This window comes from Arvicola amphibius, chromosome 1 (genome assembly GCF_903992535.2).
Source record: "Arvicola amphibius chromosome 1, mArvAmp1.2, whole genome shotgun sequence".
Classification (NCBI taxonomy): Eukaryota; Metazoa; Chordata; class Mammalia; order Rodentia; family Cricetidae; genus Arvicola; species Arvicola amphibius.
Genome location: NC_052047.1, coordinates 129,325,245 through 129,462,956, shown reverse-complemented (window position 1 = coordinate 129,462,956; position 137,712 = coordinate 129,325,245). Strand labels below are relative to the sequence as shown.

At 48.9% G+C, this 137,712-nt stretch overlaps 10 protein-coding genes and 1 long non-coding RNA gene across 21 annotated transcripts; 6 read left to right on the top strand and 5 right to left on the bottom strand.

Annotated features, from left to right (window-relative positions):
• The first annotated feature begins 1,195 nt into the window (after nt 1-1,195).
• On the top strand, nt 1,196-3,396 carry Sephs2 (selenophosphate synthetase 2). Its single transcript, XM_038333343.1, has one exon. The coding sequence runs from the start codon at nt 1,348-1,350 to the stop codon at nt 2,695-2,697; it is 1,350 nt and encodes a 449-aa protein (XP_038189271.1). The 5' UTR covers nt 1,196-1,347; the 3' UTR covers nt 2,698-3,396.
• Nucleotides 3,397-16,312: 12,916 nt separating this feature from the next.
• Nucleotides 16,313-19,555, top strand: Dctpp1 (dCTP pyrophosphatase 1). The gene is made up of 3 exons (XM_038348343.1): nt 16,313-16,500; nt 17,358-17,468; nt 19,112-19,555. The coding sequence occupies exons 1-3, from the start codon at nt 16,400-16,402 to the stop codon at nt 19,422-19,424; spliced, it is 525 nt and encodes a 174-aa protein (XP_038204271.1). The 5' UTR covers nt 16,313-16,399; the 3' UTR covers nt 19,425-19,555.
• A 1,861-nt stretch (nt 19,556-21,416) lies between these two features.
• Nucleotides 21,417-32,161, bottom strand: Znf771 (zinc finger protein 771). Of its 2 annotated transcripts, none has more exons than XM_038342968.2 (3): nt 31,548-32,161; nt 31,023-31,185; nt 21,417-22,423 (listed from the first exon to the last, which is right to left on the bottom strand). In XM_038342968.2, exons 2-3 carry the CDS (start codon nt 31,161-31,163, stop codon nt 21,611-21,613), a joined length of 954 nt encoding a protein of 317 aa, XP_038198896.1. In that variant the 5' UTR covers nt 31,164-31,185; nt 31,548-32,161; the 3' UTR covers nt 21,417-21,610. The 2 variants fall into 2 exon arrangements, with proteins under 2 accessions (XP_038198896.1, XP_038198888.1); XM_038342960.1 differs by having other exon boundaries at nt 31,023-31,172.
• A 4,535-nt stretch (nt 32,162-36,696) lies between these two features.
• Znf48 (zinc finger protein 48) lies at nt 36,697-41,673 on the bottom strand. 3 transcript variants are annotated; one of them, XM_038325974.1, is made up of 2 exons: nt 41,383-41,673; nt 36,697-39,294 (listed from the first exon to the last, which is right to left on the bottom strand). In XM_038325974.1, exon 2 carries the CDS (start codon nt 39,276-39,278, stop codon nt 37,506-37,508), a length of 1,773 nt encoding a protein of 590 aa, XP_038181902.1. In that variant the 5' UTR covers nt 39,279-39,294; nt 41,383-41,673; the 3' UTR covers nt 36,697-37,505. The 3 variants fall into 3 exon arrangements, with proteins under 3 accessions (XP_038181902.1, XP_038181884.1, XP_038181892.1); XM_038325956.1 differs by having other exon boundaries at nt 41,352-41,513; XM_038325964.1 differs by lacking the exon at nt 41,383-41,673 and adding an exon at nt 40,785-41,340.
• Nucleotides 41,674-41,953: 280 nt separating this feature from the next.
• On the top strand, nt 41,954-57,084 carry Septin1 (septin 1). Of its 5 annotated transcripts, XM_038325995.1 has the most exons (13): nt 50,631-50,672; nt 51,351-51,586; nt 53,116-53,163; nt 53,337-53,427; nt 53,523-53,609; nt 53,871-53,994; nt 54,610-54,744; nt 54,827-54,944; nt 55,488-55,589; nt 55,710-55,809; nt 55,997-56,162; nt 56,381-56,471; nt 56,564-57,084. In XM_038325995.1, the coding sequence occupies exons 3-13, from the start codon at nt 53,161-53,163 to the stop codon at nt 56,648-56,650; spliced, it is 1,104 nt and encodes a 367-aa protein (XP_038181923.1). In that variant the 5' UTR covers nt 50,631-50,672; nt 51,351-51,586; nt 53,116-53,160; the 3' UTR covers nt 56,651-57,084. The 5 variants fall into 5 exon arrangements, with proteins under 5 accessions (XP_038181954.1, XP_038181946.1, XP_038181923.1 ...); XM_038326004.1 differs by lacking the exon at nt 50,631-50,672 and having other exon boundaries at nt 51,504-51,522; XM_038326026.1 differs by lacking the exons at nt 50,631-50,672; nt 51,351-51,586; nt 53,116-53,163 and adding an exon at nt 41,954-42,323.
• On the bottom strand, nt 57,074-61,572 carry Mylpf (myosin light chain, phosphorylatable, fast skeletal muscle). Of its 2 annotated transcripts, none has more exons than XM_038326038.1 (7): nt 61,315-61,572; nt 59,492-59,530; nt 58,252-58,344; nt 57,965-58,040; nt 57,671-57,854; nt 57,360-57,408; nt 57,074-57,270 (listed from the first exon to the last, which is right to left on the bottom strand). In XM_038326038.1, the coding sequence occupies exons 2-7, from the start codon at nt 59,492-59,494 to the stop codon at nt 57,166-57,168; spliced, it is 510 nt and encodes a 169-aa protein (XP_038181966.1). In that variant the 5' UTR covers nt 59,495-59,530; nt 61,315-61,572; the 3' UTR covers nt 57,074-57,165. The 2 variants fall into 2 exon arrangements, with proteins under 2 accessions (XP_038181966.1, XP_038181974.1); XM_038326046.1 differs by having other exon boundaries at nt 59,492-59,527.
• Nucleotides 61,573-62,468: 896 nt separating this feature from the next.
• Tbc1d10b (TBC1 domain family member 10B) lies at nt 62,469-73,591 on the top strand. Its single transcript, XM_038341259.2, has 9 exons — nt 62,469-63,451; nt 66,464-66,563; nt 66,841-66,948; nt 67,047-67,153; nt 70,871-70,985; nt 71,111-71,176; nt 71,365-71,554; nt 71,851-72,005; nt 72,091-73,591. The coding sequence occupies exons 1-9, from the start codon at nt 62,544-62,546 to the stop codon at nt 72,751-72,753; spliced, it is 2,412 nt and encodes an 803-aa protein (XP_038197187.1). The 5' UTR covers nt 62,469-62,543; the 3' UTR covers nt 72,754-73,591.
• A 1,560-nt stretch (nt 73,592-75,151) lies between these two features.
• On the top strand, nt 75,152-79,095 carry Cd2bp2 (CD2 cytoplasmic tail binding protein 2). 3 transcript variants are annotated; one of them, XM_038331852.1, is made up of 7 exons: nt 75,152-75,301; nt 75,776-75,882; nt 76,086-76,221; nt 76,337-76,494; nt 76,597-77,032; nt 77,111-77,217; nt 77,291-79,095. In XM_038331852.1, exons 2-7 carry the CDS (start codon nt 75,805-75,807, stop codon nt 77,399-77,401), a joined length of 1,026 nt encoding a protein of 341 aa, XP_038187780.1. In that variant the 5' UTR covers nt 75,152-75,301; nt 75,776-75,804; the 3' UTR covers nt 77,402-79,095. The 3 variants fall into 3 exon arrangements, with proteins under 3 accessions (XP_038187780.1, XP_038187771.1, XP_038187789.1); XM_038331843.1 differs by having other exon boundaries at nt 75,214-75,315; XM_038331861.1 differs by having other exon boundaries at nt 75,224-75,362.
• An 8,960-nt stretch (nt 79,096-88,055) lies between these two features.
• LOC119824443 lies at nt 88,056-91,708 on the bottom strand. Its single transcript, XR_005287095.1, has 3 exons — nt 91,422-91,708; nt 89,440-89,736; nt 88,056-88,471 (listed from the first exon to the last, which is right to left on the bottom strand). It is a non-coding gene; the product is annotated as an uncharacterized LOC119824443 (long non-coding RNA).
• Nucleotides 91,709-100,106: 8,398 nt separating this feature from the next.
• On the bottom strand, nt 100,107-100,489 carry LOC119803845 (macrophage migration inhibitory factor-like). The gene has a single exon (XM_038315279.1). It carries the CDS (start codon nt 100,452-100,454, stop codon nt 100,107-100,109), a length of 348 nt encoding a protein of 115 aa, XP_038171207.1. The 5' UTR covers nt 100,455-100,489.
• An 18,143-nt stretch (nt 100,490-118,632) lies between these two features.
• On the top strand, nt 118,633-123,414 carry Spn (sialophorin). The gene is made up of 3 exons (XM_038336840.1): nt 118,633-118,677; nt 119,192-119,458; nt 119,811-123,414. Exon 3 carries the CDS (start codon nt 119,832-119,834, stop codon nt 121,017-121,019), a length of 1,188 nt encoding a protein of 395 aa, XP_038192768.1. The 5' UTR covers nt 118,633-118,677; nt 119,192-119,458; nt 119,811-119,831; the 3' UTR covers nt 121,020-123,414.
• The last annotated feature ends 14,298 nt before the right edge of the window (nt 123,415-137,712 follow it).

Below are 137,712 nucleotides of genomic sequence, written 5' to 3'. Positions count from 1 at the left end.
AACCGGGATTACAGATGTTTGTTAGTTAGCTACCGTGTTGGTGATGGGAACCAAACCCAGGTCCTCTACAAAACTAGCAAATGCTCGCTCTCTTTTTTGTTTTGTTATGATGTTTCAAGACCAGATTTCTCTGTAGCTTTGGAGCCTGTCCTGGAACTAGCTCTTATAGATCAAGCTGGTCCCAAACTCACAGAGATCCACCTGCCTCTTCCTCCCGAGTACTGGGATTAAAGGCATGCGCCACCACCACCCAGCTCTATCTAGCAAATGCTCCTAAACACACTGACCCATCTCTCCTCCTGCTTTTTTTTTTTTTTTTTTTTTTTTTTTTTGAGACAAGGTCTCATTGATAGCCCTGGCTGGCCTGGACTATCATCGTCTTCCTCCTTCAGCTTCCCAAGGGCTGGAATCGCAGGCTGTGTCAGTGCATCCAGGGAGAGTGTACTATTCTGGGCTTCACACAACTTTAGTAGCTAACGGCTTCCTTCCTGGATCTGTCATGAATTCTCATATACATTAACTTCAGGAAATAGGGACATCTTAGCACAGAGTAGCCAAGTAGGCTATTCTGGTGCATTAATAAACTAACTTGCACAGGAGACAGTCACTAGTCATTGGCAGTTAATGGCCAAAACAGTACCCAAATCTGTGTTTTCATGTGAAGTTTCGCAACATCGACGCTGTAATTTGCTTACGTAATGATAGTGTTTGCTTTGTAACGTCCCTTTTCTTCCCCCATTTCTCCCCTTAGAGTGTTTTCTGACCCTAGATTTATTTTGTGTCCTGTCAAATGTCACTGGCCCTATTCTGACCTTCATGGGGTTAGCCAAGGGGCAGGGCTTCCTTCAGCAAGTGAGCTGCCCTTCGGTAAAGCGACTCCAAAGCCAACAACTTCCAAGACCAGGTTCACATATTTAAGGGGAGCGGGGCACCTTGGCTCCTCTCTGTAATACCAGCACTTGGGAAACTGAGACAGACGGCTAGATGTGAGTTCGAGGCCACCCTGGTCTACACAGAGAAGCGCGTTCCAGGCCAGTTACAGAAGGTTCACGTGATAATCTCGCGGGGACCGGTTGTGCAAGCAGACGGTTAATTTGTAATATACCTTCCCGAGTAAAGGAAGCCCGCCTCTCGGTACCGGAGTCGTCATTGGGTGGTGCGGCTGTCAATCACGCTGTATATAAATAGAGGCCGCGCGGCGCTCGCACCGGCGGCGTGGTTTGCGTCCTCCGGTCCCACACGTGCTGCGTACCGTCTCCTCGAGTAACCTTTGCCTGCGTGACAAGTAGGCTCCCCTGCAGGTACCGGGGCTTTGGGGTCAGCCCGGCCTCCCCCGCGGGCTACGCGATGGCGGAAGCAGCGCCAGGCGCCAGCGGAGAGGCCATGGCGGCGCTGGTGGCGGCGGAGGGTTCCTTTGGCCCGGCAAGCCGGAGTTTCTCCAACTACCGGCCGTTCGAGCCCCAGACCCTGGGCTTCAGCCCGAGCTGGCGGCTGACGAGCTTCTCCGGCATGAAGGGCTGAGGCTGCAAGGTCCCCCAGGAGACTCTGCTCAAACTCCTGGAGGGACTGACGCGGCCCGCGCTGCAGCCCCCGCTTGCCTCGCTGGTCGGGGGTCCAGAGGAGACGGCGCAGGAAGGGAGCCTGGGTTCCAGACCGGGCCCCAGCTCAGCCCTTCCCTCGCTGAGCATTGGAATGGACTCCTGCGTCATCCCCCTGAGGCACGGCGGCCTGTCGCTGGTGCAGACCACCGACTTCTTTTATCCCTTGGTGGAAGATCCCTACATGATGGGGCGCATAGCCTGTGCCAATGTGCTCAGTGACCTCTACGCCATGGGCATCACTGAGTGTGACAACATGTTGATGTTACTCAGTGTCAGTCAGAGCATGAGCGAGAAGGAGCGCGACAAGGTAACGCCGCTCATGATCAAAGGCTTTCGCGACGCTGCCGAGGAGGGAGGAACCGCAGTGACCGGTGGACAGACAGTGGTCAACCCGTGGATTATCATCGGTGGGGTTGCCACTGTGGTGTGTCAGCAGAATGAATTCATAATGCCTGATGGTGCAGTGGTAGGAGATGTTCTGGTGTTAACCAAACCCTTGGGAACCCAGGTTGCCGCCAATGCCCACCAATGGCTGGATAATCCTGAGAAGTGGAATAAAATCAAGATGGTAGTTTCCAGAGAAGAAGTAGAGTTGGCCTATCAGGAAGCTATGTTCAACATGGCTACTCTAAACCGGACTGCTGCTGGCTTGATGCACACATTTAATGCCCACGCGGCCACGGATATCACAGGCTTTGGCATTTTAGGACACTCTCAGAACCTCGCAAAACAACAAAAAAATGAAGTGTCCTTCGTCATCCATAATCTGCCAATCATTGCCAAGATGGCTGCCATCAGCAAAGCCAGTGGGCGCTTTGGCCTCCTCCAAGGAACATCGGCTGAAACCTCTGGGGGATTACTGATTTGTCTGCCGAGAGAACAGGCGGCCCGCTTTTGTTCGGAAATCAAATCTTCCAAGTATGGAGAGGGTCACCAAGCATGGATCGTCGGCATTGTGGAGAAGGGAAACCGGACAGCCCGTATCATTGACAAGCCTCGCGTGATTGAGGTTCTACCTCGGGGAGCCACTGCTGCCGGCACCGCTGCTGCTCTGGCTCCTGATAATTCCAACGCAGCCTCCGAGCCTAGTTTATGAAATGGAATAGCAGAAGTCGTTGGGAAAGCAGAGCCATTCCACACGCTCATGGACTGTTGGCCAGGGTTGACTTTAAGACCTTTGCGAAGGCAGGCTGCATAGTGAGTGCCTCCAGGTGCCCTTGCTAGTTCAATCAGAAGCTGCCTGTGTGTACATCCAGGGCCATAAGTAACATCTGGGGGGAATGTGTGTTCATCTGTTGAGAGATTGAGGAGGAGCAGGAAGCCTTTTTCCAAAGCAAGATGAGACTATTCCAGGTTGAACGATTTTTTCTTTGCACTGAGTTGATTGATTTCTGCACAGGGAGTAAGATTATTACATATGAAAAGAGTAAACTGCAACGTGAAAAGAAATTTGAGTTTGGACCAATATATTGATAAGTCTAAATTGTTAAAACTCTTACTGATTCATTGTCAAATTCGTTTTATTTTTTCTGAGAAACCGCCTCTTTTCCTGTTCTGGGCAAGAGTTGAGCAGCTTGTCCAGCTAGGAAAGGAAGACCACAGCCTCTGACTTGGTCTCTGTCAATGATGCCTCTTCCTCTAACCCCGGCTAAGGACTGGAAGAGGCTGAACAAGCCTCAGAGCCAGGTTTTTGGTGGTCATTAATACACTAAATTTTATGCTGAAAATTCCCGGAGATTTAATTAATAAAGAAAATTTATTACAGCTAAATAAATAAAGGGACTTTGTTGGAAAACGCTTGTGGCTAATGTTTAATTTTATGGATCAGGTTTTGTTTCTGGCAGGCTTCCACAGTGAGTGGTGGTCCGGGTGTGTGCTGCCAAGCCTAGCTAGAATTCTGAACCTTTTGATCCCTTGATGTTACATTTAGAACCTGCAAAATAGAAAGTGGCTGTCCCTGCCCCTGAGCCAGAGTCTCCCTTTGATGACAGAAGAGGACTTCGAATGGATGTAAAACTCTAGGGATTACAAGGTAGACAGGAAATAGCAAAAAAGAAAAGGGGGGGCAGTTTTTTAAAAGCTAGGAAGAAGGTAAGGGCAAAACTAGCTTAGCAAAATAGTAGAAGCTATCTGAAAGTGGGGGGATGCTAACGGTGACTCTGGAAGGTTCAAGGTGGAGGAGGCAAGGAGTTGGCATGAGAAGAGACCCTGCTGAAAGCTTACATACAGCCATCAGTGTCTACACTTTGCGGGCGCCCCCACCCCCACCCCAGTACTTTGAGGTAGGCGACTGCCTTTTATCTCTGGGAGGGAGAAAGGAACACCACGCACAGCCGCAGACAGCCTGACAGGAAACGCCTCATGGTCATTCAAATCTCAGCCCACAGTTGGTGTGGCTTGCCTAGCATGCTTGAAGCCCTGGGTTCAGTCCCTAGCACCAAATAAGCCCAGTGGTGTCACCTACACTTGGGAAGCAGAAGTCAAAGTCATCTTTGGTGATGTAAGTTGAAGGCTAGCCTGGGCTACATCTAGACACTGTCTCAACACCCCCATACAAAAGAAAACGAGCTAGGATTTGTTGGTGGCTGCCTAGATGCTTGAGAACTTTAGTTCAGGACCCGATACTATGGGGGTTGGGTGAGAACAAGAGGAGAAAGAGAAAATAAGTAAACCGCTGGCCAGGGAGTTGCGGTGTAATTCTGTGATACAGTGGTGTGGCTTGGGCAAAGTCCTAGTTTAATCTCTACCACCAGGAAAAATAACCTTGGCCAGGAAGATTAAACCATTTTAAACTTAAGAGGGCCCAGGTACCATCCAGCAGCTTGACAGTTGAAATGCCCTGGAGAAAGTGACCATGTCCAGAAAACAGATGTGTAAATGTAAAAGCACTACCCTGAAGTTTCCCAACACATTAAGACTTTTAATCCCCACCCCCACCCCACCCCCATCTGGCAGCCCCAGCTTGTCTAGATATCCTGCTTTGACCTCCCTGGTACTGGCTCAAACGTTTTTGTTACATCTCTTCCACGTCTCTTCCGGCTGCTGAGAAGGCAGCTGTGTTCTTCTGCAGTTACTCCCCTTGTGGAGAGAGCATGCGCGGTGGCGCTGAGCCACACTCCCTAGCTACCTCCTGCCTTTGGTATTGTTTTAGACAAGCTCTTGCAATGTAGCGAGCTCTGGCCTGGAACTTGCTGGTCTACAACTCAGATTTGCCTGCCTCTGCCTCCCATGTGCCAGGATTAAACCTATGTGCCACTACACCCAGCTCATTCTTTTAGTTTTTCCTTTATTTTATTTTTTGTATATGAGTGTCTTGCCTGCATATATGTGTGAATCACACATGTGCAGTGCCCCTCAGAGGCTAGAAGAGGGCTTTGAATCACCTGGAACTGGAGTTACAGATAGTTGTGGGTGCTGGGGATGGAACTTGGGCCCCTACAAGAGCAACCTGTATCTTTATCCCCTCATTCTTTATCGTTGCTGGGTTTTGGTGGGTTTTTGTTTTGTTTTTCTTTTGAGACATGGTCTCAATATGTAGCCCTGACTGTCTTGAAACTCATTACCTAGACCAGGTTGGCCTCAAGTTCAAACTCAGAGATCTGCCTGCCTCTGCCTCCCAAGTGCTGGTCTGTACCACCACTGCCCAGTTTATTCTAATTTTTAAATACAAGTAATCAAGGATCACCAGACATTTGAGGCAAGCTTCCAACTTGGAAAAAAAATTAAGGGAAAGACAATTCGGAGAGAAACGCGGGAAAGAAGGAAAATACAAAAGGATGGTTTGTAAGAGACAAAATGCTTAGGATCTAGAGACCTGGACACGCAGTGCAGCGAGAGACGACAAAGGTGGACGTGGCCGCAGAAAACAGAATTCCAGAAGAGCTGTGCAATAGACAAGAGAGATGTGTGCAAATCGGGTGACCCAGGAGCGCCCAGGAAGAAGGCAGAGAATAATGCAAGTGTTCCTGAGCTTAAAACGTTGCAAGTAGAGGCTGGAGGCTGCTCAACAGCTAAGAGCGTCAGCTGCACCTCCAGAGGACCTAGGTACCATCCTCAGCACCAACGCGGCGGCTCACAACGTCCATAACTCCAGTTCCAGGAGGTCTGATGCTTTCTGAGCCCAAGGGCACCAGGCCTATGTGTTATCATACATATACAAAGTTAGTATTCAGGCATCTGACTGGCCTGCCCTTGGGGTCCTGACAGGATATGCCCTCAGCTGCAGCCACTAAGGGCACCTGTGCACATTCCCTACGTTCCTTTCTACAAGGTGGGCCTTGCTCACCTTCCATCTCTCTCCCTCCTCTCTCCCTTTCTCTCTTCTACCGCGCTTGTCCCCAGGGACCGGTCTTTGCTCTCCTGCCTGCCCCCTTCTCTGGCCCAATTTCTCTCCTCTTCAAATAACTGCTCAGGTGAGCCCTGTTGTGCCACATGCCGCCTTCCGACGTTTTTTTAAATGATAACACGTACATGCTAGCAAAACATTACATCATACTCCCTTTTTAAAAAGGGAGTTTTGTTTGTTTTTGTTTAGTTGAAGGTAGGTGGGCCTTGTGGTACCTGCCTGTAACCTCAGGATTTGGGTAGGGGAGCCAGAAAGATCAGGGATTCAAAGTCACCCTCACAAATGTAGAAAGTTCCAAGTAAGCCTGGGCTATATGAGACCCTGTCTCAAAAGGAAATCAGAAAATAAGTTGAAAAACTTCTATCTCTTGAGTTCGCAGCATAATGAATTTTGTTTTGAGGCCAGGGTGATGTTTTATAGCCAGGACTATCCTGGAATGCACTATGAACCCACTATGAACTTGTGTCAGTCCTCCTGCCTCAGCTTCCCAAGGACCAAATTTACAGGTATGAGCCACTGTGCCCAATTCTAGTGTAGTGACTTCTAAGACATACTAATTTATGAAGCTTTAAACTGCCAGAGGGAAAGATCCCTAGTTCAAGGCCAGCCAGACCTACACAGTGATTTCATCCCATGTAGTTTTTCTCAGGAAACTACTGGAAAGGTTAAGCGTGTGTTTCAGTGGTGAGTGCTTACCTCGTGTGTGTTAGGCCTTGTGTTTACTCCCCAGGACCACGAAAGCAAACAAACAAGACTACGGGGCATTGGGTTCCTAGAGAGCACAGAGAAAAGGAAACAACCATGGGACCAGCTCTCACTGGAGAGGGTGAAGTCGGCAGCCACCCTGAGGACGCACCCCACACAGACAGACAGAAGAAAACAATACAATGGGGTCTTGGCACATCGAATTGTGTGGGATCTATACGGGAAGAATGATGAACAATATATAATGAATCAGTGATAAAAATAGAAGGTTAACAAGAAATGAAAAGCCCAGGTCAAAAAGCAACTCAGGAGTACAAAGGAAATGCGAGTTTTCAACAGTCAATATCAGAGTAGGTAAACGTCACTTAATAACAACAGAAGTTTATCCACTCTCCGGACTCCTACAGGGCTCTTCACCAAAGGCTGAGGCTGTGGACCACTGCAGGATTCCAGCTTCACCTAGTAGGTACCCTAGCGCGTGCTCATCATAAATCCATTAGCTTTTCCTTGGGCAAACCAGGGCCTGGAGCCTCTTACTTTAGACTCCTACTGGCTGGTCCGGTTTCAGTCCTGTCCCAGCTCAGACGCTACAAAAGGCCTAAGAATGCAGCTCAGTGGGAGAATGCTTAACCAGCTGTATGCGGCCCAGCCTTAGCTCCCATCTGCAGTAACACTATGCCCAAAATCTTAAAAATATCTTAAGTTTAAACGTCTAAAAGATAAAGAAAAAAAAAGGTGCACGCCTTTAAGCCTAGTATTCACTAGGCAGAGAGGCAGGTGAGTCTCTGTGAGTCCAAGGCCAGCTTGATCTACGGAGTGAGTTATAGGGCAGCTAGGACTGTTCCACAGAGAAACAGTCCCAAAAACAAAAGACAAAACAAAAAACAAAACAGACCTCACAAAGGACCCTTCTGACTTTCTATCAGACACCAGCTACGGAAGGAAGCCCTGGGGCAGAACACAGAGCTGGGCGCGCGCTAGGCAAGCTCTCCTGCCACTCAGCCACCTCCCTAACATCCAGCCCTTCTCCCACATCCTATGTCATTGTTTCATTGCCCTTGTCTTAACCTATAATTATCTTTAAAATGTATTAATTTACTCTAAAATTATTCTCTAAAGGGGCTAATGCTAGCGCTTGGTTAGGGCTCAGTGGGTGGAGCGCTGGGCCTCCCATACTTGAAGTCCTAGGTTTAAACCCAGTTCTGTTAATAAAATAAAATAAGATAAACTTGGGGCTGGAGAGATGGCTCAGAGATTAAGAGCATTGACTGTTCTTCCAAAGGTCCTGAGTTCAATTCCTAGCCACATGATGACTCCCAACCATCTGTAATCTGGTGCCCTCTTCTGGCCCGCAGGCATACATGTAGGCAGAAAATTGTATCTATAATACACAAAATCTTTAAAAAAAATAAAATAAACTTTTGTTCCAGTGCCATAACTCAGCAGGTGGAAGCATTTAGTCCTATAATCTAAGTTCAAGCCCCATAACCCATAGAGGGAGAAGAGAACAGACTTTGAGAAGTTGTCCTCTGACCTGTACTGTGTTTATGAACACACACACATCATACAGGCCAGCCTGAACACACACTCACTCACACACGTGGATAGTAAATACAAAGTAAAAAATTAAAAATAAAACAAAATTGTTCCCTGTATATAAACTCCCAGAGGACAAGGATGCTCAAACCTCAGACTGATCAGTGTCTGCTTAGGGTTCCAGAGGGAGGGGAAAGGAAGGAGGGAGGAGGAGGGAGGGAGGGAGGAAGTGGACCTTGAGGAGCTGACACCCCTTTTCTCGCTTTCCTAGCTCTTATATCTGGGTGTCTCCTAGCAGTGGAAGCTGGTATCATTTATCTACAAAACAGGTCTTTGGAGAAGAAATCCGAGTCAGGCCTGTTTTCCCATTTAAAGGGGTTTTCTCTCTTCTGATCTATTTTGTTTGCCTGTGTGTGTGTATGTCTGTGCGCCACCTGTACACCTGGTGCCCACTATGTCGGAAGAGGGTGTCACATCCCTTGGACCTGGAGGCACGAATGGATGTGAACCACCATGCAGATGCTGGGAACTGAACTGGGTCCTCTGCAAGAGCAACAGTGCTTCACTACTGAGCCGCCTCCCCAGCCTCTCAGTGGTCCTCTTCTCGGTTCATGTCCGAGACTGCATTTGACCGTGGAAAAAGAAAGAGAAGTGGTTGGAGGCGTCCTTGTGTGGGTCTTCAAGTTAACCCAGGCAGAGTGAAAGGTTGACTGTATGGAATACCCAAGCCTGCCTTGGGGACAGGCTGGACTTAAAAGTGAAGACGGAGGGGGCTGGAGGTACGGCTCAGTGGTTAAGAGCTCTGGTTGTTCTTCCAGAGGTCCCAGCACCCACATGGCAGCTCACAACTGTCTGTAAGTCCAGTTCCAGGGGACCTCATACCTTCACAGTGATGCATATAAAATATGGATGCAGATGGTAGAGATAACAGCGCCATGGGTGGAAAGGAGAATCTAGGATTAAACAGGGCAGGCTGGAGAGATGGCTCAGTGGTTAAGAGCCCTGGCTGCTCTTCCAGAGGACCTGGGTTCAGTTCCCAGCATCCACATGGCAGCTCACAGCTCTCTGTCACTCTATTTCCAGGGGCGCTGACAACTTTCTCTGGCTCTGCAAGCATCAGTCTCACATTTAGTGCACAGACACGCGGGGGAAATACTCATAAGCATTTTTTTAAAGCAAGCAGGTGATAGAGAAGAAGGCAGATGGGGCTAGCAGAGGGCGGGGCTACAGCGAGAGCAGAGGGCGGAGCCTACAGTACAAGGGACAGAACAGAGAAAAGGCTCAGCGAGGCAGCCTGGAGACAGGTTCACTCACTGCCTCTTCTCCTCCCCAGCCAGAGCAGCAGCGTTAGTACTGCTTTACCTCAGTCTGAGCAGCCAGGCTCCCGGCCTCTTAGGGCCTCAGTCTTGTAGCTGTAACTTAGGTGTGGCCAAGTTAAGCATGATGGATCACATCTGTAATTCCAGCCCTCAAGAAGCTGAGGTGGGAGAAAACAACTTGAGCTACATCGTGTGTTTTAGGTTAACCTGGGCTACATAACGAGTCCCTGCTTCAGAATTTTAAAAATGGGTGGGGGATCATGGAGGAGATGCAAAGAAATACACTCTGATGCATGATTATTAGACCCACTGAGTTCCAGCAAACTCTGGTTTCCAAGAAACTCTGGTTTAGGTGTCTAGAAGAAAAATTATGGCTGGGCGGTGGTGAGGCAGAGGCAGGCAGATCTCTGTGAGTTCGAGGCTAGCCTGATCTACAAGAGCTAGTTCCAGGACAGGCTCCAAAGCTACAGAGAAACCTTGTCTCAAAACAAAACAAAACAAAAAAGCCTCCACCACTTTGTTCTCAAGCAGCCATCACTTCTTCCATCCCAGTTTCCCAAAGAGCCATACAGGGACCACTGGGGAGGGTGGCCAAGCTCTTGTGAGGGCAGCAGAGAGACACACAGGCATGTACATGCGTGTCTGAATCCTGTGAAATATTTACTGGCTTGTGCTAGAGAGTCAGCCTTGATCTTCTTGGGAGGCTAGGTCTATAAAGGACTATTGACGAGTATGACCTGAAAAACAAGACCAAATACATTGAGGCTCTGATTAAATCAGGCGGGTTGGACTGCCAAGGTATGTCTAAGGAGACTGAGGAAAACCGACAGGCTGTGGGGAAAGGAGAGAACAGCTAACGGTGCCACGTGTACACTCACATCCTTTCCTTCCCTTTGGGACCGGCCTTCCCATCAGAGGAAGACATACTGTGGGCTAAGGACCATGGATGTTTCTGTCAGATGCTTTACAAGAGGGCTCATCGTGGAAAGGCCCTTGCCACACAAGCCCATCAACCAGAGTTCAGTCCCTGGGACCCAAAGTGGCAAGAACCAACTCCACAGTTGTCCTCTGACCTCCAGATACCCACTGACACACACACCACACATGTACACACACACCACACACATGCACAAAGTAAAAATACATTTTAAAATGTTTTTAAAAGATATGTCTCAGAAGCAGGGTCTCCTGGGGAGAGTGCAGATATGACCCCAGAGTCTCCTTACCAACCTCCAAAGACTCTAAAAGTCTTTATCTGTCATTCTTCCTACCCGATGTACTCAGGGTCCCTGCAAAGGGCTCTCCAAGTTAGTTCCAGAGAAAGGTGACAGTTTTGGTTTGTTCTAATTTTGAAACAGATCTTACTATGTAGAGTAGGCTAGCCTCAAACTCAGAGATCCACCTGCCTCTGCCTCCTGAGTGCTGGGATTAAAGGCATGAGCCACAATACCCCATCCGATGCTCTAATTTTATTTTTTTTACTTGTTGTAGGTTTTTAAAAAAGAATTATTACATTTATGTGTGTTTGTGTGTGTGTGTGAGAAAGAGAGAGAGAGAAAGAGAGAGAGAGAGAGAGAGAGAGAGAGAGAGAGAGAATGTCAGAGGATAACCCGCAAGAAGGTTCTCTCTTTCTACCATCTTTCTGCCATGTGTGTCCCAGGACTGAACAGAGGCTTGGCAGCAGTGCCCTTACCCACTGAACCATCTTGCAGACTTCCTTGTTTTCATGAGCACAGCAAACACAGATTTATTAAGGAAAAGTGAGGTAATCATCTAGAGTAGATGTTCCCAGGGAGGGATGCCACGTGTTTACTTTTGTTCCTTTTTGTTTGAGACACTGTTATTAGCTGTGACTGTCTATGCAGTCAAGAATGACCTTGAACTTCTGACCCATTTCTACCTCCTGAGTGCTGAGGTTACAAACTTGTGCCACTATGCTCAGTCAGTTTACTGGGCCTGGGGAATTGAACCCAGGGTTTTGTGAAGCAAGCACTCTACCAACTGAGTTATGCCCAATTTATTAATGTTTGTTTCTTTGTTTGTTTGTTTATAGAAAGCTCAAGATGGCCTGGAACTTGTCAAGTAACCCAGGCAGGCCTCAATTTACAATTCCCCTGCCTCAACTCCCCAAGTACTAAGAATACAGGCTTCACACTTGATTGCGTTCTCACTTTACCCCAGCTCTTGCATGCTTTGGAAATGAAAACAGCCTCTTACGTATGCTAAATACACATGCTACCACAGGGCTACCACCCGACTCCTGAGATTCTGTTCATCTGAGAACATACCATGTTTTCAGCTTTATGAATTGGTGGTTCCTTCTAGTTAGTGTTCCATTCTTAATCTGTTGCTCAGCTTGATCATCACTTTTTAAGAAAAAAAAAGGAAAAAGTCTGGAGAGATGGCTCCGACATTAAGAGTACTGGCTGTATCCAGAAGGTGGTGACTCACACCCTTAATCCCAACTCTCTGGAGGCAGAGGCAGGCAAATCTCTGAGTTCCAGGCCAGCCTGATCTACAAATTGAGTTCCAGGACAGCCAGGGCTACACAGAGAAAAGCTGTCTTGAAAACCAACAAAATAAAAGAGCACTGACTGCTCTTCCAAGAGCCTGGGCTTGGTCCCCAGACCCACACTACAGCTCACTATTGCTCTAGTCCCAGGGGAATCAGACATCCTCTCTGGCCTCCCTGGGGACCAGGCACACATGTAGGCAAACACATACACACGCTAAATAAATATCTTCAAAAAGGAAAAAAAATAGAAAACTCAACTGAAAATGGCTTGAGTAACACAGGGCTGAGTGTTAAAGTACAGTATTCTGCAACTTGTAAAAACAAGTCTTGGCCACGCTGCTGAGGACCTAGGCCTACTCATCCCCTGCCATTCAACTCAGTACTGTGTAGAGGAGGAAGCATCCTGGGCTTTTTTTTTTTTAAGTCAGCTAGGCAGACTTGCAGCTTAGATCAGAAAGATAGTTTACAAACTTTTAATAAAATATCCAATGGCTGAAACCTTATTTAAAAATATCCTACAGCCATTAAGCCATTGAGCCATTAAGTGAAATTCTTAAAGAAAGCAATGATCGAAATTCTACTAGACAACTTACAAAAGCTGTCAAGAACTCACGCAGGTAGAGTATGCTATACAGAGACAGCAAGTACATTATATTAATTACAATCAACCTTGGCAAGCAGATGAGAGACCTGGATAAATCCAGACTCCGCCCCTCCCCCCCCCCAAGCAGGAAGAAAATAGCCAAAAATCTAAGCAGGAAGAGAAGAATCAGAAATCTAGGGTTAGCTGGTTCAGTGACTGTGTTTCAGGAGCTAGCTGACACTCGAGTGAGAGTCTCCCCACACTGGAGGTCTGGAGGTCTTCCACATGCATATTACCTACAGAACTTACTCCTACAACAGTATAATAGCAAAGTGGTCCACTTTTATGGCTATACCTTCCCATTTCACCAGTTAAGGTATTAAACCCTTATTTTGAAGCAGTAACTTGTTTAGCACAGAAGAGCAGGATGGAATCTAGGAGATATTTTGTCAGGGAACCTGCTATGATCAACATTTCTTATACTAAACGACAGATTGATCGGTTATTTCAAAATAGTGATTCTTGGGCAATTGTATTTACTCAATTTGAAGGCCAGATTAATAATCTTTTCGCAGCTCATCCGTTGCTGTCATTCAAACAACTATATCCCTTTATTTTCCCTAACGTTGCAGTAAAAGATCCCTTAAAGGATGCTATGTTAATATTTACAGATGTTTCTTCCAGTGGAAGAGCAGCTGTGTTGTTGGTGGTAAAGGACATGTACTGTGAACCGAACCAGCTCAGCTCACATAGTTGAGCTGGAGCTGTTGTTATAGTGTTTCAACTTTCTGCAAATAAGGCATTTAATCTGTATACTGACAGCCAATATATTTTTAATGCTCTTCAAGTCATAGAAAATGTCCCATGTATTGGGACTAGCAATAAGCAAGTTAAAATGCTATTCCAGCAAATTCAAATGCCGTACAACAAAGAAGGTTGCCATGCTTTGTAGGGCATATCAGAGTGCCTTCAAATCCATTAGTTGAAGATCAGAGAGTTGAGGTTCAAAATTGTTGACAACAACCAGGGCTACACATCCTGACCCAGGATGTGGTTACTTGGTTCTTTCGGCATTAAGATGGCTCCTACGTACGTCTACTCCATGCTGACAGATGGTCAGGATATGCAAGTGTTCCTCTGCTCCTTCTTTTGTATTAAGAGGTTTAACCTGGGGAGTGGCTGCCTTCAGGATACTTAGTCTAGGGTAGCTTCACTGCCTAGACAACAGAAGGCTAATGACTTGATGTCTCAAAGTGTTGAAGCAATTAACTGTTGGAGTCGTCCTTTGTATTGGGGTATAAAAGTTGGCTGGGCCGTGGTGGTGGCTGCTGCACAGGCCTTTAATCCCAGCACTAGGGAGGCAGAGGCAGGTGAATCCCTGTGAGTTCAAGGCCAGCCTGGTCTACAAGAGCTAGTTCCAGGACAGTAGGACTGTTACACAGGGAAACCCTGTCTCAAAAAAACCAAAAAAAAGTGTATGGAAAATTAAACATGGGTGATTTCAGTATTGACTGGACCTTCCTCCCAATACTATCCTATGTTTCTGTCTTATTAATTTTACTTGCGTCTTCATCCTCTTTACTATTTTCTGATCCCCATGCCCTTACCCTGGTAAGTGGTATTTTTGTCGAGGCTGGTTCACGGCAGACAGTTGCTTGCTCTCCAGGAGAACTGCTAACAATGTCCGTAAGTAGCCCTCAGCATAGACATGCTTCTGCTAGCCTCTGAACTGCCCTTCGCTTTTCTCTCTATTATGAATCAAGCTGTATGGCCTTCATGTTTCTGTCTCTCCAGATATGTGCACTAGTTTGTCAGAGGTACCTATCTGAACCCAGACAGAAATCACGACACATTTGGGTTTTGTTAATCTGGTGTTAGGTCTTCTGCATGCAAAACTCTACCACTAAGTGACACCCTCTCACCCTGTGTGACCTTAATTTTCAAAATCTTATTTTCTGCTCGTTCAGCTTTTCTTTCTTTTCAATAAAAATGCAAGCCCCTTCTAAAGCGGAGAACAGAAAGAGCGGGTATAACAGCAGTGCAATACTAAATAGCACTCTGTAAAATTAAACATGAAAAGTGGGCACAGAGCCTCATGCCTATAATACCAGGATTTAGAAGAAGATGGAGAAGGATTGGCATGAGTTTGATGTTAACCTGAGCTATGTAGTGAGTTCCAGGACAGCCTGGATTACAATGTGAAATCCTGCCTCAAAAAAATCAAACCAATCAAACCAACCAACAAACAAAATGCCTCTTCTTAGGTAACTCCATTCTTGTCATGGTCAATGACTGGGTGATTTTTCAGATTTGAAGTAATAACTCTCCAGTGCTGGGGTGACTCAGTGGACTGGGGACAGCACTTGCCTATCAGGGTCAAGTCTCTGGGTTGGATTCCAGCACCCTTAAAATGGGATAGGGGGTGCTGAGGAGACAGCTCAGCAATTAAGAACCTTTGCTACTCCTACAGAGGGATCACCTGCCCACATCAGCGGCTCACAACTGTGGATAACTCTACCTTCTGGGAATTCCACACCCCCGACCTATGTGAGCAACCTCACTCATGCACATGCTCAGACACACACATACACAGTTTTCTTCATAGATCTTAAGGAGGAAAAAATCTTAAGGGGCTGGAAGGATGGCTCCAAGGATAAGATCACTTGCTGCTCTTTCAGGACCTCAGTTCTGTTCCCAGGCCCCACTGGCAGCTTACAGCTGTCTAACCTCAGTTCCAGGGACTGACATTCTCTTCTGGCCACCCTGGTCACCAGGCACGCAAGTGGCCCACAGACACACATGCAGAGAACACACACACACACACACACACACACACACACACCAAAAACGTTTTTTAAAATAAAGAGGAAAAAAGCGTTCATAAACTCACTAATATAAGCGAGTTTGGTGTCCTCTTATGTATTGTGTAAGGCTGTGATAGTGACCCACAGAGCTGGAAAGAAGATAAGAGAACAGACCCCAACTACCTGCCACAAATTTCAGTGTCCTGCATTCTATGCTGCAGGTGAAGAGGAGGAGTGCCTTCCTCTTCCCTGACAAGGAAGGGTTAATCGCTTCCAATAGTTGGAATCCCCTGGGGCAGAACGCTGAAATGGAATACAAAGCCTGGGTCCTCCTTGTGTCTGGCAGTCGGCACTCTTTCTTGTCAACCTCTTTCAAATTGTGGGAAGGCTATTCTGGAACCTTAGGCAGTTTCCTCACCAAGAGACAAGGCATGCTCAAGATCCTTCACTTCTGGGCGGTGGTGGGGCATTCGGGAGTCAGGCGGATCTCTGTGAGTTCGAGGCAAGCTGGGTCTACAAGAGCTAGTTCCAGGACAGGCACCAAAGCTACAGAGAAATCCCTGTCACGGAAAAAAAAAAAAAAAAAAGGAGGAGGAGAATAAAGAAGTCACTTTCAAGGTTTTGCTGACAGTGGACCCGCCTCCTCCGCACCTGCCATTTCACTTCGGCGCCCTCTGGCGCCCATTAAGCAAACAACGTCTTTCTGCCCTAGTCTCTTTTCCAGAGAGAACTGGTTCCGTTCCCTTTAAGAAGTTTCTCTCGGGCGGAAGAACTCGGGGGAGCAGGCGGGGAAAACACTCTTGAAGCTCCCTCAGATTGGTCCAGTCCGGATGGGGGACGGACCGTAACAAAATCCACATAACTGAGTGGGTCCTCCTCCGGCTCCGCCCCGGGAGCGCACCAAGGCGCTGGGATTGGTTGGGATCCTGCAGGCGCTTTGAGCGTGGCGCGGGGTTTGCTCGCTGCGGCGCGGCGGGGACTGGTGGGCGGAATGTCCCAAGCCGGTGGCGGTGCGGGCGGTGATGCGGGGCAAGAAGACTCTGCTGCTGCCGGCCCGTTCAGCTTCAGCCCGGAGCCCACGCTTGAGGACATGTAAGCAAGTCCTTGTCCAGCCTCGGGTGGAGACTTAGACCCTTTTGTCGTAGTGGGGCGGTCCTCTCCACGTGGCCTGCAAGAACAACACGCTCGTGTTCGTCGGGGTCCTCCAGGCGGACCTCTGGCGAGCCTAGCTAAACCTCATCTGCACGGTGCACATCTGAAGCCGGGGGAAATGGGTGACGCCCCTGGGCATGGTAGTACCAACCTTTAGTCCAACTTGGGGAGATAACGGAAGTCTGATCTTATCTCTGCACCCAAGAGTGAGGGGTAGTAGGTCAGGGGAGGCTGAAGTGTACAGAGATGTTATTTCTTGTAGAATATCAAGGAAGGCCCTCCCAGGGGACGCCTCAAAAGTGCATCCGGTGATTAGCTGAACTTAGGCGTGCGAAGATAGGGGCGTTAAGGTAGGGTACCGGCAGAAGTAGCAGCAAAAGATGGGATAATAAAGTGTGAGGCAAAATGTAGCTCGAGATTAAAATGTATACAGGGACGCGTTCATTTCCAGATGATAAGAACAAGTCTTGTTAAAAGGTAGTAACTCGCCGGGCGGAAGTGGTGCACGCCTTAATCCCAGGCAGAGGTAGGCGGATCTCTGTGAGTTAGAGGCCAGCCTGGTCTACAAGAGCTAGTTCTAGGACAGGCTCCAAAGCTAGAAAGAAACTCTGTCTCAAAAAACAAACAAAAAAAGAGGTAGTACCTAAGAGCATCCAAGAAATTGACTGTGGAATTCCTAGTCCAGTGCCCCATCTATATGTAAGACCTGACCCGCTACCTGCCAGGGTTGTGCATTTTGTCCCTCGCCCTCTAACCCTGACTTTAACACCCCACCCCACTCCTTTCTTTCTTTCCAGCCGACGTCTCCATGCAGAATTTGCTGCTGAGCGGGACTGGGAGCAGTTCCACCAGCCTCGGAACCTGCTCCTAGCCTTGGTGGGAGAAGTGGGTGAGCTGGCAGAACTCTTGTGAGTAGATGGGAGGCTTCCTGGAAGGGGCTGTGATTTGGGGAGGGTAGCATGTGTTTGAGCCTCAAACACAGCGGTGGCTTTTATTTGCCCTACTGCTGTATTCTGTGCTGCTGCTGGGTATATGAAGGTGACAGATGGGTCCCAGCCCTGTAGGGTGCCCAGTTTCCGGGGAGAGAAGGTGCAGAAGCAGTGAAGCCAACCTAGGTCTAAGGACGGTTGTCACTAACATTTACCTCTGTGTGGAGCTGAGAATAAAGAATCTCAAAACATGACCTGTCCTGTGGCCGGCCAGGCAGGGAGCTCCCACTTACAGAAGTGGTGAAGGGGCTGCTGAGATCTCCAGAGCACTTCCTGGTCCTGCAGAAGAGCTGAGTTCCGTTCCCAGCACTCCCTTTGCAGGTCATAACGCCCATAACTCCAGTTTCAGAGGACCTGACACTGTCTTCTGGCCTTGGAGGCTCCTATGTATACACATAGTGCACATAGAGACACACAGGTGTTTGCACACATACATGAGCAATAGCTAAATTGTTGAAAAAAGAAAAGTAGTGAGACAAGAAAGGGCAAGTTAAATTCTGAGAGACGAATTCAATATGAGGGATCTCGTGTCTGTTTTTGTTTTCCGGTATGCCCCAAGTATATGGCCTATCGTAAGCATTTTGTAGAAGGAGCTGTGGGAGACAAACCCAGGCAGGTAAGGTTGGCGCTAGAAGGTGATGGTGTTCAGACAGAAGGCCGGATCTCATCAGAGTCCCAGAAAGATCTCTGCCTGCAGGGCACGTGGGATGTCTGAGAGGGTGGGGTAGGGCAGACTAGTGAACAGGTCTGGTGTGAACCTGACTCTGGGCAGCCACTGTGGAGACGCAACAGGGCGCACAAGATATGTCTGAGGGCGGGCCATCCTTTTCTTACAGAGAATTAACATCAGCTGTGTGTTAAGTCATCTGGACCCAAAGGACGGGGCCTTGGACCAGGCCTACTCCGGTCCTAGTGGAGGAGACTGATAATACAGGAGCTAATTTCAAATGACCTGTGACTGGCAGGGGTTCAGAGGGAAATAGAGTCAGGTGCGATGGTGTGAGATGTAATCCCAGCACTTGAGAGGAAACAGCTGGAGGAACGGGCTCCGCTACCTAAGAAGCTGTGTTGGAAGTGGACCGGAGGGAATAACACAAGGATGAGAAAGCCAGGGCTTCTGAGGTGGTGACCTGAGTTGAGACCTAAGGATCAAGAACGGGAAAATCTGGGGACTCGGCGGGTGGTGTGCGAGAAAGAGCAGTGACCGCAAACAGAAAAGGTGAAGTGGCTTTGGGTGGGAGATGAGTGGGTAAGGATAACATGAAGATAAACTCAGCTCCTGCACTGACTTAGGTCTGTGTTGGTGTGGAAAGGCAGCAGCTACGGCTAGAGAACAGAACTGAGCCCCCAAGCATCTCAACGGTGCTCTCCTGGCCACTCGGCTTGGGTGGAGTCACGGGGTTTGGCTGTTACCTGTTAAGTCTCTTCCCCACCCCACCTGGCTCCCTCCAGAGCACAGGCAGGTAGATGTCCTTGGTGTGGGATTTTCTGGGTTCTGGGAGTGTGATACTTGATAGACAGGCCCGCTCAGCTACAAGCTGTGTGTTCTGTTCTCTTTCCAGCCAGTGGAAGTCTGACGCAGAGCCTGGTCCCCAAGCCTGGCTGCCAAAGGAACGAGCAGCCCTTCAAGAGGAGCTTAGCGACGTCCTCATCTACCTGGTGGCATTAGCAGCCCGTTGTCGTGTGGATTTACCTCGAGCAGTAATTTCCAAAATGGACACCAACCGACGACGCTACCCAGTCCATCTCTCCCGAGGTTCTGCCTGCAAGTACACAGACTTGCCCCGTGGGACCATCCCCGAAAACCAGGCTGTGGGGGCTGCAGAGGGGGCTGCAGAACCTACTTCTGAGCTACAAAGCCAGGCCTCCACCTAGGAAACAGTGTCAGAACAGCAGAGATGGACTCGTTCTAGTCCCTTCTTAACTGAATCATAGGTCTGAGGCCTAAGAGTTTCCAAAAGATAATCTACTGGTCTTTTCTCTCTCAATAAAGTGATGCATGACAACTTCTAGAATTTTCTTGGGTAGCTAGATAGAAGCAGGGCGCTGCCTGTGCAACTTTCAGTTGCTATTTTGCCTTTTCAACTTAAGGCTTACAAAAGCAGAGAACCGGAAGTAAATATGGGCCACAAGGCTTTGATGAGTGCCGAATTCAGCTTCCTTTCCTCTTTGGTCCCTTGGTACAAGTAAAGGCCACCCACCCCTCTCACCTGGCTAATTCTGTTCTTCCTCTGCAGCGAGGTGGTACTGAATGATTTATGTGGTGTGTAACCTAAGGCACACCACTTCCCCAAGACTGCTAGGCCTGCCTCCCCAAAACGGGGTCACACAGAGAAAGCAGTAGTAGTGATTATCTGCCCCTCAGCCTGTTTGCACATAAGTGAAGTGAGGGTTTCCCAGCACCCTCTCCTGCCCCCCTTGTCTAGTGACCCCTCTTACCTTCCCATGTAAAGCAAGTCATCATTAAACTGCTTTATATTCCCAAACCCTCTGAATCTTGTTGGTTTTTTGTTTTGTTTTATATTTTGAGACAGGGTTTCTCTGTGTGGCTTTGGAGTCTGTCCTAGAACTCGCTCTGTAGACCAGGCTGGCCTTGAACTTAGAGATCCACTTGCCTCTGCCACCTGAGTGCTGGGATTAAAGGCGTGCTCCACCATCCTGACAAATCTTAAAGCATGACTTCTGATAGGGATGCTGGCTTCTGGAGGGGGTGGGGAAGACTCAGTCATCTTGAAGGACTGGCCACTGGGCGTTTGGCCGTGCTCCAGTGAGTAGTGAGTGGGCAATACGAATTGGACCTGATGTGTTTTTTTTTCTTTTTGTGGTGAGGGCACAAGGCTGGAGGGTAGACCTGGGAGGAACTGGAAATGAGTGTAAACGGTGCATTGTATGATATTCCCAAATCAATAAAAATGTTATGACAAAATAAAGGTGTACGCCACAAGGAAGAATAACATGACCTCTGGGGTTGCAGAGATTGCTTAGCAGTTAGCACACTTTCTGCTCCTTTTTGGGGGCGGTTCTTTTTGTTGTTTGTTGAGACAAGATCTCACTGTATCCTTGGCTGGCCTTGGGCTCAGATATCACACCTGCCACTTACCGAGAGCAGAAGGATCCAAGTTTGAGGGCAGTTTGGGTAACAAACCAAAACGTTTTTTATGTGTATGAACATGGTAAAAAAACGTGTGTTTGTGTACCATGGCAGTGCCTGGGCCCCGTGGAAGTCGGACAAGAGCTTTAGATCCCCTAGAATTAGAGTTATGGATTCTTGGAACGGAACTCAGAGCCTCTGCAAGATTCTTTAAAAAAAAAAAAAAAAGGTGTATGCATATGGACACATGTACACACACCCCGGGGTTGAATCACTGCCTACTTTCTCCATTATACTTATGGTGAACACTGGCTTGGGATCGCCAATTTCCTTGTCCGTTAGGCCATTCACTAGCTGTCCACAAAACTGAAGATAAAATGAGGTTTGGGGCCAGCTATGGTGGTGCAAGTTTGTAATCCCAGGATTCAGGAGGCAGAAAGCGATTCCCCAAAGTGTAAGACCTGCCTCGTGTATGAGTAGTGGGTCCACTTAGACCCTAAATAAATGTGGGAGATGTTAATGTACTACATAAGTGAGTTCTTGCATCTACATAACCCTATCTCTCCCCATTTGCCATACTGATCCCCTAACGCTGTAGAACATGGCATGAACATGTCCTGTTTATGGTTCTTTTCAGAACTGTGACTGAGCCATAGCCAAAGGCCAGGTGTGTGTCTCCCAGTCCCCGAAATTCCTTCAGGCTACTTTATACCCCACTTTGCTCCATTATACCTAGTGTTCCTCCCCTTGCCACCCACCTCACTTACAGGCACCGGTGAAGTGAGGATAGAATACTTTATTCACTGAGAAGGGCCAAGGGAATGTAGTTGGTGACGGGACACGGTTTCTAGGGATCCCAAAAGGTCACTCCCTGTTGCCCAGTCCCAAAGCAGCACACCGACCCAGGTGCAAGCGTGGAAGCAGCCATTCGGGTGCAAATCCCAAGTGGCCCTCGCTGCCCCGCCGTGGCTCAGCTGCCCTCGCACTCCGGGCAGCGCTCGGTGGGCGTGGCGGCTGTGGCACTGGCGGGTAGCTTGAAGTCTCGGCCGCAGCCCGCGCAGATGTAGAGGCGGCGCCGCATGTGCGCGCGACGGTGGCGGATGAAGTGTGAGCTGAGGCGGAAGCGCCGGCCGCACTCCGTGCACGGGTAGGGCCGCTCGCCCGTATGCGTGCGCGCATGCTCCGCCAGGTTGGAACGGTGGCCGAAGCGCCGGCCGCACACGGCGCAGCGATGCGGCTTCTCGCCCGTGTGCACGCGCCGGTGCTTGGCCAGCGCCGAGCTCTGAGCGAAGCGCGTGCCGCAGTCGGCGCATGCGTACGGGCGCTCGCCCGTGTGCGTGCGTCGGTGGCGCGCCAGGCACGAACTTCCGCCGAAGGCTCGTCCGCAGTCCGGGCACGCGTAAGGCTTCTCGCCCGTGTGCACGCGCAAATGCTGCGCGTAATTGGAGCTCTGCGCAAAGCGCCGGCCGCAGTGTGCGCATGCGTACGGTTTCTCTCCCGTGTGACGCCGCCGGTGCTGCCGCAGGTTCGAGGCGGCAGAGAAGCGCTTGTCGCACTCCGGGCACTGGTAGGGTCGTTCGCCCGTGTGCGTGCGGCCGTGCTTAGTCAGCGCCGACTTCTGCGAGAAGCACCGGCCGCACTCCGTGCACGCGAAGGGACGCTCGCCCGTGTGCGTGCGCGCATGTTTGGCTAGTGTGGAGCGGCGCGCAAAGGCGCGGCCGCAGTCTGGGCACGCGTGGGGCCGTGCCGGGTCGACCGACGGCGCTGGCATCTGGCTGGCAACCTGCAGGGAGAGGGAGGACAGGTCAGCCTTAAGAGGCCTCAGCGGAAACCTTGGTCTCCCGCACACTGCAAATTTTTTGAGCCTCATTTCCTCCACCTGTAAAATAGGAAACTGCCTGCCTCCGTGGTTGTGCACCTTACATAATCCCAGCACTCGGGAGGCAGAGGCAGGCGGATCTCTGTGAGTTCGAGGCCAGCCTGGTCTACAAGAGCTAGTTCCAGGACAGGCTCTAAAAAAGCTGCAGAGAAACCCTGTCTCGAAAAACCAAAAAAAGAAAAAAGAAAAAAAAAAAAAAAAGAGTTACTACATCACAATGCCGGGTGGCATTTTAAGTTACTTGTATTAACTCATAAAGTTTATTGGGCACATTCTAGGTTATAGAGTTAAGCAGCACTGGGGATTTGCCATTAAATAAAAAGTGCTAGGTGCCCGAAAAACCAGCAGTCGGACAGGAGGATCAAGAGGTCCAGGCCAACCTGAGCTACATATGGGGACCCTGTCTCAAAACCTTGGTGCTGGTGACAGCAGTGACAGTGAGCTTGGCTACCAATTTCCTCCAGCCCTGGGAAGAATCCTAATTACAGGACCAAAGAGTTAAGACCGCTGGTTCTGCTAGAATGCTGCCGATGGGCGCTAGGAAGACACTGTGACAGGGCCAAGTTATCAGGAGGGAAACAGGGCCAGGGTCACGGGGAGGGCTGGGATAGAGAACCACTATAAGGGATTTCTGAGAATTTTCCTCAGGAAAGTGACTAGCTCACACATTTTAACATGCTCTCTCTAGGTACCCAAAATGAAGGATAAAAGACAGAACCCAGAGCCCAGTGAAGAGGCAACTGCTCTAACCTGACAAAAGAGACTATTTGGCCAAAGCCCAGGAACCTAGTAGAAAGTGGAGCCAGTGGGCGTAAGTTTCTTTTACCCACTTCACAGTTTAATGATGGCATTGAGCCGGGCGGTGGTGGTGCAGGCCTTTAATCCCAGCATTTGGGAGGCAGAGACAGGCGGATCTCTGTGAGTTTGAGGCCAGCCTGGTCTACAGAGTGAGTTCCAGGGCAGGTTCCAAAGCTACAGAGAAACCCTATCTCTAAATAAATAAATAGAATAAACACAAAAAAATCATTAATTCATGATCAGAGAATCACTTGGCACACAGGACAAGCCATGTGCCGCCTCTCCTGTATTCAGTCCAACACCCTCCTTTTTAAAGAGGAAACACCACAAGAAACAGTAAGTGACAGAGAACTGGACCTTCTCTTTCAGAGGCTGGAGGAAGAGCAACTTGAAGACCACCAGTCCTTTATCCTAAGAAACTGGCTTTGGGGCCAGGTGGGGGTGGCACAAGACAATCTCAGCATTCAGGAAGCAGGGGCGGGTGCACCTCTTGTGAGTTCAAGGACAGCCTGGTCTACATCGAGTTCTAGGCCAGCTAGGGTTGCATAATGAGACCCTATCTCAAAACAAAACAAAAAATAAATCAAAAAGGGGTGGCTTTGAATTCAAACTAGAACATGACCATGTAGGGACCTAGCAATCAGGCAAGAGAACTCTGGCTTTAATAATGACAATAGTCCTCCCTTAGCTTGACTTTCCCCAGTTTCAGCTGCCAGCTGTCAATCATGGTCTGAAAATACTAAATGGGAAATTTCAAAAATAAACAATTTGTAAGTTTAAAACAAGTTTTATTACAGTATATTCTTATAGTTCTATATTATTATTGTTGAACTCTTACTATGCCTAATTTAGAAATTAAACTGTATCATAGGTATATACCTAAAGGAAAACACAGGCTACGTATGACAGCACACTTATAATCCCAGCACCCAGGAGACTGAAGTAGGAGGACCACAGTTCTGGGCCAGCTTGGGGAATATGGCAAGAACCTATCTCAACAACAACCTAAATAAATACACACACGCACACACACACACACAATTTGAAAGCATTCAAAGTTTCAGCATCCATGGCAAGGTGTATGTCTTGAAATGTAGACCCGAAAGGGGCTTCTGTAGTCGAGAGTCCCATGTCAGACTTTGACAACATGCTCGCTATTGTAGTAAATCTTCCTGTTACTCCTCAGTCAGGTGAGACAGTATCTTAATGTGTAGCCCAGGCTAACCTCATACTCACGAACAAAATCTGCCTCCTGACTGTTGGATTACAAGTGTATTCCATCATGCAGGTTTAATTTGCTTATTTTATTTTTTATTTATTTGGATATGTTCTTGCCTTGCTATCATATAGCTCAGGCTGGTTCCCTACCTCTACCTGCTGAGTACAGGGACCACAGGGACCACCCCCTGACCGCAAATAACACAAGGCTCAGAGAGACTAAGTTGACAAAGCATGAGAATATGGGGAGCAGCTCTCCCCTGAACTCACAGCCAGGGCCAGAAAGGCTTCACTCTAAGTCTCCACCTTCCTCCAAGAAAAAGTCCATGTTAAAGTAAACACTAGGGATCCAGTCTGAGCTACTCAGGGTCGCTCTTCTCCCTTGCCCTGCTTTTGACACCGTAAGAGCCCTGCGGGGATGGCCTTTCCTTTAGAGCCTCCCAGCATCCTTCTTTAAGTTGACCTCCTCACACTGGCTTCGTGGACTTATAAGAAAGAAATTCTTCCCATTTTATTACAGTATACAGTTATAGTTCTATGCTATTATTGTTGAACTCTTACTATGCCTAATTCAGAAATTAAATAGTGTCATAGGTATATCTAAGGGAAAAACACAGGTTATCATCATCTCCATCCCAGGAGGGGCCTTGGGCACCTGGAGTGGAATCTTGTTAATGATCTGAGTCTAGCTCCCTGAGACATGAATAAGACCAGGAGAGGTAACCACCATCGTAGTAGCACTTGGAGGGTCATGGTTTAAGGCCAGCCTGGGCTAAATAGTGAGACCCTGTCTCCAAACAGCTAATGAGATTTTCACAATCCTTTGTGCTAGGGACTTCAGCCCTGTCACATAAATGAAGAAATAAGTCACAGACATCAATTGATTACCCAAGGCCATATAGCTAATAAATAGCAAAACCAAGGTTTGAACTCAGGTCTATCATTCCTAGCCATGACGCAATCCTAACATCACATCTGAAGTGTGAAGTCACCTAGGCAGCTTGTCTTCTGCCCTAAACTCTTTAGTCAAAATCTCCCTCTTTCCTACAAAGTATAAAACACCACCTCGGGCTGGAGAAATGGCTCAGCGGTTAAGAGCACTGCCTGACCTTCCAAAGGTCCTGAGTTCAATTCCCGGCAACCACATGGTGGCTCACAACCATCTGTAATGAGGTCTGGTGCCCTCTTCTGGCCTGCAGGCACACACATTGACAGAATATTGTATACATAATAAATAAATATTAAAAAAAAACTACCTCAAGGCTACAGGATGTGGCCCACAGCCCATCCACATCAGAATCTCTGGGCACTTGTGAAAAATATACAAGCTCAGGTTGGAGCTGTACCTCAGTCGGTAAGTTGTTACTTAGCAGACACAAAGCCCTAGGCCTAATCCCCCGTACTACATATACCAGCCAAGGTGGCATGCCACTGTAAGCCCAGCACTCAGGCAGAAAGATCAGAAATTCAAGGCCAGCCTGCACTCTACAGTGAATTCCAGCTGACTCCATCCCTTAATTCCAACATTTGCGAGGTAGAGGCAGATAAACCAGGGGGATTCTGGTTCTTCAGCTATACAGGGTTTGAGGACAGCCTAAATTTTAACTCTCACCCAAGATGTGAGTCATAATCTTCCTTTTAGGGGTTGAAGAGATTGCTCTGTGGTTAAGAGCACTGGCCACTGTAGCAGAGGACCTGGACTGAGTTCCTAGAACCCACAAGGTAATTCACAAGTATCTGAAACTTCAGTTTCAGGGGTTACAGTGCCCTCTTCTGGCCTCTATGGGAACAACACACGTGGTACACATACATGCAGGCAAAACACTTGTACACATAAATAAAAATAAATCTTAAACTTTTTTTAAATCCTCATTTTATGCTGGCAATACATCTCAGTGGCACCTAGTACGCACAAGGCCTCAATTCCACCTCGAGCTTTGCAGAAACAAAGAATCCCACTTTATCAAGCCCCCGATGATCTTCAAACATATTTAAAATTAAGTCCACACACCTGTAATGGATAGTGATGGCACACACCTGTAATCCTAGCAATGCGGACGCTGAAGCAGGAGGGCCACAAGTTCAGAGCCTGCCTACGACCATACATAGCAAGACTCCCATCTCGATAAATAAGAAATGTAAAAATTAAGCAATCTAATCTGAGGTGAGAAAAGCTACACCCAGAGAATGCAGGTGGAAGGCTAAGAACGGGTTTGTAGGCTGAACTGCACAGCGTGGCTCAGGATCAGTTGGGCACGAGGTGGGCGCTAGGCAATTAGAAAGAAGACAAGCATACTGAGGAGCTTTGAGCGTCCAGTGTAACGGCCAAAACTTCATCCTAAAGATACAGAGAAGCACTCCAGGGTTTCAGGAAAGTGAGACTGTGCATATAGCCTTCTTGGCGGGTGGGGGAGGGGATATTTTCTACTCCTTCAAGATAGGTTATTTATTTATTGAGTTTCACTCAGACCTAGCAAGATGGCACCTGTTGTAAGGGCACCTGTTGCTAACTCTGACTTGACTCTAATCCTAAAGACCCACCTGGCAGAAGCAAAGAACCAACTTCTGTAAAGTTGTTCTCTGACTGGTACCCCCATACCATGGTACCCACTGTACACATACACAAATAAATGTGATTTCAAATTCACACAGATCAGAGTTGGACAGGCAGACAAAGACTACTCCAAACTCTGAGTGTAGCCACCCAGCGGCCCATTTTCCTACAGGCCTGGGGACTGAACCTAACACACCCAGCTTTCCCGTTGTTTCAGCCACAGCCCCTTGAGGCCTGCTCTCAACAAGAAATGGCCACAGGGTGACAGGTAACCATCCGTCTGCTGGTACTGGATGCTACCCCGAGACGGGCACAAGCTATGTATGCAGCCCACACTGGCCTGGAACTTGCAATCCTCCTGCCTTGGCCTCCCTAGAACTGGGAAGGATTGTGGGTAGATTCCACCACGCTGGTTGGAAGGCACTTTTGAGATAGCTAATGTGTACATTAGGAAAAGCGGTTAAGAGAGGCTACATAACAAATCATTGAGCTATCCTGTTAGCAACCCACTCTCCTAATCCATTTACCCCATCCCAGAATGACATCTGATGGTCTGTTCTGTTTGTGTGAGACAGGGTCTCTGGTCTTGACTGTACTAGAACTTGATATGTAGACCAGGCCAGCCTTAAACTCACAGAGATCTTACTGTGTCTGCCTCTGGAATACTGAGGCTAAAGGCATTCGCCACCCACCGGTGTGTGGTGGTAGCAAACACGTTTATTCCAAGCACTTGGGAGGCAGAGGCAGGAGGATCTCTGTGAGTTTGAGGCCAGCCTGGTCCATAGAGCAAGTTCCAGGACAGCCAGGACTACACAGCAAAACCCTGTCTCGAGAAAATTTTAAATAAATAAATAAATAAATAAATAAATAAATGGCATTCACCACCACTCTGCCAGCTCATTCACTGCTCTTGTTATCTCACTTTACATTTGGGGAAACTGAGGCAAAGTAGGCAAATGATAGAGCTCCCTGACATTACTTACAGGCTGGACCTTTTGTGGCTTTCATGTTAAGCCTTCACTTTCTCTCTCAGCTTCAGCTAGTTCAGCAGGTACCCAAACATCCTTTTCTCTTATTGCTGCTGTTACTTTAACACGGGCCACTAGCCTTAGCAGACAAGATTTTTATAATTGTTATTTTGGTTTTTGTTTTGAGATAGGGTTCCTCTAAAATCACCCTGGCTACACTGGAACTCACTTTGTAGACCAGGCTGGTCTCAAACTCACAGATATCTGTCTTCCCCTTCCTCCCGATGGCTGGAATTAAAAGCATGAGCCACCATACCTGGTTGGTTTTTTTTTGTTGTTGTTGTTTTGGTTTTATTTTATTTTACTTTTTTTTAAAGATAGGGTTTCATGTAGGCTTAAACTGGCCTTAAACCTACTACATAACTGAAGTTTGAACTTTTAAAAATTTATGATGTGCTTGAATGTTTTGCCTTGAATGTTTGGTGTCCATGGAGGCCAGAAGAGGGCACTGGATCTCTTGGAACTGGAGTTACAGGTGGTTGTGAGTTGTCATGTGGGCACTGGGAACTGAACCTGGATCCTCTAGAAGAGCAGCGAGTGCTCTTAACCACTAAGCCATCTCTCTGGCCTCAACCCTGAACTTCTGAACTTCCTGCCTCTACCTCCCTAGTAGCAGAACCACAGTATATGCCACCATGCCTGATTATGTGGTGCCGGGGACCAGGACTTTCTGCACGCTAGGCAAGAACTCTAGGCGCTGACACATCCCCACCCCCAGCCAGAGATTCTTTTGAATAGAAACTCCAATTATTTTCATTGACTGGCTTAAGACTTGCCATGTCTCAGAAGGACGGAACACAGCATGCCCAAACTGCTACCCTGTCGTGTTTAGAACCTTTTACGCTTTGGCCCCAATGAAACCTTTCTAGTGTCACTTTCTCCCTTTGCTCTTGTCCTTTCTCCACCTCAAATTGTCACCTCCCCACTAAGGCCTCTAAGGTGCACACCTGAATACCCTCTCTTGAAGCCTTTTCCATTGCCTGGGGTAATTTGCCTTCAACTCTGTCCAACCTGAGATCAGCCTTAAAAAGCCTTTGATAAAAATGAGGGAGGAGGTCAGCAGGTAACAAGGCTTGTCATGTGGCCCTCAAGAACCAAGTTCTGTCCCTGGAACCCATGGTAGAAGGAGAAAACTGACTCCCACAAGTTGTCAAGTTGTCTTCTGACTGCCTCATGAGGGTCTGTGTTCTCTCTCTCTCTCTCTCTCTCTCTCTCTCTCTCTCTCTCTCTCTCTCTCTGTCTCTCTCCTTCTCAAAGAAATTAAACAAATAAAATGGTTGTAGGCAGGTGTGGTGCACACACCTTCAATCACACCCAGGAGGCAGAGGCAAGCAGGCAGGTAGGAGTTTCAGTCCAGTCTGGTCTACAGAACAAGTTGCAGGCCAGCTAGAGCTACACACAGAAATGCTGTCTCAGAGACACCATATTAACAACAACAAAACTAATAGCTGGGCCTTGCACCCGTCAGTGCTGTAGTGGGAGAATATGGGGAGATTAGCTAGGTTTGCAGGCACCAGGCACCTGCCATCCGGGCCCCGCTCTGGCACACGCACAGGGACACACATCCACACAGACCAAGGAAAAACATACAGAACTATTTCCCCAGTGCTATGTGTGAGACGCAGCTCTAACTCCGGGACTCACTCAGGCCTTACAACTCCAAGATGTAAACACTGCTCTGCTTTCCCTTTCACTAATGAGGAAACTGAGGCACAGAGAAAAGCCGAGTAGCTTTGCTCAGGCCTGAAATCTCACTCAATTAATAGGAAGGCTGAGGTCAAAGGACTGCCTGCCTGCACTGGAGAACAAGTTCTAGGCCCGCCCGGGCCACCTGACTGTCTCAATGGAAGAGGGCCAGGCTATAACACAGACATGCAAAGCCTTGGTCAAGCCTTTGAACCACAAGAAAAATTCACAAGGCCTAGGAACTTGTCAGCAGGTAGGTAGGTGACGGGGATGGAAGTCTACCCTAAGCTCTAGAGCCCAAGGCCCTTAATGTACAGACCAAAGACGTCAGCAGGACCAGCACGGCCTGAAAGGTGGGCTGTGCTAAGACACAGGCCACGAAGGCCGGAAAAACAGCTTCATAGTTAATTTAGAGTGGAAGAGGCCTAGAGAACAGGGCCCTTTTCCCAACAACTCACCGTGTCCACTAGAGGGTACTAGAACTTCCCCAGGAAGGTGGGCCTTGAAACCCCAGGGAGCCCTGCAGCTGGATTCAAGGCTACTCAGGGACAGCCCAGGGTCCTGGCAGCTCTGGGAGGCAAAATAGCTAGTGACAATTAAAATATCTCGAATGGCAGACTCTACTCCTTCTGATGTCCTTAAAACCTTAAGATACCTTCAGAAGAAAACACAGATTCCCAGCATGGTATGCCAGCCAGTCTACCTAGAGCCACGCTGCAGAACGCGGGAACTACTGGCTCGTAGTTCTCCTCTGAAAGGGCCATTCTTTCTGTCTGGGGCAGTCAGTTACTAACTGTCCTGTGCCTCAGTTCCTCACCTGTAAAATGGAGTCAATACAAAACTAGACTGGAGGGGCTTAGGATGGCGTCTGGCATGCCATAAACTATGCAAGCTGTTGATACTGTTGCCTGACCAACCTTCCCTCCTGAGTCTGAGTTATGCGTCCACCTCTGGCCTTCACCACTCCTATGTATCTGAACTCAGGATCCAGGAGTGTGAGTTCATGGACATCAAGCTGCAAGGAGACCGAAACCACTTAGCCTGGTGCCTGACTCTCACAGTGGGCCAAAACATCTCTGATCAGGTCGGGACAGTGGGCAGAAGGATGGGCTGATCCTGAGATTCCAGATCTGAGATCCAGGAAAAGTTGAGGGGTGGGATTCCTGACTTGTGTCTGGCACAGGTTCGAGGGTGGGGGTGGAATCAGGGTAACACGTACCTCCTTGTTGTCCACAGGGATCTTGAGTTTCACCACCTCATACTTCTCCTCACCCTCCTCCTCCTCACCCTTCACCAGCAGCACCATCTCCTCCTGCATCTCTTCCTCCTCCTCCTCCTCTGCCTGCTGTTCTCCAGGCATCTTGGTGTCCTGAGGCGGGGCGCTGGATCAGAGGCTCAGGACCCGCCCCCCACCCCCACCCCACCCCCACTGTGGCCCCGGCCCAGACAAGGCGGTGCAGCCGTGGCTTCCCCCGCCCTGTCCAGGCTCCGAGTCTAGTCCTCTCCCATCCACCCTAGCCCGGCCCCACGCTCCGGCACTGCCCAAGGCCCAGCTCGGAAGACACCCGTTCACCCCACTCATCCCGGTATTCAGGGCCCTGAACAGTTCGAATCTCCAGCTCCCGCGAGTTGCCACCCTCCTCGCGCTGAGTCACTCCCCGGAGCCTGGCTCAGCGACCCGAGCGCTAAGGGACGGGCTGGAGGCCAGCTGGAGTTGAGGCCCTGGGGTGGGGTGCGCACTCACCAGCCCGAGGTTCGGCGCTCGTGCGGCCCCGGGCCTGGGCGAGGGGCGGTTGGGTGCTCGGCGAAGGCCGCGGCTCCGGAGGCGGGGGCGGGGCGGGGCCCCAGGGGCGGTCATTCATTGGCTCGTACGCCTGGCCCCGCCCCCAGGGGGAGAGGCTGGAGGCCTGGACTTCTGTCCCTAACCGCCCGGGAGGGGGAGCCGGGACTCGGAGGTGTCTGCGGCCCGGACGAACCGAAGACGCCCAGTCCGGCCTTCAAGGCCCTACAGCCGCGCTCCGAGCACCCCCAGCCGGTCTCCGCCGCTGCTGGGTCTCGGCGCCCCACCGCGACTGCTGCGCCCGCCTAGGCCACGTGCGCCCCCGCGGGTCTGGGCCTCTCGCTGGCGCCTCGCCTGGAGAGCGGGCCCTGTTACCTCCTCTCTTCTTTCCCCTCTTTTTTCCTCCCCTGTTTCTTCTCGCGTCGCCGTCTCGTCTACTGGCCTGCCAGACAGCTTGCTGTTTGCCCGCAGACGGCCCAGATCCACGGCCGCCCAATCTGCCCCCCTTCGTTTACCGTGTGGTGTTTCTGAGTTTTGAGTCAGCGTCTCACTAAGTTGTAGCCCTGGTTAGTTTTGATCTTGTGGCGAATCTAGTTATATTTCTTCCCCTAACCCCACCCCCAAAGTCGCGAGAGTACAGGCAGGCGTTGCAGTCCCTGGCTTGTGTACCAGTTCGTGCCAGCTTACTGTTTTACACTCTTGGTCACATTGGCTTTGCATAAAGGAGCACGGCCCCATTTTACAAACGCACTTCAAGATGGTTCAGAGAGGACTGATTTGCTTTGGTTACACAGTAAGGAAGCATTTCTGACAACAGGTAGTGTGGATGGAAAATTAGCCCAATGTCAAATCCAGTCTACAGTACTACAGTACAATCTTGCTTATCCCGCTAGATATTTTTAGCTGGGCAGGGTGCCACTCAGCATTAGGGAGGCAGAAGCAGGTGGATCTTTGTTAAGTCGAAGGTCAAGCAGGCTTACAAAGTAAGACTCTATCTAAAAAGATAAAAAAGGGGAGGAAGGAGGGAAGATAAAAGCAGAGAGAACAATTTGTATTTCAAAAACACAACCATCCTACCAATAGTGACGCCCACGGGCATCATCTCCTGATGGGATGAGGACAGAAAATTAAATTTGAAGTTGGTTGCAGTGGCTCACCTCTGTAATCCAGGCTACTCTAGAGGATCCTGAGTTCAAAGCCAGCTGGGCGACAATACAGAAGAATCCATTTCAAAAGGAAAAAGTTAAGAGTTAAACAGACTGGGCAGGGAAGCACTCAGGCACGAGGTGAGTAAAGGGGCAGCTCTGTTGATGGGCGTCTCCTGATGGTTTTTGTGGAATACTTTAAGACTGTTACATTTGTTTAGTGATGCAAAGATGCACAGCGTTCTTTTATGCTGTAGTTGTTTAACCCTGTGAAGCTGTGTTACTTTGTCTAAAATACATGACTGGTCTAATAAAAAGCTGAAAGGCCAATAGCTGGGCAGAGAAAGGATAGGCGGGGCTGGCAGAATAAATAGGAGAAATCTAGGATGAGGAAGAGATTAAGGAGTGAAAAAAGAAGAGGCCAGCCATGGAATAAGAAGGCAAGAAAAGATAGACAGAAATAAAAAAAAAAAAAAAAAAAAAGGTAAAAGCCCAGGGGCAAAAGGTAGACAGGATAATTCAAGAAAAGATGTCTATAAATAAGCCAAGCTAAGGCCCCCTCATTTATAAGTAATAAGTCTCCGTGTGCATTTATTTGGATGGCAGATCCCCGCCCCCCAGAACAAAGAGAAAAACAAAACAACTACAGAATGGTCAGAATGCTTCTTTGCAGTTAAATGCTTTTTTTTAAAGGATTTATTTATTAAGCATACAATGTACTGCTGGCAAGGAAGGCACCAGGTCTCATTACAGATGGTTGTGAGCCACCATGTGGTTGCTGGGAATTGAACTCGGAACCTCTGAAAGAGCAGCCAGTGCTCTCACCCTCTGAGCCATCTCTCCAGCCCTTAAATGCTTTTAAAGGTATTGTTTCAGAAGATGTGTGCGTGCGCATTTTTGCAGGTGCCTGAAGAGGCCAAATAAAAGGTGCCCAATCTTCTGGAGGCAGAGTTAAGGGCAGTCATGAGGATGAAGATGGGCGCTAGGAAGCAAACCTTGCTCCTCTAAAAAAGCAGCAAACATTCTTGGCTGGTGAGTCAGTTCTCCAGCTCCTTTAGTTGTTTGTTTGTTTTTGTTATTGTTTTTGGCTTTTTGAGACAGGGTTTCTCTGAGTAATACTGGCTGTTCTGGAATGCACTCTGCAGACCAGTCTGGGCTTGAACTCAAATCTGCCTGCCTCTGCCTTCCTAGTGCTAGAATTAAAAGCATGTGCCACCACTGCCTAGCTGAGTTTTTGGTTTTTTTTTTAATATTTGTGTGTGTGTGTGTGTGTGTGTGTGTGTGTGTGTGTGCGTGTGTGTGCATATACGTGCACCACATTTCTGCAGGAGTCCCCAGAGGTCAGGAGAGGGCATCAGATCTCCTTGAGCTGAGGTAAGAGATTATAAGACACCAGATGAGTGCTTGGAATCCAAGTCTTCTGCAAAAGCAGTAAATGCCACTGAGCCCTCTTCCCAACCCTAGTTAAATATTCTTAAAGTGGCAGTTAGGTTCTGGTTGTATAAGAAACTATTTATGAGCCGGGCGGTGGTGGCGCACGCCTTTAATCCCAGCACTCGGGAGGCAGAGGCAGGCGGATCTCTGAGTTCGAGGCCAGCCTGGTCTACAAGAGCTAGTTCCAGGACAGGCTCTAGAAACTGCAGGGAAACCCTGTCTCGAAAAACCAAAAAAAAAAAAAAAAAAAAAAAAAAAAAAAAAAAGAAACTATTTATGGGGGGCTGGAGAGATGGCTCAGCGACTAAGAGCACTGGCTGCTCTCCCAGAGATCCTGAGTTCAGTTCCCAGCAACTACATGGTAGCTCACAACCATCCATAATGAGATCTGGTGCTCTCTCCTGGTGTGCAGGCAGAACACTGTACACATAATAAATCTTTACAAAGAAAAGAGAAACTGGCCCTACCACACTGTCACAGGTGCACCAAGGAGGCCTCTCCTCAAAGACCTCCTTCAGTATGCTTTGCTGTACTTTTGCTCCCTCCTTCTCCCCTGTGGGCTTTTCAAGAGGAATGTGGGGGAAAAAATCTAAAAATGCATGACTCACCATGAGGGGAAGGGGAAAGGGAGGCATCTTACACCCCTGAATATGCCTTGCACCTCAGAATCTTCACTAAAACTGAAGAATCCGCAAGGCAGGACACAATAGGCTCTTATCCCAGCCACTTTGGATCAGTCATCTTCAAATCTCTAAACTTCAGTTTTAATTATCTCAGCTGAATTCTCAGTGGAGGAAAGCTGAATTCTCTGTAAAAAGCAAAACAAGTGGAAGACCTAATGCTAACAATTGATGACGCAGCCGGCCTCCATTTTAGGCTGGAAAGCCATCTTAGAGACAAAATTAGGCTCATTTCTGTTTATGATTAAATCTGTTTCTCAAGATTGGGCTGTGCCCCACCTGTCACCTTAACTACAAATGGCTCTGTACAGCCTGTTCCAGGAAACGGCAACCCTGCCTTTGTTTCAGGGGTGTTTATCACCATCTTGGGACCCTACCTTTGTTTCTAGAGGTTGTTCTACCTTGTCTCAACAACCTTTCAATCATGTCTTTGTTTTAGGTCGTGATTAACTTATGTTTATGTTCTGCCCCTATAACCCCTATTTTGCCCACCAAACCCCCCATTTGGGAAACCCCTACCCCTAAGCTATAAAAACCTTGTCTTCCTCAAATCCAATGTGGACCTCTTGAACCCTAGGCAGCCCATGTACAGGAATTAAAACTTAATGAATTTGGCCATGATGATTTGGGTTGGTGGTCTTTCTCCTTACATCTTTGGGATTAACCAACAACCCCTCCCCCTTTTAAGAGTTCAAAATTTGATGCATATTGAATGTTTACGTGTATCCACGTATGTGCACCATATACTTGCCTAGTGCAGCAGAATTCAGAAGAGGGCCTCAGATCCCCAAGACTGGGACTGGGGCTGGTTTGTAAGCCACTACATGGGTACTGGGAACAGCCAGGTCTTCACCACTGAGCCATCTGCAGCCCAGGAGTTATACCGCAGTGGTGCCAGGGTTTTCAATGGAGCAGTGACATGCCTGGCAGAACTTTACGAAGTTCACTTGGGGACAAGGGAAGCATCGGGAAGGGTCCTCCAAAAGCCCCTTTAAGGGCTCCATTTAGGTCCAACAGAATTTCTATGCACTTAGACACAAGCCTCTAAGGACTCTTGGGGCAGACTGCAAAGTTCCAGGGTTTCAAGTATGCATCTCATTTCACAAAAGTCTGGAGTAATTGATTTCTGGTGAAGCCTGCTGATCTTGCGAGACCGTCTATGAGAGTTCCTGAGCAATTAGCTGAGTTACCACGTCTGTTAAGAACTTGCCAAGTAAGATGAACAGAGCTAATGATTCCTGCCACTGGCCAGTTAGCCAGCTCCTTTCCCTGCCTATTGATGCTTTACTCAGGACAAGATAGGAACGTACCTCCTGCTTCTGTGGAAGCCCCGGTGCTGGGGAAATACTGGAAGTTTTAAAGGCCTGAGCAGGTGGGTCTTACATCTTTGTTGGTGATAAATTAGCATCCAGACTTTCTGAACGTATCCCAGGCAGCTTGGCAGCATTCTGTTAGGCTCACTGATCACTAGCTTTCTGAGTTCCAGTCACTGACCTTCCTTCCTTGGCATCACATTTTTCTTTTCAAGGGTCATACCAGTTTGTAGCTAAGTTCTTGTGAACAACCAGACCTTAGCCTATGAAATCAGCCAATGGCCATGAAGACTGTTTTTCCTTAGGTCTGGATCTCGCTATATAGTCCAGGCTGGGTCCTTCTAAATTCTGGGACTGCAAGCATGAGCCATGACACCCACCCCCAATGAAAGCAGCTAGATCATCTCCGACAATCTTCTATTTAACAGACTTAAGGCAAGGGACCATCTAAGCTGATTACTGCCGAGGGCTTTGCCTACAACAGTGCCTCTGTGCCAACTTCAGCCTTGCTGGGGTTTGTATTTATTCATGCACACACACATCAGACAAGGGACAGTTTATTAGTAAGGAGACAGACAGACACGTGGCTGTGGAGACTTGTTTCTCTGGCCTGCACTGGTCCTGCCCTCGCTCAGCAAGCTGGTCTTTACAGATGTCCATGATGACCTAGGCCTTGCATCCAGACTGGTAGCTCTGAACGTCCCTGGGAGCTCTGCTCTACTTCAGTGTCCCAGCGTCAGGGCAGCAAGGGCCCTCAAAGCACATGGATTTAAGCATTTCCCCAGAGTCCTCCCTGGACAGAACTACATCCAGGGATCCACAGGTAGAGGTAACTACCTACACCACAGCCATACTCCCCTCAGGGTGGTCAAGATGCCCCGCCTGTCCTCCCCGCCTAAGGTTGGGAAGATTAAGGGTTTTGTTGTGTTTTGCCATGTCGTCCCGGCCGACCCAGAACTCTCGATGTAGAGCAGTCTGGCCATGAATTCAAGATCTGCCTGCCTTTCATCCTGAGTGCTGGAACTCAAGGTTGTACACCACTGTGCCCAGCAGAGAGGTACATTCTCAACAAGAGGCAGCAGGATTTTTAGAGACTCCAGCTTACCGATCTTAGCAAGTATGAAGTGCTTACTCTAGGCAGCGCATGAGACACTGTGGTCCAGCTCATGCTGGCAGGGCTCCCGACACCTCGCCACGAGTTTCCTGAGCGTGAACATTATGGTCTTCAGTCTGTTCCTATCTATTCTCATCCTCCTCATCCCTCCCACCATTTCCCAGGCTTTTCTCTGCCTTCAACAGCAAATACCCTCCCTCTGGCACCCTAGGCCTCTACCCTCCCTGGACTCCCCATCACTTCATTCCCGTTGGTGACTCCTCCTGGAGGAGGGGCCTGGACAGGACATCCACTATCCCAAAGGGTCTCAGGACCAGATGCCCGCGCTGGTGCTTGATTCGCGCAGAGCTATCACTGAAGCCCCTGCCACACTCTGCGCATTTGTACGGCTTCTCCCCAGTATGTGTGCGCCTGTGCTTGACTAGATCTGAGCTCCGGGGGAACTCTTTCCCACAGAAGCCACACACATGAACCTGGCTGGGTCCAGAGGGCTGGCCCCGCACTCGAGACTGAGGGACTATGGGTACAGGCCCAGGTGGGTTATGTGGCCGCAGGAGGGCAAATGGTGGCGGCGGCCTGGTACGTTCGCCCTGGTGTGTGCGGAGGTGCTTGACTCGGGCAGAACTGTCAGCAAAACCCTTGCCACACTCAGGACAGAGGTAGGGTTTCTCTCCTGTATGAACACGATGGTGTTTTACCAGATCGGAGCTTCGGCGGAAGCCTTTGCCACACTCAGGACACTTGTGGGGCTTGTCACCAGCCAGTGGTGGGGGTGGCTCCCCAGCCTGTGGGCCCCCAGGCTCTGGTTCCAAGCCAGGCAGGCCAAAGGGCCCATCACTGGAATGTGAGGGGCTTCGAGGTGTCAGTGAGGGGCTCGTGCCAAGAGGAGGTGGAGGTGGGCTGGGGATGAGGGGGGCTACTGGATAGGCGGAGAAACCGAAGTCCTGGGGCTCCACGTGGGTGAGGCGGTGGCGAAGAAGGGTAGAGCTGAGGCTGAAGGTACGGTTACATTCTGGGCAGGCATGAGGCCTCTGACCACTGTGGGTGCGCAGGTGCTTCACCCGCGCAGAGCTGTCGGCGAAGCCCTTGCCACACTCGGGGCAAAGGTAGGGCTTCTCGCCGGTGTGAACCCGCAGGTGCTTCACCAGGTCAGAGCCCCGGGCAAACTCCTTCCCACACACATCACAAGCGAAAGGTTTGGGTCCTAGGTGACTACGCTGGTGGCTCAGGAGGCTGCAGCTTAACACAAACCTCTTGCCACAATCAGTGCAGCTATACGGCTTGTCCTGGGCCTTGGGTCTCTGCGTCGCCGCTGGAGCTGCTGGAGACAGTTGCCGCCGCGGAGCCGCTGGCCGGGGGAGCTGCTCCCCCCTGTGTGTCCTCTGGTGCTTTATTCGGGCAGAGCTGTCACCAAAGCCCTTGCCACAGATGCCACACTTGTAGGGTTTCTCCCCCGTGTGTGTCCGCTGGTGTTTGACCAGGTCAGAACTTTGCCGGAAGCTTTTTCCACATTCACCACAGATAGTGGGGCGCTCACCAGCAGGAATCCGAGACCGAGGCATCTTGGGAGGACCCGAGGCTGGGGGCCGGACTCTGTAGGGCTTCTCACCGGTGTGAGTTCGTTGGTGTTTGATTCGGGCTGAGCTATCCCCAAAGCCCTTGCCACAGACCCCACATTTGTAGGGCTTCTCCCCCGTGTGAGTCCTCTGGTGTTTCACCAAATCTGACATCTGCCGGAAGCTCTTGCCACACTCACCACACATTGCAACTCGGTCATTATTAGCCTGTCCCCAGCGGGGTTCACCCAGGACCCTGGGGGCTGGGTCTCGAGGCTGACGCTTCCCAAGCCCCTCTCTGTGGACCCATAAGTCATCCCAGCTCTGAATGCCTTCAGGTTTGAGAGAAGCATTTCCTACTTCGTGACCTGGGGCTAACTGTTCTTCTTCCTTGAACTCTAACACATCCTCCTCCTGTGGAGTGTGTTCAAACTCATCCACGGAAGCCTCCATATTCTCACTCCCTAGACTGGGGAAAGAAAACAGAATTATGACTTTCACCCTTTGGCTCCACCTCGTTCTTCTTCCAGTGCTGCTGGAGCGGAAGCCAGGGCCTCTACCCCACAAGTCACTTCCCAGTGCACGGGCCCTGAGCTCCCCTCTCTACTGAACCTGGGGAGCACTGATTATCTGCCACTCAATTATAGGAGCCACTGTGCTGTATTCCTAGCTCTCTTTGTTTTATTTTGAGCCAGGAGTTTCAATAACTTGCCCAGGCTGGCCTTAAACATTCAATCCTGCCAGACATGCATTTAATCGCAGCACTGGGAAGGCAGAGGCAAGTGGATCTGACTTCAAGGCCAGCCAAGCAGGATACATAGTAAGAACTTGTTCCAAAAGAAACACCATTCTCAGCTACCAAGTCCTGGGATTATAGGTATGTGCCACCATTTATAGGTATGTGGCTTACTACGTTTTTAATAGACAATCACCAAACTAAGCAATATTGTTCTCTTCATTTTACACTCATGGAAACAAAGAATTAAAGAAATTTTCTTTCTTTTCCTCTTTTGTTTTTTGTGACAGGCTTATTCTTTAGTCACCAACCAGTTCCCAAATCATGACACAGAGACTTACTAGTTTGAATGCTTGGCCTTAGCTTATGCTTGTCCCACTAGCTCTTATAACTTAAATTAGCCTGTTTCTCTTCATCTATGTTTTGCCTCGGGGCTTTTTACCTTTCTTTCTTTTGTTCTGTATGTCCTACTCTGTCTTGCTGGCTGGCCCAGGGTTCTCCCTCCTTCTCTCTCTGCCCTTAAGCCCAGCCTATCCCTCTACTGCCTAACTATTGGCTGTTTATCTTTTTATTAAATCAATCAGGAACCTTAGGCAAAGCAGCACATCTTTAAATAATTAAAACAAATGCATAAACAAATGTAACACACCTTTGCCTAATTACAAATATTCCACAACATTTTTTTTTCTTTTCTTGTTTTACAAGGCTGTCCTAGAACTTGTTCTGTAGACCAGGCTGGCCTTGAACTCACAGAGCTCTGCCTGCCTCTGCCTCCAGAGTGCTGGTATCAAAGTCGTTTGCCACCACTGCCCAGCCCACCCCCACCCAGACAGGGTTTCTCTTTGTAGCCTGGAACTTGCTTTGTAGACTAGGCTGGCCTCAAACTCAGAGCTCTGCCTGCCTCTGCCTCCCAAGTACTGGGACAAAAGGCATGCTCCTGACTAAAGAAATTTTCTTAAGGTTCAAAAGTTAGAGAATAGCCAAGTTTCTAATTCCCATTCCCATCTCTCCGAGCCTGTGTTATATTACAGTTTCTCTATTTAGAAAACCTAAGATGTGGTTTATTGAATCTGTTTTGTTTTTTTCCTTCAGTTTTTGAGACATTCTTACTATATCGCCCAGGATGGCTTTGAATGCAACACCCTCTTGGAATTACAGGTATGTGTCACTACCACTGGCTCTATTCCGTCCCTTGGAACTTCAACCATCCTGTAAGTACTTACTTCCCTACAGATACTCTGGAGTGGTAGGAGAGAAAAGACAAAGTAACAATGATTGTAACTGTGGGTTCCTAACAACTCTGTTATCACAAGGGAGGCAGGAGATGAGACGCCAAGGACGAGCATCACTCCGCAGCAAAGAGAAAACTATGGAAAGGAATGAGGTTATTAGGAAAAGGTTACTGAACCTAATCAGAGTCGGGGGGGGGGGGGAGTTTGCACGTAACACTAGGTTCACTAAAAGCTTTTAATTAATAGTAATAAGCAAGGTGAAGGAGGTTTTGAGAAGGGAGTCAGGATTAGGGCTGGATTTACATCAGACTGGCTGCAGAAAGCATGCTGAGCAGGCCAGGGCAGGGGAGGTCATCACAATTGAGCCCGGAGGCCTGCAGAAGAGCCGAGGCAGGAGGGAGGGGTGAAGGCCCGCGGGGGAGAGGAGAGCATGGTGGGTGGAGGATGCCCGCCCCTCGGCCTGGCGCACAGTAGGTGCTCAGAAACGCTGGTTCCGAATTTTGCTCCCGCGCCCCTTCGCCCACGTCCGACTTTCCCGGGTCCCCAAGAAGCCATTACCTGCAGGCGCGGTGCCGGCCGCCGCCCTCACCTGAGCCGACAGCTCTCTGCCGCTCCCAGTCCGCCGAGCCCCGATGCTCGGCGCCTCAGGGTTCTGCCGCCGGCTGCACTGTCGGCCCACGACCCGGGCGCGGTGGCTCCGGGCACTCCGCGGGCAGCCGCCGTCCCCTTCCCCGCGGTGCAGCAAGGACCCAGCCGCCGGGGGCTCGGTCCGGTGCGGGCTCCGCGCCACGCCGGGAGGGGGCTCGGCCCACGTCCCGGGCGCCGCGGGGCGGGACGGGAAGCGGAAGCACGGGCCTTAGCGAGCCGCTCTAGGACCCGGAGGAGCCGCGGGCTCGGCGGCCACGAGGACCACTCCAGCGGTGCCCTGCGGCGTTAGCGGCGGGCCTCCCCGGCTCGTCTAACTGGCGCGGTGCGGCCCGGCTGCCCGCGCGGGACAACGGGGAAAGAGCCCGGGGATGGGGTGGGAGAGACCAGGGCAGACAAAGGGCTACGGCGACCCGGCGGGCGGGCAGGCGGGCGGGCGGGGCGGGGCGCTGGGGCGGGGGAAACAAAGCCCAGCTCGGGGTGGGGGCTGGGCTGGGGCTCGGCACCCTAGCCGAGCTCGAGCCTGTCAGGGCTTTGCCCTAAAGCCACGAGTCAGGACACTGTCGGCGAGAGACGACGCACAGAGGCAGGACCTAGAGACTGGTACCGGAGACAAAGAGATGTAGAAACAGATAAGGGGTGTCAAGTCCCCCCAGCGGAGTCCTGGGCCCTAAGATGCGGAGAGCCTGCAGAGAAACAGGCGGGAGTCAGAACAAAGGGCCACAGGCAGAGACAAAGGTAGAGAAACAAAGGCTGCCAGTTTTGCAAAGGCCAAACCCAGGGAGAGACTGGAGAATCCATCTTGGTGGGGCCATGTTCCATGCGACCTAGTCACTGGAAACAATCCCAGGATCTTGTGTTGTAGGCAGGCTTTCTTTTGTAGAGGTGAGTGCCTAGAGTCTTCGATCCTGCCACAAAAAGAGAGGGATAACGGGGCTTTTATTTTATATGGATTAAAGCAGAAGTTTGAGATATGGATGATACGCATCATCCGTCCCTTTGAATGCTCCCAGTTTTAAAGAAAAGCATACAAATTATTAGACGGAGAATCGGGGCCAGTGGGTAAAGGTGATTGTTACTAAGCTTGACAATCTGAGTTCTCTTCAGGAAACTCACTTAGTGGAAGGAGAGTACAAGTTGTCCTCTGACGTCCCCCATTACTACAAATTTTAAGAAATTCTGACTTAAACTGCCAGGCATTAATTTCAGCTCTTGGGAGGTAGAGGTGGATCTTTGTGAGTTTGAGGCCAGCCTGGTCTACAAAGCCAGTTCCAGGACAACCAAGGATACACAAAGAAACCCTGTCGCGGGGAAAAAAAAAAAAAAAAGAATCTAACAAACACATTTAGAAAATAAATAGAGCCGGGTCGCTGTGGTGGTGCATGCCTTTTGATCCCAGCACTTGGGAGGCAGACTTCTGTGGTCTACAGAGTGAGTTTCAGGCTATACACAGAAACCCTGTCTCAAAAAGAGAGAGAATTAAAGCTGGAGAGATGGCGATTAAGAGCTTGCACTGTTCGGGCTGGAGAGATGGCTCAGAGGTTAAGAGCACTGCCTGCTCTTCCAAAGGTCCTGAGTTCAATTCCCAGCAACCACATGGTGGCTCACAACCATCTGTAATGGGGTCTGGTGCCCTCTTCTGGCCTGCAGGCATACACACAATACAGAATATTGTATACATGATAAATAAAACATTTAAAAAAAAAAAAGAGCTTACACTGTTCTTACAGAAGACCAAGGTCAGCTCCCAACACCCACAGCTAGCAGCTCATAATTGCCTGTAACTAGCTCCAGGCAGGGAGTCCTTTTTCTGGCTTCAAGGATACCGGACTTACAAGCATAAATCCATGCATACACCCTGTACACAGTCACATATACATAAAATTGAAAATTAGAGGTCAGGGGCACACAGCTCTAATCCCAGCACATGGGAGGCAGAGGCAGGCCCGTCTCAGTGAATTTGAGGCCAGCCTGGTTTGCAGAGCTTAGTTGCAGAACAGTTAAGGCTACACAAGAAACCCTGTCTCAAAAAAAACAAAAAAAAAAAAAAAAAAAAAAAAAGAGAGAGAGAATTGGATGGGGACACAGAACAGGGGTAGAGGCAGAGGCAGTTTATTAAGAAAGAAAGCATTTCCAAGAGAGGAAGTGGGCCAGAGCTGGGAGAAAGGTTACAAGTTCAGAGGTGGTCAGGCCTGACGGATTGGGCCTTCAGAAGACATCTATAAAAACCACTGTACAGCGCCTGCTCTGTCCTCCGCTTTGTCAGCTTTCCTGGTCTGAGTGTGGCCATTTTCCTTTCTGCCGGCTGCTGTCTTCATGTGCTGATTTTGACCTCACTTTCCACCCCACTATCCCGCTACTCAACACTAGCATTCTAGGGACATGAGGCAGGAAGATCCCAAATTTGAGGCCATCCAGGGTTATGTATGCTATATCTCAACAAACAAGTTATGTTTTTTTTCAAGACAGGGTTTATCTGTGCAACAGCCCTAGCTGTCCTGGAACTAGCTCTTGTAGACCAGGCTGGTCTCGAACTCACAGAGATCCACCTGTCTCTGCCTCCCGAGTGCTGGGATTAAAGGCGTGCGCCACCACCGCCTGTCCCTGTCCTGATTTTTTTTTTTTTTTTTTTTTTTTTGGTTTTTTTCAAGACAGGGTTTCTCTGCAGCTTTTTTAAGAGCCTGTCCTGGACCTAGCTCTTGTAGACCAGGCTGGCCTCGAACTCACAGAGATCCGCCTGCCTCTGCCTCCCGAGTGCTGGGATTAAAGGCGTGCGCCACCACCGCCCGGCCCTGTCCTGAAATTTTAAAAATATTAATTTGTGCCCATCCTGTTAGCACACGCCTTTAATCCATGCACTTGGGAGGCAGAGGCAGGTGGATCTCTGTGAGTTTGAGGCCAACCTGGTCTACAGATAATACAGCAATAAAGAAAACTTTACCTTAAAAATGCATCACTGGGGGCAGCAAGATGAGTTGGAGGGTAAAGTACTTACTACCCAGTTGACAACCTCAGTTTGATCCCTGGGCCGCCCACATGGTGGCAGCAGAGAGCTGATTCTGGCAAGTTATCCCCTGACTTCTTATACTTGCAATGTGACAATCATACATGCGCACAATAAATAAAAATGTTAAAAGAAAGAAAGTAAGGCAGCCATGGTGGTTCTTTCCTCTCTCGGCACTTAGGAAGCAGAGGCAGGGAGAGCTCTGTGAGGTCTAGGCCAGCCTGATCTACACAGAGTTAGCTTCAGGTCAGAGATTATGGTGAGACCCTGTCTCAAAAAACAAAACAAGCTGGGCAGTGGTGACGCACGCCTTTAATCCCAGCACTCTGGAGGCAGAGGCAGGTGGATCTCTGTGAGTTCGAGGCCAGCCTGGTCTTCAGAGTGAGTTCCAGGACAGACTCCAAAGCTACAGAGAAACCCTGTCTTGAAAAACAAAAACAAAAGGAGAGAAATATACATCAGTATCTATGTATAGACAAAGAAGAAAATCTAGAAGGATACATATTAAACTGGTGTTATATTAATGCAGCAATATGAGATTAATTTTTCTTTTTTGCTCACGAGTGCTGGGATTAAAGGCATGCGCCATCACCGCCTGGCGAGATTAAAATTTTCTTTTTTTAAAAAAAATATTTATTATGTATACAATAGTCTGTCTGTGTGTACACCTGCAGGCCAGAAGAGGGCACCAGACCCCATTACAGATGGTTGTGAGCCACCATGTGGTTGCTGGGAATTGAACTCAGGACCTTTGGAAGAGCAGGTAGTGCTCTTAACCTCTGAGCCATCTCTCCAGCCCCCGAGATTAAAATTTTCTAATCATACAAAAATTTAATCCATTTATAAAATGACAGGTTTCCTAATGGTATTTTTGTTTATTTTTGTCTTTCAAACTCAGATCCACCTGCCTCTGCCTCCTGAGTACTGGGATTAAAGGCTTGCACCACCGCCTGACTGGCTGCTCAGCTTTTTATTAGATCAGTGAAGTGCCTTAGGCAGGCAAGGTAAAGCAACAACACATCTTTGCATAAATAAACAAATGCAGCATAAACAAATGTAACACATCGCATCTTTACATAGTTAAAGTGATATCCCATACCAGTGGATCATCTAGAGCTGGAGTTACAGAAGGTTGTGAGCCATCCTACATAGGTGATTGCAACCAAACTTGGGCCTCTACAAGAACAGTATTTGTTCTTAGTGGCCAAGCCACCTCTCCAGACCCCACCTCCTCCCTTAAAGCCTCTTTTCTCCCCCATCTCATGGACCTCTTCCCTCTTTCCGGGCCTTTACCCACATATACAACCACCCAGATGAACACACTGAGAAATTAGAAGCTAGGATCTGCGTATGAGAGGACATGAGATATTTGTCTTTCAAAGCTGGTTCGTCTCACCACTGTAATGTTTTCCAGTTCTATCTCGTTTTTCTGAAATTTTCATAATTACATTTTCTTTAGAGTTGAGTAAAACTCCATTGTGTGTGAGCGCCACACTCTGGTTCTCCATCACTATCTGACTTCCTTTCCCTGCTGCTATGAAAAGGTACGCGGGGGATGAGCAGGGCCCCGTGGCCAGACTCCACCTTCTCAGGAGGCAGCCGTGAATGGGACAGCTGGGTCAGATGGTAGTCTCTCTCTGACATAGAGTTTATGTAGTCCTGCCTGGCCTGGAACTTGGTATGTAGACCAGGTTAATCTATAATCTACAGCAATCTACCTGCCTCTGCCTCCCTAAGGCTATAAATAAAGGCATAGGTTACCACACCCTGCTACTTTCATTATTTGTGTGAGTGCTCTGCTTGTGTATACATCTGTGCACCACTAGTATGCCTGGTGCCCTCAGAAGCCTGTATTGGATTCCCTAGAATCAGAATTGGTGATGGCTGTGAGCCACCAGGGTTGCTGGGAATTGAACCTGGGTTCTCTGCAAGAGCAGAAGGTGCCTTAGCCACTGAGCCATCTCTCCAGCTCCTATTTTTATTTTTTTAGAGAAACATCTTCAGTGATCTCTAAAATGGCTGTACCAGTTCGCACTCTCACGAGGAATAGATAAAGCTCTCCCACATTCTCCCCAGAATTCATTATCATGTTTTCTTGATGATAGCCATTCTGACTGGGGTGAGGTGGAATCTCAAAACAGTTATTTTTAGTTAATTTATTGGTGTATGTGTGATGAGATGGAGAGATGTGCCGAGGCATGGTGGCAGATCAAAGGACAATGTTATGGAGCTGGCCCTTTCCATCCATATTTTATGGTCCCAGGAGTTGAACTCGAGTCCCCAGCGCTGCTACAAGCATCTTTACCTACTGGCCAACTCTCCAGCCCTCCTCAAAGCAGCTTTCACCTGCAATTCCTTGATGACTGGGATGTTGGACATGTTTAAGTATATTTGTTGACTATTGTTATTTCTTCTTTTGAGAACCATCTGCTTAGTGCATTTTCCCACGTGTCAATTGGGAGGCTTGTTTGTTGGTTGGTTGGTTGGTTTATAGTTCTTCTTGTGTCTCTGTCTGTCTCTCTACCCACCCTCTCTCTGTATGTGTGCACTGTGTTTAGGTGCCCTCCTCTGGTGCTTTTGGCCTCTGACTGAATCTAGGATTTGCCCTTTGGCAGCCAGCAAGCCTGAGAAATCTCTGTTCTGCATCCTGTTCCCAGCACTGGGTTCTATGTGCATCTACACCTAGAATTGTGATGTAGGCTTTTATCTACTTAGCTGTCTTGCTGGTCCATAAAGCACATGAGTGCTACAGATCTGAAGTCAGGTCATCATACTGCCCAGCAGATGTTGTTACTGGGCCTTCTTCCCAGCCCTAGTTTATAATTCTTCTTCTCCTCCTCCTCCTCCTCCTCCTCCTCCTCTGCCTCTTCTTCCTCCTCTTCTTTTCTTCTTACTCTTCCTCCTCTTCCTTCTCTTCCTTCTTCTCTTTCTTTTTCTTTCTCCTCCTCCTTGCTTTTCTTTTCCTCTTCCTCTTTTTCCTTTTTGTTTTTCGAGACAGGGTTCTCTGTGTAGCCCTGGCTGTCCTAGAACTCACTCTGTAGACCAGCCTGGCCTTGAACTCAGAGATCCACCTGCCTCTACCTCCTGAGTGCTGGAATTAAAGGCACATGCCACCACCGCCTAGCCATAGTAACTCTCATGAATAAAAATATTTAACTGAGGTGGCTCACTTACAGTTTCAGAGGTTCAATTCATTATCATCATAGCAGGAAGCATGGTAGCATGCAGGCAGATGTGGGCTGGAGCTGCGAGCCTTCCGTCTTAACTCAGAGGCAACAGGAAGCCCACTGACTGTCACACTGAGTGTAGCTTGAGAAAAAAAGACCTCATGGTGACACTTCCTCCAACAAGGTCACACCTCCTAATAGTGCCACTATCTTTTCAAACCACCACATACGTGAGTGTGCAAGTGTGTACGCACACGTGTGCACAAAGGCCAGACTTGTGTGCCTTTCTCTACAGCTCTTCACATATTGCCTTGAGGTGGTCTGTCACTGAGCTGGAAGGTAGCTTTACCCCCCTGGCTGTCTAGCAAGCTCTCAGCATCCACGTGTCTCTGCCCAGAGCTGGGATGATGCCATTCCCATAGGTCTGAGGCACCAGGCTCTTGACATGGTATGCCCACATCAACAATACACGTTCACTCAGGCATTCATCTACTCTGTTCACATTAATGCAAGGCTCCTTCCACTCTGTACAGTGTTGGGGCGCACCTGTGATCTCAGAATCTGAGAGGCAAAGGTAGAAGGACCACTGTAAGTTCGATGCCAGGCTGGGCTACATAGTGACATCCTGTCGCAAATAAACAAGACCACAACAAAATAAAGCAAACCCAGCACTGCATGGAAACAACAGATGCAAAGAGCGCTTTGGATGCATTGGTGAGGCCGCCTTAGACAGGGATAGGGAAGGGAGGGAGCTGCGTGGCAGACAAATTGTCATGGTCACTGTTTTATTGGCCTACTGTGAAGAGAGTCCATGAGCAAGGCAACAACAGAGAGCATTTAACTGAGGGTTTGCTTACACTTCCAGAGGTTTAGTCCATTGTCATCCTGGCAGGAAACATGGTAGCAGGCACGGTGCTGGAGAAGTAGCCAAGAGCTACATTCTGGTCCATAAGCAGAGAGAAGCTCAGCCTGGTATGGGTTCCATTTATTTATTTTTAGTTTTTTAAGACAGGGTTTCTCTGTGTAGCTCTGGCTGTCCTGCAAATCACTCTGTAGACCAGACTGGCTTGGAGCTCCCAGAAATCCTCCTGCCTCTGTCTGGGATTAAAGGCATGGGTTACCACTGCCCAGATGGGGTGGCCTTTTTTAACCTCATAGCCCATCCTCAGTGACACACTTCCTCAAAGGAGGCCACACTTTCTAATCTTTCTCAAATAGCGCCTCTGTCTGATGACCGAGCATTCAGCTCTCTAAGCCAGCAGTGGTCCTTCTTATTCAACCACTGTCAGAACAGAATATGGTGCACTGGCTGTCACAAACAGCAAATGTTTGTGGAGTCTCAGTGCTGAAGCTCAGAAGCCTAAGATCAAGTACAAGCAGGGCTGGTGTATAGTGTGATGTTTTCCTCTTTTGGCTTTTTGAGGGGCTCACCACCCAGCTCCCAAATAAATCACACACAGAGGCTTATTCTTAGTTATGAATGCCCTACCTTGTTGGGGGCTGTGGACCCTGGCCCCTTGACTTTCTCTGCCTGCTGGAGTGAGCGGAGTAAACAACTTGTTTTCCTGCGCCTGCAGCTGCTCTGAGCATGAGACCCTCTAGTGAGTTCCTGACATCTCGTGAGTTCCTGACAGCAGGGAAGTGATTCCTGGTGGGTTTCACAGCTGGAAATCCCAAGCGCTGGGGCATAGCTATCAGTTAAGGATCCCTATATAAGCTTCCCTGGAGCACAATAAAGTTGGCATTCTTGTTTCAAGGATGACCCATGTCCCCGTGTTTCTGTCTGTCTGAGTGCGTGTGTTTTTAAGTCTCCAGCCCAGTTCCCGGCTCACATACTGTCCCGTAGCATAGGCGGTACATGACCTTAGCTTGGCTTGTTTCTTGACAGCTTTTCTTAAATTATTCTGTCTACTTTTTGCCTCTGGACATTTGTCTTTCTCCATATCTATAGCTCTTTGTTTACTTCTTTCTCTATGGCTTGCTGTGTAGCTGGATAGCTGATTCTGATGTCCTCCTCTCCTTGTTCTTGGCTCTCCTTCTATTTATTCCTCAGCCTGCTAGCCCTGTCTATCCTTGCTCCTGCCTTGCTATTGGCTATTCATCTTATTAGACCATCAGGTGTTTTAGATAGGCACAGTAGCACAGCTTCACAGAGTCAAATGCAGCATGAACGAAAGTCATGCTTACAATGATATTCCCCAATAGTGGTGTCTGGTGAGGTGTTGTGGAATATTAATTTAAGAGGGGTTACATAGGCTGGAGAGATGGCTCGGAGGTTAAGAGCACTGACTGCTGGCTGTTCTTCTAGAAGTCCTGAGTTCAATTCTCAGCAACTACAGGGTGGGCTCACAATCATCTACAATGAGATCTGGTGCCCCCTTCTGGTGGGTAGGCACACATGCAGGCAGAACACTATACCTAACAAATAGTCTTTTTAAAAAAAAGGATGTTACATTTGTTTATGCTGTGGAATATTTGTTTAATGATGCAAAGGTGTGTTACACTTGTTTGATTAAAGAAAGTTAACCTGGGGTCAGGAGGCCGAGTCAGCAACTTGTAGCATAAATTCTAATTGGTCTTAATAAGAAAAACCCGAAGTCAGATATTCTACTGAATCCTCAGACCAACGGGGCGATCCTGTCTTTACGAATCCTCAGGATGAATGCCTCGAGCTCCTCTCCTCTCTCTGCCCAGCTATATCCCTTCCTGTCTCCACCGTCTGACTCCGTTTCTTTTCTAGACAGACTGGATCAGTCTCGCACAGCCCAGGGTGGCCTTGAACTCACAGAGATCCACCTGCGTCTGACTTGTCTCTCGAGTGCTAGGATTAAAGGTCTGCGCCACCACTGCCTGACCTCTAAGGCTAACTAGTGTGCTAGTTCTGCACTTTGATCTTCGGGCAAGCTTTATTTGTTAAAGCACAAACAGAATATCACCACAGCAACTAGCTGACAGGAAGTGGTAGGGAGGAACTAGGTGTAGTGAGGGTTCTTAGGAGGGAGGTGTTTTTCAGGAGATGCGCACAAGAAGAGAAGATTAGCTACTTGTTATTTAACCACTCTGGTGAGAGAATTTCACCTCAGCCATTGAATCCTGAGTGCAGCGGAGGATAGAGATAGAGATCTAGATGTTTCCTTTTGGTCCTGAAAGAGCCAGTGCCCGAGGGAACAGAATTCCGGCCTGGCTCTGGTCAGTGTGGCTGAACCTCTGCTGATAGTTGTGGATTTGCTATTCCCGATTAGGACAGGAGTTGCTTAAGGGGCAGCCACTGTATATAATGAGGAACAACAGTGAAGTCCACTCCTTGGGTGGCAGAGCCCCCTTCCTGATGTATCCTTACTGTGCCTTTTCTCTGTACAGGAGGCGGGAGGAATGGGTGTTTTCCTCTTATAAGGAGGATTAAGCCACACTTAATTACCTCCTTCCAGGCTCTATGTGCAGATATAGTCACATAGGGCTTCAGTGCATAAATGGGGGAAGGGAGCAGAATCATAAAGTTCAGTCCATAGCAGAGGCTGAAAGGAGCAGAATAAGTAAAGTCAAAAGAGAGAAGCCAGGCTACAGTGGACAGTGTAGTCCCAGCACGGGAGGTTGAGACAAGAGGACTGAAGGTTCTAGGCCATCTTGGGCTACAGAGGGAGTGAACAGGGTCCAGATCGTGTAGACCCTAAGAGGAAGAGTTTGAAGGGTCCAGAGGGTTCCATTTACATGCCCAAAGTCACCCAGTTCAAACGTGTGCAGTTTGTTCTCAGAACACATCTAAAGCCCAGGTCATGGGAAACCCAGAGCCGTCCTGGTGACGTGTGCTGACAAGGGTGCACACTTCATCCTACCCCGAGGAGGTGGAGCTAGAGAGGTCAAATGACTTGCCTGAGGCCACACAGCGAGTCTGTGGCAAATCCAGATTTCCCAGGTCCTCTTTCTAACCTTTCTACAGACTTCTGACCTTGATTCTGCCTAACTTCATCTACTCGTTTGTAAGATTTATTTTTATTTTATGTACATTGGTGTTTCGCTTGCATGTATGTCCGTGTGAGGGTATCAGATCCTCTCTGACAAGAGTTACAGACAGTTGTGAGCCATGTGGGTGCTGGGAATTGAACCCTGGTCCTATTAAAGAGCAACCAGTGCTCTCAATACCTGAGCCACCTCTCCAGCACCATTTACTCTTTTTTCGTGTGTGTGCACACGCGCGTGCACCCACACCTAACAAATCAAGTGTTGTGAAGCGTGTAGAATGTAGAAATTAGGAAAACATAGTCCTGGTCCCCAGAGTTCAGCCAAGGCATCAGACACAGACGGTAAGCTAATGCGGGCACGGGGGGCCTGAGAAAGGTACTAGGTAATTAGAAACAACTGGGGAAGATTTCACTGAATGATTGCTCACTTAGTGGAACAGGAAACTGTCAGGGCTGGTCCTGAGGTCAGTAGTCGGGTGGTGCCTGTCTGGTGTGAAGGCTTGAATACGATTTGACACCCATGCCAGGCGCACACCTTTAATCCCAGCACTCGGGTGGCAGAGGCAGATGGATCTCTGTGAGTTTCAGTCCAATCTGGTCTACAGTGTGAGTTCTGGGTTTCTGATAGTTGTGATAAGATGCCAGGTGTGGTATTACACACTTGTAATCCCCAGCATTAGGGACCCAGAGGCAAGGTGGATCAAGAGCTGAAGGTCATTTTAGACTACTACGAAGTGAGCTGGAGGCTAGCCTGGTCTACAGGAGACCCGGTCTCAAAAACAAAACAAAAGAACCACAATTGAGGTAATAGTGGCGCCAGCCTGGAATCCTAACACTTAGGACGTCAAGGGTGGCGTGAAAATTCAAGGCCAGCCTGGGTAGATGGCAAGACTTCGTCTCAAATATCCCAACTCTAGGGAACTGGACTGTAGCGGGACTTCAGCTTGGCAGTACCCAAGTCCAGTCCGGCACTACCACCCCTCAGAAGGATTCCATTGCCTGACCTAGGAAACTGTTGGCCCCTCCTACCCAACCCTATTATCTTTTCGCGTTGTTTGCACACTCTGGGAATTTTTTTCAGATCATCTTGTTAATCCCTTACCAGACTCGCTAAGGAGAACATCTTGTTTCCTTCCTTTCTGCTCATGCTCCATCCACCTCTCACCGTGACGATGGGGCTGCTTTCGGGCTTGGCATAAGACGTGGAAAACGAAAGGGCTTCTGTACGGAGATAAGAAAAAAGATGCTTGGGACCGTAGAGGTGGCTCAGCCATTGAGAGCACAACTGCTCTTGCAGAGGACCTGAATTCAGTTTCTATTTTCTACCTCGGGCAGTTCATAGCTACCGTGACTCCGGGTCCTGGCATTCAATGCCTTGCTCTGGCCTCCACTCCCCCAAATAAATTAAAAATAAAATCTTTCAATGAAAAGAAGAGAATGCAGCATGGGTTTCTCACCTCTCTTTGAGCAGCTCAGCTTCCTGCACTGCCCCCCACCCCACCCCACCCCCAGCCTTGTTTGATATATTGAACTTCCTGCCCCACCAGAGGAAGTGGGGAGCAATACCAGGTGCAGCGACAACCAACAGAGCCATGGTGAGTTTCTGGGTCCAGGAATCTAGACACCGGGGGCCCAGTCTTCCCTCATGAGGATCCCCAAATCAAAGTGAACCACAGCAAGCCAGCTTCCTAGCTTTGGGGCTCAGGTGATACCGGGGCACTTCTTGCCATGTCCAGGAGTCTCATCTTGTCTTCCTTTACCCCCACAGGACAAGGAATATGTGGGTTTTGCTGCCCTCCCCAACCAGCTGCACCGCAAGTCTGTCAAGAAGGGGTTTGACTTCACACTCATGGTGGCAGGTCTGTGGGTTCTGGAGAGAGACTCGGGGGTAGTGATGTACTCTGGAGATCCCGGCCACCCTCCCATCTGACTAGTAGGTCTGTTGTGTTCATAGGCGAGTCAGGCCTCGGGAAATCCACCCTCATCAACAGCTTGTTCCTCACCAACCTATACGAAGATCGGCAGGTGCCCGATGCCAGTGGTAAGATCTGCGCCCCCCCCTCCCCCGTGGCCTTCCCCACCCTGCTGCTGTCCTGGTCTTCTATCGGTGCTGTCCCTGGCTCTTCCTGTGTCATCAGACTGCATTCTTTTTCTGTCTGGGGACTTGGATGGCTACTGGTTTTCTCTGAGACTGTTTCCTCCCCTGAAATACACACATTGGTGGTGGTGGGGGGGGCGGCTGCAGAGCTAAGAACCAAGTCCTGCTTTAGAGCTTATGCAGCCAACTTCTCTGCACCCACAGCACGAACCACACAAACTCTGACCATCGAACGCCGGGGCGTGGAGATCGAGGAGGGAGGCATCAAGGTGAAGCTGACCTTGGTGGACACTCCTGGCTTTGGGGACTCTGTGGACTGCTCAGACTGGTGAGGTGGGGAACGGAGAAGAGCTAAGCTTCTCTTCCGCTATGGTCAGTTGTGGGCTGGTTTGTCAAGCTCCTTGACCTAAAAGGAGGCATCTGTTTCTGGAAACAATCTGGCCTGAAGTGTCCAGTGTTTCTCTTTTGAGGAAAGGTTTCTCTATGTGGCTCAGGGGCTTCAAATTTACTATGTGGCCCAAACTGGTCTCAAACTCAAAGTCCTCCTTTCAGGACTACAGATTACGAGATTACTGAACACCCATCGTGGCCTCATGGTTGGTTCAGTGCCTTTTTATTTGTTTATTTATTTATTTATTTTTCCAGTTGCTTGTTTTTGCTTTTTTTTGGGAAGGTGTCACATTAACCCAGGCTGGCTTGGAACTCACTGTGTAGGCCATGTTGGCCCCAAATGTGGAAATTCTCCTGCCTCAGCTTCCTGAGTGCTGGGATTACAAGTGGGGAGCCACCTCATTTCTTGATGTCTCAACCATGCTCCTGCCAGTTGCCCCTGATGGTTTCGGTTGGAAGCAAAGAAATTACTTCCCGCCCCACAGACCTGGTTAGCTTTGTTCTGGTCCCTGCCCTGTGGTCTTATATTCTACCCCTTCTCCCCACACTCCAGCTGGCTGCCAGTGGTCAGATTCATTGAGGAGCAGTTTGAGCAATACCTCAGGGACGAGAGTGGCCTCAACAGGAAAAACATCCAGGACTCCAGAGTCCACTGCTGCCTCTACTTCATCTCACCCTTCGGCAGAGGGTCTGGAGGGCACCCTGGGAGTTGGGGAGGCTGGATAAGCCTCTGCACTGTGGAACTGAACACCCATCAATTCCTGCTGCAGGCTCCGCCCCCTGGATGTGGCTTTCCTCCGGGCAGTGCACGAGAAGGTCAATGTTATCCCCGTCATTGGCAAAGCGGATGCCCTGATGCCTAGGGAAACTCAGGTTCTCAAGCAGAAGGTATGGGTGGGGCCTGACCTTTAACACTAAGTGAAAACAAAGCAATGTCTGAACCTCATCTCTGCTGTGACTTTTTTGACTTTGGGGTGGCCTTTCAAAGCAGGAGTTACTAGGCTAGACTTGGGGAGGGGGTATGAGGAAAGGGTGTCTGCACAAGCAGCCATGTCCCTAACAGCTCTGAACAGAATGACTATTATACAGCCCTGGAACTAGATGCTTGGCCAGGGCCTGGCTGAGGGAAAGGGGATGCTCACAACTCCTGGCAGCTCTTTGGTCCTGTGGTAGTGACTATTCCCGGCCCGCTATCTTTACGGTGCTCTCCCCTGTCCCACTTCCGGGTTTTTGATGTCTGTCCTGTCTTTCTGAATTTCTCACTACCCTGTGTCTGAGGGTTTGGTTTTGGTCATCTTGTGTGGCCACCCCCACCATCCATTCTTCACGTCTTTCTTTCTCTCTGACTACCCAGTATCTCTGTACCTCACTGTCTCTGGCCATGCCATGTCGGTTGGTCACACCTCAGTTTCCCCCTCTGTCCGCCCTGAGATCCGGGACCAGTTGAAGGAGGAGGAGATCAACATCTACCAGTTCCCAGAATGTGACTCTGATGAGGATGAAGAATTCAAGAAGCAGAACGAAGAGATGAAGGTTTGGCTGGAGGACGTGGAAAGGACAGAAAAACAGAAAGCAGAAGTGGAGACGAAAGCTTTGAGAAACAGGTCTATACCCAGGAGGAGCCAACGTGACTCCTGACTTCTTTCTCTCTAGGGAAGCATCCCTTTCGCGGTGGTTGGTTCCTGTGAAGTGGTGAGGGATGGCGGAACCCGACCAGTGAGAGGACGTCGCTACTCCTGGGGTACCGTGGAGGGTAAGGCCAGACTTGCGTAGAGAGCAGCAGGGAGCTTAGTCTGTGTCCGTGTGTGAAACACGAGGTGGGCTCTAGTCCAGAATTTCTAGACGCCACAAGGGGTCCTCGGGCTGCAACAGCGAGGTACTCCCAGAGGGAAGATCCTAAGGGTGGAGTTTGACGGAAAGCTACCTGGTCCGCCCTCTAGTGGAGAACCCGCATCACTGCGATTTCCTAAACCTGAGGCGGATGCTGGTACAGACCCACCTTCAGGACTTGAAAGAGGTGACCCACGATCTGCTCTACGAGGGCTATCGGGCTCGCTGCCTACAGAGTCTGGCTCGACCTGGGGCCCGGGATCGAACCAGTCGCAGGTGAGAGCCGGGCTACTCTAGTGCTTCCATGGTGCCACCCTGTGGGTAAGCCTTTCTGACTGGTCCTGCTACCAGGTTTAACCCCGCCTCCTAGGTCCAATTAAGCCTCTCTCACTCCGTCCCTAACCTTAGGGACGAGGCCCCGCCTCCTACACCCAGTATTCGCCCCCACAACTTCAGATCCGGTTCCTGTTTTCTGCCCCCCACCTCATTTCTAGCAAGCTTTCGCGGCAGAGTGCCACAGAGATCCCACTGCCCATACTGCCGCTAGCCGACACTGAGAAGTTGATTCGCGAGAAAGACGAAGAGGTGAGCAAACACATCTCTTTCCCTCTAATCAGCTACCTAGATCCCATTCCGGTCTTGCCCGGTCCCACTGCTTCTAATCTTGCTCCGCACAGCTGCGCCGCATGCAAGAAATGCTGGAGAAGATGCAAGCTCAGATGCAGCAGAGCCAGGCTCAGGGCGAGCAATCAGACTCTCTGTGAGATCTTCACTACCGCCCAACCTAACATCTGCTCACCACCAATCTCCGGTCCCGTCGGGCTCTAGACTGCCCAGCGTCCAATCCAGAGACCTAGAGGGTAGGCCCGCCCTTGCACTTGAAACTGGTCCCTCCAATCCGGAAGTTTGTAGCCCCGCCCAACTCCGCCCTGTTCTGAGCCGCCCTCCGACTACTGAAGGCCGGTTCCACTTAGGGTATCCCTGTTTCTCTAAGTTCTCCGTCTAATAAAAACTGCTTACCCCACCCCACCCCGAGCTGCCTGAGTCTTCTTCCCAGCAGGAATGGGGCTGCCCGCTGCGGGCCTTCTGGCTTCTAGTTAGTCCATTGTTAGCCACTCCTGTCTTGCTGGGCGGTGCTTCAACCTCCCGCCTGAGTTCGCGCTTAAATAAACTGAAGTTGCCACCAATAAGAAACAAAGACCAGTTGAGTTTTATTGGGGGTCGGGTGGGAGTTGGGGAGGCTAGATGCCTATCTAGGTCCTCTGAGACCTTGGGTCCCCTATTCCTGGTCCTTAGCGTCACCGTGTGTGATGACATAGCAGATGTTCTTGTAGTCTACGTTGCCGCCCACATCTGGAGGGAAGGCTGCCCACATGTTCTTGATCTGTGGGAAGATGCAGGAGTAAGTTTAGGACCGGTCCTCGAACTCTCACTGCCCGAGTCCTTCCCCCTCCCAGGCCCTCCCCAACTCACCTCCTCCTGGGAAAATCTGTCACACTGTGTGGTGAGCAACTCCTCCAGGCTGAGAAGGTGACATTTGGGAGGTGAGATTGGGTTTATAAATCCTGTCCCCTCTCATTTCTTTCCTGTTACCCCATTCTTCGTTGAAACCACGACGGCTCTTTTTAGTCTCTCTCCCAAACACCGTGACCTCCTGTCTCAAGTTTCCCTCCTTACTTGCTGTGAAAGTGCAAGCCTGTCACCCAGTCCTTGCTGCTCCCTCATTCTGTCAACCTCGAACTCTTACATAGAAACCTAAGGAGCTACTGAAGGGGGCCACTCACAACTGCTTCTTGATGGTGCCCTTGCCCTCTGGGTCCAGGACCTTGAAGGCTCCGGTGATCACATCCTCAGGGTCTGCACCCTTCAGCTTCTCCCCAAACATGGTCAGGAAGACGGTGAAGTTGATGGGCCCACTGGCTTCCTTCATCATGGCGTCGAGTTCCTCATTCTTCACATTGAGACGGCCTGAACGGGGTGAGCAGCGGGATTGGAGCTGGGCGCTGGGGACCAGAGCCACTGGAGTCCCCTCAGCTTCCATAGCTTTCACTGTCTATGGGCGGGAGTAGGGGGCTCACCCATGGCTGCAAAGGTGTCCCGGAGATCCTCCTTGTCAATAATGCCATCTCGGTTCTGGTCAATTACAGTAAAAGCCTGTGGAGAGTAATGGTGGGGACAGGTGAAGCCAGGAATGGGCCCGAGGCTTCAGCAGTGCTGCCCCAGGCAGATCAGATTTTGGCTCTCAGCCAGCTGACTCCCTCCACCCTTCACAAGGAGGGGAGGAATTCTAAACCTTCCTCCTCCCCTCAACAGGTGCACTTCCCGGGGTGGGGGTGGGGGACTTTCCTTCGCTTCCATCGCTCACCTCCTTGAACTCCTGGATCTGAGTCTGGTCAAACATGGAGAAGACATTGGAGCTCCCTTCTGCTGCTGCCCTTCTCTTGGCCTTCTTGGGTGCCTGTGAGGGTAGAGGTTGAGAAGGAGCGATCCCCAGGCCTGTTCCTGTACCTCCCTCCTGGGAGGTAGACCAGACTTTTGTTGTGGTTAAAGGCTGGGTCTCGTGTAGTAGCGCCTAGACTTGCTACTTGGCTGAAGATGACCTGACCTGTTTGCCTCCATCTCTACCTCCAAGTGCAGTTACCAGGGTCAGCATCCTAGGCTGCCATATCTGATTTTATTTGGTTGCCAGACAAGCACTACCAGTCACTGAGTTACATTCCCCCCCCTCTTTTTTTTCTTAAATCAGGTGTGGGCTAATCCCAAAAGAGGCAGAGGCAGGCAGATAAAACCACAAAGAAAAAAAAAGACCTTGGTCTCACTACTTAGCCCTGGAGCTCATTGTGGAGACATTGACCCTCCTGACCTCACAGAAAGGCACCTAATTCTCCTGAGTCCTGGGATTAAAGACATTCATCACCACCCCCAGCTCCTCCTTCTCAGTCTTTCTTTTTTCTTTTTCTTTTGAGACCAGGTCTCCTTATGTTGCTCAGGCTGGTCTAGAACTCCTGGACACCAGTGATCCTAATCCCTCAGTCTTGGAAATAGTTGGAATTATGGCCATATACCACCATGCCTGATCAGATTCAGAGTTCTTTGAGTCCTTTTTTCTGAACTCTCTTTCTCTCTTTTGGTGCATCTTGGCTAAGAGGGCTCCTTTTGGCTGTATCTCTTACATCCCAACTACAACTCCCGGGTCCCTTCATCCTGTCCAACAAGCAAGCGCCCTTCTCAGGACTCTCCGCCTACTAACTTGGCACTCATACCTGCTTGCTTAATCCATTCCCTGTCCCTATCTGAACCTCTACTTCTCACTTATCAGTGGGGTCACCTCACTGGCCCGAGGACTTTAGAGATGAGTACAGAAAGGATGAAGCAGACTTCGAGCGGCTCTGATCCCCCACTCCCCATGGGTGACCATCCAAGCATGCTGTCCTTGACTGAGTCCTTCAGCCCCTCCACCCTCTGCTCCACTCTGGTGCTGAGAGACCACCCATACCTCACCTGTAGTTGGACTGAGAAACACCAGCTTTTTTTTTTTCCTTTTTGAAGGGTGAGGCTACCCTGAGTTACCCAGCTTTGGACTGCAGCTGGGGACCTGCACTCACCATGTCTTAGATCTCCTGGGGGCAAGGCAGTGGCTCCTGCTGGAAAAGGCAGAGGATCTGCTTGGGGCAGCTCTTCTGGGGTTATATAGTCCTGTCCCCACAGCCCTTAACATACCATGGTAACCTTAGCCCTGCGGATACCCACCCCAGATACTAAAATAGCCCGGCTCCGGGGCCTCTCCTTTCTTGGAGGCCTGAAGCAGCTGGAGCCCAGAAAGGGAGGAGGGAGTAAGTCTTGGGATGCAAGTCTCATTAGGATAGACAGGAAGAGATGTTCTTTCTCCCCAAAGGGGACTGGATTGTGCCAGAAATCAGAGGGGCCCCACCAATCCATAGTTCTGGGGGAAAAGAACCAAACCTTGGGCCCCTAAGTGGGGTAGCTCAGATCCAAACTCAGTAAGCACTTAATGCAGACCTACAATGTACTTGACTTTGTGGGTTTGCTTTAGTAAGTAAGCAAGTGATGGCAGTAACAGAACTCAGCGGAAAGCTAAGGAAGTGATTCAGGTGAGGGCTGATGGTCAGACATGTGAGACAGAAGGCACAGCACATGGCCAAAGGTCGGGACAGTGAAAGGTCAACTGTTGGGTTCGCCAGAATTGTGATGGGGCTAGGTGTTCAAGGTTGGCCACCAGATACCGTGGGGTATTCAACGACAAGCAGAGATGCTGGTGAACTTGGGAAGGGTTGAAGAATCGAGGCCGGACCTCAGAAGAGAAGTGACAAAGGCCCCAAGAGGGAAGTGCTAGCTGTCACCTTCTCCCTAGGTAGCTCAGCCAGTGACTTCTCCTTCCTGGGAGAGAACTAGTTTGGCTGACTTTGTGACTTTGAGGTCCCTTCTCATAAAGTTCTGGGCCTCGGAGCCACATCCTCCTCCATGCAATGGAGGCGATAGCAGCAGAGGAAACCCCAGGTTGGCAGTGACACCCATCTCCCCTGCTCCCTTTAGGACCTGATGTCCTGAGGAATGTGTCTCCTCCCTTCCCCTCCTCCAGTCCATGCCAATGCCACTAAGACATTTTCTTTTCTGGGCACTGGGGCCCAGCCACCTGTTGTCTCTAAGAAGAGAGAAGGAGCCACCCTAAACTTAGCAGCTGCCCTTGGCCTCCTGCACAGCCCTTCCCCCCCCCCCCCCCGCGCTTTAGTTGGCAGCTGTTTTGCCTTATATGGGTACCGTGGGGGTCTACGTCATGGAGGAGCCCACTCATTAGTGGGTTCTGGGAGGTGAGAAAGACTCTAAAAAGGGAATGGGCCTGGGGGCATGCTCAGTAAACTTGAATCAGGTGGAAGGTGGGGAAGTGGAGAAGAAGACCTGATGGGTCTTTACAGGGTCTGGGCTTGAGTTGGGAGCCAACAAGACTGGGGAGCCTCACAACTCAAAAGCTAGTAGGGAACTGGGAAGTGGAGAGCAGGGCTGACTAGAATTTCAGAGTGGTAGATGCTGTGTTCATTTGGGGGCTCAAGAGAACAGAGGCCAGAGGAAGCGGTGTGTAGAAGCTAGGTTAGTGCTCATAAGGTCTGATCTTTATGATTTTGGTCTGAGGGCAACCTTGAGCGCTCATGAAATTGGAGTCTAGGTCAGTAGACACTGAATTCTAAAGTGATGTGATAACGACAGGGCTTGGTTCTTGAATCCTCCAAAGAACAGGAATATATATCTGGAGGGTTCAAGGTACTGAGGATTCATAGATTTGGGTTCTGAGATGGAACACCCCCTTCCCCCCGCCCCTCTTGAGATTGAAACAGCATTCAGAAGGATAAGGTCTGAGAAATCTCAGCGTTCGGGGGAGAAGCTCAATTTATATATGAGAACTTAGAGAAACCTGGTCCGGGATTCCTGCCTGAAGTAGGGAATTCAGAGAAGCGAGCCTTTTAGAAGACGCTGACTGTGGTCAAATTAGAGGCATCACGGTGGACCGTGCTGGAAGAGGGCACTAGGTTTGTGGTGCAGCTCAGGAGCCGAATGAATGGAGGCCCTTTTGGAAACCCAAGAAGGCCAGCACGGAACTCTTATTGGCTAGGAGCCGCAGCGATGCTCAGGCCCCTTCTCAGTGATGTCCCCAGCTGTCACCTCCTCTCGCGCTTGTCTCTGGTTGTCACTGACTATTCCTGCTCTGGCACCGCCTGCTGGCAGCACCCTGCCCCTCGAAGCTACCATTTGCTGAGCGTTTTCTATCTTCCTACCCTTTTGCAAAATGAAGAAAGACAGTCATTGGCTGATAAGTTAAATACAAGTTCAGCCCGCCTCTCTCTAGGTGTCATTTCTTCCTGACCATCTCAGGAAGTCGAAGAATTCTTCAGCTCTTCCTATTGACTGTTGATGCTGTCAGCACATGAATAGACATGGCCGTAAGGCAAGTTGACTGCCCGGCTCTTTTTTCATTGATTCCCTTTTCTCCGTTTCTATTGGCTAAGAGGTCCTAGGCCCTACCTCCTAATGCTCAGCCCCAGCCTCATTCCCCGCCCTTCCGCGATTTCTCACACTTCAGCAGTGTTCATTGGCCAGGAGGCCCAGGGTCCCTTTTTCCTATTGCCCATTTTCTTTGTCCTGCCTCCGCCTTCTTCATTTCCTCTTTCTAGACTACCCACCCTCTTCCCGCCTCCAACCCCACCCACCCTCCCAGCGATTGGCAGGAACCCAGTTTTCTCTCTCCTATTATCTGTCCCGGTCCTCTGGAGGGGGCGGGAGAAAAGAAAAAAGAGGGGGCACAAGAGGGCCTTCCCTCGCGCAGGCGTAGTCCGGCGAGACTCTGGCGGCGCCTCGGCGTCTGCGCAGGCGCGTCGTCGGCAGCCGGCCCCTCGCTGGGAGGGGGCGGCGCGAGCGCGCGAGCAGGGTGAGAGGCCGGGAGACCCCGGCGCGAGCGCCCCCGACCCCTGCCCCGCCTGCGCGCGCCGCCCGCCGCCTGCCGCCCGGTCCCGCCCCGCCCCCGGCGCGCGCCGAGCCGCGCCCTTCGCCCTCTCTGCAGCCCGAGCGGGCTGCTCCGGGCGGCCTGAGGGGCGGCGCCTTCTGCGGCCTTCGCGGCGGGGGGGATGTGAGGGGCGGCCCACGGCTATGGAGACGGGCCCGGCGCCCCTGGTGGCCCCGCCGCGCCGTCACGGCGCCTCCGCTGCCCCTTCGCCTCCGCCCCGGGGCTCCCGGGCCGGGCCGGTACTAGTGGTGGCACCGGGACCGCCGGTGACTACGGCCACTTCTGCTCCCGTCGACCTGGTGGTCCCCGGGGAGGCTCAGCCCGCCTGGCTTCCAGGGTCCGCACAGACCACGGCCACGACGGCTACGACGACCACGGGCAGCACGCTGGTGGTGCTGACCCTGGAGGCCTCACCCGAAGCCGCGAAGACGCAAGAATCCCCTGCACCGGCGACAGAGGCAGGAGCGCAGACCCCGGTGGCCTTGGCTTCGGGAGCGGACGCTCCGAAGACGGAAGAGGCTCGAGCCTCGCCCGTCCCAGGACCAGGGACCCCCACTCGGACCCCTTCCAGAACGGCGCCTGGAGCCCTGACTGCCAAACCCCCGCTTGCCCCCAAGCCGGGAACCACAGTGGCTTCAGGAGTGACTGCAGTGCTTCAGGGTGGAGCAGGACAGGTGACAGGTGGACATGGGGCTGCTACATCAGCATCCGCAGGGCCGGCGCCCGAGGACCCCTCGGGGCCTGTCCCAGGCCCTCCCGGGACGGGTGAGGCTCCGGTGGCTGTGGTGACGGTGACCCCAGCTCCGGAGCCTGTTGAAAACTTTCAAGACCTGGGCTCCACGTCCAGCCTGGGACCTGGCATCTCTGGGCCTCGAGGGCAGGCCCCGGACTCCCTGAGCTACTTGGATTCCGTGAGCCTCATGTCCGGGACCTTGGAGTCCTTGGCGGATGATGTGAGCTCCATGGGTTCAGACTCGGAGATAAATGGGCTGGCCCTGCGCAAGACGGACAAGTATGGTTTCCTTGGGGGCAGCCAGTACTCGGGCAGCCTGTGAGTACACGGTGGGCACTCCGTGGGGCTGCCTGTGGAAACTGGGGTGGGGGGAAGGGGAAGTGATGCCCCTGGCCAGTCCCGCCCCAGGGAGTCATTAGCAGGAGCTGTAGTGCCCAGAGCATCCTGGTGTGTCTGGCTTCAGAGTCCGGGATGAAGACAGTCACCTATGTGGGTTTAAGTCTAGACCTTTCTTAGGCCTGTGTCCTAGAGCTAGTGGCGCCCCTGTCCCTGTGCCTCGGTTTCCCCTGTAAACTGAAGGGTTGAGCGAGATGATACCTGCTAAGCAGCGAAGCTGCTCGCTGCTTGATATGAAACCATTGCTAAAAGGTCAGGTACTCTGGAAGATTGGTTGGACCAGGGTTCTGGTAGAGATCTCGGGTCCCTGAGGGCAGGAAGGATGCAGGCGCCTTCAGAAAAGCAGTAGACAGAATGGTGGGGTGAGGAAGTCTGGTTGATGGAGAGGAGGCCCGAAGGCAGGGCTTGTCTTTTCACTGAAGGCAAGGGGTGGGGGTGGCCTCTTCCCCATTTCCTCATCTCCCCTGCCCTAGTCGAGCTTTCCTAGTTCCTTCCAGGGAGGGGCCTGAGTCACTCCTAAGGTGGGGGTGTGATCGCTCTGCCTTCTTCCTTCCCCCTCTCTGGATCCGACCATTGTGTCTGTGCTCCCTTAACCTGCTGCTGGTCAGTAACCTGGTTAGCTCAGCCCAGAGCATCGCCTGGGGACGCTGGGTCCAGGCCTGTGCTGAGCAGACTCAAGTAGTACTTTGAAGGCGCTCATCTGGAGGGAATGCCTAAACTGTTGGTTTCTATACAGTTGCTTGGGTTAAGCCTAGAGACCAGAGGGTTTTGTGAGCACCTGGATGTGAGACTTCTGAAGAGCCTGTCAGTCAGGAAGATGGCTGGGAGTAATCTAGGCAGGGCTTATAAGCTAACCAAACTCAGAAAACTTGACTGGGCACCGACATTCACAATTGGAACTCTGACTCAAGTTTGATGCTGATCCTTTCTCCTGAACTCTTTTCAGCTCATAAGAAACAAAACTAGCACACTTGAGTTGCCTCCCTCAAATAGCGTGCATCTGTGTGAGTAGTGGGCATTGCTCAGTATAGTCAGAGGACCTTGGGTCAAATTCAGTTTTAGAATATTGCTCCTATGTCAGGCACTGTGCTGGGTGCATTTCTCTTTTTGTAACTTTGTCACTTTAGAGTCTGTCTTCCAGGCCAGAGGAATCACCTCTGTGGCAAGGCTGTCATACATTAGCATGAACACTTTCTCTTAGAGGGTAAAGTCCCGGCTCTTCAGCCTTCGCACTGGCACCGTGCTGCCCGGCCATGCCAGCCACTTTGGTCTCAGCGCCAGTCTGCCAGGCTCTGTACTAAATTAGTAGTGGATTATTCAGGCCTCTCCACCTGCCAGGGACGCCCTTCTTCCCCTTCTCTTCCTCCTCCTTTTTCTTTGCTCTTTCTGGTACACTTCTGATGGCCTTTCCTCCAGGAAGCTTTCCCTGATACTTGCTGTGCTCATAATACTAGCGCTTGTGTGAGTTTTTATCATTGCGTTTCTCGTGTCGGAGTGGACGTGGCTCCCCTCTCTGGTTTGATCAGTTTTTATGCATGTGAGTGTTTCACCTGCATGCGTGTCTGCGCACAGTGTGCATCATGTGCTTGTAGTGCTCGGGGAGACACAGAGAGCTTCAGGTCCTCTGTAACTACGTTTTTTTGCAGACCTTCCTTAGCTGCCATGTGGGTGCTGGGAACTGGACCCTGGTTCTCTGCAAGAACATCCAGTTTCTTAGAGCTGAGCCATCTCTCCAGCCCTTCCTCCGTTTGTAAGCTGCAGTGTTCCTAAGGGCAGGAAGGCACCTACATCTTCCCACCTCTGAGAGTGGAACTGATTTAGGGCGTCTCTGTTTAGGGAGCTTCTAGCTCAAAATAAATCAATATACAAGAAGCTCCTATTTAACAGTCTTTTTATGCTCTTTTTTTGTTGTTTTGTTTTTCGAGACAGGGTTTCTCTGTGTAACAGCTCTGCTGTCCTGAAACTCTCCTTGTAGACCAGGCTGGCTTTGCACTCACAGAGACCCCACCTGCTTCTGTGTCCCAAGTGCTGGGATTAAAAGACCTGCACCACCAACGCCTAACTTTGCATTTTTGTTGTTAGTTCTCATAACTGCAGATAGTGGCATCCTGTTTATAGCTGAGGCGACCCCCAGGTGACACACGTCAGGATGTCCAGCTCTAAGGGACAGAACTGGTTTTGACTTAGTCTGTGGAATTTCTAAAACCTATTCTTGCACTTCCATTTCATTCTGGAACTGGTTCTTGTAAGTAGCCAACCATTGCCAGACAGATGGGGGCACCTTGAACGTGGAGCTGACAGAACAGTACCAGGGCAGGAGAATTCATTTGCTTGGGAATCTTGGGAGGCTGTAAGTCACAGATGGTCTAAGAAATCTCGTGTCTCACAGACTGAAACAAGACCTCCAAGGTCATTACGAATACTAACTGAGCCCTGCTATAGCACCTTACAGGTCCTTTCAGGTAGATATTGTTATTTTCTCTACCTTACAAATGAGGAAATTGAGGCTTAGGAAAATTAAGTGACTTTCTCAAGGTCACACAATGAATAAATGGTAAAACTAGGACTTAGATCCAGATTTAATACAAAAATGTGGCTTAAATTTAAATATCATTATTTTTGCAGTGCTAGGACTGAATTTAGGGCCTTTGACATGCAAGATAAGCACAATACCACTGAACTGCGTCACTAGCTAGAATGTATCTTCAGTATTAACCAAAATTGGATGTGTCAGAAATGGGATTTAAATTCTGTGTGTAAAGATCTAGTAGAGAAAGAAGCCCTTAAAGTATGGTGGACAAGGCTTTGGATGGCCAACTATTCAGACATTTGGATGGCACAATTTCTAGTTTCTCAGTTGAGCCTGAGGGAGCTGGCTGGCTCAGTTTCCCCAGTAGCCCACTGACCTCTTCCATACTTACCCTGACTCTGCAGAGAGAGCTCTATTCCTGTGGATGTGGCTCGGCAGCGGGAGCTCAAATGGCTGGAAATGTTCAATAACTGGGATAAGTGGCTGTCACGACGTTTCCAGAAGGTTTGAGGGCTGTGTGGTGGGTTGGACAATGTGCAAGGGTGGGGGAGGGGCAATGCTGCTGGAAAGCCCAGGAAACTAATAATATCTGCCCTCCTAACACATTGAAGATCAATGGTGATGAGCCCTTGGGAGGAGCTTTAAGCTGTAGCCAGGCCAGGTCCAGCTTTGTCACAGCTGGCACGTGGGAGGAATGTCTCTGGAGCCTGATGGCTAGTGGGGAAAGCTTGGAGAATGTTCCAGCCCTGAAGCTGTCATCACTGATGCTACTCTGCCTTAGGTAAAACTGCGCTGCCGGAAAGGGATCCCCTCTTCTCTCAGAGCCAAGGCCTGGCAGTACCTGTCTAATAGCAAGGAACTCCTGGAGCAGAACCCGGGCAAGTTTGAGGTTTGTGCAACTCCGAGGTCTGGGGACACATGGCACTGTCTCTGCAGGAGAACTCAGTTCTCCTGGATCCTGAGGTAATCCCTGCTGTCCCACTGTAGGAGCTGGAACGGGCCCCTGGGGACCCCAAGTGGCTGGATGTGATTGAGAAGGACTTACATCGCCAGTTCCCTTTCCATGAAATGTTTGCTGCTCGAGGAGGGCATGGGTAAGAGCTAACTATGTGGGTTAGTAAGCAAACATCTGTGGAAGGTTCTGGGTAGATACAAGGCTTGGTCCAAGCAATTCTTGCTCTCTAGGGCTCTTAGAAGAGTGATTGACAATCGGTTGAGTATCATGTAGTGATCAAAGAAGTGTCTGATGAGGGAGAGTCTAATGCGGGTCTTTGTGTAGCACATCAAGGACTATTGAGGTTCTGTTTGTCCTGGGTTTTAAAAAATAGTTAGGCTAGAGCCGGGTAGGGTTTTTCTTCATAGGAGCATCTATAAGCAGTGTCTGGATAGTGGGGTTCTGTAGTGCTAAATCTGGACGTTTGGACCAGATCACTAAAAGCCAAGGCACTTGGATTTTTGTTCTGTAGGTTAAGCTTCCTCAAGATGAAATATAGGTACCACTCCTTATTAGTATACAGGTGATCTTAGGTAGTTATATGACCTTTCTGCTGTGTTGGAGCTCATACCTAGGGCCTCCCACACGTTAGGCAAGTGTTCTACCATTGAGCTACGTTCTCAGTCCTAGATGAACATTTTTCTTTATGTAATATAAAAAAACAGTATTATATATTTGTTTTTTTTTTTTTTTTGAGATAGGGTCTGACTATATAGATCATCCTGGCTTCAAAAATCAGATCTATCTATCTCTGCCACCCAAATGCTGGGATTATAGATAGATATGTACTGCCATGCCTAGCTTAAATAAATGGTCATCGTTTAACAAATAATAATTGAGTACTACTCTGTCAGGCACTATTCCAGTCACAGATGGCTGCAGTGACCCCGAACCCTCAAACTGTCTTTCTGTGGGAATGGGCAGTCCCAGATGAAGGAAAGTATGTTGTACATGAGGTAGTGGAGAGGACTTTAACACACTAAAGGAGAATGGAGAGCGTGTGGGGACGGAAGGTATGACAGACATGCTACCTACTAGTCAAGACCAGAGAGGTGCGGGGAAAGGGGGTTTGGGTTATGTCAGAAGTTTTAGGGTCAGGCTTGGTAGCTCATTCCTATAGTCTCAGGTGGACTTTTGTGGGTTGGGGTGGGGGCTGGGCATAATACTTGGGAACCTGAGGCAGGAGGATTGTCATGACTTTAAGGTCAGCCTAACATACATCTTGAGTTCCAGGATAGTTTGACTAGAGTAAGACTGAAGCAAAGTAGGAGGGGGGCTGTTTTTTGTTTGTTTTGAGACAGGGTTTCTCTGTAGCTTTGGAGCCTGTCCTGGAACTTGCTCTTGTAGACCAGGCTGACCTCAAACTCACGGAGATCCGCCTGCCTCTGCCTCCTGAGTGCTGGGATTAAAGGCATGCGCCACCACCGCCCGGCTAGGAGGGACTTGCTTATTGAACATCCAGGGAATGTAGGCAGGTTGGGTACCCACTATAAGTCTGGATTTCAGGAAAATAGTTTAAATTGGCAATAAATTGGGGATTGAAAGTGTGCGTATGGAGGGATTAGACTCACCATGGGACTTGATGTGATCACAAAGCTGCAAGTATGGCTCAGAAGGAAGGTGTGACCTAGTGTGGTGGCACACACCTTTTATTTTAATTCCAGTACTGGGTAGGCAGAGGCAGGTGAATCCCTGTGAGTTTTAGGTTAATCCAGTCTACAACATAGTGAGTTTTAGACCAGCCAGGCGTGCATAGTGAAACCTGTGTAAAAAAAAAGCCTAAACAAGGCTTGAGCCCTGAAGTACCAATGTGTTGTGTTGGGAATGAGACGATGAAAAAAATTACAGAGAGGGCACTAGGACTCGAAGCTATAGAGAGGAGAGCCTCACTTCTAAAGCAACGTGAAAAATAGCCTTGAGAATCCACTTCAGGAATGGTGCTGAGGGATGAGTAAATCCAAATCTGAGAACTAACTTGGATGTAACACTGTGTAAGTCATTAGTGACTTGTTTTTTTTTTTGAGATAGTCTTGCAGTTCTGAAATTCTTCCTGCCTCGGCCTCTCAAGTCCTGGGGTAAAGGTGTGAGCCACTACAGCGGGCTGACTAATGATTTGATGAAGGCAGTTTTTTGGGGAGCAGCAGGCAAATGCCTGCCAAAAGTGTAGGAGGAACACAGAAGATGGTGAGTGTATTTTCTAGAGCAGCTTGGCTGACTAGGTAAGGAAAGAAAGAGTTTGTTCTTTGGAGGGGAGAGTGGGATTAAGGGACACAACAAGTGAGAGCCCTTGAGGTGGCTCAGTGGATAAAGGCTCTTGATTTACAAGCCTGACAACCTCAGTGAGTAAAAATAAGAAGAGACAGCAGACCTGGAAATGTAGCTCAGTGCTAGAGTGCTTGTTTGCCTAGCACTGCAAAAGAAATAAAAACTTAAAAAGCAGATTATTACTATGCTGATTTAATGATTTAATAGACAGAAAAATGGATGAAGCAGAAAAGATGGCACACTAATAGCCAAAAGAAAGGCTGGGATCTAGTCATAGGCAGAGGGGTGGATATGGTTGAGGCTACATTTTTGTAAGCCTGGTACCAGAGGATGTCAGAAGAGGTGTGGGACCATCTGGAACTGGAGTTACAGATGGTTGTGAGTCACCATGTATGTGGGTACTGGGAGCTGAACTTGGGTCCTTTGCAAGAGCAAAAAGTGCTCTTAACTAGTGAGCCGTCTCTCCAGCCCCCAGTATTTTGTTAGTGTTAGTTCAATATGGGCTACTTTTATTACGTAAAATAATCAGCATAAAAAAATCAGCATTGTCAAATGTGTTATTTCCTTTGTATTTTGAGAATTAAATACCAAAGTAAGTAAACAGGGGTGGGACACTGCTCATTCAGTAGAGTGCTTGTCTAGCATACCTGGTTCTGAGTGGCTCTCAGCCTCACAGGAAGCAAGTGTGATGGTGCACACCTTTAATCCTGGTACTGGAGATAGGTCGGTAGGACGGTCAGAAATTCAGGATCAGGTTAGAACAAGGGCTACATGAAACTCCACCTCAAATTTTTAAAGTAATAATGATGTAGTTACAGATAAGATATAAATGGTCACATATGAATGACTGGATTTGGGGTGGTGCTAATGTAAGCAGTATTAGCAGTATGACTGGAAGCAGGGAGATCTGGAAGGTTAATAGATATTTTGGGACAAGAGATAGAGGTCAGAGAAGGAAGTAGCTGTGGAGCGGGGAAAGAACAGGTATCCATGAAGTTTGTGATACAGTGTGGCTCAGACTTGGTGGCTACTCTTTGAGGAGCTGTTTTGGAGTAGATGGAAATATCAGATATGAAGGAACTCAGCAAAGAAAAGAAGGCTAGGACACAGATCTGGTCCAATGTAGGGATAGGAGTAAGATGTGAGGTACAGCTGTTTTCCTGGCCTTCAAGAACCAGGACTACTGGATATGCTAAGAGGTCTGATAAAATCCAGTGAAACAGATAACCCTCTTGATTGACTGTCCTGGGTTTAAACACACTTGCTTCCAGAGAAGGGCTAATATTGTGGTTATTGATAAGTTCCTGGAGAAAATGACCACGATTGCTTTGGGGGTGGTTGCAGGTCAAGGAGGAAATGGTAGGAAGTTTATGGGGTATGCAGCCACGGATGAAAGGCTAGGACCTAAAAGAGGGCTTTGCTGAACCTCTGGTAGGCAGGTCTGGTAGGCAGATGGCTAAGTGGTAGTAAAGATCTGAGACTAGCTTGTAGGGGAGTTCTGGTTCAGGGTTGGGGCAGGTTTGATGACTGCCATCTTCTGCACTCCCCTTAGGCAACAGGACCTGTACCGAATCCTGAAGGCCTATACCATCTACAGGCCTGACGAGGGCTACTGCCAGGCCCAGGCCCCAGTGGCTGCCGTGCTGCTCATGCACATGCCCGCGGAGGTCAGCATATGTGGACCTGGTTGGGGTGGGGGTGAGAAGATCTTGGCATACTGTGGTGATGGGAGAGCTGCCTACTCCCTGCTTCTCAGGCCCCATCCCTGCCTCCTTGTTCTTGCCCTTCTTAGCAAGCCTTTTGGTGCCTGGTACAGATCTGCGACAAGTACCTCCCAGGTTACTACAGTGCAGGGCTGGTGAGTGTCTGGAAGCTGGGTGCCCTGGGGCTGTGACCTTCCCCAAGGCTGCCATAGGTCCTTGCCTTGCCTCATTTGTCCTTTTGTTCCTCTACCACTGAGGTTAAGACACCCTCTTAGGTTTGATTGTACTGAGGGGAACATAGCAAGTCAGACCCATTTCTCATGGCTCTTCCCACCACTTCTAGGAGGCCATTCAATTGGATGGAGAGATCTTTTTTGCGCTCCTGCGCCGGGCTTCCCCACTGGCACATCGGCACCTTCGGCGGCAGCGCATTGACCCTGTGCTCTACATGACAGAATGGTTCATGTGCATCTTTGCTCGCACCCTCCCGTGGGCTTCAGTGCTGCGTGTCTGGGACATGTTTTTCTGTGAAGGTATTTCAGTGGCTGCCTAGGCTTGGGGGCTAGGATTTGTCACATTACTGGTGGCCCATGGACAAAAGTATTGTTGGGCCTAGGCTTCATAATAAGCAATCTGCAAACAGGGAAAACAGGACCCATCTTGATTCAAGCCACCAACCTAGAGTCTGTTTGCCCTAAGAAACCTGCAACCTATAGCAACTTTCTTCACCTATAAGGTGGGCAGTTAACAGCAACAGGGGCTGTCTTTCCTATATGAGAAAGGCTAAGATCTGGACCTGATCTCTTTGTGCCCCTCTCTGACCCTGTAGGCGTTAAGATCATCTTCCGAGTGGCTCTTGTCTTGCTGCGACACACATTGGGTTCTGTGGAAAAGCTGCGCTCCTGTCAAGGCATGTATGAAACCATGGAGCAGCTTCGAAACCTGCCACCACAGTGTATGCAGGAGGACTTCCTGGTGCATGAGGTAGGCCTTGAGCCTCAGCACACCTTGGTCTCTTCAGCCCATATCCAAACCCATCTATACTCTGGCTCCCGTGTCTTCTGTCTAGGTAACCAACCTCCCAGTGACAGAAACATTGATTGAGCGGGAGAATGCAACCCAGCTGAAGAAGTGGCGGGAAACTAGGGGAGAGCTGCAGTATCGGCCCTCACGGCGACTACATGGCTCCCGAGCTATCCATGAGGAGCGCAGGCGGCAACAGCCACCCCTGGGCCCTTCCTCCAGCCTCCTCAGCCTCCCTAGTCTTAAGAGCAGAGGCTCCCGGGCAACTGGAGGGGCTCCTTCCCCACCACCTCCTGTCCGCAGGGCTAGTGCTGGCCCTGTTCCTGGGGCCGTCGTCACTGCTGAGGGACTACATCCATCCCTTCCTTCACCTACTGGCAACAGCACCCCACTAGGCACCAGTAAGGAGACCCGGCGGCAGGAGAAAGAGCGGCAGAAACAGGAGAAAGAGCGGCAGAAACAGGAGAAAGAACGGCAGAAACAGGAGAAAGAGCGAGAGAAGGAGCAGCAAAGACAGGAGAAAGAGCGGCAAAAATGGGAAAAGGAACAAGAGAAGGAACAGCAGAAGCAGGAGAAGGAGCGGCAGAAACAGGAGAAGAAAGGCCAAGGCCGGAAACTTTCCTTGCGTCAAAAGGCAGATGGGCCTCCAGCACCCCATGATGGTGGGGACAGGTCAGCAGCTGAAGCCCGGCAGGATGCTTACTTCTGACCTCTTGCTGGGTCTGGATGTCATGGCCCTCTTCCTTTTTCCTCAGTCAAGAGCAGACCTAGCAGGGGTGTTCTTCCAGCTCCCTTGGCAGGCTCTTCCTTTTTCTGAGGAAAGTGGCTTGATTCCCCTGACTCCTTGCCAGCTGCTGATCCCTACATGGCCAGGACAGCCACAGTGCATGGGACAGTTATATTTCCTAGGGTAACAGTGACCAAGTCTGGAGACTCTTTCGTCCAGTTAGGCCCAGCTTGGGTCTCTGTCACTCCTATGGACTCCTTCTGGGGCACTGTCTGAATTTGCCTTTTGTTACCACAGGGTGACTCTTGGCAATGACAGTTAGCAGTTGCAGATTCTTACACTCCAGCAGCTTCCCTTAGATGGTGGAGCTAGGTTCCTTTTCCTGTCTTGGGGCCCTGCCTGTCACCCCACTGGGGGCCAAGGCTATTTTTTCTCTCCTGGATATCCCTGTGTTGTAATTATGTACAGAAGGTCAGGTTGGCCTGGGGTGGGGCGCTCTGACCTGTGTTCCACAGTGTTCCTGTACTCCAGTTTATTTAAGGGGACATGCAGTTGTCCTCCATTTCCTTCCCACTTGTGTCCTGCTCTCCCTCCTAACCCACTTGCTTTGTATGCTCCAGCCTCTCTGCCACCTCATTAGGAAGCCTGTCTTTCACTTTGTTCTTTTCCAGCTGTCAAGCCCCTCTCTGAGTAAGGGTCTTCCCTTGAGTACAGGGGGTGAAACCCAATGTTTACATTCTCTTCTGTCTTGGTCCCCATCCCAGTGGTGGTTTTGTGGCGCTTTGAGGAACCGGAAAAAGAACCTGCTGTTATACCTGGATCTGTCTCCTGCCTTGTTATTTAAAGAGGGCTTTGGGGTAAGGGGAGGGAGCCAGGAAGAAAGTCTTGAGTCTCCATAGGTGCATTCTGACCTTAGCAGGTACATCTAGGCCCTTGCTCCATCTCTCATCAACAAGCGTAGTGGTCCAGCTCCTGTCTCAGCTTTGCTTGGGATCTGCTGCCTCCACTATCACTGGCTTCCTGGGGCCCTCTGCACAGCTCAGAGCACTGAGATCTCCTTTCCAACATGCTTGTGCACTCCTGGAAGCTGAAGGAGGGCTACAGGGGGCTGCAAAGCCAGTCTTCAGGTTCTTGGTCAGCAGCTTGGTGCACTTCCTGGTACAGGGCTTCTAGGGTAGACTAGCTGTCTTCAGTTCATCTCTGCAGATGCACACAACCAATCGTCCAGTTCTTGTTTTCTGTGGCTACCTTGTAGTGTCATTAGCCGCCCCAGATTCTACCCAGGGGTCAGGATAGTAAAGGGATGGGGTTCTCTGACTCTAAGGTGGAGCTCCTCATGGCAGGCAGTTCTCAGCAGGATGAGGCTCAGGGGTGTATGGTCTCTAGGTAGAAGAGGAAGTTCCCTCCGGGATGAAACCAGCAGTGCTAAGAGCTGATGTTTCAGGATCCTTTCTGTAGCAAGATGCCCTCCTGGTCTAGGACCTGTGTTCTGTGTCCATGGAAGAAACTGAGGACACACTTTCAATGAAATTCTGAATCGTTGTGATTCAGAATGGAGAAACTCCTGCAGGGGAAAGGTGTGGTCCATCTGGCCGCCCTCATTCAGCTACTGCAGGATCACCTGAGCTGTCTTGCCTGGGGGTGGAGGTGTTCCCAAGAGCTCCAGATCTAGACCTGCTATAGAGAAGATTTCACCTGGCTCCACCTTTGCAGGAGCTGGCTTCCAGCACCTCTGCAGTTTACTAAGGGGCGGAGTAGACTTCACTTGATAACTGGTTCAAGAACTTTTCTGGGTGAACCAGAGAGCAGGGCGTTATGGCCTTCTGCCTGGATACTGGGCGCCGATGTCAGTGCCACTTCCTGTTATGGCTGTTCCACTGCAAAAACTAGGAACTGAGTAGGGAAGACATGGGGCAAATGACTCCCAGGGTCCTAAAAGCTAGGTTTGAAAAGTGCTAAAGTGATGACAATCAGAAACAGGACTCAGGAAGAAAAGCAAGGGTTTTGTTTGTTTGTTTTTTAAGAGACGGTCTCAGGTATCACCGATCAGCCTTAATAGCGACAATAATTCTGCCTGTTTCCCGGGTGCTGAGACTGTCAATTTGGAAAGCAGGGTTTCTACTGAATGCTGTTGGGCGCAAAGAACCCTATCTATAAAGTCGAACTGGAACCCACAGCCTCCACTCGGCTTTGTCCCTCCATCCAGGTCTTGGGCACCTCTTTAAGCAGACAGCGCCACGTCCTCAGCAGAACCTCCATTGTAGAGGAATAATAAACACTTCCCACCATCCTCAAGCGGGGGAGGCAGGTACGGGAGTTCACGTGAGCCTACGTCACTTCCTGCGAAGACTGCCTTAGCTAATGGTATACATCAGCCAGTACCGACGGTCTTTAGGCTAGGAGTGAAGCCACTTCCGGCCCTCAGGGCGCCCTCCAGAGTCTCCTTCCGGGTGATAGAGGCGAGTGGCCCGGATGTAATACTGGCGAAGGCATCTTTCCTTTTCTTCCCCTCCTGGCTCTGGGTTCCTAGGTGAGCGCCGGCCGGTAAGACTACTGTTCGGATACCTGCGGATTTGCTTCCTCTGTAATTTGTACGTCGAATGTGACGTGGTCGAGCTGGTCGCTGTGTGGAGTTGGGGGTTCGAAGCAACTAGGGCGCCATCTCTTGGGTCCGACCGGCCTCTGAGGGCACTCGGGTGGGAGAGCTGGTTGAGCTCTGTAGCCCGGACTGGTAGGGAGTGATGACGTACTGGAGCCCTTTCTTTCCTGGGTGGGATACCCACAGGGTCCACGCGGGGGCGGAGGTCCTTCACCTATCCTCCCTTCAGCGCCTCCGAATTGCTAAACCAGTTCCGGACGTCCTGCCTGCTGGCTCTTTCTGATGGTTTAGTGATCCTTCCTCTCAAACGGGACCTGGCACTTAGCAAGAAAAATGTGTGTGGTAACTGGGCACTCTCGCCGCCGGCTCTCCTCACCTAATTTCCTTACCCTGTCTTTATCCTAGATCCAGCTGGAGGAAGTGTTCTGTCAGTCATGCCAAAGAGGAAAGTGACTTTTCAAGGGGTAGGAGATGAGGATGATGAAGATGAACTCAGTGTTCCCAAAAAGAAGGTGAGATGATGAGACTCCTGAGTTCTGTGGATCATTGAGGGGAAATAAGAGGGAGGCGTCTGATGGGAGGAACACTGGGAAGTGGAAGAAAGAGTTTTCCCCGGTGCACTGGTTTGGAGGTTTCCTGTTTGGATACAGAGCCTAGAATATTTGGGAAACTAGCCAGTCGGTTGCATTTCTCATTTGCTACTTCCTACTCACAGTTGGTGGACCCTGTGGCTGGAGCAGGGGGTCCTGGGAGCCGCTTCAAAGGCAAACACTCTTTAGACAGTGATGAGGAGGATGACGATGACGAAGGCTCCAGCAAGTATGATATCCTGGCCTCAGAGGATGTGGAAGGTGAGCTATTCCCGAAGTTAGCTGTGTTGGGGGGACAGGTCAGAGTGTGGAGCGGGGAGGTGTGCCTGTTTGGTTTTTGCATGCCTAGCATGGGACCCCCATGTCTTTGGTGCAGGTCAGGAAGCAGCTACTCTCCCTAGTGAGGGGGGTGTGAGGATCACACCCTTCAACCTGCAGGAAGAGATGGAGGAAGGCCACTTTGATGCTGACGGCAACTACTTCCTGAATCAGGATGCGCAGATCCGAGACAGCTGGCTGGACAACATTGACTGGGTGTGGCCCGGGAGCTCTTCTGGCTGAGGCCGTGAAATGCAGGTGGTGGGCCTGGGCCCTGGTGGGAATTTGCAGGAAATAATAATTATCTTTCACTTACAGGTGAAGATCAAGGAGCGGCCACCTGATAAGCACCAGGTTTCAGACTCAGAGGAGGAAGACGGCATGGGTCAGACTCCAATGAGTGCCCAAGCCCTCCTGGAGGGACTTTTGGAGCTGTTGTTGCCAAGAGAGACAGTGGCTGGGGCACTTAGGCGCCTGGGGGCCCGAGGAGGTGGCAAAGGGGACAGTAAGGGGACTGGACGGCCCAATTCCCCACAGCGCCTAGACCGGCTCTCTGGGTTGGCTGATCAAATGGTGGCTCGCGGCAATCTTGGTGTGTACCAGGAAACAAGGGAACGGTTGGCCATGCGACTGAAGGGGTTGGGGTGTCGGACCCAGGGATCCCATGACCCCACGCCTCCACCCTCTCTGGACATGTTTGCTGAGGAAGTGACAGAGGGGGAACTGGAAACCCCAACCCCTACCCATAAAGGAGGTAAGCGTGGAAGGCACAGGAGGGACAGTGTGGGCGGGAGACCGAGCGCTTGAGGCCCTGCTACTTTTGTTGTTCTAGACGCAGAGGCCGTGGGAGATGGTCTGATGGATGTGATGTGGGAATACAAGTGGGAGAACACGGGCGAGGCTGAGCTGTACGGACCGTTCACCAGCGCCCAGATGCAGGTGAGTCCCGTCCTGTCTTACCTACCCGTCCCAGCCTGTCACCTTTCTTCAGCTTTGTCCTTTCTTTCTGCAGACCTGGGTGAGTGAGGGCTACTTCCCGGATGGTGTTTATTGCCGGAAGCTGGACCCTCCAGGTGGTCAGTTCTACAATTCCAAACGCATTGATTTTGATCTCTACACGTGAGCCTGCTAAAGGTCCAGTGTGGCTGCCCCTTCTTTCTTGGACTTGGCAGAGGACACGCCAGCTGCCTTGGGCAGTGAGGATATTGGAGGCTACTTTCCAGCCAGTTTTTCTTTCCCAATAAAAGCCTTGAGTGTGTGCATCAGGGCCTGGACTGTGCTGAGAGCCAGGAGCCAGGGTTTCCCCTCAGCTTGAGTGTTTCCTCCCGAGAGCCTCTCCTCAGGTGCTTTTCCCTGGTGTCTTGGACCAGCTCAGTTTGTTCTCCACCTTTGGTGGCAATGTTAGGGCCTGTCCGGCGTCTTGTGACTTGCCATGTACAATTCCCTCAGCCACTCTTCTCCCATCTCCCCGCACGTCCTGCTCTGCTGACCTTTGGCTTTTAGGACTCAGATTCTCTGGCATGTCAGCCCTCTTGTTGCTGGGACATGTGGAAGAGTTTGAGACCCTATTGAGAGTGCACAGGAAGCCTCTTAAACATGGATGCTCCTCTTCCCTCTCATCCGGTTTTTCTGTCCCTTGCAGTACTTCCCATGGCTCTTAGGTGAAGTGTACACTCAATAGCTTTTCAAAGCTGCTTGGTCCACCATGCAGTATAGAGGCACAGAGAAGGGCAGTGACTTCCTGGAGATTACACAGTAAATTAGAAAGCTGGCCCAGACCCAGTGAATTGCTTCCCTGACCTTTCTTAGCATAAAATTCTTTCTTCCTTGGCCTTTCGGGCTTTTACATCTTTGGCATAGGGCTGGTGCCTTGAGGAGACATGACTGGACTGGTCCTCTCCAGGAGTCCTGAGTGCTGTGGGAGGCAGGCACGATCCTAAGGACAGTGCTTCATGCCCGCCGGTGCTGTCCTGAGCCCCTCACCTGTGCACCCTGGACATGGAGGTATCCTGAGAGCCGCAGGGCATAGGAGCCAGGCTGGGAATGTAGAAAGTAGGGGCTCTGGCTTGGTTGGGGTACTGGATGCATTAGTCCCTGTTCACTGCCAACCTAGACCACAATTTCCTTGACTTGGAGAAGCCCATTAGTTGTAAGGTTACTGGTTAAAGGATGGACTTCTTTCAGAGATATTTAATAGTGGAAAGTTGATGTCTAGGGTGAGTGAAATCAGGTCATGTCTGTAGCCTGAGTGTTCCTGAGTGTTTGGTGAGACGCCACCAGGTCCTTCCCTGAGGTGTACTCCGGTTCCTCAGATTTGAACTACCTTTCTGTGTGCCCTTCACTGATGACATCGAGGAGGTGCAGAATATCAGTCCTCAAGAATAGCCTCCTCCAGAACCCAGACCCACAGAGGAAAGGGGTCGTGCAGATGTGGTGAAGTTAAGAAATTTTTAAAATTTTTTTGAGATGAGGTCTCATTGTGTATCCCTGGCTGCCCTGGAACTCACAAGAGATCTGCTTGCCTCCACTCCTGAGTGGGATTAAAGCTGTGAGCCACAGTGCTTAGCAAAATTGAGAATTTTTGAAACTGGGGATTACCTTTGATTATTGGTTTGGGACCATTGTAATCACTGGGTCCTTGTGCTGGAAAAGGAACTGAGAGACTCTCAGCAAGAGAGCGAGGACTCTGTCTGAAAGATGGAAGGGTGCAGGTGGCCTGGAGAAATGAGAAAGACAGAGGCGCAGCGGTGGTACCCAGGGAAGCTAACTGGGCGTGTGACCTCCGGGACTGTAAGATAATAAATCTGTGTGAAACCACTTGTGTTGTGGTCGTTTAATAAAGCACCAGTAGGAAATGAATTTACACCTACTCTCTGTATGTCTGCAGACCAGAAGAGGGCACCAGACCTCATTACAGATGGTTTTGAGCCACCATGTGGTTGCCAGGGATTGAACTCAGGACCTTTGGAAGAGCAGGCAATGCTCTTAACCGCTGAACCATCTCTCCAGTCCTGACCAGGCTAGTCTTAACTTACAGAGATCCACATGCCTCTGCCTCCCCAATGCTAGGTAAAACCCTCCCCCCAGTAATAAAACTACAATGTAGTTTTTTTTTTAATTAAAAAAAAAAAAAAAACAGGCTGGAGAGATGCCCAGGCAGTTAAAAGGACCAAGGTTTGATTCTCAGTTCTTACACCTTGGCTCACAATTGTCTCTGTTCCAGGGAACGTCATGATGTCATGCCTTTAGCTTTCTCAGGCACCAGGCACACATGTGGTGCATACATAACATGCAGGCAAAGTACCCATAACACTTTTTTTTTGTTTTCGAGAGAGTTTCTTTGTACCTTTGGGGCCTGTCCTAGAACTCACTGTGTAGACCAAACTGGCCTCAAACTCACAGAAATCTGTCTGCCTCTGTCTCCCGAGTACACCACCACCACTTGGCATTTTTTTTTTTTTTAATTAAAACAACTCAGCAGCGTGGCTTTAGCAGACGACTTCATTCTCTAGCCCTGGTGATCCCTGCCAACACCGTCTACCTGGATTTGTGCGTGTTTTGGATAAACGGAACCATATAGCATGTGATCTCTTCTGTCTTGATTTTTATACCTGTTTTTAGAGTTTATCCATGGTATAGTATGTAACTTTTTTCCCCTTTTTTTGAGGGGTAGGATGGGGAGTGGGATAGGGTTTCTCTATGTAACTCTGGCTGGCCTGGAACTCACTACATAGATCAGGCTGACCTCAAATCTAGAGGTCTGTCTGCTTCTGTCCTGAGTTCTGGGATTAGAGGCCTGTGCCACCAGGACTTCATTCTTTGTTGTTGGCTTGTCTTGGATGGATAGTATGTTACTATTAACATAGGCTTTCCGTTTTATTTGGGTTTTACTGGTTCTCGCTTACTGCCTTTAGTTTTTATTTTTAAATGTGATGCAAGAGATGGAACCCAGGAATTAAAAAAACTATTTATTAATTGAGAATTTCATACAATGTATTTTTAGTTATATTCATTTCCTTTCCCCAGCGCCTCTCATATCCAACCTTACTCCCTACACCCAAATGTGAGGGTTCTTATTCCCCACCCACCCAAATGTGAGGGTTTTTACTCCCTACACCCAAATATGAGGGTTTTACTCCCTACACCCAAATGTGAGGGTTTTTACTCCCTATCCACCCAAATGTGAGGGTTTTTATTCCCTATACCCAAATGTGAGGGTTTTTACTCCCTATCCACCCAAATGTGAGGGTTTTTATTCCCCACCAAGTCCCACCTTGTGTTGCCCAGCTACTCTTGAGTGGAGTGGAACCCAGGGGTTTGCATCTGCCAGATAAGCCAACCACCACTGAGCTCTACCCCTAGCCCTTGAGAGTTTCTGAAAACTCCATCTGTGTGCGCACTCACATGTGCGGATGGGGGCTTGTGGGTCCTGGGGACCGATCAGGTCGCTTGGCTTGATAGCAAATTCCTTTCCCAGCCGAACCATCTCACTGGCCCCGCTTTAAAAATGTTTTATTTCTTGGTGCCCAAGCTGGCCTTGATTCTTCCTGTCCCAAGCCCGGACTGCTGGAGTTAGGAGGCGTGCCATGTCCAGCTGTTCTGCTCACTTAGCGCTGTTGATGGCTCCTACTGCTCTCCAGGTGACGCTGTTTGGGAAGCTCTCCCGTTTGACTCCAGCCCTTTTCTTTCTCTCTTTTTTTTTTAAACCACATTACCAGCCCCAGACTGCTGAACGGAATGGATCATTTCAGTTCCCCAAGCCTGGCCCCAGACACTGTCTCTTTTTTCCCTGTCCCTCCCTCCCCCGCCCAGCATTAAGGAAAGATGTCTCTTGTGTCAGGTTTTGAGGTCTCAGCCCACAGTTGCTGTGGGCCTGTGGTGAGGCTGAACATGGTGCAGAAGACGGAAAGAGAACAGTTAACCCTGGGAGCCCTTTCTCCAGCCGTCAGGGACTTAGGGCGTGACACTGGTTGAAGATGTGCTGCATTCATTTCTGCAGTGGAACATTTGTTTACTGCAAAGATGCGCTGTGTTCTCTCTTTTTTTATTTTATTTATTATGTATACAATATTCTGAGTGTATGCCTGCAGGCCAGAAGAGGGCACCAGATCCTACTACAGATGGTTGTGAGCCACCATGTGGTTGCTGGGAATTGAACTCAGGACCTTTGGAAGAGCAGGCAATGCTCTTAACCTCTGAGCCATCTCTCCAGCCCTGTGCTGTGTTCTCTTATGTTACATTTGTTTAACTCTGTGAAGCTGTGTTGCTTTGCCTGTCTAAAACACCTGATTGGTCTAATAAAGAGCTGAAAGGTCATTAGCTAGGCAGGAGAGGAATAGGTGGGACTGACAGGCAGAGAGAATAAATAGGAAAAATCTAGGGAAGAGCGAGGAGCGGGAAAAGAAGGTGAGGAGGACGCCAGGGGCCAGCCACATAGCCATGGAGTAAGTAGGAAGAAAGGTGTATAGAATGAAGAAAGGTAAAAGCCCAGAGGCAAAAAGCAGCTAAAGAGAAATGGAGTAATTTAAGTTAGCAAAGCTGGCTAGAAACAGGAAGCCAAGACCAAGCATTCAGAAGTAAAAATAAGTCTCCATGTATTTATTTGGGAGCTGGATTCTGGGCTTCCTGAGTTCCCACTCCTCACTTGCCAGTGTGGTGATTGTTTCTTCCACTGTGTCTGTAGCTCAGATGTGTGATTTAGCACAGAAACCACCTTTCCCACTCTGTTCTCCACGAGCCTTAGAGCCAGGCAGATGACAGGAAATGGCCCGGCTGTTTCCTGTCTCTGTTTCCAGGCAGGCCAAAGAGGGTGTGATGCCTGGGTGTGGCTCATACCTGTAATCCCAGCCCTGTTGAGTCTGAGGCAGGAGGATCAGGAGCTCTTGGGCTGTTTGCTTTGCTGAATGAAGGCAAGGTGTAGTTTGGATGATGGTATTGGACATCTGAACACAGAGGGCATGGGTGGGCGTCTTAGTTAATTTTTTTTTCTGTGATAAAAACATGATCTAAGCCAGGTGGTGGTGGCACACACCTTGACCAGTCTCTGAGTTCGAGGCCAGCATGGTCTATGGAGCGTCCAAGACAGCCAGGGCTACACAGAAAACCCCTATTTTGAAAAACAAAACAAGGGCTGGAGAGATGGCTCAGAGGGTAAGAGCACTGATTGCTCAGAGGTCCTGAGTTCAATTCCCAGCAACCACATGGTGGCTCACAACCATCAGTAATAAGATCTGGTACCCCAATTCTGGAGTGCAGTCGTACATGCAGCCAGGATACTGTATACATAATAAATCTTTTTTAAAAAAAGAAAAAATGAAACAAAAGCCAACAACAAAACATCTTGACCAAAAGCAACTTCCTGAGGAAGGGTTTATTTCACTGTTTAGCAATCAGGTCATGAGCCATTAAATCAGGGCAGAAACCAGGAGGCAGTAGCAGAAGCGGAGGCCACAGGGGGTGCTGCTTACTGGCTTACTCCCTCTGGCTCGCTCGGCCTGCTTCCTTGTGGCATCCAGGACCACCAGCCCAAGGGTGGGATGGCCTACACTATAGGGGCTGGAGAGATGGCTCAGCGGTTAAGAGCACTGGCTGCTCTTCCAGAGGACCTGAGTTCAATTCCCAGCACCCACATGGAGGCCCCCACCCATCTGTAACTCTGGCTCTAGGGCAGTTGTTCACAACCTGTTGGTTGTGACCCTTTGGGAGCCAAATGACCCTTTTACAAGGGTCACCTAGGACCATCAGAAAACAGATATTTGCATTATGATTCATAACAGTAGCAACGTTATGAAGTAGCAATGAAAATAATTTTATGGTTGGGGGTCACCACAACATGAGGAACTGTATTAAAGGGGCATATTAGTAAGGTTGAGGACCACGCTCTAGGGGATTGGCTGTCCCCTTCTGGCCTCCACAGGCAGCAGACACACAGGAGGAGCACACACACACAGCACAACACCCGTACACATAAAAGGAAAAAGAGTGGGGGACACATTCTGAGCAGTGCATCATTGGGTGGGTGCTTTTTCATTTTCATACAGTGTCATTCTTGTGCCAGCAACAACGTGTGTGTTACTGAACAAACCTGAGTGGTGTGACCTCTCGCATACCTGCCATTTGGGTCCTCTGCTGCAACCCTGCATGTGTGACATGCTAAACATGACGGATAAGTGTAAGGCAGTGGGAATATGTATGCCTAAGTACGGAACAAGGACCAGTAAAGATGCAAGGCAAGTTACTAAACCTAGATGCTTTCAGGACAATCTGATCAAAGCCGATTCTACAGGCTGCGTGCCTCCAGAGGGTCCAGGGAGAGGGCAAATGCCCTGCCTCCACGTGGCTGGCCCCAGAGGAGCTGCTGACAGGAGGGTTATAGAGAACCTTGTTACCACCAGCCTCCCAGAACTGCCCTTCTCCCCACCGGGACCTTAGTTATTTGCTCCTTTATGTTTCTTTCCTTCTTCCTCCTCTCTCCCTCCCCGACTCATTATGTAGTCTGAATTTCTGTTCCTGCCACAGCCCTACAAGTCTAGAATGACAGCTGTGTCACCATCTCTCTTTCTCTGAGATAAGGGTTCTCTGTGTAGCCTGTCCTAGAAATTGCTCTATAGACCAGGCTGGCCTTGAACTCACAGAGATCCGCCTGCCTCTGCCTCCTGAGTGCTGGGATTAAAGCGTGCGCCACCGCCACCAGGCTTGTTTTTATTTTTTTAACTATACTTTTTGGTGCCCAAACCCATTCCCACTTTGTGTCCCCCGTAAACAGGTTTGGGCTTGGGAGGAGCCTTAGCTTTCCACTGCCGTCTCTGAAGTTCTATGTGGAGGTCAGCAGGTGGCTCCATTCTCTGTGTTTGTGAGTGTCCCGCAGTGCACGCTGGAGGCAGATGTGGGAGACTGGCTGTGGCCACCATGGTCAGGCTGCTGGAGTTCAACTGTCACGAACTCTTCTAGCTCCATGCAGAGATCTGAAGCCTGTGGAATGGTCTTTAGACATTAGAGACACAGTGGGTCGTGAGCTGCCGTGTAAGGACTGAGAATTGAACCTGGGTCCTCTGAAAGAACAAGGACTCTTAAGCAAGGAGGCAGCTCTCTTGATAGGGGTGCTCCTGAAAGTGCCCCACTGATCACGCATTTAGACCTCGGAGTGTGCACTTAAACATCTGCACACATCTGCTCTTGTGATGGGAATGGCTGTACAAATGTCCCCCTCCCGGTAGTTGGAATATGGGGCCTGCAGGGGCACTTCCTGATAGGGGGTGGACACAAGGGTCGCTTGGGCCAGTAGCTGTGCAGTAAGAGGCATAGACCTATTTCAGTCTCTCTGTTGTTTGGGACATGGTCTGCCTGTGAATACAGGCAGGCGCCATGATGCCAGCTGAGTCAGGAAGCTCCAGTCCCCCACCTGCTACTCATTGATCAGTGCTGAAGACAGAGCTCAAGGCCTTGCTCGGGCTTCACGAGCATTCCACCCTCAAGTTATCCCCCAGCTCAGAAAGTGTTTCTCTCTCTCTCTCTCTCTCTCTCTCTCTCTCTCTCTCTCTCTCTCTCTCTCTCTCCCTCCCTCCCTCCCTCCCTCCATCCCTCCCTCCCTTCCTTTCCTTCAGTTTTTTGAGACAGGATTTCTCTGTGTTAGCCATGACTGTCTTGGAACTCGGTCTGTAGAACTTTGAACTCAGAGATCTTCCTGTTTCTGTCTCCCGAGTGTTGGAATTAAAGTTGTATGCTACCATTGTCTGGAAAAGTATTTTTTTTTTTGAGACAGGGTTTCTCTGCAGCTTTTTTAGAGCCTGGCCTGGAACTAGCTCTTGTAGACCAGGCTGGCCTCGAACTCACAGAGATCCGCCTGCCTCTGCCTCCCGAGTGCTGGGATTAAAGGCGTGCGCCACCACCGCCCGGCAGAAAAGTATTTTTTTAACCTCTGGTTTGGGTAGGGCTCCCATAACCCTTGTACCTTCAGATTAATGGTCACAATAGGCTCCCTCAGAGCTGGGGACTCTGGAGGAAGATATATATCCCCAGGACTGAATTCCCTCTCAGGCACTGTGATAGCTGGTTAGTAAATACTTGCTGACAAGGACACTTGGAAGGGGGTGTTAGGAAAGCGGGGGCTGGGAGTGGGGAATGGGGGCAGGGAGGGATGGCTATGGACAGGTGCTGTGGGATAGAGCCCAGGCCTGTATTGGTCCACAGTGTCAGAGATTTGGTACTAGCCAAGCAGACCAGAACAAACTGAGAACGGAAGTGGTGCTGCAGATATGTAGCCTCAATACATGGGAGGCTGAGGCAGGAGGATAGCTCTGAGGTCAGGACAGCCTTTGCTCCAGAGTAAGATCTTGTCTCAAACAAGAAACAACAAGTAAATGTCTCTGAACACTTCCTGTTCCAAATGCAATGAGCTTTTAGCTCAGCCCGTCCTGCTGTTCTTCCTAGGCCAGGCTCCAGCTGGCGTCTTAAGTCCTTTTCTTCTTCATTCAGTTCAGATTTTCTAACCTTCCAAATGTACATCAAAGCAAGCCAATCTTTATCTTCCTCTCTATTTGAAGCAATTTCATCTCAAGTCTGAAGAGTTGAAGGGGGTTGCACATGGGGATGCCTTTGCCGCCCGGCTCAGTCACTGCAGCCAGGATGAGGTGGACAACTTTTGAGTGGAAATTCATCACCTGACCATAGCGAAGAGCTTTTCATCCCTCAACAAAAAGTGAGCTGGCCTATTTAGAAATAACAACCCCGCATCAGGAAGGATCAATAAGACCGCAAGCTAAAAGAAAAGTAGAGGAGGATGCCAGTCTACCTATTGTGGTTTAATATTTCCCCCAGTTTCTATCAAACCAATTAAGATTCCTGATGGGCAGTGGTGGCATACACTTTAATCCTAGCACTTGGGAGGCAGACGCATGTGGATCTCTGAGTTTGAGGCCAGCCTGGTCTACAGAGTGGGTTCCAGGACAGCCAGGGCTGTTACACAGAGAAACCCTGTCTCAAAAAAAAAATTAAGATTTCTGTTTTTCTTTTTTTCTGTATAAGTCCAAAGTCTCTCTGAGAAGATGGGAATGTGACCTTGTTTTTGAGGAAGATGAGAATGAAGGGGTTTTCCGTGGTGTTCCCCCATGGTCTGTAAAAGTTCCTTGTCCAGAAAGTATTAATATCAGAAAATACTAGCACTGAGTTATTTTTCTCACTTTTTTTTGAGACTACAATGTAATTACATCATTTCTCCTTTCCATTTCCTTCCTCCAAATTCCCCCGTATGCCCCCCCTCCTTGCTCTCTTCCAAATCCGTGGCCTCTTTTTGTCGGTAATTGCTGTCACATATATGTATGTAGTAGATGTTCCTACATACATAGATACAGCCTGCTCAGTCTGTACAGTGTTACATGTACGTATGTTCTCAGGGCTGACCATTTGGTATTGGATAACCGGTTGGTGTACTCTACCCTGAGGAAGACTCCTCCCCTTTGTGGCGGTTTGAAAGAAAATGGCCCCCAAAGGGAGTGGCACTATTAGGTATGGCCTGTTCCGTCCGCCTGCCTGCCACCATGCTCCGTGTCATGACGATATCGGACTGAACCTCTGAACCGTAAGCCGCTACCACAATTAAATGTTCTTTATGAGAGTTGCCATGGTCATGGTATCTCTTCACAGCAACAGAAACCTAACTAAGACACTCCTGCTCTTAGCATCGTCTCCCGTTTTTTTTGGTGCAGGGTTGAGGTCTCCCGAGCGTTCCATCCACGTTAGCATATCTGTTGGTGTCATCCGGGTTCATACTATGTTTAGGCAGCCCTGTTGAGGAGGGGGTAAAACACTGGTACAGATGTCTGGAAACAGTCATGAGGAACCATGCTAGTAAACAGCTAGCTAAAAGCACCCATGAATACATGTAAATCCTTGCTTACACGTGCAGCTATAGTTTAAAGGAAAACTTCCCAATTGGCTGACAGTGCTCCCTCCAAGAGCCGCAGCTCCATGCAGGAGCAGCCCCGTGCCTGCAGGATCAGCCCCGTGCGTGCAGGAGCAGCCCCGTGTGTGAGGAGCAGCCCCGTGCGTGCAGAAGCAGCGCTCTTCTGAGTCAGTGCTGCCCCAGAGACTCCCTGAACCTCACAGCGTATTGATGCTGCCCTTGCTTGTCCTCCTTGATGGAAGGTAAGTCCCTATTGCTGAAGACACAGGACCCAGAGGCACTGGGGATCTGATATCCTCTTCTGGCCTCCTTAGGACACAAGGCAGGTGGACATAATGCATTCACACAAACCTACAAACCTACATATGAGTAAAAGGAAAATACAGCTTTAAAAAATCTGCGCTAAGCCTGAAGTTTGAACCCTGGACCCGCACACTGTCAGCGGTGTGAGCCTAGGTTAGACGTGTGACCTTCAGCTGCCGCCCCTCCAGTGTCACAGCCGTAACACGTGGACCCCTTCTTGTCATCCAGCCATCTCTTTTGGTTTGTACTTTTTATGTATTACTTATTTAGAGACAGAGTCTTGCTGTGTATCCTTGACTGAATGAAATTTGTTGTTTAGACCATAGACATCTGACCCCTGAGTGCCGGGATGAAAGGCAGGTGCCACCACACCTGGCAAATACCTCCCTAGTTTCTGACCCTCACAATCTTCATCTTTGGTGTGCACCCCGAGTTTCGCACCTGTTTTCTGGGAGCCTCCCATTGTGTTTCCAGCAGGCGTATGAAATGTAACATCCATTCAAGTGAGTTTTTCTTATTTATTTTACTTACTTATTATTTATTTATTTAAAGATGTGTGTGTGAGTCCAGGCTCACATGCCACAGCGTGAGCGTAGAGGTTCGTAGTTAGTTTATCTCCTTATGGGTTCTGGGGACTGAACCCAGGCTGCCAGGCATGTAGGCACCTTCACCCACCCACCCATCTCATTGACCCTCCACCTTATTTATTATTATTTGACACAGGGGCTCTCAGGGACCCTAGTGCTCACTCATTCAGCTAGGCAGGCTACCTAGCCCCTCCTCTCCTCACCCTCCCCTCATGCCATGCCCCTCCCATCTTGCACACCCCTTTGGGGTTTCCCCACAACATTCCATTGATCTATTTTAGGAGCTCTGAATTGGAGTTGTCTTCCCCTGGAATTCTCTCCGTCTCTGCTCCAATCTCATCTTCTCAGCCTGAAGGGATGAGCATTTCCTGTCTGCGTCCTCTGCGTCACTGCTCCACAGTACCTACAGTATATATTTGTCTAGAATCTGTAAGTTCATCCCACAGAAAAAAACCAAGTCCAAGGGACAGTGACTAATTGATTAAAGTAGCTGTGATTGGGCACGGTGAGATGGCTCCCTGGTTAAGAGCACGGGCAGTGGTGGAGCACGCCTACGCCTTTAATCCCAGGCGGAGGCATGTGCATCTCTGTGAGGCCAGCCTTTTTGTTGTTGTTTTGTTTTTGTTTTTGTTTTTCGAGACTGGAACTAGCTCTTGTAGACCAGGCTGGCCTCGAACTCACAGAGATCTGCCTGCCTCTGCCTCCCGAGTGCTGGGATTAAAGTCGTGTGCCACCACGGCAAGGCAAGGGCAGCCTGTTTTACAGAGCTGGCTTCAGGACAGCTAGAGCTGTTACACAGAGAAACCCTGGGGGCGGGGGAGGGAGGGGCAGCGCACTGGCTTGAATCCCAGCACCGGAAGGCTTGGCGGCAGAACTCCAGCTCCAGGAGATCTGATGCCCCCTTCTGGTCTCCTTAAGCACTGCATGTATGTGGTGCGTGGCCGTACAAACAGGCAGACCATCCATACATAAAATTTGGAGGGAAAAAAATTGTGGTAACACACATCTTAGCTCAAGCACTAAAGAAAAGAAGGGAGGGAGGGAAGGAGGAAGGGAGGACGGAAGGGAGGAAGGACTGTGGCGATGTGGAGAGGTGGAACCTTTCGCTCCTTAAGCGGCCTCCCCTTGCCCACCTCTGTGTGGGAACTAACATCCTTTTGGAATCTATTAACTTAGTAGACCAGCAGCCCCCACAGCCCCAAAGCTAAGACTGTCACCAGATAACATCTTGCTTTACCTGCCTCTCTAACGCACCCGCCCATGTATTTTAAAATTGCAGCATTTGACTTTCTTTGTCCTGGATCGGCTTCCACTGGGACTATAGAACCGGAGGTGAACCAGCTCCGTGTGTCTCAGACCCCAGCCACTCACATTCAACTCTAGAGTAGACTCTTAATCTTTTGAGGTGAGAACTGTGATTTCTTCTTCTTCTGCTGCAGACACGAGGACAGAACCTTTCTTCCAGTGTCCCGGGGACCGCGAAGGCTTTGCTTACAGATCAGGAATCCCAGCCGCAGGAAGGCGGAGCGAGGGGCAGGCAGGCAGGTGAAGGGGAGGCGTGGCCTGCTCTTTCCAAGGTGGAGGAATTCAGAGCAGGAAGAGGGCCACTTCTTCTCGTCCTTTCACGGTCTGGTGGTCTGGCCACGTGGCTGGAAAGCGTCTTTAGCCCTGAAGGGTGAAGAGAGAGGCTAGGCAAGTCTAGGTCAAATTGACCCTGTATATAGTTCCAGACAGGACTGCTTGGCTACCAATCGACCAACCGGTGTAAAGCAGCCGAATAGACTGTGTTCTAAATGCGGAAGCAACCAGAGGGGCACACCTGATCTCAGAGGCCAAGTCTTTCTGTCCCTTTCACTCCCCAGCTGGGAAGCGATTCTGGCTAAAGCAGCCTTCGAGTTCCTGCAAACTGACCGGGGCAGCCACTGTCACCACAGTCCACACAGCCAAGATGTTCACAATAGCAGAGCTAACGGAAGGTCAATAACGCCTTGCCTGGCTGTGAGACCTCCAAAATTAGTAATTAAAAATGACTTTTAGATTTATTTGTTTGTTTTATTTTTTATATGCATGGGTACTTTGCCTGAATGTATGTGTATGCACCACATGCATACCTGCTACCTGTGGAGGTCGGCAGAGGGTGTCAGATGCCCTGGAACTGGAGTTTTGAATGGTTGTGAGCTGCCATGTGGGTGCTGGGACATGAACCAGGGTCTTCTACGAGGGCAGGAGTTACAGCAAGATGGGGGAAGGTTTTCCACTGAGTTATCTCTCCTGTGCCCCGCACCTCCCAAATTAGTGATTTCTTAAATCATCTGAAACCAAATGAAGCTGGAGGTTTATTATCGTATTTCCATGTCTGACATGTACTTAGTATTAGCTGAATGTCTATGTTATAAAAGAACAAATTACTAATGTGCTAAATGTTCCCATTTTAATTTTTGTTTTGCTTTGTGTTTGAGACAAGGTATCAGTATGTAGCCCAGGCTGTCCTGGAACTCACTATGTAAACCAGGCTGGCCTTGGACTCACAGGAACCTGCCCCCTTCCTGAGTGCTGGGCTTAAATGCTTGCACTCTATGCCCGGCCAAATGCTCCCATTTTAAAGGTCTGAAGAGCCGAGAAGGGTTCCTAAGGGCACACAGGAAATGAGTGACAGTTGTCTTCAGCGAAGACAATGTCGGGGCATCACCAAGATCCAGTCATGGACTCTTCTGGCGGAATGTCTGTTCTCACAGGAAATAGACTACCAGAGCCCTGCATGGCTGCTCATGGTTATAATCCTAAAACCTGCGAGGCTGAGGCAGGAGGGTAGCTACAGGTTCGAGGCCAGTCTGTACTACATAGTGAGTTCCAGGACAGCCTGGGCTACAGAATGAGATTCTGATTCAAAAAACTCAACAGACAAAGTGCAGCAGCAGGAGCCCTGCACTGCGGTTCCTTCCCTCTTCTGTTTGTGTGGCTCCGCCTGCCTCTCTCTCCCAAGTGCTGGGGTTAAAGGTGTGCGCTGCTACCACTCAACCAGCTTCTTCGTTTTTGACTTGAGGACTCTGAGCAGTTTCTGTGAGACTGGCCTTCTGAGGCCAGTCCCAGGAAACTGGAGGTCAAGAATAGACCTGACGACTTGCCAGTGCTTTCTCAGGCTTGGGTGTGTATCTGTGAATTTGTGTTCTTGTTTTGCAAACTCCGTCACCAGCTGCTTCCTGTGGATGTTAAATTATAAATGACATTTTTGTGGTTTTTGTTGGGCTGGCTTGGGGTGTGGTTCTGAAGATCGTGAGGCTCTCTGACGACACGCCTCTGGTGTCCTCACTTCTCTCTCGCTAGCGCATTTATGGGCTGGACCCTGGACCGACCTGCTGTGTCTCTGTAGAGAAGATGGTGTCGACATCAGGGGACACATTTCAGGAATCGATTCTCTCCTTCCTGTGGAATCCTGGGATGGGGGCTCAGGTTTTCAGGCTTCTGTGACTTGCAGGCCTAGGCCTTCAGAGACTGGGCTGCCTTTGCGCTCATAGCTCCCTTTCTGCGAGGTACAACTCCGCACAGCAGGTTCAAGCGTATGTGTCAGGTGTTTTGTGTGCGTGAGTCAGCCAGAGGAAGAGGCCGTTCCAGGGAGAATTGTTGAGGCCTGTGTGGCAGCAGGAAGGTCCCGCCTCGGATGGACTGAACCTTGGACGGCCGTTCAAAGTGCGTGTATTGATTGTCACACAAAGTTGTTTTTTGGGTGACATGTTCCTCATACCAAAGCCCCTGACCTAACCTATATGTTTTTCTGAAGGAAAGCATCATGCCCCTGCCACGTTAGTCCTCACTGTGTGCCGTTTGCAGTACCCAGTAATCTAAGAGCTGCTTCAGAAAAGCAATACAGTGACTCTGCTAGATAGATTCCTACAATGCATACAGATGGCCCCAGGGCCCTGTTGGGCAGGAGAGAAATTATTACAGAGACTAGAACCCCGGGATGGTGCCAGGAACTGCCGCCTCCTTGCCACCACTACCATGTTCCCCTGAGAGGAGTATTCTGAAGCTGGCTGGTGGTGGCCCATGCCTTTAATCCAGCACTCTTGAGGCTGGAGCAGGCCTGTGAATTTGAGGCTTGGTCTATGTAACAAGTTCCAGGAGAGTCAGGGCTACATAGAGAGATGCTGTGCACGCCCCTCCCGCCCAAAAAAAACCGCAAACCAAACCAAACAGAGTGTGTATGGAGGAGGAGTAATCTGGTTTGTTTTTGAGGTCATGACCTTATTATTGGAGCTTTATTATGTCCTGACCTCACAGGTTTACCTGAGATAATGTGGTTGTTCTGGTGGAAACTCCACCCCAGGCCCTGGCATCCAAAGACCCAAAGAGTCTGGGATGTTCTGGTGAAGCTCTACCCTAGGCCCCCTCCTCAGTCTCTCTCCAAAACCTGCTGCATCTCAGAAAGCCTGCCAAGTGATGACCCCTCCCCCAGAGAGGCTCAAGACCACTCCACAAGGTATTTAAACTGCCCCCCCAAACACAGAAGTGTAGTTTCCCAGTGTCTCTTTCTCTCTCCTTTGGGTTGGGGGGAGGAGTGGAAAATCATTCAGGAACGTGTTACCCATTGAACCTGGACTTTTCCTAGTTCAGTTTGATTTGGTCTGATTTGGATTGCTGCGTTGGCGGAGAGATTTATCAGGGTGCAGGAGCCTCTTGGTAGTTTCTCACACAGCCCTACTCTGGTTTTTCTTTTATTGTTTGTTTCTTTTGGCTTTTGGTTTTTTCAAGACAGGGTTTCTCTGTGTAGGCCTGGTTGTCTTGGAATTCACTCTGTGAGATCAGGCTGGATGTGAACTCAGAGATTTGCCTGCCTTTGCCTCCTAAATTCTGGGATAAAAGATGTGAGCCTCCATACCTGACCTATTTCTCATTTTTATCTATATCTATTTATTGATCTATTTTCTCTCCCACTTTTGTGTGTGTCTGTGTCTGTGTGTGTGTGTGTGTGTGTGGTTCTGTTTCTGGGATAGTTCCTTGACTTTTTGTGTCAACACTTTTAGTAATTCAGTTTTTTTGTGTGTGCTTGTTTGTTTTGTTTTGTTTCTCAAGACAGGTTGTAACAACTCTGACTGTCCTGGAACTCAATTTGTAGAGCAGACTGGCCTCACACTCATAGAGCTCCACCTGCCTCTGCCTCCGCCCCTGCCTCCTGAGTGATGGGATTAAAGGCATGTGCCACCACTTCCAGGCTCCCCACTTTTTTTCGAGACGAGGTTTCTGTGTAGCCCTGGCTGTCCTGAAGCTCTAGACCAGACTGGCCTTGAACTCAGAGATTCACTTGCCTCCACTCCACTTCCTGAGTGCTGGGATTAAAGGCATGCACCCCCACCACTCAGCCATGTTTTTAATTAATTTCTAACAATTCAATCTAATAATCTTTTTTAAAAACTTTATTTACTTTGTGTGTGTGTGTGTGTGTGTGTGTGTGTGTACACTCTTATGTGCATGTGTGTGCCTACGTGGGGTCAGAGGTTGTGGTGGTTTGAATGAAAATGGCCCTCATAGGCTCACACAGTTGAGTACTTTGTCTGCAGTTGGTAAACTGTTTGGGAAGGATTAAGAGGTATGGCCTGTTGGAGGAGATGTGTCACTGGGGACGGTCTTTGACGTTTCCTCTGTCTTCTCCCCCCTCCCACTCACCCCCACACCGTCTACTTGAAGATCAAGATGTGAGATCTCGGCTATTTCTGCTGCTATGCCTTTGCTCTACAGCCATGGATTCTAAATCTTTGAAGCCATTTGCCCAATTAAACGCTTTCTTCTGTGAGCCGCCTGGGTCATGGTGTTTGTCACAGCCGTGGAACAGTGACTAATGCAGAAGTGGGGGGGGGGCTAGTGGGACTGTGACAGGCCTCATCATGTGCTTTTATGTTTTGTTGTTGTTGCTTTGAATGTGGAAAACTTTGAGGAGAAAAGCAGTTGAACGCTATAAGCAAGGTTTAGTGAGCCGTCTAGGACTGTGGGAGACAGCAGTGCCGAGAGCTATGTGGGCTGTGCAGGCCTAGCTCAAGAGGTTTGCGAAAGGGACAATATCAGCAACTGGGCTAGCGGCCATTCTTGGGATGTTTTGATAAAGGATGTGGCGGCCTTCTACCCTTGTCTTAAGAATGTGCCGGCGGTTAATTGAAAAATAACGGGCTAATTCTTTGGTGGAGAAACTAATATCAACTGTCACGTGGGTACTAATATTCACTTGTAGGCATGTCTACAGTAAAAAAGAGCAAGCAGGGCAGAAGAGGAATACAAAATGTATGGTTTGAAAAGAGCCCCGGGAGGTTTAACATTGGAACCAAGGCTTGCACTGCAAGAGATAGGGAGACAGGGGAGAGGCCTGATCTGAGAAGAAAGGAAGGGAAGGCATCCTTAGGGCGCCAGCTGAGTTTCCGAGGTGGGAAAGGGAAAGCCCTAGGGAACTGTCTGCTCTTACGATGCGGCTGCAATGGAAACGGTGAAGATGTGGTCTAAGAAGTCAGGCAGCATCCCAAGCAGGCAGCCTAACACGGATGGCAGTGTTGCTCAGGTGAGAACACATGACTGAAGGGCTGTGGAATCGGCCTCCACACGTAAGATGCTGAAGCCAGGCAGGTGGCGGCAGAGGCCCTGCATGGAGGCCCTGAGGAGCCATTGCATGAAGCCGTGAAAGTGAAGCCTGGATTGCACTAGGGACTACGAGATGTTAGAGGTGTCAGAGCTGTGGGCTGTCTGCCAGGGAGAGCTGCACACAGGGCGCGGAACCAGCCCAAGAGAGCCGGATGCTTCAGGGGTGAAGCTAAGCCATCTAAGCCCCTTGACTTCAAACACAGACCGTAGGATCTGGAGTTTGCCCTGCTCAGTTGCAAGCTTGCTTTGGTTCGGTATCTTCTCACTAAATGCCCGCCCCTCCCTTTTGTAATGACGATGTATATTCTCTGTCGCCATATATTGGAAGTATGCAGTTTGCTCTTTGATTTTACAGGGTGAGTCTCAGAGGAGACCTTGGGCTTTGGACTTCTAACCACCATTGAGACTGAAAGACTTGGGGATTCTGAAGTTGAATGCGCTTTGCATTATGATATGGCTACAAGCCCGTGGGAGCCGGAGAGTGGAATGTGGCGATCTGAATAAGAATGGTCCCCATAGGCTTATGTATTTGAACATTTGGTCCCTGGTTGGTAGAACTGTTTTGGAAGGACTAGGAGGTGTGGCCCTGTGGGAGGGGGCGTGTCACTTGGGGCGGGCTTTGAGGTTTTGAAAGATCTTTAGTGTTACCTCTGCCTTCTGCTTGAGGATTAAGGTCTGATTCCCACCCCCATGACACCATGGGTTCTAACCCTCTGGAATGATTTGCCCAGTTCAATGCTTTCTTTCAGAAGTTGTCTTGGTCATGGTGTTTGCCACAGCAATAGGAAAGTAACTAAATACAGAAGCCAACCTTGAATATTATTCCAGGGGCCACCCACCTTGCTTTTTAAAAATATAATATTTTGATTAATTTTTAAAAATGCCATAGATGCACACAATGTATTTTTTAAAAAATGTTTAGTTTTATTATATGTGTATGAGTGTTTGCCTGCATGTCTGTCTGTGCACAATGTGCATGCAGTGACCGTGGAAGCCAGAAGAGGGCACTGTAGACCCTGAAAATGGAGCTACAGATGGATGGTTATTAGCCACCATAGAAGTGCCGGGAATTGAACCCAGATCCTCTGGAGAAGCAGAAAGTACTCTTAACCACTGAATCATCTCTCTAGTGCCCCATACTGTATTTTGACCATATTTAACCTCATCCTCCCCCCCACCAGCTTCTCCAAGATCCACACCCATTTTCTTCTAACTTCCTGTCCTCATTTTTAAAAACCCACTGATTCCAATTTTTGTTATCCATATACTTGTGGGTGTGGGGCCATCCATGGGTGCATGGCCACCTTGTTTGTTGAGCTGGAGCCCTTCCCTGGCTTGGACTTCACTGAGTGGGCTAGGCTGGCTTCTGGAGAGTGCCTTCTGTCTCTGTCTCCGACTGCTGTGATGGTAAGTGTACCCCAGTCCAGCTTTCTTATGTGAGTTCTGGAGATGAGACTCACACCCTCACACCTGTGTGTGAATGCCTTACATGCTGCTCTGTGCCCCAGCCTGTAGCACTGGCTTTTATTGTGGAATGAACAACTTTACAAAGTTCCCCAAAAATATCAGATTTTTTTTCAATTTTTCCTCCTTTATTTGACTTCTTTTGGGCCATTTTTTTTTTTTTTGGTTTTTCGAGACAGGGTTTCTCTGTGGCTTTAGAGCCTGTCCTGGAACTAGCTCTTGTAGACCAGGCTGGTCTCGAACTCACAGAGATCCGCCTGCCTCTGCCTCCCGAGTGCTGGGATTAAAGGCGTGTGCCACCATCGCCCGGCTTTGGGCCATTTTTTTTTATGTCTTATGTACTTAGAACACCTTTGGCTACAAATAACTAAAACAATTCCATTTCTGGGAAGCCCTAGAAGGAGGTGGGTAGGAGTTGAGGCCATGTCTCAGTGTGTCTGTCTATGCTCTTTATCTCAGGCTATGCCACCCACAATGCACTCTGGGGCTGGTTCCTCTTGGGTTTCGGGATGTGGCTTTAATCATGCCTGGTGGGAGAAGGCAACACTTTCTCGTTCTAGTCAAACTAAAGAGAAACTTGGGGAGAGAGTCTCCTCCTCTGTCTCAGGTACTGGAGCTGGGGACGTCGTGGGGGATGTGCTCCAGGGTCACATTCGTGTCTCACTGCTGTGACAAAATGCCAGCCAGCCTCTGTTGGAGTGTCGTCATGCATACCTGCAATCCGTCCTAGCTCTTAGGAGGTGGAGCCAGAGGCTCTGGGCAGCCCTCCGAAACATTGCACGTTTGAGGCCAGCCTAGGTTATATGAGACCTTGGTTTAAAGGGGAAAAATAAAGCAAAACAAAAAACTCTTTAAAAGGTGACAGACAAAATGTTTATTTCGCTCATTGTTTTAGCCTGTGATGTCTTGGTCTCATGGCTTTGGGCCTGAGGCTAACTATTGTGGGTGTTATGGCGGGAAGGGTGTGGCAGGGCAGAGCTTCACCTCACAGTAGTCAGAAAAGAGGAGACCAGGAGTAGCTGGAGACAGGGTACACGTGTCTGAGAGAGACGCCCAGCGACCTATTTCCTTAACCAGGTCTCACTCTGGTGTTAGCCACCTCCCGGTGACACCACTGCGTCCACTGCAGAGCAGTTCATGTTGTAACTGCTAAGCTGGCTCTCCAGCTCCCAGCATGAGTTCTGATGCACGCAGGAAGGACGGTGACACCCAAGACTGCTCCACGTGAAGACGATATTAAGAATGTGGTCGGTTCTGAGAATCAAGCTTATAATTTAAAAGAAAAAAACAAGTCAGAGGAGATGGCTTAGTTGATAATTGCTAGATCCACATGCTTGAGGACCCGAGTTCAAGCCTCAGAACCCCAGTAAGAAAACTGAGCAGGAAGGATGGAAAGATGGCTTGCTGGTTAAGAGCACTTGGGGCCGGAGTTCAGTTCTTTTATTTTTCTTTTTTTTTTTATTTTCTTTATTTACTATGTATACAGTGTTCTGTCTGCATATATGCCTACTTGCCAGAGAGGGCACCAGATCTCATTACAGATGGTTGTGAGCCACCATGTGGTTGCTGGGAACTGAACTCAGGACCTCAGGAAGAGCAGTCAGTGCTCTTAACCTCTGAGCCATCTCTCCAGCCCCCGGAGTTCAGTTTTTTAATACCCACAGTGAGTGTCTCACAACTTGAACTCCCAGAGATCGTGTACACACACACACACACACACACACACACACACACACGCACACACACACACACGCGCACACGCGCGCACACACACACACACGCACGCACGCACGCACACACGCGCACACACGCGCGCACACACACACACACACACACACACACGCACACAAGCAACCAGAAATGTAAGGAAAGGAGAAGTGATGAGACCCCAAAAGCTTAACCCACAGGTTCACTGAACTTGACATGCTGGCAGAGACCACTGCCTGTTCCCTTCCCTGAGCACAGGATTCCACCAGGGAAAGACCCGGAAGGATGCTGCCTGCCCTCAAGGCTTGTCCTCTGCTGGACTCATTCCCCAGGCATTAGATGGAATTCCAAGGTGTAAGGAAACCCCCCTGGGTTGTGGCCTGGAGGAGTGGGCCACCTGCAGAAGACAAGGTGGTATCCTCAGTGGAGACCCTCTACTGTGGAATAATCCTTCTGCACACTGTAAATTCTGCTGCGATTGTTCTAATAAAGAAGCTGGCCGGCCAGTAGCTGGATAAGATAAGGTCAGGTGGGAAAACCAGACTAAGGACCCTGGGAAGAGAAAGGGCAGAGTCAGAGGAGTCGCCAGCCAGAAACCGGGAGGAAACAGAAGATGCAAGATGAAAAGGGGTAACGCCGAGTGACAGAATGTCTATTGATATAAATGGGCTAATTTAAGTTGTAAGAGTGAGTTAGTGCAAGCCTGAGCTATAAACCAAGTGTTTATAAGTAATATTGAGTCTTCATGTCAGTTATTTGGGAACTGGCAAGCGGGAATGAAAAGTCCACCTACAACCCTCGCTGTCTGTACAGGGACTACTCAGGATGGCCAGCTGCCGGGACCCTGGATGCCAAACTCAATAGGAAAACTGCTTTGTGAGTTTGTTTTTTGTTTGGAACAGGATCTCACTATGTAGCTTTTCTACCCTGGAACTTACTATATAGACAAGAAAGAACGTTTTTGATTTTGGTTTGTTTGGTTGGTTGGTTTAGGTTTTCTGAGACAGGGTTTCTCTGTGTAACGGCCCTGGCTGCTCTGGACCTCTCTTTGTAGACCAGGCTGACCTCGAACGCACAGAGATCTGCCTGCCCTGCCTCCCCAGTGCTGGGATTACAGACATGCTCCTCCATACCTGCTGTGGTGTTTTAAGCAAACAGAAGCTTCATAGATCAGTTTTCCTTTTGTGGAATATGAGCATCTGGGAAGCAGAGTCTGAGAGCTGCGGCATATGAACCTATGCATGGAGATGCAGTGTGCCACCAGACAGAGCTGGGCTGGGGGCTGGGCAGGTTTCTATTTCTGTGATAAACAGCATGACCAAAATCTGCTTGGAGAGGAAAGGGTTTATTTTATCTTAGGGTCCTCTAAAGATGCTATCATCCCCCAGACGACAGGAAGTAATTTCAGGAACATGATACCCATGTTGCCAAGAGGTGGGGTGAGAGGTTTTTGGTGATTTGTGGATTATGGATGTTTATAATTGCTTAGGAGGGTTGGTTGCAAGTTGCTAATGGTCATATTCAGGGAGGAAACTAAGCAAAGGAGATTAGATTCAGGGATCTCGTTCTGAGAAGAAAAAGGGGGGTGTAGAAATGATAGGATAAAAAGGTGGATTATTGAATCTACAAGGGGGGTGTAGAAATGATAAGATAAAAAGGTGGATTATTGAATCTACAAGGGGGGTGTAGAAATGATAGGATAAAAAGGGAGATGATTATTGAATCTACTTTTAAACTGAAAAGCAACTACAAGTCTCAAATATTTTACATTTGTATGGATTTTTGTATATTGACACAAATTTAGGTTATTTTTGTTATACTGTATGTGTGCTTCTACTCTTGTTTAAGGTATTAAAACTATGCAGCTCATTTAAAAATGTAATGTAAAATTTTAGTCCTTGAAAGTTATTTAAGATAATAAAGAAAGGTAGGTTAGTAGTTAGTCATCTATAGCAATAAAACTTATAGTCCTGTAAGGTATGTTTTCAAGGTAAAACAGAGATATATTTTAAATAGATAGATGGTCTTCAAACACTTAAAAGACCATTGAATTAAAATGTTTTAATGGGAATTAAAATGTTTTCTTTTTTTTTAAAATTATTTATTATGTATACAATATTCTTTTTTTTTTTTTTTTGGTCTCTAAACCGTTTATTTCTCTTGATCGGAGGGTGAGCATTGCTACGTGTGGACAAAAACGGAAGACTCCAAGAACAGCAGCGCAGGTAAGTTATTTAAGCCAGCACTCAGGCGAAGGTGGAACCGTTCCAGTCCACGTTGGCTGCGCTCATGTCGTAATAGTTGATGTAGATCCGGTCTGGGCTAATGTGCAGGCGATCAGCCAGCAGGCTGCACAGCAGCTTGCTGTAGGTGCGGTTCTGCGCTCCGCAGATCTTGCCGATGCTGTGCAGACTGCATAGGGCGCAGGGGTCGCTAGAGCCGCTAAAAGTCATTAGCTGGTCCGGGACCACGTGCACTGCGATGTACTGTGCCGGCTTGCCGGTGGCCTGCGCCAGCTGCTGGGTGAGCTCGGAGAGAAGCCCCTCTGGCACGGAGGCGCGGGGAACATTGGTGTTCACGGTGAACATCGGCATTGTGGCGGAGGGGCTGCATGCGAGGACTAGAGGACAGTGAAAGGCGGGATGTCTGTATACAATATTCTTTGTGTGTATGCCTGCAGGCCAGAAGAGGGCAGCAGACCTCATTACAGATGGTTGTGAGCCACCATGTGGTTGATGGGAATTGAACTCAGGACCTTTGGAAGAGCAGGCAATGCTCTTAACCGCTGAGCCATCTCTCCAGCCCGGGAATTAAAATGTTTTAATAACATAAGGCTTTTCATGACAGTGAGACACATCTGCTTCTAGCAGCACCAATTTACTTCAAAAGAGGATCACAGGCCTCAAAGATCTTCCATACGAAGTTTGCTTTTATTGTGGCAAAATTAGACACTGGGCAAAGAAACTTCCCTTTCCTCAACTGCTGACAGTATACTGTGTAACTGGATGTTTCTCTCCTGCCCACCAGATCCCGAGTAACTATACTGAGACTTAATAGTAATTACAAACTGTTTGGCCTGTTACCTAAGGCTTATTATTAACTAGCTCTTGCAACTTAAATTAACCCATTTCTATTAGTTTATATTTTACCACGAGGTTCGTGGCTTGTTACCTCACATCTTGCTTCTTCAGCAGCTGCTGGTGTCTCCCTGACCCTGCCTTCTTTCTTCCTGTATCTCTGTTTGAATTTCCCACCTGTCCCTATTCTGCCTGGCTATTGGCCAAATCAGCTTTTTATTAACCAATGGTAATAAAACATATTCACAGGCTACATAAGGGCATCCCACATAAGTGCTGTCCAAACTGGACAAGGAGGACACAAAGGGAAGTGACTGCCAAGGTTTGCCAAGACAGGGTAGGACAGTCCTTCAAAATTCCTGCTTTACAGAAAGTCTGACAGACATTCTAGGCCTGTAGGCCAAAGATGGATGCCCCAATGTTGCAGAGGAACTTTGGGTCACTTTCAAAGTAGCGTTGTCTTTTTCATTTATATAGTTTGGTTTTTTTTTTTTTTTTTGATTTTTCGAGACAGGGTTTCTCTGTGGCTTTGGAGATCATTTATATAGTTTTGAAATTTATTTGCTCTACCCGTCCTGTTTACTCAAGTAATAGTATATTCTTCTCAGATCACTGATGGAGTTGATGTTGAGATAGTTATAGTTACAGTTTTCCTTGCTACCAAATTCAGAAAAGAAACTCACAAAAGAGGTATAAAATGTATAAGATTGAGAGATGTGAAAGCTTAAATTATTTATCTAAGAAAATCTTTAAAAAATATTTATTTATTTATTATGTATACAATATTCTGTCTGTGTGTATGCCTGCAGGCCAGAAGAGGGCACCAGACCCCATTACAGATGGTTGTGAGCCACCATGTGGTTGCCGGGAATTGAACTCAGGACCTTTGGAAGAGCAGGCAATGCTCTTAACCTCTGAACCGTCTCTCCAGCCCCCTAAGAAAAATTTTTAAGGTCTAAAAATATTGGTATTACAAGTTATGATAAAATTTGTTTAGGTATAAAACTTTGAACTTCAAGATAAGGTAGATTAGAGTAATTTCTCCAAATTGGCCAGACACAAATAGACTGGTGATATTGTAAATGTAGTTCTTACCTGATAATTGCTCTTATTGTATATAGTTCACTGTGTTAGAGTTAAATCATTTTCCTCTTTATTTAGACAGAAGGGGAGAATGTGAGATATTTGATTACACTGTATAAAGATATGTCACTGTGATTGGTTTAATAAAAGGTAAATGACCATAGTTAGGCAGGAGGTATAGGCTGGAGCTCCGGGAAGAAGGAAGGGGAGTTGCTATCTGGATGCAGAGGAAGCAGAACATGCAGGAGGAGAAGTAAAAGCCACGAGCCACATGGCAACACGTAGTTTAATAGAAATGGGTCAATTTAAGTTCTAAGAGCTCGTTAGAAACAAGCTTAAGCTAAGGCTGAGCTTTCATAATTAGTAAGTCTCCATGTCACTATTTGGGAGCTGCTTGGCAGGAGAGAGAAAGGCGTGTTACAAAATGGTACTTTGCTTTTTTTTTTTTTTTTTTTTTTTGACAAAGTCTCACTGTGGAGCCATGGCTGAACTAGAATTCTACACGTAGACAAAACCAGACCGGCCTTGAACTTCTTCCTGCCTCTGCTCCCAGTACTGGGGTTCCAGGCGTGAGCCACTGCACCTGTACTGGGGTTCCAGGCATGAGCCACTGTCCCTGGCTTTCATTTCTAGAGGTCTGTGCTGGACATTATAAAATGATGTTTTCTCTTTCTAGGGATTAAGCCCTCTCACACAAGACAAGCCCTTTGCCACCCGGCTATTTCCCAGCCCTGTGTCTTTAGCGTTTTGAGGAACCTCATACTGTTTTCCATAATGGTCACACTAATTTGCATTCTCACCAAGAACATAGGAGCATTTCCTTTTTCCTCTTTCTCTCAAGCATTTGTTTTGTTTTGTTAGCTTTTGTTTTTCGAGGGACAAGGTCTTACTTTATGTAGTGCCTGCACCAGGAATGGGGCTGGAGATTTAAACACGTACACACACAGACAGAGACACGGGGACATGGGTTATTCTTGATACAAGAATGCCAACTTTATTGTGCTCCAGGGAAGCTTCTTTAGGGATCCTTAACTGATAGCCACGCCCCAGCTTTCGGGATTTTCAGCTGTAAACCCATCAGGGACCACTCCCCTGCCATCAGGAACTCATGAGGGTCTCTTGGAGTCTTTTAAGTTTTTCTATAGGCATCATATCATTTGCATGCAAAATATGCCTCTTCCTTTTCCTTTTGAATGCCCTTTATTTCTTTTTTTTTTTTTAAAGATTTATTTATTTATTAAGCATACAATATACTGCTGGCAAGGAAGGCACCAGGTCTCATTATACATGGCTGTGAGCCACCAAGTGGTTTCTGGTTGCTGGGAATTGAACTCAGGACCTCTTACCCTTTGAGCCATCTCTCCAGCCCCCACCCCTTTATTTCTTTCAGTTGCCTAACTGGTCTGGCTAGAGCACCCAGTACTTCGCTGAGTTCAAGTGGTGGAAACAGACAGCTTTTGATTCCCGATCTCAGAGCTTTTCCCTCCTCCGTCCCCCATTTTGTATGCTACCTGTGGGTTTGAACTGGGCGGCCTTTACTGTATCAAAGCTCATCCCTTCTCTACTTAGTCTGTTTTTATCAAAGTAGTGTCTTTTAAGGTGACCATATGATGCTACGGGATAATCTTTTTGTACACTGTGCAGGTGTGTCTATTTTACCTCATCTGCCCAAGGCGCCTTCTGATTGGTTTAAGAAAGAGCCAGTCAGTAGTTATACAGGAGAGGATAGGCGGGAGTTCTGGGCAGAGATAGGAACTCTGGGGAGAATCTGAGAGGCGAGGGATTCTCCTGCTAGACTCTGAGGACGTTGGATGCATGGAACTGAGTAGAGGTAACAAGCCATGTGGCAGAATGTAGGTTAATATAAATGGATTAATTTGTTTTAAGAGCTAAAGTTTAGGAAGAAGCCTAAACTATGGCCAAGCTTTCATAATTAAAAGTAAAACATCAACAAACACCATCTGACTTCCTTTGCATCTGGCTGGCAAATTCCCCACCTCTCAGATTCTTCCCGGAGTTTCTGTCTCTGCCTGGAAGTCCTGCCTATCCCTTCCTGCCTTGCTATTGGCCATTCATCTCTTTATTAAACCAATCAGAAGGTGCCTTAGAGAGATGAGGTAGAACAGATATATCTTCACAGCCAGAGAGGCCAGGGGCCTCACCTCAGGAGACTCAGAGTCAATGGCCATTTTTCTGGGCAGGAGAACTCTGGCTGCCCTGCTCCAAGGGAGACTGGAGACAGAAATCATCCTGGGTCCCAACGTCTGCTCTTCTTACTGTGTGTCTCCATGCCTGCCCCTCTGACTGAGACAGGATACTCCTCTGCCTAATGCCTGTAGTCTGCCTTTGTTTTTTCTACCTCATCAAGCATGGATACTCCTGCTCCTGTTTCTACTCTACAGTTATAAAGACATGAACAAACAAAGGAAACATTGGATGCCAGTATTTTCTGAGTTCCGTTAGGTGTCTTTTTCGTTTGTTTGAGACAGGGTTTCTCTGTGTAGTCTTGGATGTCCTGGCACTCACTCTGTAGACCAAGCTGGCCTCAATCTCACAGAGATCCGCCTGCCTCTGCCTCCTGAGTGCTGGGATTAAAGGTGTGAGCCACCACCATCTGGCAGGTGTCTTGTTTTAATGATTTTCTCTTTATTGGTCTTTAGGTTTCACGTTCTTATAAGTTTAAAAGGGCCAAACAGGAAACATACAGCAGAGGTTTGACCCACAAAGGAGCCAAGACTTCCCACCCCACAGAATCATCGTCCTTTCCTGCAACCTGATGTCTTCCTAAGAGAGAGAATACTTACTAAGCTTTTCAGGTTGTCGCCCCCTCTGAAGACACTGGATGGTTACTATGTGTCAATCACCAGGCTCAGGCTTACAGAGAAACAGATGCCCTTTTGGGTAAGGGTTGTGTTGGGAAATTGTCACATGATATCTTAGCTCATGAGAAGCTGGCTCTGGAGGTGGCATTTGACCTTCCCACTTTAGAACCAAGGATGTTTGTCTCAAAATTTCCTTCAAAGTCCCTGACCTAAGTCAGGCTGGCCCCTGATCCTGTGACAGGGAGAAGAAGAACAGAGCAGCCCAGGAAAAAGGCCTTGTGCCCTTGAGAGCAGCTAAGTGGCAGACTGTTTCCAATAGTGGCTTATGCTATAAAGATGCTCATCATAAAACTGGCTAAAGGGAGGTTCACACATGGAAAGATAAAAGGACACACAGCCTAAAAATCTCTTAATAACTCCAAGATCATAATTTTTTAATTGAAAAAAGTTTTTGCCTGGCAGTGGCAGCACACGCCTTTCTTTAATCCCAGCACTCAGAAGACAGAGGCTGTTGGATCTCTGGGAGTTTGAGGCCAGCCTGGTCTACAGAGTGAGTTCCAGGACAGCCAGAGCTCTGTCTTGAAAAATCGAAAAAAAAAAAAAAAAAAAACCAAAACAACAAAAAAACCCTTTTTGTTATGGGATGGAGCCTAATTGGAAGTCAGTCTTGGTAAACAAACTTTAACAGAGACTTTCTCAGCAACCCTAAACTTCAGGTATTGTACAAAGTTTTCATTCTTGCAGTTTCTAGCAAAGCTGGTCAGTGAGCTGCTAATCTCCATCATATTGTAGGCAACATTCCAGCTAAATTCTACTTTGTGTAACTTAGTGTTCCCTATGCAAGTTTATTAGTAAATCCTCTATAGCACCAATTTCATGATGTTGGTTTCTCCTGCATTGTGTGCAAGTGTGTGCGTGTCCATGTGCAGACCTGGTGTTGATGGTCTGTATCTCCCCCACCATGTACCCATAGAGGGGTGCATGGGCAAGGCCGTTTTGTAGAGGAAGACATTTGAGTGAAAACTCCTCTCTTAGGATTTCTGTTGCTGTGTAAAGACACTATGACCAAGACCAATCTTTATCTTTTTATGAGTTATTTATTATGTACACAGTGTTCTGCCTGCATGCCAGAAGAGGGCACCAGATCTCATTATAGATGGTTCTGGGAATTGAACTGAGGACCTCTGGAAGAGTAGCCAGTGCTCTTAACCGCTGAGCCATCTCCCCAGCCTGACCATGACCACTTTTATAAAGGAAAGCATTTAATGGGGGCCTGGCTTACAGGTCAGAGGTTGAGTCCATTATTGTCATGGTAGGAAGCATGGCAGCGTGCAGGCAGACACGGTGCTGGAGAGGTGGCTGTGATTTCTACACACCGGATTCAAAGGCAGCAGGAAGAGAGTAAGACACTGGGTCCAACTTGAGCATCTGTGACCTTAGAGCGTGTCCCTGGGGACACTTCCTCCAAAAAGACCACACCTATTCCAACAAGGCCACACCTCCTAATAATGCCACTCCCTGAGTCTATGGGGGCCACTTTCATTCAAACTACCACAAAGAGAAAAGGGGGTGTCCAGTCGTCTGAGCGAAGGACCTTCTGAGCAGGCCACACAGGCAGTGTGAAGGCCTTGAGGCTTTTGTAGTTCTGTGGGAACAAAGTGGAGGTCTGTGGTAGTTAATGTGTATTGTCCACTTGCCTGGATCTGGAGTTACCTAGGAAACCTCTGAGCACACACACACACACACACACACACACACACACACACACACACACGTGTGCGCATGCACTTATCTAGGTTAGACAAGCTTCTGACCTTGTCTGTGAAGGGTTAGTGAGGATTAGTTGCCTAATCAGGGCAAGTGAAGTTACTGTAATCCCACTGGGTAAGAATAAGACCACAAATACAATTTTTGAGCCAAAATTGAAGCAAGCTTTATTAAGCACTGACCAGGATGAGGGACACTGGCCAGGGCTGCACCTAGGATTTCCAGAGAAAGTTAGTCAGGTTCTTTTAAAGACAAAACCCACAAGGCTACGTACTTGCTGCCTTTCTCCAGCCGGGGCAAGCATACTCCTGACATACTTCCTGCCTGTGTCTGATCGTGCACATCCTGTGCAGTCAGGGCGACCAACCTTTGTTTACGTGAGTGAAAACTGTGGCTTGTTATCTTCCGTGAGCCACAGCCTCAGCATTCAGGAGGTCATCTTCCCTCGGACAAGTGCGGCTTACAGATTAGAGACATTTTTGTGCTACAGATCTCTTAAGCACAGCAGTTTAAACTTAAGACATAGCTTTGGTCCTCGCAGTTTGAAGACTGCAACCCTAAGGGAGGGGTGCACCATTCCCTGGGTGAGCTAAGCGCCAGCAACCATCAGTCCCTGCTTCCTGACGGTGGGTACAGAATGACCTGCGGCTGCCAGGACTACCCTGCCACAGGGGACTGCGCTCTTGACCCGTGAGCCAAATTAACCCCTCTCCATCAAGTTGCTTTTGTTAGGCTTTTAAAACAACAACCACCAATGTAACTAATACCAAATCTGGAGGCAGAAGCAGGAGCCAGGACAGTAGACACTGGGATGAATGCCATTGGAATTCTGCTCCTACCCTGAGCTGGGTGGGAGCTGTGTCTCAGCTTAGAGAGAGAAGGCGCTAGGTGTTTTGGTCAGGTGACTATGCTTAATGGCTTGAGGGAAGAAGAGGTCAAACACTGGAGAGGCCAGATTGGAGCTGGCTGTATAGATCCACAGGATGGAAGACAGAAACTGTGGTCAACGGAATCAGGGGTCTGATTATAATCTTTGCATTTTAAAATCCATGTTATTTGCTGGGTGGTGGTGGTGCATGCCTTTAATCCCCAGCATTGGGAAGTCAGAGGCAGGCTGTGAGTTCGAGGCCATCCTGGTCTATAAAGCAAGTTCCAGGCCGGCCAGAGCTACACAGAGAAACCCTGTCTTGAAAAAAACTAAAACCAAGAACCCATGTTATTTTATTTTTAAAAATTCAGGCTTACAGGCTGTAGAGATGGCTCAGAGGTTAAAAGCTTCGGCTGCTCTTCCAGAGGTCTCAGCAACCACATGGTGGCTCACAACCATCTATAATGAGATTTGATGCCCTCTTCCAGCGTGCAGGCAAATGTGCTGTATGTATAACAAATAAATAAATCTTTTTAAAAATTCAGTAAATTGGGAGCAAGGGAACCTTGGGGGAGGGTTGAAGTGGGAAGGGGAGAGGCAGGGAGGGGAGCAGAGAAAAAAATGTAGAGCTCAATAAAAATCAGTTAAAAAAAAGAAATCTTAAAAAACATTCAGGCTTAGAGACAAGTCTTAAGACTTCTACAGCAGCTCCCTGGAGCTCCGTCATGGGTTAGTTCCTCCTGGAGAAGAATGAGGGCACTGGAGACCCAAGGGAGAGAACAGTCACAGGCACCCGGAAGGACCCGGACTGAACAGGGCCATGAGACAGGGAGCAAAGAGAGGGGACCAAAGAAGAGCCGAGAATTAAGAGAGCTTGTGGTCAAAATGGCTGGGTTAGATAGGGAGAAAAAGAAGCTCGGGGAAGGAAATGAAGACTCAGGGGCTGGAGAGGTCTAGAGGAGGGTGGGGTGAGAAGTGCAGGAGGGAGCCAGGGCTCTGTAACAGGTGCCTGCTGCTGCCAGAGAGGTGGCCAGCGTCTGCTTTGATGTGTTAATAGACTTCTCAGCTCTTTGTCCCGCGCTTCTTGGGGACCTAACACCTACTTATAAATATTATGCCCCATTAGCTTCACTTTTGGCTCTTGTGTTATTTTGGTATTATTATTTTTTTAGTAAAATAAATTTTTTTGTGTGTGTGTGTGTGTGTGTGTGTGTGTGCTGTCAATGTAGGTGCATGTGTCTGCTGTGGGTATGTGCAGAAGGATGTCAAGTTGTCTTCCTCTGTCCTCCAGACAGGGTCTCTCACTGAACATATTGCTATTCTCCAGTTAACTGGCCAGAAAACCCCACCCACCCTCCTGTCTCTCCCACCTCTAGCCCTGGGAAGGTGAGCAGGTATGTATAGCTGTAGACATCATTTTGTGTGGCTTCTAGGGAGCTGAGCTCAGGTCTGCATGCCTGCCGAGGAAGTGTTTGTCCACCGAACCATCTTCTCCAGCCTCTATTATTATTATTATTATTATTATTATTATTATTGTTATTATTACTATTATTATTATTATTTATCTATAGGAACAATCTAAGAGGACATTTGCCAACACCACTGTTCACTTCTTTATGCTTCAAATGTGTATTTCCTAAGGACAAAGAAACTCCCTTTCATAACCTATTAATGTCCTGACCAAAATCAGGAATGCTAATACCAGTTCAGTACTATTGTCTACTTTATAATCTATATTAAATCTTGCTAATTATTCTGGTGATGTTCTCAACAGCTTATTTATTTGTCTGGTTATGTGGTGGTGATGGATTGAGCTAGGCAGGGCCTTGTGTGTGAGAGTAGGCACTCTCCCAAGATTCCCTGTCCCTCCTTGATAACATTTTCCCTTCATCTAAGATCCTAGATGACAGACAGTTGTCTCTGCTTTAAGATCTGGAAGAATGGAAGAATATCTCCCCCACCCCCACTTTTGCCTTTCTGACATGAAGAGCACAGGGTGGTTGTTGTGTGAAATGTCCTTCGTGTAGTGTACCTGATGCTCTTCTCTTTTCCGGTGTGTGTGTGTGTGTGTGTGTGTGGTTGTGTGTGTGTGGTTGTGTGTGTGTGTGGTTGTGTGTGTGTGTGGTTGTGTGTGTGTGTGTGTGTGTGTGGTGGATGGATGTGTACACATTCCAGACAGCTAAAAGGACATCGGACATCCTGCTTTTTCGCTCTCTGCCCTGTTCCCTTGAGACAAAGTCTCTTACCATAAAGGTTAGTGTTGTCTGTCAATTTGACAGGCTCTCGAGTCCCCTAGAACACAGCCCCTGGCTGTATCTGTAAGGGGTTATCTTGGTTAGGCTGCTGTGGAAAGACCCACCCCAGAAGCAGGCTGCTACAGTTCCGTGGCCTTGGGTCCTTGGACTGCGGGAAAGGAGGAAGGAAGACGGTTGCTCAGGATCGTGTGCGCGCCTCTGCTTTCTGGCTGTGGATGTGACCTGAGCAGCTGCCAAGACCCCACTACAGGTGACCGTGTTTCCAGCTGTAAGTGGAGAACAACCCTTTTCTTCCTTAAGATGGGTTTGATTTGGTGTCACAACAGGAAAAGTAACTAGGACACTCACGCCAGCCTGAGCTGCTTCAGCCGATGCGCCTTCTATTCCCTCTGCCTCTCTCACTCGCTGAAGAGATGATGAGCTCTTGGCGTGAGGCTGGGCTCAAACTCCTGGGCTCAGCTCACAGTGCTGCCCCAGCCTCCCAAAGTGGCTGGGACTATGGCCCATGCCACTGCCACTCCATGACACACGTGTACGTGGAGGTCAGAAGCCAGCCTCAGGTGGCAGTCATCAGGTACCTCCAACCTTTCTGCTTGATATGCGGTCTCTCACTGGCCCAGAACTTGCCAAATAGGCTAGGCAGATTGGGTGTCAAGCCCAAGACACCCGAATTGTGTTGGAATAATAGGCGCACACCCTAATGCCTTGCTTGATTTTTGCTGTGTATTGTTTTTATACATGGATTCTGAGGATTGAACTCAGGTCCTGAGGCTTCCAAGGCAAGCACTTTGCAACTGAGCTGTCTGAACCCATGCCTGGCATCTGTTTTCTCTTTTTCTTTCTTTAGACTCACTTTATTTTTGTTTGTTTGTCTTTTTTTTTTCTTCTTTGCGACAGGGTCTCACTATGTAACCTTGACTGGTCTGGATCAAGCTCACTCTGTAGACCAGGCTGGCTTTAAACTCCCAGAGATGCACCTGCCTCTGCCTTCCAAGTACTGGGATTAAAGGCATATGCCACCATGCCTGGTCTCACTTTATTTTTTTATTTTTTATTTTTTTACATTAATCATAAACTGATTGGCCCATTAGCTCAGGCTTCTTATTAGCTCTTATAACTTACATTAGCCCATTATTCTTATCTGTGTTAGCCACATGGCTCAGTACCTTTTTCAGCGGCGTACTCACATCTTGCTTCTTCGTCTTCTTCTTTTTTTAAAAGATTTTATTTATTGTGTATGCAACGTTCCTACTGCCTGTGTATTTCCATGCCAGAGAGGGCACCAGATCTCATTACAGATGGTTGAGAGCCACCATGTGGTTGCTGGGAATTGAACTCAGGACCTCAGGAAGAGCAGTCAGTGCTCTTAACCTCTGAGCCATCTCTCCAGCCCCCACATCTTGCTTCTTCTGTGTCTGGACAGGACTTCTCACTTTATTTTTGATTCATGTTTATGTGCACTAGAGTGCAGGTGCCCAAGGAGGCCAGAGACCTCAGACCTCCTGCAGCTGGAGTTACAGGTTGTCAGCCTCCTGACAGGGTGCTGGGCCACTCTGGTACTCTGTAGGAGCAGCACAGACTCTTAGCTGCTGAGGCGTCTTTCTAGTCCCACTTGCTATTTCCTAACAGTTAAGCTGGTATGCACTGGTTAAGCTGGTGTGCATTGGTTAAGGTGGTGTGCATTGGTTAAGCTAGTGTGCACTGGTTAAGCTGGTGTGCACTGGTTAAGCTGGTGTGCACTGGTTAAAATGGTATGCACTGGTTAAGCTGGTGTACATTGGTTAAGCTGGTGTGCATTGGTTAAGCTGGTGTGCACTGGTTAAAATGGTGTGCACTGGTTAAGCTGGTGTACATTGGTTAAGCTGGTGTGCATTGGTTAAGCTGGTGTGCACTGGTTAAGCTGGTGTGCACTGGTTAAAATGGTGTGCTCTGGTTAAGCTGGTGTGCATTGGTTAAGCTGGTGTGCACTGGTTAAGCTGGTGTGCACTGGTTAAGCTGGTGTGCACTGGTTAAGCTGGTGTGCACTGGTTAAGCTGGTGTGCACTGGTTAAGCTGGTGTGCACCACCACACCCTCACTGCACTCCCAGAGGTCATTGGTTGATTTTCCCAGTGTTAAATTTTGTCACTTGGTTAAGATGGTGTCTGCTGGATTTCTCCACTGTAAGTCACTAGCTTCCCTTTTAAACCAGTCTGTTTGGGGACTGGAGAGATGGCCTAAAGGTTAAGAGTTGCTGCTGTTCTTGCACAGGACCTTGTTCAGTTGCCAGCCCCCATATCTGGCAGCTCACAACCACCTGTAACTCTAGTTTTCGGGATCCAATGCCTCTGGCTTCCTCAGGCACCGGCACCCAGTTGCACCCACTTGCACATGGACACACACTCTTCATACATGTAGTTTTTTGTTTGGTTGGTTTTGTTTTTTCAAGACAGGTTTTTTTTTTTTTCTGTTTAGCCCCAGCTGTCCTGGAACTTGCTCTGTAGACCAGGCTGGCCCAAACTCAGAAATCCATCTGCCTCTGCCTCCTGAGTCCTGGGACTAAAGGCGTATAATACCACCACCTGGCTCACACATAAATTATTTAAAGAAAAAATGTAAAATGTATCTGTGAGGAGATACTTCAAGACATTGCTGCTGGAAGGTGAAATTTCCAGACACATATAGTGTCCTCCAAATGGGGACAGCATAGACAGCCCTAAGAGTGACTTAAACAAATGTAGCTTACTCAGTGAATGTGCTTTATTGAGGGTTTTATACAGTTAGTGGCAGATGACTCTGGGTGACAGCCCAAGCAAGTCTGACCCTCTCAAGTACATCTTTCTTTTCTCCGGAGGCAGGAGGGGCAAGCAGGGAATGAGCAATGAGAGCCACTCTCTCTAGGAGGGTGGTTCCTTATAGCACCAAACCTCCGTTCCCCTGGATTGTTCATGGGGTCATTGTCCACCAACCCATCTGATGTTCTTGCCTCACCTTCAGGCTGGTGGCGGCTGCTGTCTCAAATGGTGATGGTCAGGCCAAACCCAGAGGACCACAGTTCCCACAGCTGTATATGAAGCTGGCGTGCACTCCTGATCCTCCTGTCTCCCTGTCCCAAGAGCTGGGATTACAGGCCTGACCACAGTCTCTCTCACCCAGTGCTTTGAACCCCCACTTTTACTTGAGCCAGTGGGTTGTAAAGCTTTCCCAGTGTGAAGGAGCTTAACCTGCTAGCTTAACCTCCCCCTCCTCCCCCTCCTCCCTCCTGCCTCCCCTGCCTCCTTCCTACCTCCCCATGCCTCTCACACCCCCCCCCCCCGTCTCCTTCCTTCCTCCCTTGCCTCCCCTCTGCCTCCCTCCCATCTTCCATCTCTCCACTCTGCAGAATCAGTATGAACTCAGGTTTCCTTCTTTATTTGCTGTATTTATTGGTTACTTTATCCCCCTCCTCTTCCTGCTCCTCTTTCTTTTGATGCTGGGGTGAAACCCAGGACCTCATGCCTGGTAGAGAAGAGACCTTTCCCTGAGCCACACCCCACACCTGACATTCCTCACTGTGGTACCCCGAGAATCCCCCACTTTGCAGACAACACCTGTCAATTGCCTTCTGCCCTCTGTACGCAATGCTCTCCCCTCCACACACAATTTAAAGCATTATCCAAGTTTATCTCACACTTTCCAGACCTCAGCCTCTTCGGGGAGAGTGGCCTTCAGGAGCCAAGAGCTGATGGCAAGTGCCACATCCATTCTGAACTTAGGAATGGCAAAGTTTATATCGTTTGGATGTGGGTATCAGAGGAGAGGAATCCCTATTTTCTTTAGTGTTCTAAAGATAAATTTAAAACAGTTAGCTTTTCTGAGGTTGGGAATGGCGGCCCTGCCTATGACCCCAGAACCTGGGGCTGGAGCAGGGCGATTTCACATTTGAGACTGCTCAGTAGGACCCGTCTCTAAAAGTTTTAGTTGATGAAGTCTACCTGGACACTCTCTAAAGCCAACTTTAGGCCTGGTTCTAATAGGTATTATATAACGTATTCAAACCCCAGCAGTTCCCACCCAGCATGGTTCAGGTCCTTGCCCCTGGTCTCTGGCCTTAAGTAAACTCAGCTCTGAATCTCATCTCTGTCCACTGGTTATAAAGGAGCCTGGGCTGTTTGGTTTCTCAGATTTGTTTCGTGGCTTATTCACCTATAAAATTAGGGCAAAGTCATGTCCATCCCAGATCTCTTTCAGGGAGTAAATGCCGTGCGAAGGGAGCATGTGTGTCACTGAGCCTTGCCTGCTTCTTTTGGGTGTGCCTTGTTCACTGTAGATAGGCTCGCTGAGGGAGGGGGTGCGCTAAGGCAGAGAACTGTCCGCATGGGCCTGGCTGGTGCTGAATGTTGCCCACAACTCCACAACCCATTTCCTCAGTGTGTGAGCCCCTGGCTGTGGTCTCAGCACCCCTGCCTGAGAGTCAGCCTGCTGTCTCAGGCCCTGTCTGTTGAGTGCTGGAGCCCACTCAGGCTCACTGACATCCGGCACACATGGGAAGGGCCGACTTTTGTTCACTTCCATCGGCAGCAGTTTGCTTGAAATGACTGTTAAGTTTTTTCGGCCTGACAAACCTCTCCACCAACGCAATAATCCAAATCAGACCGAATTAAAAGAAGCCCAGGTTTAATGGATGCCAATACTCGCAAGCGGACACCCGGGAAAACACGGAGAGGGAGAAGGAAAACCGGGAAGACCATGTGTGTTCGTTCTCTGGGGAGCAGTTTAAGTAGCCTGTGGGAGTGTCTTGACCTTTTCTGGGGAGGGGTCACCATCTGGTGGGCTTTCTCAGAGGTGGAGTTTGGACTGAGGCAACTCCCAGGGGAGGGGACTTGAAATGGAGAGGGGCTGAGTTGACCTTCCAATTAAAGATTCCAGACTCTTTGTATATGTGGATGCCAGGGCCTGAGGTGACGCTTTCAACCAAACAACGACCATTTTGCCAAAAATATATATTTTTTTTTTTTTGCCCCAGTGGTTTTTTTTTTTTTTTTTTTTTTTTTTTTTTTTTTGGTTTTTTCAAGACAGGGTTTCCCTGCAGCTTTAGAGCCTGTCCTGGAGCTAGCTCTTATAGACCAGGCTGGTCTCGAACTCACAGAGATCCGCCTGCCTCTGCCTCCCGAGTGCTGGGATTAAAGGCGTGCCCCAGTGGTATTTCTTTCTCTAAAGTTGGGAACCTTTGTTGTCTTTGAACATTTTTTTTTCTATATTCCACACATTTTGTAAAAATATTTTATATGTATGAGTGTTTTGCCTGTAGGTATAAATATGTACCATGTGCATGCCTGTTACCAGAGGTCTGAAGGGGGGGTCAGATCCCATAGAATTGGAGTTACAGGTGGTTTTGAGCCACCATGTGAGTGCAGGGAATGGAACCTGGGTCCTCTGCAAGAGCAGCCAGTGCTCTTAGTCTGAGTCATCTCTCTAGCCCTGTATTTTATCCTTTTATTTAAAAAAAAGACAAAAATAACATTGTAAAAGATTTGTTTTACGTGCGTGTGTATGTGTGCGCTGGCGTGTGCGCTGGCGTGTGTACTGGCAAAGGGTAGGCAAACTGCCATATGAGTGCAGGGAACTGAGCCAGGTCTTCTACAAGAGCAGTAAGAGCTCTTACCCATAAGCCATCTCAAGCCCTATATCTTCCAGTTTTAAAACACTTTCCTTTTCTAATTAACAGTTGCTAACTTTTTTCTGTGTGCAGGAGCAGAAGAAACACACACCCAACAATGGGGTGCTTTGCCCCTCTGTCTTCCCTTACCCCTCCTTCGCTCCCTTTGGTGCCTCCCTCTTTTCCTCTTCCCCTCTCCAGCACTTACTTTCTGGTTTACTCTCTCTGAGTCCTCACCCCTTGCTATCACCCTCTCCCTCTCTTTCTTCTTTTTGATACAGGGTCTCATGTATCAGACAGACTGACTCTGAAGTTACTATGTAGTCAAGAGTGACTTCACCTCTTAATTCTCCAGCTGCTCCCTCCCAAGAGGGAGGATTGTAGGTGTGGTCCACCAACCCTGGGTCTTTCTTTTTAAAATAATACATGACTGGAGAGTGAAGAGCCAAAGTTCCTCCATCTTGTCCTCCGCCTCCATCTTGTGTCTTGTGTAAGCTATTTCCCGTAAAACATTCCAGTCCTTAGAAATGGCTAGGGGCAAAAGTAACAGGGTAGCCATCTGGAGAGCACAGATAACCGCAGAATGTCCCAGTCGATAAGAAAACTTGACAAGCAACAGGCGAGGTTTGAAAATAAAATTTGTAAGAAGTCCTTAAACACGAGCCAATCAGGATTGAACCTGTCACCCCAAACCCTGCTAATGTAACTTTCCTGGTTTTTGCCTTTAAATAATGCTTTCTAGAAGGGTGGGGTACCTCCTCTCGCTGCTGCTCTGATGAGGTCCGGGCCAGCACGATAATAAACCTTGTTTTTGCATTTTGGTGAGTCGGTCTCCTGGTGGTTTTTTGGGGCCTGCACGGACTGGGCACAACAGAGAGATATCCCAGCGGTTAAGTGTGCTGGCTGTTCTTCTGGAGGAAGTCCCAGGCTTAATCCCCAGAAGCCACTTGGTAGATTCACAATTGTCCTGGTCTAGGGGCATCGGACGCCCTCTTCTGGCCTCCTTGGGCACCATATACAGATGGACATGCCAGCACGACACTCATGCATATTAAAAAAGCAAAGCATAATAATCACAGGGGAAAAAAATCATTGATGGGCTAGGGATTTAGCTAAACTGACAGAGTTTATCTAGCATGCAGGAAGCTCTGGGTCCAATCCCCAGGACCATATAAACTAGGGTAGGTGGTACACCTCCCAAAATGCCAGAGGCAAAGGCAGGAGAATCAGGTCATCCTCAGAGACAGGAAACCTTGTCCAAACAAACAAACAAAAACAAAGAAAAAATCCAAAAGACAAAGCTACAAAAGAAAGAAAACAAGACCATTTTCTGCAACTTTGTTTTTTGACTTTGAAATTTCAATTTTTGCTTATTTATTTTTGGTGTTTTGAGGCAGGGTTTCTCTGTGTAGCCCTAGCTGTTCTAGAACTTGTTCTGCAGACCAGGCTGGCTTTGAGCTCACAGAGATCCGCCTGCCCCTGCCTTCCGAGTACTGGGATTAAAGACGCGTGCCTCTACCGCCCAGCTCTCCGCAGCTTTGTTCTAATTGGGAAACTCTGGAAACAGTGTGAACATTCATCAAGAGATATGACTTCTGCTGCGACGCGCACCGTGAACTATCTGGCAGCCGTGCGGATAGACATGAAGTGTGATGTCTCTGAGAGAACGTGGACAATGGAATACAGAACCTGCACACACCACCTGACCTACCGGAGTGTTAGCTGCTGCTGAGTCTGAAGCTGGCTTTGTTGTTTTATTGAGACAGGGTCCCAACAAGTACCTTGGATGCCCTGGGCTGTTGAGCAAGCTGGCCTTGAGCTCACAGAGGTCCACCTGCCTCTCTCTCCCTTAGGCCTTGGTTTTCTTAGTTTTCACTCTTTAAATCGCCTTAGGGCTGAGATCACAACTATGCAGATTGCTGTACGTAAACCTTTTCCTTTGAGTCTCTGATGACTGTGGGGGAAACAACCCAGGGGGTCTGAGCAGTCCTGAGCATGCTTGCTGGGTTTGTCTAGGATGCAAGGCCCTGATCTCTGTCGTGCAAACCATTTCTAGTTTGCGGTGAGCAAGGCCTACTTTCCTAAAGAGACGCAGAGAGAGCAGCTTGTGCTGTAAATGAGGCACCTCACCCCAAGCCTGGTGTTCCGGGGTGGACCTATTGTGTGGGCCGACAGAAATCTGGGCCATTTTTGTCTCCCAGGACTCTTGAGTAAAGGATGTCCATGCAAATGAACGCTCCTACTACCTATGAGCAGTGCACGCTGGCCCGTGAGCAGTGCATGCTGGCCTGTGAGCAGTGCAAACTGGCCCGTGAGTGGTACACGCTGGCCCGTGAGCAGTGCACACTGGCTGGTGTGCAGTGCACGCTGCTTCTGACCTGGAGCCTCTATCAGATGAACTCAGCACTGAGCAGCCACAGTACAAGCGGGTCAGTCTTTCTGTTGTAATAGAATTGGGGATTATTAAATTATAGATATTTTAAAAATCTCCTCTGAATTAAGATTTTTCAAATATAGATCTGTAAGCACTGTAGTTAAGAGAAAGAAGGGTGTTCAGAAAGAAAGACACGCCCGAGGGTGGGTGTGGGCCCCTCAAAAGGAGTCCCCCATTTTAGTTTCTCTGTTGTGCACATAACTGTTTTACAATATAAAAATCAATTACAAGTTTTTGTTTGTTTGTTCGTGGTTTTTCAAGACAAGATTTCTCTGTGTAACTCTTACTGTCCTGGATGGACCTTACATTGTGGAGCAGGCTGACCTTGAACTCAAGAGATCTGCCTGCCTCTGCCTCCCAAGTGCTGGGATTAAAGGTGTGCGCCACCGTGCCCAGACAGTTATGAGTTTTTAGAAGGCAAGGCAAGGCTCCCAAACAGACACATACTGAAAGAGTCCATTCCCTAACTCAAGTCAGACAACAGAAATCATTCAAAGAAAGAATGCAAAGAGCCCCTTCCTTATTCACGGCTGGGGATGTGGCTAAGAGTAGGGAACTGATAGGGACCCAGGGCCCTGAGGTCAGTCTGCAGCGCTGCAAAAATGACCACAAGCCCCAGTTTGCTCTCAGTTGCAGACTTTTGACTAATTTCTTCTTTCCTTTCTTTCTTTCTTTCTTTCTTTCTTTCTTTCTTTCTTTCTTTCTTCCTTTCTTTCTTTGTTTTGTTTGTTTTGTTTTGTTTTTCTTGTTTTTCGAGACAAGGTTTTTTTTTATAGCTTTGGTGGCTGTCCTGGAACTAGCTCTTGTAGACCAGGCTGGCCTGGAACTCACAGAGTTCCTGCCTGTACCTCCTGAGTGCTGGGATTGAAGGCGCGTGCCACCACCACCTGGCTAAGTAAGTGAACCTTAATTCACTTTATTTGCATTCGTGAACATGAGTGCCTGCCTGTGCCTACGTGTGCTGGTGCCGTTGAGGCAGAAGGAGACATCAGATTCCCCAGAGTATGGGTGGTTGTGAGCCTCCATGCTGGAGCTGGGAACTGACCCCAGCCTTCTGCAAGGGCAGCCGTGCTCCGAACCTCAGCCCTCTCTTTAGCCCCTATGGTTCTCTAAGACCTCGGCATATGCAGTGGTTAGTCGTAGCCTCAACTGGGGGCCACTGGCATGACCTCGGCTTCTTGTGGCTCTGGCAAGGCTCAGCAGACTGAGGACCAGAACCATGAGCAGAGTCAGGGCTGGGGTGGGGTGGGTGGGGTGGGCTGGGCTTCCTGGGAGCTCTTGGCAGGAAATGCACCACCTCAGGTACCAGCCAGTCAGCTTGGGACAAGAAATAGATGGGAGGGAAACAACCCTTCCTCCCATGTCCTCTTTCTGTCCCTTGGTCCTTAGCGCATCCCCTCATCTCCCAGCTCTGGCTGCTTGACATCCTGTACCCCAGTGGAAACCCAAGAATCCCAGCTCTGGACCAAAGCATCCCTTGGTGCCTCCACTGAGCCCCTGGGTCCCTCAGGCAACGGTAGGAGTAGGAGTGGGTGGGGCAGGATGCAGGGGTGGAGTGGGTGGAGCCAAGACCCACTTCCTTTCCCCTTGGGGCTCAGTCGGCCCCAGTCCTGACCAAGTCTCTGGAGGAGCAGGAGGTGCTCTCGCCCTGGCCCTGTGCCGCTTCCATTGAACTGGTAAGGTGGTGTGCTATAGACGGGTAGGTGGGTAGGCGGTGCTCAGAGGATGCGGGACCTACCTAGAGTTTGGAAAGATGAGTCGGGTGATGGGAGAAGGGGTCAAGAGCCATTGGCTGGAGCGGAATGAGGTGGCTGCTGGTGGAGTCTGAGCTGCCAAGGCCAGAGTGGGGGTCACGGCCACCATCTGTTCCCTTGCTGGTTCTGATAATAGTAAAAGCAAGAATGGAAAAAAAAACCGTTAAACCACAAGTTGGGCTTGGCAGTTGGCAGGGAAGTGGGCAGAAGGAGGGGGCCGGCCAGGTTTCCCTCCCAACCCCTGTGTGTTCTTCTGCAACTTCCCTACCTTCAGGTCCCAACTCCAGCTCTGGAGATGGCCCTGCTTCTCCTCCTCTTTGGGGGCTTTTGGACCCAGGTGATGAGCAACACAGAAGGTCTACAGAACAAAACGATGTCACTCTCTACTCTCCATACCACGGTCCCAAGTATCTCAAAGGTCCCAAGTATCTCTGAGGCCTTGGCTGTCGACTCAAGAGTCTCCACTATGCCAGAGACAGTGGAACTTGAGGGGACTACCGACATCTGGAGTCAGACCCCACATCCACCTTCCCCAACCCCCTTTGTAACTACTGAATTGTCTTCTGTTGGGCTTCCCACTGGTGACATCATAAACACCCCTGTACCGGAGCCTGCAACCTCCCGGGAAGTTTCCTACAAGACATCGACGCAGCTTCCAGAACTGAGAGCCATTTCCAGTGACCCTTTTGCCACCACAGCCAATCCGGTGACAGACGGAACAGTCACATTTACCTCTCTAGAAACCTTCAAAGGGACTAGTGCACCCCCTGTCACCATGACAAGTTCCAAGGAGACCAGTGAGCCCTCTGTGGCTACAACAGTAAGCTCCCAGTCCAATGGTCCCCCTGTCACCACGACTACTGAATCTTTAGGGCTCTCCAGTGAGCCACATGGACTCCTGACCACCATAGCAACCAGTTCTGTGGCGAGTTCTAGTGCAGCTGGTGGCACCCCAGTCTCCAACATAAAAATATCCGCAATGTCTACCCCAGAGCCAGTAACCAACAGGACGCCACACGAGGAATCAAGTGGCATGTTTCTAGTGCCCATGCTTGTGGCCTTGCTAGTGGTTGTGGCCCTTGTGACTCTGCTGCTGTTGTGGCACCGGCGGCAGAAGCGGAGGACTGGGGCCCTGACGCTGAGCGGAGGTGGGAAGCGTAATGGGGTAGTGGATGCCTGGGCTGGGCCAGCCCGGGTTCCTGATGAAGAGGCCGCAACAGCAGCAGCATCTGGGTCAGGGGGCAACAAGGGCTCAGCGGCCCTGGAGAGAGAGGGGTCGGGGCAGCGGCCCATGCTCACCACTTTCTTCAGCAGACGGAAGTCTCGCCAGGGCTCTTTAGTACTAGAGGAGCTGAAGTCTGGGCCAGGTCCCGACTTAAAAGGGGAGGAAGAACCGCTGGTGGGCAGCGAGGATGAGGCTGTGGAAACACCCACTTCTGATGGGCTAGAAGCTAAAGACGGGGCTGCACCTCAAAGCATGTGAGCATCAGGAGGCCCTCACCCGACCTGCTCCCTAACCCTGGATCCTGCTCTCAGCATCCTGGCAGTCTACATTTGTGCATATTTGTGAACTAAGTGCATTCATTCATTCATTCATTCATCCATTCATCCATCCATCCATTCTCTCCCCCTTTCTTCCACTATGCTCCTTTTGGAGCCAGTTGCTGAATCTCCAAGAGGATAATCTGAGTTGACCTACAATTCCTTCAAGGATCCACCCTGAGATGCTGGGATCTGACAAAGAAGAAATGCCAAACTTTGAGAAGTATATGGCGCCCCCTTCAGGACTCCCTTTTGCTCAGGGGCCAGCTTAGAACCTGGATGGGGGCATCTAGCTTGTTCTTGGTTGAACTGTGACCTGTGACTTTCCTCAGAGCACTCTGGCTTTGGGCTGGCTTGTGGCTGCTGGGGGAGGCTGCCAGAGATTGGCTACTCCCCTTGGGGCAGAGGTGAGAGGTTTTAGCTCCAAGAAGCCTAGCACCTGCTGTGTCCACTCCGAGATGCAGTTTGTGTGCAAGATGTGCCGCTTAGGTGAAGGTTGTGAAGAGTACTAGTGAGTAGAGGCCGTGGGAAAGAGCCCAGCAGGGACTGGGTACGGCCAGAATGAGGGATCCGGTAACAGCCGAGAGCGCGGGACCCTCCATCTCGCTCAGAGAGGGTCGAAGCAGCTGAAAACCTAAATCTGTCTGTAGCCTTCAAAAGAATGCAAACTCGGTGGGGACTAAGCTGTCAGATGCTCCCCTCAAAGGCTCCCTCACACCGACACCCACCCACCCCACGCCCACATGCAAGAAGAGGAGAGGCATTAGCTTAGCCCAGCGCGGGAACTGGGCCGCCAACCACCCTGGTCCTGATGCTTTTTCTTAACAGTCTTGATTTTCTTGGTTTGTCTGTTTCCTCTTCCACTTCAAGACTGAAGTCCTTCCCTTTTCTAAAAGGAGTAAGAGGGAGTTAGATGAGAATACAGGCCCTGGGGGTGGAATATGGGTGCCAGGGACCCCGAGGGTCTGAGGTAGAGGGAGGGGACAGTTCCCAACTGTGCTGCTTCTGACCCATCAGCCTCTGGTACTGGCATGTGGTCCGAAGGTGGTTGCTGGAGGAGATTCGCAAGAGGAAGTTGTTGAGTCAGAGGGCACAGTCCTTGAGAACAGGCTGACCTATAAAAGGAGGCGTGAGTGTGGCTGTGCATGGCCCGGATGGAAGAGGGGAAGACGGAAAATGGAGGCCCAGGTGGCTCTCCCGATGAATGGGGGGGGGGGGGGCGGAGCCAAGGCATAGAAAGGGGCCCGGATCAGCTCTCACCACATCAAGCTGCCATTGCCCCCTCCCTTAGCCTGTGGGGAAGAGGAAGGGCTGAGATGGGCACCCGTGGGCCCCCTTGAACCATTTCTACTGCTCACTGGGGGCCATGTGGACCAACTTTAACGAGATGGCAGAAACGAGTCGCAAATGGCCGGTAAGGGACACAGCAGCTGTTGCGGTCGATTTTGCCAAGCTGAGTGCCCTAATTTCAGGTATTTAGAGGATAATGTCACCAAACAAAGAGGTCAAGGGCTCTGACATTTCCTGAGCTGTTTTTGGTTTTCAGCGGCAGGGAGAGAAGAAGGCTGAAGGAAGCGGGGTAGAGATGGGGAATGCCACCTAACAGGACTTCAGCTCAGACAGGGTCAGAATGCTCTGAGCCCTAAATTGAGTGACAGACAAAAATGTCACAAGGGCACTAAAAGAAGGAAGTGTCGTACTGTTTCTGAAGAAAGATATGAAGGCTTCATGTTTGTCCCAGGGTCTCCTCGGCCACATCCCATTTCCTATTGGCTCCTGTGCCTGGCAAAAACAGGTGCTTAGTGTGCAGTCACATGAATGAATGAATGAATGAATGAAGAAATAAGGCTTTGAAATCTAGGAAGGGGAAGGTACTTTTAGCACAGGCACTAGAGGGTGTATAAGTAAGTAGAGCAGGAGCCTTGGTGGGGCACAGATGGATGTCTGTCCTTCAGCTCAGCAGAGGAAACACAGTAAGCAACAGATGTGGGAAGCCAGAGAGAGAGAGAGAGAAGGAGGGTAAACAGATCAGGCAAATGTAAAACATGGTAAGCAGTTTCAGCCCAGCAGTTATGAGATGATAGTGAATGGCTCGTGTTCGTGACACCCTTGCCGTGTTTTCAGACGCTGTAATGACCCCAGAAATGGCTGCAGCTCACATGGAATGGGAAGAAGGAAGGCATTCATCTGTAAATACATATCGTTCTCATTTATAATAAAAGCTACATCCCAAATGTTTAGTGTAGTCCTCTGAAAGGTGGGGAATCGAAGTGTGATTTTCATCTTACTTTTCTGTGGTTTTCAAGTTTTACACAATAAATGTCTTTACTTTTACAGTTATGAGAAGTATTGTTGAGGGGCCTGGGATTGGGTAAAAGCACAAGAACACTGGCTGCTCTGCCAGGGGACTCAAGTTCTGTACCCAGCTCTTAAGATGCAGCCCACAACTGTCTGTAACTCCAGTTCCAGGAGATCCGATGCCGTCTTCTGACCTCCAAGGACACCAGGCATGCATCTGGCGCAGGTACATGTACACACAGGCAGGCAAAATACCAATACACATAAAAAGAACTAAATCTTAAAAAGGTACGTTGCGGAAACCCTGTCTCAAAAAAACCAAAAAAAAAAAAAAAAAAAAAAAAAAAAAAGGTACGTTGCTGAAGCAGATGTTTCTTAGAGAGCCGTGGGATGTGAGGCTGAAGAGAGCCGTGGAGAGGGTCAGAGTCTCAGAAAGTTTGAACTGGCTTCTGAGAGTGTTCAGATGGAGGCGGGGGATGTCCCATCTGTCCCATGAGACCTCTGCAGATAGTGAGTGCTGATCTTCCTTTGGTTGCCTGGCAACATGTCTTAGAGCCATCCTCAAAGGGCTCCCCTGTGCTAGGTCCAGCTGATTTTTCCACTCGTCCCTCCTCCCTCTGGGTTCTTGCTTTCTCTGCAGGCCCCAGCACCCTGTCCAGATAATATTTTCATTTATTAGAGGAGGTAAGGCCTACTGTTTTTGCTTTGTTGTGAGACAGTTAGGGTCTTACCGTGTAGCCAGGGTCTTTTGAAACTCACTCCCCTATGTCAGTCTTCCGAATGTTGGGGTACAGGAATGTTCAGCCATGGCTGGCTAAAGTTTTATTTTATTTTGAATTGGCATGCAATAATTACTCAGTTCTATGGGGGTACATATCACACACATACACATACATATGTATGTATGTATCAGTATATGCACAATTGCGTAGTAATCAAATCAGGGTAATTAACATGCCCATCAACTTTTTTTGTAGCAAAATCCTTTCTTCTTGTCGTTTTGAAACATAAATCATGAGCCAGCCCTGCTGGTACAAACCTGTAGCTCCTAGAACTTAGGAAACAGTATGGAAGGATTGGGAGTTTAAGGTCATCCTGGGCTACATAGCAAGTTTGAGGCCATCCTGAGCTATATGAGAACCTGTCTCAAAACCAAACCATGACTCATGCTTACTGGGATGGTAGGACTTCCTCTGCCTGCGCCTAGTCTGTACCCTGAGCATCTAATCCTCTGTTTAGCTTCTGAGAAATTCTACTCTACTCAATAAGATTTACGTTTTCCACAGATTCCACATATAACTGAGATTGTGACGGTACACACACACACACACACACACACACACACACACACACACGATACTAACCAAGCTGGCCTCAAACTCTTGATCCTCCTGCCTCAGCCTTCCAAGTTCTAGGATCCTAGACTGTCTTAGTCACTGTTCTGTTGCTGTGAAGAGACACTGTGACCAAGGAAATTTATAAAAGCAAGTATCCAATTGGGGGCTCACTTAGAAATTCAGAAGGTGAGTCTGTGATCATCACGGTGGGAAGCATGGCACCAGACAGGGAGGCCTGGTGCTGCAGCAGTAGCTGAGAGCTTACTGGTTTCTTTTTGGTGTATACAGGGTTCCACTTGCATGTATGCCTGCAGGCCAGTAGAGGGCGCCAGATCTCATTATGGATGGTTGTGAGCCACCATGTGTTGCTGGGAATTGAACTCAGGATCTTTGGAAGAGCATCCAGTGCTCTTAACCTCTGAGCTGTCTTTCCAGCCCCAAGAGCTTACATCTTGAGACAGAACCATGAAGCAGAGACAGAGACAGAGACAGATAGATCAGAGAGAGAGAGAGAGAGAGAGAGAGAGAGAGAGAGAGAGAGAGAGAGAGAGAGAGAGAGAGAGAGAGAGAGAGAGAGAGCACACCAGTTGGGAGTGGTGTTGGCTTTGGAAACCTCAAAGACCACCCAAGTGACACACCTCCTCCAATAAGACCAAACCTCTTAATCCTTGCCCCAAAATTCTACCAACTGGGGACAAAGCATTCAATTATATGAACCTATGGGAACCATTCTAATTCAAAATACAACACTGGTGTTACCGCCATACCGAGCTTCAGGTCACACAGTGTTTTTCTGTGTCTGGCTAATTTTACTCGTTGTTGGTTTTTTTTTTTTTTTTTTGTTTTTGTTTTTGTTTTTGTTTTTGTTTTCGAGACAGGGTTCAGGGTTTCTCTGTAGCTTTGGAGCCTGTCCTGGAAGTAGCTCTTGTAGACCAGGCTGGTCTCGAACTCACAGAGATCCGCCTGCCTCTGCCTCCCGAGTGTTGGGATTAAAGGCGTGTGCCACCGCCACCCGGCTTGGCTAATTTTACTCGTACAGTGTTCCAGGCTCCTCCATTTTGTTACCAATAACAAGATTTCACTTACTAAAACAGTACTCCAATGACTAAATAGCATTCTTCATATATAACCATACATTTTCTTAGCTATTCTCCTACTGATGGGTACTTGAAACTCAAATAGTTCAAAAGCTAAATAACCACAGGGCTGGAGAGATGGCCCAGGCATTAAGGGAAACAGCTTCTCTTCTAGAGGAGCTGGGTTCAGTTCCCAGCACCCACAGCTCACGACTGTCTGCAGCTTCAGTTCCAGAGAACCCATCTCCCTCTTCTGGCCTCCACAGGCACCAAGCATACACACGGTATACAGACATACATGCAGGCAAAACACTCATATACATAAAATAAATAATAATTCAGCCAGAAACTAGACTAAAGACCAAAATAGACATTTCTCAAGACAGGCCTACAAAGGAGAAATTCATACCACTCATTCTGAGATAAATCATGCCACTCTGAGATGGCACCTCACCCTAGTCGGAATGGATACTTTGGAAAAGATAAAAGATGGAACTAGACAGATGGCTTAGCCTTTAAGAATGCTGTACAGTCAGGTGGTCATGGCTCACACCTTTAATCCCAGCACTTGGGAGTCAGAGGGAGGGGGTGAGTTTGAGGTCAGCCTGGTCTACAGAGCAAGTTCCAGGACACTCAGGGCTATACAGAGAAATTCCGTTAAGAAACAAAACAAAACAAACAAATAAAAAGAAGAAGAAGCCTGGCAGTGGCTGCGCATGTCTTTATTCCCAGCACCCAATAGGCAGAGGCAAGTGGATCTCAGTGAGTCTGAGGCCAGCCTGGTCTACAAAGTGAGTTTAGGACAGCCAGGACTGTTACACAGAGAACCCCTATCTTAAAAAACAAAACAAGCAACAAAAAAGAAAGAAAGGAAGGAAGAAAGAGAGAGAGAGAGAGAGAGAGAGAGAGAGAGAGAGAGAGAGAGAGAGAGAAGAAAGAAAAATGGAGGAATGCTAATCTGGGTGTTCCATTGGTGTAACAAATCACGTTCCCATAAATTCGCTGCTATGTTAGCCATATATGGCCTTAATTTTCCTGTCTGTCCTTCTGGCACTATACATTTGACCAGTCCTGTACTTTGTTTTACCTGAGATAAAGTTTCAATCTCTAGAATCTGAACATTTACCTCCTAAAGAGGCTGGTTTGGATGTCAAAATTTTGGTGCAATTATTGCTACATCTGTCTTTGTGTCTACTAAACCCTCAATTTCAATGCCATTTATTTGTATTTTTAACTTTGGTCTTTGATCATTTATAGAAGTTGACTAAATATTTGCTTTATGGTTTCACCTAGAAATTTTGTTTTATCTTCTAAAGTGGTTGTATCATCAGAGCAGTATGGTTTCCACAACAGGCATTAGGTCTTTTAATTGCTCTGTGGAAGAGTTTCCCCAGTGCTGACTGGAAATGGTTGAACCAAATTTGACACAGGGGCCTTCAAGAGGCCCTCTAAGGCATTTCCAAGGGTTGCTTTGCCTGTCCCATGTTGATCTGCATTCAGTAGTCCAGTGTTGGCCTTTGCCACACCTTCTGCATATTCCAGAAGGCTGGAGCCTTCTTGTTTGGACTATCTCTAGAAAAAAACCTTGTTCCTAGGAATGCCTTGCCTACAATCCCGTTTCAGATGACCTGGTTAACCACAATTAAAACATCTAACCTTTTGATTTTTCTTAAAATTTTTAGAAATTACTTCTCCTATATAAGTATAATCATCATAAGCATGAGATCCAATATCAGCTTTATTTCTAATCCATTCATCTGCTGATCTTGCCTTTAAAAGCCTGATCACCCTTTCATATTCTGAGTTAGCATTTTCAAAAGCAAAAGATTTAATTAATATTTGTCTAATTTCTGGATCTGATACAATTCTACTTACAGCCTAAGTCAATCTTTGTATTTAAAAAAAGTCAGTAAAGGCTTCTTTTGGGCCTTATGTAATTTTAGCAAATGGCTCAGTCTTCTTTCCTGATTCTCCAATTTTATCTCAAACATTCAAATCATCAAATGTATGCCGTCTTTACAAGTCAGCATAATGGCCCTCCCTAAAAATTTAATCTTGGGAAATCTCATAGCCTCTAGTCCTATCTCGCTGTTCTATGACCCTCGCTTCCTCTCCCCACCAGGTTCTCCACTGTAACTCAGGACTAGCTTCCAATATTGTTATAACTAAATCTTTCCAGTCTTGTGGAATAATTCTGTTCCTCGTGGCCCATGAATTTAACATCTGCTTCCCAAAAGGTGAATGCATACCATGTGAAACTATTGCTTCCTTAAACCCCTTCAAATATAAGATTTTATAGGATCCCAGTTAACTTTTGAATAGCTTCAGGGTGCCTATAATCTGGTGGTTGTTCTTGAATGGAAACTGGACAAATTAAGGTTAGTTTTCTAATAACCTTGGGCCACTTCACTTCAGTTTCAAAATACAATGGTGTGGTAGGTTTTGCTCTAAACTCCTCTGTCTCTGTGTGAATATTTCTTTTAATTTCATTAGTTTGTCTTTCTAAGGATTGTAACTTATCAGTTAATTTTTCATATTTGGCACTGATATCAAACATTTTTAGGAATAAAACATGAGTTACCAAAATGATAATGATTATAATTGACATTATGTCAAATCCAGCTTGTAGGCAGAGACTGTTTGTTTCCCAGTCACCTGGACCCAAATAATAACACAAAAACTATATTAATTGCAACACTGTTTGGCCAATAGCTTAGGCATACTTTTAGCTAACTCTTACTACTTAAATTAACCCATTTCTATTCATCTGTATATCGTCTTGAGATTGTGGTCTACCATTAAGGTTCTAGCTGTCAGCTGGCATCTTTCTCCTTACACAGCTACATGGCATCTTCCTGACTCTGCTTCCTTTCTATATCTCTGTTTGGATTTCCCGCCTGGCTTTACTCTACTAAGCCATTTGCTGAAACAGCTTCTTTAATAACCAATGGTAATAAAGCATATTCTTAGCATACAGAGGGGAATCCCACATCACCAGCTAAGTTGATTATTCCTTAGTTTAATTGTTCCATCTTCAAACCATCCATTGTGGAACTATACCATGACCTTACCCTCTACACCACAATATTCCCCATTTTAAAAAAGAAAAACTTTTTTAAAACTAATCCCCCCGCCGGGCGGTGGTGGCGCACGCCTTTAATCCCAGCACTCGGGAGGCAGAGGCAGGCGGATCTCTGTGAGTTCGAGGCCAGCCTGGTCTACAAGAGCTAGTTCCAGGACAGGCTCTAAAAAAGCTACAGAGAAACCCTGTCTCGAAAAACCAAAAAATAGAAAAAAGAAAAAAAAAAAAACTAATCCCCCCCATTAAGAATTCCCAGGTGTCTCGCCAGACCTGCTGCTGATGAAGTGCGAGGCTGACCGTTGCTGCGTAGCGCTGCTGGGCGGAGAGCATAGGCAGTGCAAGCCTGGCTGAGGGCAGCTACAGCTGCAGACCTGGGAGCTGAGAGGATGTGGCAGTTCTAGCGACAACAGAAGCCTGAGTAGACATCATGGAGGCAGCTGACCTGGTGTGGCAGCAGCCCAAGGAGGGGGTTCAGGGGAATCCTGACACCCACAGGGAAAGGGAACCAACCGCCTGAAAAGCAGACACAGGAATGTGCTGAAGAAGCGTGCTTGGCGGGAAGTGAGGGCACAGGCTGCCTGAAGGCAGAGTCAGCCAGCCGTGCCTGGTCAGTCAGCCAGGCACCTGTGGAGGGGTTTGAGGCCCGCAATGGGCAGCAGCTGGAAGCTGTCGTAGAGACACTACAACATTAAAATCCCAGGCTCACTCAGGGCTTGCAGTGAGGGAGAAAGAGCTAGCCTGCAGTAGCAGCTCCTGCGGCTGCAAAGCCAGGGTAAGTGAATATCTTGTGATTTTGTGCTCCAAGTTGGATGGTAGATGATGTTTTATCTAATTATTCTTGATCAATAAAAACTTGGAAGCCGGGCGGCGGTGGCGCACGCCTTTAATCCCAGCACTCGGGAGGCAGAGGCAGGCGGATCTCTGTGAGTTCGAGGCCAGCCTGGTCTACAAGAGCTAGTTCCAGGGCAGGCTCCAAAGCCACAGAGAAACCCTGTCAAAAAAAAAAAAAAAAAAAAAAAACAAAACAAAACAAAAAAACAAAAAAAAAACAAAAACAAAAAACAAAACAAAACAAAAAAAAACTTGGGAGTCAGATATCAGGGTAAGAACCTGAATGATCAGAGAATCAGTGCAGAAGCAACCGGTGACCTCCTGCCTCTGTCATTTCTCCGTCCAAAAAGAGCCAAGACCCTAAGTCCCACCCTACTAGAAGCTAGCCTCACCCTCTGATTCAAAACAAACTTTACTGTCAATCTTGGGAGTGTCAAAAGGCATTCAAAGTATCACAATAGATAGAAAAAGAAAAGGCATTGGCTGTTCTTCCAGTGGACCCAGGTTCGTTCCCAGCACCCACATGGTTGGTGGCTCACAACTATCTATGACTCCAGTTCCAGAGGAATCCAGTGACCTCTTCCTGCCTCAGCAGGCACTGCAAGCAAGTGTTGGAGAGACATGCATGCAGGATAATATCTGTACATAACATATTTTTTTTAAAAAAATGAGTAAGAGACAAGGAGTCCTGGCAGGGATGAAAAAGGCAGCAGGCTCTCACACTGGTGAGAATGTAAACTGGAAGACAGAATGAGGCTCCTCAAAAAGTTAAAACAGCACTGCCATGACCCGGTAGCCTCACTTGGGTATAAATCCAGAGAAAATAGAATAACAATTTTGAAAAGACATCTGTGGCACTCTTCATAACAGCCAAGCTCCACAGGCTACCAAGGATCCTCCTGAAAGGCCACTCTGTCTGGGGAGGGTCTGCCTGCATCATCGACCGTCAGGATAGAGCTCTCCTTCCTAAGCATGGTGTATGTACCCCCCAAACACTGACTCTGGCCATGACTCAGTGATGATTCAGTGGGTAAAGGAGCTTGCCACCAAGCCGATGCTGCCAAGTTCAGTCCTTTGGACATAAGGTGAAAGGAAAGAGTCAGCCTTTCAAAACAATTCCTTTTTTTAAAAAGTATTTCATTAGGTAGCCCTGACTGTTCAGGAACTTTCTATGTAAACCAGGCTGGCCTTGAACTCATAGAGATCTACCTGCCTCTCATTCCTGAGTTCTAGGGTTAAAGACATATGCCACCACATCCCAAAAAAGAGACTCAGTTTTTCTAAGTTGTCTTCTGATCACCTCATGTGTGCCAGGTATACACCCTCCCAAAACAGTAGCACAATCAATATACTTAACATTTTCTCTTCTTTTTTTTTTCTTTTTCTTTTGGTTTTTAGAGGCAAGGCTTCTCTGTGTAGCTTTGGTGCCTGTCCTGGAACTAGCTTTTGTCCACCTGCCTCTGCCTCCCGAGTGCTGGGATTACAGGCATGTGCCACTATGTCTAGTTTATGTGGTTCTGGGGATCTCATGCAAGTAAGGTAAACACTGTACCAACTAAGCCACATCCCCAGCCCTGTTACCTTTTTAATACAACCAAGGTTTTCATTTACTTTTTTGTTTGTTTGTTTTTTTCGAGACAGGGTTTCCCTGTAGTTTCTAGAGCCTGTCCTGGAACTAGCTCTTGTAGACCAGGCTGGCCTCGAACTCAGAGATCCTCCTGCCTCTGCCTCCCGAGTGCTGGGATTAAAGGCGTGCGCCACCACCGCCCAGCTTCATTTACTTTTAATGCATGTTTACAATGTATTTTTCATACTTGTAAACAAGATGTCTTTACTATATCTACCTCAAGTCTCTCTCTCTCTCCCACTTTCCCAGGGATCCCCAACTCATTCCCTTCCCCTTTTGTCGTCTTGGTTTTGGAGGTTTTGTTTTATAACCCGCTGAGTCTGTTAGCGATCGCTGCTAGGATGCCGACTGATCCTACTGTCCTGATCTCATGCAGCATGAGCAGGGGACCACAGCTGCTCTGAGTGCTGGAGCAGCATGGCCGGTCCGATCCAGAAGACACATTTCACAGCACTGGCTTCGTCCTGCACTTACATCTGGTGTAATCTGCTGGCATGGTCTGTCACCTGCACCTGCATATCCTGTCCCTTTAAGAGATAAGCTCCGTCCACTCCCCCCAACCAGGGCTCTGTCTTTCCATCCTTCTTCTAAAGAGTTAACTATTACCTCCTCCACCTCTTCTCCCCTCCTTTCTTCTTTCTCCCTTCTCTATTTCCTTTCTCTGTCCCCTCTTTTTTCTCTCCCCTTTCCCCCCTTCCATAATCCCTTACTCTCATGCCATTCCCAATAGCCACTAAATAAACTCTATACCCCAGCTCTCCCTGCATGGCGAACCAATCTGTCTGCATCCCTCGCGCTCCAGGGGAGACCTCGGGTGCCCCTCGTGGCACCAGCCTCATCTCTTTATGAATGATAACACATACCTTCCACCCCCTCTTCCTCCATGTTCCCTGAGACTTGGAGGATGTGTCTAGCATAAACACCCCACTCAGGAATGAATGGTCAACAGCCACTCATTCCCAGCACTCCGACCGTTTATGAATCTGCATTAGCTGCTGAGCACTGCAAAGAGAATCGTCTATGGCCAAGGTTGAGGGTAGAAGTAATCTATGAGTATAAGCGTAAATAATCAGAAGGCAGTTTTGTCTACACGTGCATTAGCAAGACAGTATTCAGTAGGTTCCCCTTGGCCTGTGGTCTCCTGAGTCATGGGTTTTTGACCAGGTTTATAGTACAAGGAGGAGTGACTTCCCTGCTGGGGAGCAGGCCTCAGATCCAATCTGAAGGTGGTTGGTTACTCCCACAACCTTGGGCCACTGTTGGGCCTCTCTCCTGGCCAGTTAATATTGTGGTGTGCAGGGTTCACTGTTGGGTTAGTGTTTTGGATTTTCTTCAGACAGGGTATTACACTATGTACTGGAACTCACTATGTAGACCATGCAGGCCTCAAACTCAAAGCAGTCCTCCTGTCTCAGCCTCTTAACTGTGATTACAGACGTGAGCTCTGGCCCAGTTCATTCTTTCTCTCTCCTCCTGTCTCACTCTTTATGTGTGATGTGTGCATGTTTGTATGTGTGAGTGAGCAAACGGCACCCCATGAATGTGGAGGTCAGAGGGCAGCCGTGGGTGTCAGTCGTCGCTTCTATCTTAAGACAAGTTCTCTTGTTGTTCACTTGTGCTTCTTACGCAAGGCTCGTGGTCCCTGAGATTCCGGGGTTGTTCTGCCTCCTCCCCTCTCACTGTAGCAGAACTGGGGTTGCAGATGTGCAGACTGGATCTGGTTTTATGAAGGTACTAGGGATCCAAACGCAGGTTCTCATACTTACGTGGTAAGCACATTCCCACAGAGCTGTATTCCAAGCCCCAAAGTTCTTCAAAAACAGAATTCACACATATGTACTGCATGCACACACACTCTCTCCTACAAAGAGCAGCGTAGTGGGTGTAGCCCAGTGACACAGTGTTTATCTCTAGCCCCAGAATGGCATCAAACCTGTAAATAGCCGGGCGGTGGTGGCGCACGCCTTTAATCCCAGCACTCGGGAGGCAGAGGCAGACGGATCTCTGTGAGTTCGAGACCAGCCTGGTCTACAAGAGCTAGGTCCAGGACAGGCTCCAAAGCCACAGAGAAACCCTGTCTCGAAAAACCAAAAAAAAAAAAAAAAAAAAAAACCTGTAAATAAAGCAAACACACACAGTGCACACCCGTGTCCGGGACTCAGGAGGCAGGGTTGGATCTGAAGCTCTGGCTATTCAAGGCCAGGCTGGGATACCTAAAACGCTATGTCGAAGAAGAAAATCAGCATCACAAAGAAGACTCAAGTTTCTGTTTACTCTCAGACTCACTTTAAGATCGGGATTATGCAATTTGAGAAGTAGCTCTTATGTTGGCAGAGCAGTTGCCTAGTGTGTACAATGCCCTGAATTCTGTCCTCAGCTCTGAGAAGGAAAGGAAGGGAGGGAATCTGGGCTTTCAGTAAGCTTTACTATCCCAAGTGAAAATTCCACATAGAGAGAAGACGTGGACAGAGGAGGGTTAACAAAATCCCTCACCAGAAAGGGCCTGCACTTAGCAAAGTCACTTCTCTCTTCCTAACAGTGAGTGTTCAGTGCAGCTTCTCTTTCTCTTTTCTAGCTCATTTCTGATTCTGTGTTTATCCAGCATGGGCGGGCAAAGCCTGGGAAGGGAAGACAGGGCTCCCTGTGGCAGGGATGGAGGTTTCTTGTCGGCTCTGAAAAACAGGCCCAGCCATGACCCACCGTGATCAGATTGTGTGGCAGGAGGCAGACGTCCCGCTGTCATCAAGAAAGGAATATAACCATGTGATTCTGAAATCCCAAAGTAGAAACAAAACCAGGAGAGAATGTCTGAACCCCGGCGGGTTATTTGGGGTGAGGCACCTGTAAGGTGGGCAGACGCTTGGAGTGAGCCATCGTGGAGTGAGCATCTAGCTGTTCACAACAGTGAGTTACAAGTAGACCCCTGTGCTCCCTCCCTATGGTCTGCAACATCAAGACAGGCTGGCTGCACCTTGGCCAAGGTCCCAGTGAAAACAAAATAGCCACCTGCTCGCCATTGCATTTGTACAGGCTCTGCCTAAAGCCAGCCCACCTCCAGTTGTCCCCACAGCACACCAACCATGGCTTCTCATCAAACTCCTCCTCAACAGATCGACTCAAATGTCAACGCCTGTCCTCTTGCCCTGCCGCTCCGCAAACAGACTGTGCTCCACTTCTGCAGCTGCTCCAGCCATGCTGGGAATGACTGGGCCCTATGGCTTTGTTGATTTTTGATTGGTTGGCTTGTTTTGAGGGACAGTCTCATATAATTCAGGGATGGCTTTGAACTCACTATGTAGAGGGGACAATCTTGAGCTCTGTGTGTGTTCTTGTGAAGGACAGAGGAGACTATATTCATAAATGCTATATGGACAGTCTCCGCCCTTGAGACAGGGTCTCTTACTGGACCTGGAGATCTCATGTATTATTATTATTATTATTATTATTATTATTATTATTATTATTATATTTATTTTGACTGGGCTGTGGCCAGCAAGTACTAGTGACCCTCCATCTCCACCACCTCTCCTAACCGAATAGCACTGGGGTTACAGGAGAGCATGACCACACCCAACTTTTTTACTTAGGTGCTGGGACCCCAAACTCAGGTCCTCCTGTTTGCACAGCAGTGTGCTTACCTCTCCCTGGTCCCTGACCTTGAACTTTTGATCCCCCCCCCCCACATACACCTCCTGAGTGCTGGGAATGCAGGTGTTTGCCACCGTGCCTGGTATATGTAGTGCTGGGGGTCACACTCAGGACTTTGTGCATGCTGAGCAAGCCACCAACTGAGTTCCAAGGCCAGGTTGTGTGGCTGTGGCGACGTCAGAGCACGGGCTCCTCCTCTGTTGCCGTGTGTATCATCTTTGCAGCTCTGGAGTCCAGCACGAAGGGCTACCAAATACACGGTTACAACACAGAAGTGCAGTGCATGAATGAACTCTGAAACATGCTTTGGAGATGGTTGGGTGGGCACTAAGAGGGCATCAGGGTCAGAGATAGGGTTTCTGGCTATTTGTTGTCCTTTTATGAGTAGTCTCATGATTTGGCCCAGGCTGGGCTCAAGCCCCCCTCCAGAGTAGCTGGGATTACAGGCAGGAGCTATGGTGAGCAGATTTGACCCGCGGTAATAATGGTGTGGTGTATAATAGAGAAGTAATATCATTTACTGAACAATTACATACTATGCCCAGCAGGAAAACTCCCTTGAGTTAAACTGTTTACATTTGGGGTGTGTTTGTTACAGTGGAGCCTGCCCCATAATCCCACCAATCAGGAAGCTGAGGCATGAATCCAGTTTGAACTACATGCATATCAAGTCTTTGATTTTTTTTTTTTTTTGTAAAGGTCTGGAAGCTGGGAGCCATGGTGCATGCTTTAATCTAAGCAGTCTGGAGGCAAAGGCAGGTGGATCTCTCTGAGCTTGAGGCCAGCCTGATCTGCAGAGTGAGTTCCAGAATAGACAGGGCTACGTAGAGAGACCCTGTCTCAAAATAAATAAATAAACAAATAAATACAAATTTGAAAGGGCCAAGGCTGGAGAGATGGCACACAGGCTAATAGCACTGGCTACAGTTCCAGAGGACCCAGTTTGATTCCCAGCATCCACAAGAGGGCTCATAACAGAAGCTTTGGTTCAATGCGATCTGACACTCTTCTTTGGCCTCCTTGGACAACATGTATGCAGGTGGTACACAGACAGACTTGCATTCAGGAAAGATATACATATGCTTGTTTTTAATTTTAAAAGTAAATAAATGTTTAAGATTTTTTAAATGGCGAGAAGGGGGCAAAGGGGAAGAAAGGAAAGGACAAGAGCTATTTCTTTATTTCTACAACAATTGACCGCCAGCATTTGGAGCATTCGGGGACCCATTCTCCTTCCATTTTGTACTCTTCATTCTGCAAGGGTCAGGGACTGTTCTGCTTTCTGTCAGTTGGTAGGAGGGAAGAAAAGGAAGTCCAACAGTCTGCAGGGTCCAGGCCTGGAAGAGGCCAGTAGCATACTCCAGTTAACCAGAATGCTGGCCCGTGTTGGTCTTAGAACCAAAGGATGCTGGGAAATGTAGTTTAGTTGTGTGTCCTGGAAAAAGCGGAATAATCCCAACCACACTCCGGGAATACAAAAATTGAAGACTTGCCACAGGAAGGAGGGCCTGCAGGACACGTGAGAAACGCTTCAAGGGTGACACAGAGCCTAGCACAGGTCTGTGTAGACTGCCATAAATTAGAGGGCAGCCTGGGCTACACAGTAAATTCCAGGCCAGCCTGATCTACACGGCAAGATCCTGTCTCAAAAACCGAACCAAAACATAACAACGAGATCAATCAGGGAAAATGATAACGGCAGGGTAGGATGGGAAGAGCAGCTTCACACTCTTCACGGGCTGTGGGACGCACTTCCCCGGTACAAAGCCCGGCAAGTGAAGTACTGGGGCGTAAGGTCCCTGCAGTGAGAAACCCTTAACTTCTGCACCCCTCATCCCTTCCCCCGCCCCCTGCCTGGTTTGCTTCACCTTAGTCCCCAGGCAAGAGGCAGAGGAAGTGGTGGCGGCGGTTGGAGGGGCGCGGGAAGATACGAGGCTTTGGCAATCAGTCCCCAAAAGACTGAAGCAAGGACGGTTTTCAGTGATGAACTGGAGACCATGCTGGCTCTCAGACAGGAGCGCATTGCTCTCAGAATGGTGAACGTCCTAGCTCGACCGCCCTCCCCTTCCCCCCAGTACTCCCCTTGTCCCTTTTCCTCCTTCCCTCCCCCCTTTTTTTCTTTAAAAACACTTTTAAAAGTATTTATCTGATGCACTGGCTGCTCTTCCATAGGTTCTGAGTTCAGTTCCCAGTACCTGCATGGGCTCACAACCATCTGTAATTGGATCCAGTGCTCTCTTCTGGTGTGCAGGCACACATGCAGATAAAGCACTCACACTAGATAGATAGATAGATAGATAGATAGATAGATAGATAGATAGATAGATAGATAGATAGATAGATAGATATTTTCTGTTTGATGTGTTTGAATACTCTGCCTACACGTCTGTAGTGCATCACATGTGAGCCTGGTGCCCGTGGATGTCAGGAGAGGGCATCACATGGCCGGAGTACTGAGAGTGCATGCTCTGTCTCTCTTTCTCATATTTGTACATCTTTTTTTTAAAAAAATATGATTTGATCAAAATTTTGAGCATAAACATAATGTTAAGGTTTATTATTGCATACACATTCAATTACCAACGCTGTTTTTTAGGTTTATTTTATGTGTGTGAGTGTTTGGCCTGTGTGGGTGTATGCGTGGATATCGCATGTGTGCCTGATGCCTTTAGACTTTAAAGTTTAAAGGTCAGCAGAGGGCACCATGTCCTCCTGGAGCTGGCCTTACAGGTGTT

Coding starts and splice junctions, on each gene's coding strand:
- Znf48 (XM_038325974.1), bottom strand. CDS start 39,278: ATGGAGGCTTCCGTGGATGAGTTTGAACACACTCCACAGGAGGAGGAT.
- Dctpp1 (XM_038348343.1), top strand. CDS start 16,400: ATGTCCCAAGCCGGTGGCGGTGCGGGCGGTGATGCGGGGCAAGAAGAC. Junction 16,501..17,357: donor GAGCCCACGCTTGAGGACAT/GTAAGCAAGTCC, acceptor CTTTCTTTCCAG/CCGACGTCTCCATGCAGAAT. Junction 17,469..19,111: donor GGTGAGCTGGCAGAACTCTT/GTGAGTAGATGG, acceptor TTCTCTTTCCAG/CCAGTGGAAGTCTGACGCAG.
- Spn (XM_038336840.1), top strand. CDS start 119,832: ATGGCCCTGCTTCTCCTCCTCTTTGGGGGCTTTTGGACCCAGGTGATG.
- Znf771 (XM_038342960.1), bottom strand. CDS start 31,661: ATGACCGCCCCTGGGGCCCCGCCCCGCCCCCGCCTCCGGAGCCGCGGC. Junction 31,173..31,547: donor GAGCGCCGAACCTCGGGCTG/GTGAGTGCGCAC, acceptor GCCCCGCCTCAG/GACACCAAGATGCCTGGAGA. Junction 22,424..31,022: donor TCCCTGTGGACAACAAGGAG/GTACGTGTTACC, acceptor CTCTCCCTGCAG/GTTGCCAGCCAGATGCCAGC.
- Tbc1d10b (XM_038341259.2), top strand. CDS start 62,544: ATGGAGACGGGCCCGGCGCCCCTGGTGGCCCCGCCGCGCCGTCACGGC. Junction 67,154..70,870: donor GCTGCTCGAGGAGGGCATGG/GTAAGAGCTAAC, acceptor CACTCCCCTTAG/GCAACAGGACCTGTACCGAA. Junction 70,986..71,110: donor TCATGCACATGCCCGCGGAG/GTCAGCATATGT, acceptor TGCCCTTCTTAG/CAAGCCTTTTGGTGCCTGGT.
- Mylpf (XM_038326038.1), bottom strand. Junction 57,855..57,964: donor GGACACCTTTGCAGCCATGG/GTGAGCCCCCTA, acceptor CACCCCGTTCAG/GCCGTCTCAATGTGAAGAAT. Junction 57,409..57,670: donor GGCACCATCAAGAAGCAGTT/GTGAGTGGCCCC, acceptor TCACCTTCTCAG/CCTGGAGGAGTTGCTCACCA.
- LOC119803845 (XM_038315279.1), bottom strand. CDS start 100,454: ATGCCGATGTTCACCGTGAACACCAATGTTCCCCGCGCCTCCGTGCCA.
- Septin1 (XM_038325995.1), top strand. Junction 53,428..53,522: donor CTTCACACTCATGGTGGCAG/GTCTGTGGGTTC, acceptor TTGTGTTCATAG/GCGAGTCAGGCCTCGGGAAA. Junction 53,610..53,870: donor GCAGGTGCCCGATGCCAGTG/GTAAGATCTGCG, acceptor CTGCACCCACAG/CACGAACCACACAAACTCTG.
- Cd2bp2 (XM_038331852.1), top strand. CDS start 75,805: ATGCCAAAGAGGAAAGTGACTTTTCAAGGGGTAGGAGATGAGGATGAT. Junction 76,495..76,596: donor GGCTGGACAACATTGACTGG/GTGTGGCCCGGG, acceptor TTTCACTTACAG/GTGAAGATCAAGGAGCGGCC. Junction 77,033..77,110: donor AACCCCTACCCATAAAGGAG/GTAAGCGTGGAA, acceptor TTGTTGTTCTAG/ACGCAGAGGCCGTGGGAGAT.